General features: G+C 44.6%; 2 protein-coding genes across 2 annotated transcripts; one reads left to right on the forward strand and one right to left on the reverse strand.

Moving 5' to 3' along the window:
- The first annotated feature begins 28,352 nt into the window (after positions 1 to 28,352).
- tmprss15 (transmembrane serine protease 15) lies at positions 28,353 to 88,890 on the forward strand. The gene is made up of 24 exons (XM_052015240.1): positions 28,353 to 28,519; positions 30,302 to 30,441; positions 31,332 to 31,399; positions 33,474 to 33,625; positions 36,425 to 36,544; positions 38,588 to 38,696; positions 40,545 to 40,654; positions 43,085 to 43,225; positions 46,425 to 46,574; positions 49,770 to 49,875; positions 50,509 to 50,659; positions 52,337 to 52,481; positions 54,135 to 54,224; positions 55,057 to 55,182; positions 57,940 to 58,080; positions 61,414 to 61,524; positions 63,169 to 63,301; positions 66,385 to 66,477; positions 66,966 to 67,015; positions 71,179 to 71,353; positions 81,107 to 81,288; positions 83,777 to 83,872; positions 86,281 to 86,420; positions 88,556 to 88,890. Exons 1-24 carry the CDS (start codon positions 28,384 to 28,386, stop codon positions 88,709 to 88,711), a joined length of 3,021 nt encoding a protein of 1,006 aa, XP_051871200.1. The 5' UTR covers positions 28,353 to 28,383; the 3' UTR covers positions 88,712 to 88,890.
- Positions 88,891 to 98,007: 9,117 nt separating this feature from the next.
- Positions 98,008 to 126,203, reverse strand: chodl (chondrolectin). The gene is made up of 7 exons (XM_052015284.1): positions 126,093 to 126,203; positions 118,401 to 118,719; positions 114,125 to 114,282; positions 108,224 to 108,271; positions 103,051 to 103,143; positions 100,163 to 100,274; positions 98,008 to 98,438 (listed from the first exon to the last, which is right to left on the reverse strand). Exons 1-7 carry the CDS (start codon positions 126,187 to 126,189, stop codon positions 98,354 to 98,356), a joined length of 912 nt encoding a protein of 303 aa, XP_051871244.1. The 5' UTR covers positions 126,190 to 126,203; the 3' UTR covers positions 98,008 to 98,353.
- Positions 126,204 to 144,179: the final 17,976 nt, after the last annotated feature.

The following is a 144,179-nucleotide window of genomic DNA, read 5'->3' on the forward strand; positions in this document are numbered from 1 at the left end:
TGGCATTATCAACAACATCTGAATCCCATGAACAAATGGGGATGGACAATAAACGCCAGCGTTGTCAGTGATGTCCGTATCCCATGAACAAATAAATAAAAATAAATTCACAATTGAGGCAGACATGTATTTTCATGATTTGAAATGTCGGAAGCAGATTCTACAGGAAACCTGGCAAAAAGGAATGGAAACAGCAGGTTGCACACAGAGGTCAGGGGATTGGGACTAATCAGATTGCTTCAAAGATCTGTGATAGTACCAAGAAGCTGAGTGGCTTCCTGTTCTGTGTGATTTAGACTGGATGACCTATAATCCAAATATTTAAACTAATACCCCAAAGAATGCAAATTGAAATCACATGGTAGTCAAGAATTTGAACTGATTAAAATAAAAGCCAGAAAATAAAAAATGTTCACTACTTTGCACCCAAGCAAACCCAATTTGTCTTTTATTAGAAGTAATTGATTATTTTTTCCTCATCCAGCCTTGAAGTAACAATGACAGGAGCTGGTCACCTCTGAGGTCAGAAAGGTCTGAGTTTGCCTGACACAGGACCATAGCTAGTCGAGCTGCTGCCTCAGAGCTCCAGTGACCCAGGGTCAATCCTGAACTCCTATCCTGCTCTTGCGGAATCACACGTTCTCCCAATGCATGGGTTTCCTCCTTCATCCTAAGGACATGCAGGTCAGTAGGATAGTTGTCCACTGCAAATGTGTAGGTGCGTGAGAGAATCTGGAGGGGGGACGTGGGGAGAATAAAATGGTATAGGTGGGTGTTTGACAGTCAGCATGGACTCAATGGGCCAAAGGGCCTTCTCTGTGCTATAACAAATCCCACTCTCAAGGTTTGAGCACAAAACCCGGGTGTGATAGCCCAGTGTGGAGCTCCATCTTGGTGTTGCTGTTGTTTAGATGAGGTGTCTATGCTGAGGTGCCAATGCTGAGGTTACTTCTTCCCTCTCCTGTGGATGGAAAAGCTCCCATGGTACTATCTTAAGGACGAACGTTCTTGCTTTGCATCTGATCAACTTTACCTATAAACCGACTCTTGGAAAATTACATGGTTGCTATGCTGTTTGTGGGAGTTTTCTGTCCATAATTTGCATTACAAGAGTTATAACACTTTTTCTCTTGCTTCCCCACCCTACTCCCCGCCACTCACTTACACTGGGGTCCACTAACAGTGGCTAATTGACCTAATTGACCTGTACTTTATTGGGATGAGAGAAGAAACCTGAGCAGCCGGGGAAAACCCTGCAGGGTCATGAGGAGAACGTGCAAACTCCACATAGACAGCACCAGAGTTCAGGATTGAACCTGGGTCACTGGAGCTGTGAGGCAGCAGCTCTACTGGTTGTGCTACCATGCTGCTGGACTTGCTGAGCACTTCCAGGAATTATGCTGGCCTTCGTCATTAGGGGCATAGAGCATAAGAGTCAGGAAGTCATGTTGTAGTTGTATCAAACTTTGGTTAGGCCACACTTGGAGGATTGCATGCAGTCCTGGTCACCCCATTACAGGAAGGATGTGGAGGCTTTGGAGAGGATTCAGAAGAGGTTTATTAGATGCTGTTTGAATTAGAGGGTATTAGCCATAAGGAAAGGTTGGACAAAGCTGGATTGTTTTCCATGGAATGTCGGAGGCCGAGGGGAGACCTGATAGAAGTTTATAAAGTTATGAGAGGCATAGATAGAGTAGAGAGCTGGTAGCTTTTTCCCAGGGCAGAAGTATCAAATACTAGAGGGCAAGTTGAGAGGGGGAAAGTTTAAAAGAGATGAGCGGGGCAAGTTTTTTACATGGAGAGTGGTGGGTGCCTGGAACAGGCTGCCAGGGGTGGTGGTGGAAGCAGATACGATAGTGGCATTCAAGAGGCTTTTAGGTAGACACAGGAATATGTAGGAAATTTCGGGGTGTGGATCAGGTGCAGGCAGAAGAAATTTAGTTTAATTTGGCATTGTGTCTGGCACAGACATTGTGGGCTGAAGGGCCTGTTCCTGTGCTGTACTGTTCTATGCTCTATGTTCTATATTTTATGTTCTGTGTTCTGTGTTCCATCTTCTATTTTCTATTTGCAGAGCTTATGACTATCCATGGCAATTTGCTATTGTACACGTGTATTTGTTGTTTTGCAGATTCTTAGAAGGCCACACAATAGTTTAAATGTGAAATATTCCAAGACTGTGTACAGAAAGAGTGCAGAAAAGATTTATGAGGATGTTGCCAGGACTAGAGGGCCTGAGTTATAGGGAGAGGTCGGCCAGGCTAGGTCTTTATTCCTTGGAACAGAGAGAATGAGGGGCGACCTTATAGAAGTGTTTAAAATTTTGAGAGGGAGAAATAAGGTGGATGGTAACAGTCTGTTCCCCAATGTAGGGGAGTCCAAAACTAGGGGGGCATAGGTTCAGGGGAAGATTTTAAAAGGAGCCTGAGGGGCAACTTTTTCATGCAGAAGGTGGTGAGTGTATGGAACGAGCTGCCAGAGGAAGTGGTTGAGGCAGGTACAATAGTGTAATTTAAGAAGCACTTGGATAGGTACGTGGAGGGGCGGGGCTTGGAGGGATATGGGCCGAATGTAGGAAATTGGGACTAGCTGGGTGGACAATGTGCTCAGCATGGACTGGTTGGGTCTATGCTTTACTGAATTGAAATTAGAGAAACGAATTGAATCTAAGCCATGTAAGGGAGATAATAGAGCTTGGTGAATGCGATGGGTTTTTGAATTAAAGTTGGAGATGGTCGGAGAGGTTTGGGGAGGGAGTTCAAGCGATTAGAACCTAGGTAGCTGAAGGAGTGCTATTTTAACCAAAAGAATTTCAAGGAAATGGAGTAGGAGGCAAGTTTTGAAGTACATTCGCATTGATTTCATCAGAGAAAGCAGAGTGGAGGCTTGTTTAATTTGGCAAGAACTTATTAGTTGGGTGTTACTGCATTCCATCATGGTTTCCTTTCTGTTTACTTCATTTATAAGTTATTTCGAGCTTATCAACATTTGTAATTGAGGGGACAGGTTGTGAAACAACAACAGGTTGTCAAAGCTGCCTCTGCAAAAGCTTTTCTTGTGATCATGTGTTATCTGTGGCTTAGTGAAGTACTGGAAGGAGAATGTTCAGCTTCTTCATCCTGTACCAATGTCCATCGAGGTCATGAGCAAACCATAGGGAAAAACTACAGGCGTTGAAAATCTGAAATAAACGCCAAAAATGCTGGAGAAACTCAGCAAGTCACACAGCGTCAGTGGAGAGAGACAGCCAAGGGTTCCGGTCGGTCTGCCTGCCTGCCCGTCTTCCGTGCTTACGTGCACACACAGGTGTTCTTGGAGAGGGAGCACGCGGTCTCCGCCGGTACCCTGGTTGAGTTCCGCGCTCGGTGGGCCCCTTAGGGGATCGCGTGTGTCATGGACGGTACAAATGTGATTCTTATCTGAAGTGTGTGTTGCGTGTGTGTTTCGCGGTATTAGTTCGCATTATTTTACTGTAGTTATGTAGCTGCTTAGTTTGTTTATTCTCTTCTGTATTAGTTGTAGTGTATTGACACTGGTTGTTCTTTTTTGTAGAGCTTTTAGTTAATAAACGTTTATATATAAAAAAAAGTGGAGAGAGAAACACACTTAACATTTCAGGTTGACGTGCCTTCATCAAAATGTGGAAAGAGAGAGATGATAAAGGTAGCTTGAAGTTGCAAAGAGGGAATGGAGGGGGTGGAAAGGTCAAAGGGAATATTTGTGAGAGGGTGAGGCCAGGGTTGTCAAGGAGATGAGTTATCTGGTCAAATGAGTTAATGGGGGCAGTTAGAGGGTGATTATGTTCTGTGTCTGTGTTATTTGTTGCTAATAGCAAGGACACAACCCTCCTCACCATCGAGGACATCTTCAAGAGACGGTGCCTAAAGAAGGAGGCATCTACCATGAAGGACCCTCACCATCCGGGACGTGCCCTCTTCTCATTTCTACCATCGGGGAGGAGGTACAGAAGCCTGAAGAACCAAACTCAATGATTCAGGAACAGCTTCTTCCCCTCCGCCATCAGATTTCTGAACAGTCCATGAACCCATGAACACTACCTCGTTATTCCTCTTTTGCACTATTTATTTATTTTGGTAATTCATAGATTTTATGCCTTTGCACCATACTGCTGCTGCAAAGCAAGAAGTTACACAGCATATGTCAGTGATAATTAATCTGATTCTGATTCAGATTCTGAAGCTGCGGGACATGCCCAGCAGGTCAGACTGTGTTAGTGGAGAGAAAAACACTGAACCAATTTCACGGATGGGTCACTTACAGCAGAAATGATCAATCCTGTTATGAATGCCCACCTTACAGGCATCGTATGTACGAACGAGCTCCCATAATATTATCAAATTCAAAAATCTGACGTTCGTACATACATTCGTTCCTATGAACGGCAGAACTAGTTTCCTCTCTCTCTCCAGTTTTAGTAATTGTTCTTTCTTATCAGTCTTATGTGTGTTTGATGTCATTAATTACAATACCGTGGGGGTATGGTTAACATATCGAGTGATTTGAGTATTTTCCGGCTCGTGGACAAAATCAACTTAAAAACAGAACCAGTTCTTTAACCAGGAACGGCCTGTGTAGGCAGAGAAAGGGAATGACCTAAAGTTGGAGAATTCTATACTGAGTCCAAATGCTTTGACATATAATTGATGTTTAATTTGTGTTTTTCTTGTGAATGCTGCTCATCTGTTGCTATGTGCCTGTGATGCTGCTGCAAGTAAGTTTTTCATTGCCGCTGTGCACACATGTACTTGAGCATATGGCAATAAACTCAACTTCAATCATACCCAGGTGGAAGATGAGATACTGTTCCTCAAGCATGAGCTGGGTCTATTTGTAGTGATGTAGCCTTCTGGACTCAATATTGAATGTCTTAAAACTACCTTTTTTTTTAAACCCTCTTTCCCATTTGTGATGAAGTGTCCTCAGCCTGAAAGATTAACTCCGTTCTTCCTTCCACAGACACTGCCTGACCTGCAGAGTATTTCCAGCATTTCAAACTCAAAGTTGAGTTTATTGTCATGTGCACAAGTATATGTGTGCACAGGTGCAATGAAAAACTTACTTGCAGCAGCATCACAGGCACATAGCATCAAATAAGCAGCATTCACAAGAAAAACACAAATTAAACATCAATTATACACAACTTTTCCAAGAAAAAACACAATTAGAACAAAAAAAAACCCGAAGTACATTGTAGTGCAAAGTGATCAAAGTTCTCATGGTGTTGCTATTCCAAGGTAGGGATTAGGGATGTGTTGGTTGGTTCAAGAACCGAATGGTTGAAGGGAAGTAGCTGTTCTTGAACCTGGTGGTGTGGGACTTCAGGCTTCTGTACCTCCTGCCCAATGGCAGCTGCAAGAAGATGGCATGGCCCAGATGGTGGGGATCTTCTATGATAGATGTTTCTGTTTTTATTTATAATACTCCTGGTGCTAGCATTGAACATATGAAATAGGAGAAGGAGTTGGTTGTGGGACTGTTCACCATTCAACATCTTGGCTAATCCTGTACCTCAAGGTCACTCTTTTGCCTGAACCTAATATCCCCTAAATTATCTCGTATCTAAAAACTTTAAATAAACTCAATAACTAATCATCCACAGCCTTTGACACAGAGAATTCAAAAGAATTTCAATCCTATGAAGAAGTAAATTTCTTGGTCTAAATGGCCTGCTCCTTAATCTGAGGGAATGCCCACAGGTCACGGGGAAACCCTCAGCACCTACTCTTGTAATCCCAATCAGAATCTTCTCAATAGATCACCTCCCATTTTTCTAAATGCCAGTGTATATCGCAAGGCCTTCCACAATCTCTCTTAAAAAAGCAGTCCCCACATCTTGGGAATCAATCTACACTCTTCCATCTAGAACATCGAACATAGAACATTACAGCACAGTACAGGCCCTTTGGCCCACAATATTGTGCCAACATTTTATCCTGCTCTAGGATCTATCTAACCCTTCCCTCCCACATGGCCCCCATTTCTCTATCATTCATCTGTCTACCTAAGAGTCTCTTAAATATCCCTAATGTATCTGCCCCCACAACCTCTGCCGGCAGTGCATTCCACGCACCCACCACTCTCTGTGTAAAAAACTTACCTCTGACATACCCGTTATACCTTCCTCCAATCACCTTAAAATTATATCTTCTTGTGTTAGCCATTTTCACCCTGGAAACTGTCCACTCGATCTATGCCTCTTATCATCTTGTACACCTCTATCAAGTCACCGCTATCAATATAAATAGGTGGCTGTTGTTCAGCATGGACTCAGTGGACTGAAGGGCCTGTTTCTGTTCTGTATCTGCCCATGACTCTCTGATTCTATAACTTGATATTTTCCCACATTGCGTTCCATCTCATCCACTCATTTGACCTGTTAATATCCCTTTGCTTGCTCCTCATAGCTCACCTCCCCCACCTGACTTTGTAGGAAAAGCTACAAAGGTAGTGCAGTACTGCGGGAGGCAATTGGAGAGGCATTGGACAAATTCAGCAGACGTTTGAGGGAGTGAGCAATCTGGAGGTTTGGGCTTTTGGGACTGGTCTGTGTTAGATTTCTGACAGAAATGTCCCTTGGATACTGTCGCACAGGCACTCAGTGGAATCGGGTGAGGCAGCAATGTGATTGGTGGCCATCGTCAGCACCAAACCCGATCTAGTTCATCAACCTCACTGGCAAGCTAGCCCCAAGGGATGAAGTCACACAGGCCTGGCAGAAGAGATCCTTCAGTGACAAGCGTTCAGTCAACATACAGATAATCCCTGATTTGTGAGAGGGGCACATCCCTGGAAAATGTTTCGTTATGTAAAATCTCAGAAATCAAAAAGGCTGGCTGTAATGTATTGTGGGTACTTTAGTACAGTGTACCCCAAGTTATGGCAGTTCAGGTAACGGAAATTCGTGCTAACAGAATTCACAGATCACTACCAAAAAATATGATATCCCTGGAAAAAGAGCATGCAGTATCCATGGGTACATTGAGGGCTTTCCTGAAATGGTGGGCGCCACAGGGGCTCATATGCATAGAGAAGACTGTGTTATAATTTGAAACTATTGACAGTAAATAGTGTGAATCATGGAGTACTGTAGTATTGTAATGATGTTTTACTGTAATCACTGAATAAACCTCCCTTGGGAAAGCAAAATTAAAGGGGTCAGAAAAAAAATGAGATGCAGAATAAAAATTCACTCCTACAGAACTTATATGAGAAAAAAATAACTAAATAAACTCAAAATGCAAAAGAAACAACAAATGTTGTCAAGGGCACGTGTTATGAAAAGTCATGATAAGGACGGTTTTCTAGGAATGCAACTTCTCTGTAACACTGGGATGCACTGTTTTCCTATGGGTGTGCAATGGCACACTGTGTGTTACAGTGAAACATCGAACTATCAGTCGAGGACATGCACACCAATGAGTCAATGACGTTGTAGCAAAAAACCGTGAAGTGAACATTTGTAAATCGGGAGCTTCCTGCGCAGGGTGGTGACCTTCACCAGATGGCTTGTTAGCAAAATGAGGTGGGCTAGGTTTGAGGCCTCACCTGTGCATTGTTCATTGTCAGGTATACTGACTGAGTCACAACAGTTGTACTGTGTTTTTTTTTCACTGGTCCTTTTACAGTACTTGTTACAACAGTAATGTCAACAGGCAGTACACTCTTAAGGGCAAGACCCTTAACAGTGTTGAAGAGCAGAGAGACCTTGGTGTGCAAGTCCATGACTCATTGAAAGTGGCTACACAGGTAGACAGGGTGGTTAAGAAGGCTGATAGAATACTTGCTTTCATTAATGGAGGTATTGAGTATAGGAGTCAAGAAGTTATGATGCATCTCTATAGAACTCTGGTTAGGCCACATTTAGGGTATTGCGTGCAATTCTGGTCACCTCACTATAGGAAGGGAGGCTTTAGAGGGGGTGCAGAGGAGGTTTACTAGGATGCTACCTGAATTAGAGGGCATGTACCATCAAGAGAGGCTGGACAAACTTGGGCTCTTCTCTCTGGAGCGGCAGAGGCTGAGGGGTGATCTGTTGGAAGTGTACAAAATTATGAGGGGCATAGATAGGGTGGACAAGCAATATCTTTTTCCCATTATTGAGCGATCCAATACCAGAGGGCATGCATTTAAGGTGAGAGGGGGTAGGTTCAGAACAGACGTGAGGGGTATGTTTTTTACTGGGAGAGTGGTGGATGCCTGGAATGTGTTGCCTGATAGAGTGGTGGAGGCAAATTCTTTGGGGGCTTTTAAGAGAGGCTTGGATGGGCACATGAATGAGAGGAAAATAGAGGGATATGGGCATTCTGTAGGTAGGAGAGAATAGCTATGTCAGCACAACATTGTGGGCCGAAGGGCCTGTTCTGTGCTGTACTGTTCTATGTTCTATGTTCTAATAGAGAAAACATGAATAGTTCCCTCAAATCATTTTGGAACCGATATGCTGCCCAGCTCACTTTCAACAGGTGGGTATGCATTTCCTCTACTGCACAGGAGTAGAAAGAACAACTGAATCAGAATCAGAGTTAGATTTATCGTCACTGATTTATATGACGTGAAATTTGTTTTGCAGCAGTAGTACAGTGCAAAGCCATGAAATCACTATTAGTTACAAAAATAAATAAATAGTGCAAAACAAAAGGAATACTGAGGTCATGTTCATGGGTTCATAGACTGGTGATTCATTTTATTAACTTATCAAGTTTACTTAAAAGATGTTTGGACAGGTACATGGATGGAAAAGGCTTAGAGGAATATAGGTCAAACACAGGCAAATGGGACAAGATTAATTGGGCATCTGGGAATTAATTGGAAAGTTGTGGGCATGCTATGTTGGCGCCGGAAGCATGATGACACTTGTGGGCTGCCCCCAGAACACTCTACGCAGAAGATTCATTTCACTGTGTGTTTTGATGTACTAATAAAGAAATCTTATCTATCATCTTGGTCGGCATGGATGAGTTGGGCCGAAGGGTCAGTTTCTGTGCTGTACTACGCTATGACTATAAATCAGAACTGGATTTAACTTTTGCACGCTGGGGCTGTGTAATTTTTACACGGGACGGGGTGAGCTGCCTTTTCAACCTTTTCCTTCTGCTCAGGACTTCCATGCCTCGCGTTTATACAGCACAATGTCTGGGCTCTTCCCTTGCCGTGGACCTCACAAGGTAACTGGTGTCTTCATCACCAACCACCTTTTCACTCCCCTCTGTGTCCAAAGCCACCCTAGAAACACAAGCAGAAAGTCCGATCTGATGATCCCAGTGCAGGACTGAACAAGGGAGTTTTTCTTCCTCCACTTTCAAGAGAGATATTGAATGAAAGTCACATGATAGACCAAAAAAGGATTCTGTTGTACCCTTTCAAAGAACAGCAACACCAGATATCCAGGGCAGTAGTTATTCCTCTTATCAAGTCTCATTGTTTGTTGTGGGATCTTGCTGTGAGCAAATCAGCTGATTGTTTTCACACAACAGAGCACTGACAGCACTTCAAGATTATGTAATTGCCTGTGAGGTGCCTTGGGACTTCCTGAGGTTGCATTAAATGTGATTGAGATGCCAGGCTTTACACTGCAGATCCCTGCAAAGAACGGACCGTGTGCGACTTTCTGGTGGCGTTCCAGAGACCCAGGTTCGATCCTGACCTTGGGTGCTGTCTGTGAGGAGTTTGCATGTTCTCCCTGTGACCACATGGGCTTTCTCTGGGTGGTTCGGTTTCCTCCCACATCGTAAGCATGTGTAAAATGTGGGTGGGCATCTCAGCTTCTTCCCTCCTGGGGCAGCAAGGTTCAAGATGAGGCTCAATGCACAAAGAACCCACCCACCCGGGTCATTCTCTCTTCTCTCCTCTTCCATAGGGTAGAAGATACAGGAGCCTGAGGGCACATACCACCAGACTTAAGGACAGCTTCTATCCCACTGTGATCAAACTATTGAACGGTTCCCTTATACAATGAGATGGACTCTGACCTCACGATCTACCTTGTTGTAACCTCGCACCTTATTGCACTGCACTTTCTCTGTAGCTGTGACACTTTGTACTGTTATTGTTTTTATCTGTACTACATCGATACACTCTGTACTAACCCAATGTAAGTGCATTGTGTAATGGATTGATCTGTACGATCGGTATGCAAGACAAGTTTTTCACTGTACCTCGGTACAAGTGACAATAATAAACCAATACCAATACCAAAATTCACCACACCTGGTAAAGTGGCTGGAGAGGCTGGGATGGAGTCATTGTGCAGGGAGGGACCTGCATTCTTCCCATTCTTTGTGAGTGCATACCAATCCGCCATCATACAGGACAATTCTGGCTTTAGTAATCATCTTGGCAAGTTTCACATTAACCAGGTTCAACCCCTGCTCAGAGACAGAATGCATCACGCATCCTGTGGTGGAAACAACCAGGGCTTGTGAAAGGGCCCTTGTTGGCAAATAACCTCCAGGGCTACAGGGAAGGGCAAGCTTGGGATTGCTCTGCAAGGAGCCAGCATAGCCTCAGTGTCACAGAGTCATAGAGTTATACAGCACAGAAACAGGCCCTTCAGCCTAACTGGTCCAGAGAGTTGTGGATACAGCCCAGCGCGTCACGGAAACCAGCCTCCCCTCCATGGACTCTGTCTTTACCTCTCGCTGCCTGGGTGAAGCAGCCAGCATAATCAAAGACCCCACCCACCACGGTCATTCTCTCTTCTCTCCTCTTCCATCAGGTATAAGATATAGGAGCCTGAGGGCACATGCCACCAGGCTTAAGGACAGCTTCTATCCCACTGTGATAAGACTATTGAACGGTTCCCTTACACAATGAGATGGACTCTGACCTCACAATCTACCTTGTTGTGACCTTGCAACTTATTGCACTGTACTTTCTCTGTAGCTGTGACACTTTACTTTGTACTGTTATTGTTTTACCTGTACTACTTCAATGCTCCCTGTTTTAACTCAATGTAACTGCACTATGTAATGAATTGACCTGTACGATCGGTATGCAAGACAAGTTTTTCACTGTACCTCTGTACAAGTGACAATAATAAACCAATAGCAATACCAATACCATGCCGTCCAAGATGTCCCATCCAAGATAGTCCCATTTGCAGTGTTTGGCCCATAACCTTCTGAACCTTTCCAATCTATGTACCCATCCAACTGTCTTTTAAAAGTTGCTGTTGTACCTGCCTCAACCACTTCCTCTGGTAGCTCATTCCACATAGGTACTACCCTGTGCGTAAATAAAATTGCCCCTCAGTGGGTCAAATCTTTCCCCTCAGTGGGTCAAATGGACTCTCTCTGTGCCGTTACGATCCAGTGATTCCAACCAGGTTTTTGAGATTTGGTCAACTGACCTGAGGAATAAAGAACAGTGGAGGCAGGGGCCCAGGATCTTGAAGCCTGGATTCATAGGCTCCGCCCCTGGTAAGGCAGTGTGTGTGTCCTAATCCCAGGTGAGAAGCTGGTAATGCAGATGTGATTGTGAGCTACTAATTCATTCCCCTCTGTTTCTCTGGAGATTCAGTGAACTTCTGTTCTGGTGTATATGTGACTCCAGACCCATTCCATGTGATTGACTCTTAAAATGCCCTCTGCAATTGTTGAATAATCCATTCAGTAGCTGGAGACGTGGTGGTGCAACGGGTAGTGCTGCCGCCTCACAACTCCAAAGACCCAGGTTCGATCCTGACCTTGGGTGCTGTCTGTGAGGAGTTTGCATGTCCTCCCTGTGAAACCACATAAGGCATCCTCTGGGTGCTCCGGTTTCCTCCCACGTCTGAAGCATGTGCAAAGTGTGGGTGGCAGGAGAAATGGGTGGGTGGGAGTTTGGGTGGGGGAAGTGAGAGGGAAAATGGAACTCATGTAGATGGATGTTTGATGGTCTCCTTCGGTGCTGTGTTGTTGGTTTCAGACTCATAGAGTGGTACAGCAGGGAAACAGGTCCTTCGGCCCAACTAGTCCATGCCAGCTGAGAAATTTATCTATACTGATCCCATTTTCCTGCATTTGGCCCATATCTATCTATTCCTTTCCCGTCAATGTAATTAAACGTTGGAGTTGTACCTGCCTCTACCACTTCCTCTGGCAGCTTGTTCCATATACCCATCACCCTCTGATAGAAAAACTTGCCCCTCAGATCTCCTTTAAATCTTCCCCCCCTCACCTTAAGCCTGTATGCTCTGATTTTCGATTCCACTACCCTGGGAAAAAGATTGTGACTACTTACACTGTCTGTGCCCCTCATAGTTTTATAAGACTCCATAAGCTCACCCCTCAGCCTCCTGCTCCCCAGTGAAAACAATCCTAGCCTATCCAATTTCTAGTAATCACAGCCTATCCAATCTTGACTGAAATATAATCAGAGAACCTCTGCAGTCCACAGCCCTATTTCTTCTGAATTACAGGGAAGAGCTCGAATAGACACCGAGTCAGATTTGGGTTGAGTCAGATCTACATAGAACATAAAACATAGAACATTACAGCACAGTACAGGCCCTTCGGCCCACAATGTTGTGCCAACATTTTATCCTGCTCTAAGATCTGTCTAACCCTTCCCTCCCACATAGCCCCCTATTTTTCTATCATTCATGTGTCTATCTAAGAGTCTTTTAAATGTCCCTAATGTATCTGCCCCCACAACCTCTTCAGGCAATGCGTTCCATGCACCCACCACTCTCTGTGTAAAAAACTTACCCCTGACACATCCCCCCTTATACCTTCCTCCAATCACCTTAAAATTATGTCCCTTCGTGTTAGTCATTGTCGCCCTGGGAAAAAGTCTCTGACTGTCTGCTCGATCTATGCCACTTGTCACCTTGTACACCTCTATCAAATCACCTCTCATCCTCCTTCTCTCCAAAGAGAAAAGCCCTAGCTCACTCAACCTATCCTCATAAGGCATGCTCTCCAATCCAGGCAACATCCTGGTGAATCTCCTCTGCACCCTCTCTAAAGCTTCCACATCCTTCCTCTAATGAGATCTGATATTGTTTGAGGCTTTTCATATTCCAGGTTTTTTTTTGTATTGAAACAGAACATAAAATAAATCCACAACAGTCCAAAGTGGGATTTGGAATCCTGTTTTCCAGGGTTATGGGCATGTTACCACTGGAACCTCAGACACATTCACTGCTTTAGCCACAGACCCTGTATTAGTCCATTTACTATTACCCTGTGTACCTTTCTATCTTATGAGACCTTTGTCCACCAGTATTACACAATGATAGATCTGTCCCCACCAGAACCATACCCCAATGAAATACAGTGACAGTCCTGTGTTCACTGTACTATATCCCAGTATTATATAGTGACAGAGCTGTCTCTGGCAATACTGTATCCCAATGTTGTACAGTGACAGACCCGTTTCCACTACTACTATACCACAGTATTATCCAGTGACCGATCCATCTTAACCAATTCTGTACTCCTATGTTGCACAGTGACAGACCAGTACCCCTCTATACTATAAGGTCATAAGATATAGGAGCAGAATTAGGCCATTTGGCCCATCGAGACTGCTCCACCATCAATCATGCCTGATTTTTTTTCTCAATCCCATTCTCCTGCCTTCTCCCTGTAACCCTTAACCCCTTTACCAATCAAGAACCCGTCAATCTCTTCCTTAAAAACACCTGATGACTTGGCCTCCACAGCCCTCTGTGGCAAAGAATTCCACAGATTCACCACCCACTGGCTGAAGAAATTCCTCCTCATCTCAGTTTTAAAGGTGAAGCTGTGCCCTTGGATCCTAGACTCTCTTACCAATGGAAGCATCCTCTGCACATCCACTCTATTCAGGCCTTTCAGTATATGGTAGATTTCAATGAGATGCACCCAACCCTTCTGAAGTCCATCAAGTACAGGCCCAGAGACATCAAACGCTCCGCATACATTAAGCCTTTCATTCCTGGGATCATTGTTATGAAGTTGTACCCCTGCTCACCACTGAGGCCTAGACTGGACATGGACCTGGACCCAAGCCCAGAAGGCTGGACCAGATAAGGTCCCTGGCCATCTTATCCCCTGGGCACAGGCCCAGTCAGGACCCAGGTCCCAGATCCAAATGGGTCCTGAGGTCTGGTGTTGGGAACGGATTGAGGCTGGGTGTTGGGTGGGCCATGAAATCTGTGCAGAAATGGGATGTCCAATCCTGTCAATGGAGAAGCTGCCTAATCCACTAAGATCCTCACCAGTGAGGACATCTTCAAGAGAGCGGTGCCTCAAGAAGATGGCATCCATCACTAAGGACCCTCACCATCCGGGACATGCCCTCTTCTCATTACTACCATCAGGGAGGAGATACAGGAAGCTGAAGACCCACACTCAATATTACAGGAACAGCTTCTTCCCCAATGCCATCAGATTTCTGAACGGTCCATGAACCAATGAACACTACCTCGTTATTACTGTTATTTGCACGATTTATTTATTTTTGTAATTTATAGTAATTTTATGCCTTTGCACTGTACTGCTGCCACAAAACAACAAATTTCACATCAGTGATAATAAATCTGATTCTGATGCTGATTCTGAAACAGTTTGGTTTTTGGTCCAGGTACCAGCATCTTCTGTCCCGTGTGTCTCCCATTCCCTTACTTATTTCCCTCTAACCTGTTCCTTCTCACGTGCCCATGAACACCCTTGATTCTTCCACCAGTCACCAACACTCAGAGTAATTTACAGTGTCAATTGGGGTGTTACAGTGGTAACACCCTTGCCCCAACCACCTGCACTTGGAGTAGTTTATAGCAATTAACCAAACAACCAGACAAATTAATGCCATGTTGATGTAATGTAAATATTATCAGCAAATGCAATGAAATGTTTATGGAGAGAAGTGGACAGTTGACGTTTCAGGTTGACATTTCTAGATGAGATGACGGGTCTTGACTCGAAACGTCGACTGTGCATTACCCTCCACGGATGCTGTTTGAGTTCCTCCGGCATTTTGTGTGTTGCTCCAGATTCCGGCATCTGTGAGCTCTTGCATCTCTGCAATGAAATGTGTTGACCTGGGAGAATCTGCAGTTCCCTCATCAGTCACCTCTGAACCCACAAATCTGGAGCCGGACCAAGTTACCCTCGATCCTGAGGGACTGCCTTGGTGCAGTGGATAATGGCAGTTGAAAATCCTGTATTGTATAATTGCAAATTTTATGAATAAAATACATTTTAGGAAAAAATAAATCTGTAAAAGTCTGCAACAGTGGAATGCTTGGGATTGGAGGTTTGATGCCTAGTTGACAGAACATTGTAGGTGATGTACAAGATACGGTGAATGACAGCAAAGGAGTCTCTTGTGTTTTATTTTTGCAAGTGTTATGGATAAAGTATGTCATAGGAAAAAATGCATTAAAACCCAAGCTCAAATTTCATAGTCAGTCTCTGTTTTAAGCCTGTTCACAGTTGTTATATTTTCCCACTACAGCCCTGGAAAGTTTAATACAGTGTCCAACTCTTCATCAATTTAATCTTAGTTCTGAAGGAAGAATAAAGATGAGGTTGAGGACCAGTCAAGAGTAAATCATTTCCATAATTTCAATGTTATATGGAGTCGGAAAAGAAAGCATAGTAACTTTTAAAAAATTTCTAATCTGTAAGTATCGAAAAAAGTGTGATCTAGGCAAATTGTATTTATTAGACAACTGTTCGAAAGATAAAAAAGTTATCAATGAATAAATCACGGAAACATGTTATTCCCTTCATTTTCCATAAAGAAAAAGCTGAGTCAATTCTGGATGGTTGAAAGAAAATATTAGATTGAATGGGGCTTTTAAATTTTAGGTTTTAATCCCTATCAGAAGGGCTTGATAGCAATAATTTATGATCTAATTATGAAACTACGTCCAGAGACACTTGATAAAATTAAGAATGAATGGGAAAGAGAACTCCAGATACTTTTACCCACAGAGACATGGAAGAAAATTCTCCAATTAGTTAATATATCTTCAATGTGTGCCAGACACTCTTTGATACAATTTAAGGTGGTTCACAGGATCCATATGTCGAAGGACAGGTTAGCCCGTTTTTATCACCATATAAATCCTATACGTGATAGATGTAATTTGGAGGTGGCTTCCCTGACACATATGTTTTGGTCCTGTCCTCTATTGGAAAAATATCAGAAAGATGTTTTTAATATTATTTCAACTGTATTGAATACTGATTTACAACCTCACCCAATCACTGCAATTTTTGGGCTACCAGTGATGGAATCTGGCCACTTATCCGCTGCTGCTTGTCATAGATTGCCTTTGTTACATTAATGGCCAAGCGATCCATTTTGTTTAAATGGAAGGATCCAATACCTCCCACTACTTTTCAATGGGTTTCTCAAACTATATCATCTTTGAACTTAGAAAAAATTAGGAGTGGCACTGTGGATTCTCTGTTTAAACTTGAGTAAGTTTGGAGTCCATTCATTCAATATTTTCATATGATATAGATCCCTTTTCAATAATCTTTGAACTTAGACGAGCGGAGTTGACAACATAATAATGCTCTTTGTTTATCGAGAAATGTCAGTCCAGTTTTTTCTTCTCCTGAAATTTATTTCTAGTTTGTTTCGTTTTATTACTTGCAAGTTTTTCTTTTTTTTTGTATAATAAATCTTTTTCTTTCTCGTTTTGATTTTTTTTACAATGTATTCATTTACTAAGAAATCGTGGGGCTTAGAATATATCTTTTTTTATTCTTTATGACTATATATGTCATGATTGTCCTCCTGATCTCTTTGTATTATGTGAATAATTACCAATGTTATATGTATTATTCCGTATTAATTTGAAAATTAATAATAAGATTGAAAAAGAAAGAGTAAATCATTTCCTTTCACATGTTGTAATGCACAGTTTACGCCATCACTGATTGTCTTAGAGTAGTTGAAGGCAAACTAATGTGTTCCGTCAAGCTGGCTGAGGCCAGTTTAGCACAGAATAAATCTCCACCTCCAAACTTCTATCATACTGTTATCAGACTCTTGAACGAACCTCTCATAATCATGAACTTTTGATCTCCCAATCTACCTTGTCATGGCCCTTGCACTTTGTCTACCTGCACTGCACTTTTTCTGTAATGCAACACTATATTCTGCATGCTGTTTTTACCACTTCAATGTAATGATGTATAGCATGACTCTGTCTGGATGGCACACAAAACAAAAGCTTTTCAGTATATGTGACAATAATAAACCAATATTAGAACACAGAACATAGAACAGTGCAGCACAGTACAGGCTCTTTGGCCACGATGTTGTGCAGACATTTTATCCTGCTCTAAGATCGATCTAACCCTTCCATCCCACATAACCCTCCATTTTTCTATCATTCATGTGTCTATCTAAGAGTCTCTTAAATGTCCCTAAAGTACCTGCCTCCACCACCTCCGCCAGTAGTGCATTATTCAAAGCAGTTGCATTTCTTCAAGGAAACTTTGAGCATTTCCTTGAATATTTTCCTTTGTCCACCTGGTAATCACGTCCGATGACCAAGCTTGGAATACAGCGTCTGTTTCAGAATTCTAGTTCTGGGCATGTATATAACATCACCTGACTCAGATAAAGGGTCTCGACCCGAAATGTTGACTGTCCATTTCCCTCCACAGATGCTGCCTGGCCGGCTGGGTTCCTCCAGCATCTTGTCTGCTCCAGATTCCAGCTTCTGCGGTCTTTTGCATCCCCATACAATGTCACCTGCCCAACCATCCGATTGAAACTAGGGCCTCAATGCTGGGGATGTCGGTCTGGGTGAGGACACCAATATTGCTTCACTATTCCTTACAGACCCTGCCCTCCTGAATGCTTCCGAGATCTGGACTACCTGCAACAAGACACTGGAAAAATATCCCAAGTGCTGACTCTGCAGAAATCCTCACATTCTGTAAAGACGGGACTGATTGTAACAAGTGATACAGACTGTCACTAACACAGAGAGATACTTTCACAGGCTCAGTTCTAATGTAAAGTCACTGGAATGGAACAATTTGATTCAAGTTGACTTGTCTCCCTTTAGGTTGACTCCCTAATGTAGCACGGAGAGGTACAGGGTTCAACAATGTAGTGTGCTATGCATGAGGAATAAAGGAGTGTTGATTAATGCCAGGCTGACAGAAGTAGACTAAATTTGCAGAGGGCTGTAAAGGTGAAACAGAGAGAATCTTAGCGTGTTTTGTGGAGCATTCTTCTGTTCATTAAAAGCAGCGCACTAGGAACAAACGTGGACGATTCCTGCCACCGTCTGTGACCACAAGGGGAGAATATTTCTGACACACTTCCTGCTGAGTAACATAGTAATGAAGTGAGTTACATACTTTACATTCAGTTCCAGTCAGGAAACATATAGTTCCCATTTTAGTGCACGATTCTGTGCGTAAAATACTGTAACACGTAGAATGGAGGAGAATGAGGGACAACCTTACAGAAGTATTTAAAATGATGAGAGGCATAGATAAGGCGGATGATAACAGTCTGTCCCCCAGGGTGGGGCGGGGGGTCTAAAACTAGCGGGCATAGGTTTAGGGTGAGATGGGAAAGATTTAAAAGGGACCTTTTTCATGCAGAGGGTGGTGGGTATATGGAACGAGCTGCCAGAGGAAGTGGGTGAGGCAGGTTCAATAGCATCATTTAAGAAGCACTTGGATAGGTACATGGAGGGGCGGGGCTTGGAGGGATATGGACCAAACACAGGAAATTGGGACTAGCTGGGTGGACACCATGGTCGGCATGGATTGGTTGACCATGGTGCCCACCCAGCTAGTCCCAATTTCCTGCATTCGGCCCATATCCCTCCAGGCCCCGCCCCTCCATGTACCTATCCAAGTGCTTCTTAAATGATCCTATTGTACCTGCCTCACCCACTTCCTCTGGCAGCTCGTTCCATATACTCACCACCCTCTGCGTGAAAAATTTGCCCCTCAGGTCCCTTTTAAATCTTTCCCCTCTCACCCGAAACCTATGCCCACTAGCTATGCACTCCCCTACCCTGGGGAAAAGACTGTTACCGCCCACCTTATCTATGCCTTTCATAATTGTAAGCACTTCTATAAGGTCACCCCTCATTCTCCTACGTTCCAAGGAATAAAGAACCAGCCTGGCCAACCTCTCCGTATAACTCAAGCCCTCTAGTCCATCCTCATAAATCTTTTCTGCACTCTTTCCTGTTTAATCATGTCTTTCCTATAACAAGGTGACCAAAACTGTACACAGTACTCCAAGTGCAGTCTCACCAATGACTTGTATGATGACAACATAATGTCCCAACTCCTCTACTCAGTGCCCTGACTGATGAAAGCCAGCATGCTAAATGCCTTTTTCACCGCCCTGACTACCTGTGATGCCGCTTTCAATGAACTATGCACTTGTACTCCTTGGTTCCTTTGCACATCACACTCCCTTGTGCCCTACCATTCATAGTACAAATCCTATATGGTCATATATGTTGAGAGGTCAGCAAATTCCCAGCATATCACAGACGTGCAATCATGTGTTTATCTTTAACACTTGAGGAAGTTTACATGACCTTTGATTATCAGAAGCACATAAAGCTATTCTTCACTGAATAATCACCAGGTAGGATTTATTCAGTGTTTTTCACAGATATAGCCCTTGAATTTATAACCATGTGATTCATTGTCCCAACATTGAATATTAGAAAGTACTCAAAACATTACTAATATTTATAACTATTGTCTCGTCATGATCTAGGGATTACTTAATGTAATTCACAAACAAAAAAGTGTGTAACCTACCTGGTGCTTAGGATTTATGCTCATGAACCAAGGAACTATTTCACTTCTAGTTCCACCAGCATTCTTTTCTTCAAAGGGAGCTTTGTCTGTTAACTGTATCTGCAGTCATTCTGCTCTTTGGGGTCAGTAAGGTGGTGGCGATACTGGTTATAGTGGATTCAGTTAACGTCATGTTCTCTCTCTGCAATGGGTGTAGGGTTCTGAGGAACAGGACTTCATATTTAATAAGGTAGTGAGTTTAAAAGAGTGAAAGTGAACTGATTGACAAATTTGAATTGTACTAAAGATATTCCCATCAAAGTGAGACACCACACCTCCACAGGCAAGGTCCCAAAGAAGCTAATGTTGTTAGAGAAACAAAGGACTGCAGATGCTGGAATCTAGATGAAAATCACGATGATGCTGGAGGAACTCAGCAGGCCAGGCAGCATCCATGGAGAAAAGCAGGCGGTCAATGTTTCCAGTCAGGACCCTTCTAAAGGAATGAAGGGAAGCCCAATATATAGGAGGGAAAAGCAGAGCAGTGATAGGTGGACAGAAGAGGGGAGGCGGGGTGGGCACAGGGAGGTGATAGGTAGATGCAGGTAAGAGATAGTGATAGGCAGGTGCGGGGGAGGAGGGGAGAGCAGATCCACCTGGGGATGGCTCAAAGGTAAGGAGAGAGAGGAAAAAAGTAGGAAAAAGAGGCCAGGAAAGCCTCTTGTTTTCTTCTTTACTTCTCTTCTCTTCTCTCTTCTCTTCTTCCCTTTCCTAGACTCCTTTTTTCATTTTTTCCTCTCTCTCCGTACCTTTGACCCATCCCCCGGTGGATCTGCTCTCCCCTCCTCCCCCACACCTGCCTATCACTATCTCTTACCTGCACCACCCTGTGCCCACCCCGTGTTTATTTTTAGCTAATGTTGTTCCTTTGGTCAAGAAGGGAAATGGGGATCATCCTGGAAATTATAGGCCGGTGAGCCTCATGTCACTAGTAGGGAAGCTATGAGAGAGGATTCTTAGGGATAGGATGTATGAGCATTTGGAAAACCATGGCCTAATTAGGGACAGTCAGCATGGCTTTGTGCAGGCATATGGACCACAATCAGGCAGAATGGATTAGGTGTCATTAGCTTAATTAGTTCAGCTGAAGGGTATTGGTGAATTGGTTTATTATTGTCACTTGTACCAAGGTACAGTGAAAAACTTGTCTTGCATACTGTTTGTACAGATCAATTCATTACACAGTGCATTGAGGTAGTACAGGGTAAAACAATAACAGAATACAGAGTAAAGTGTCACAGCTACAGGGAAGTGCATTGCAGGTAGACAATAAGGTGCAAGGTCAAACAAGGTAGATTGTGAGGTCAAGAGTCCATCTCATTGTATAAGGGCCTGTCCCCGTGCTGTACTGTTCTATGTTCTATGTTCACCTTTGGTACTTGACTGTCCTGTGTAAATCCTTCATATAAACGCATGAGAAATTTTGAATAAGATCAGGAGTAGCCCAAATAACTCCTTTACCCCTGCTTTCCCTTTGACTATTGGACACCCAAGTTGAACCTTTACATTTTCAACTTCAACCTCACTAATTCACCTCCAGCTCTTGGATGTTCTGAATCCATTAACTGATTCCCGTAGTAAGTCAAAGAAGGAATCCTGAAACAATCAAGGTTCCCGTTGTTTTATGTTAAGAAGCACCAACACATGAAGACATTGGTGCTCCTAATGGTTCCAGGATTAATTACCTGGTTGTTTTGGATAGATTTTATTGTTTACTTAATAGTTGCTGTGTTTGCAGAATGTTTGGTTGCTGGGATGGATTCACTCTGCAGTTATTGCTTGCACTGTACATTGCATCAGCTCAAAAGTCCGTTGCTGATTTTCTCAGTGGGCAAAGTTCAAGTGATTAAGGTTAATGAGGTTAGTTCTTGTTAACTCACTGCTTTGAAATATCCCCTTCCTTTTATTTATTAATTTATCCTGAAGGTGCTGCATCTCACAGGAAGGCAGGGGAGTGAATGCACTTGAATTGAGTTATAAAAAGAGATTAGATAGGCTGAGACTGATTTCCCTGAAGTGAGAAGGAGACTGAGAGGGGTTTATAAAATCATGAGGGGCATGGATATGGTCTTTTTCCAAGGGTAGGGGAGTCTAAAACTAGAGAGTATAGATTTAGGGTGAGAGGGGAAAGATTTAAAGGGGACCCAAGGGGCAAGTTTTTCACACAGAAGGTGGTGGGTATGTGGAACGAGCTACCAGACGAAGTGGTAGAGATGGGTACAATTACAACTTTTAAAAAAACATTTGGACAGGTACATGGATAGGAAAAGTCTATGGGCCAAATGCAGACAAATGGAGGCAGCTCAGGCAGGTATCTGAGTCACATGAGCCAAAGGGCCTATTTCTGTGTTGTATAGCTCTATAACTTAATAACACTTCAGGATTGAGCCTCCAGTGGGAATGTTGTTCAGTGGCTGAGTGCATCACATCTCTTTTTGCCCTCTCCTCACTCCAAAGTCCCAGATGCTTTCCAGCGTGGGGTCCTACCCGGAATTCCATTTCGGATTATTGTCCAAGTATGGATTCACAAATCCAACAAAGTGCCTTTGGTTGTCCCAACTGAGGTGGAGAGGTTTTGTGTGGAACTTCAGTGAACAGTTACAATGTCAGAAATATGATAGTCATAACAGAGTATTAGTGGCTAGTAGTCTTTGTCCTGGAGAAGGGGGGTGGACACAGTGTAGGGAATGTGGACAATGTTCAAATCATGACTGAGCCAGATGGAGAACTTCGGGAACTTTCAAATATGAGCTATGGAAAAGTTCACTGGAAAGATAATCAAAAGTAGGTCATTTAGCCCCCTTACCTGCCCCACCATTCAATGAGATCCTGGCTAATCAGATCTGCCTTAATGATCACTGGCATTCATCAGTCAGGGCATTGAGTATAGAAGTTGAGATGTTATGTTATGTACAAGATGTTGGTGAGGCTGCATTTGGAATATCATGTTCAGTTTTGGTCACCCTGCTACAGGAAAGATGCCATTAAGTTGGAAAGAGTGTAGAGCAGATTTACAAGGTAGTTGCTGGGACTCAAGGGACTGAGTTATGGAGAGAGGTCGAGCAGGTTGGGACTTTATTCATTGGAGCAAAGGAGAAAGACGGGTGATCTTATAGAAGTCTTATAAAATCAGGAGGGGCATAGAGAGGGTGTTGCACACAGTCTTTTCCCCAGGGTTGGGGAATCAAGAACTAGAGGGCATAGGTTTAGAGTGAGACAGGAGAAATTTAATAGGATCCTGAGGGGCAACTTTCTCACCCAGGGGGTGGTTGAGGCAGGTACATTAACAACATTTTAAAGACACATGAATAGGAAAGGTTTAGAGGGATAAGGGCCAAACACAGGCAAATAGGATTAGTTTAGATGTAAGTGTTGAGCAGTTGGGCAAGGGCCTGTTTCCATGCTGTATGACTCTATGAATCTGTGGTTTTACTGTAATCATAGAGGGCTTTGCTGACACCATACCTGGAATATTTGTGTAAAGTTTTGATCTCCTCACCTAAAGATGAACATTTGGGAAAGTACAGCGAAGATTCACTACACAGACGTGATGAGAAAGTGAGTAGACAATACCTGCGTTCTCTAAAGTTTAAGAGAATGAGAGATGATCTCATTGAAACCTACAGGGCTGTAAAGGTTGGGTGCAGAGAGGATGTTTCACCTGGATTGGGATTCCAGAACCACGGATCACAATCTCAGGGTTAGGACTGAGATGAGGAGAAATTTCTTCACCTAGAAGGTAATGACTCTTTGGAACTCTCCACCTGGGAAGCTTGTAGAGGCTCAGCCACTGAGTTCATTTAAAACAGATGGAAAGATTTGTGGAATCGGGGGACATGGGGATGGTACAGGAAAGTGGAGCTAGAAGATCAGCTAGGAATGATGAAACGAAGAGGTCCAGGTGGCCTGACAAAATGTTATGTTCTTCAGTTTTTATCTTGGCCTCAGTTCCACTATCCTGCCAGATACAGGTCCTCCCCGGGTTTCGGCAGGGTTCCATTGCTGAGAACTGCTCGTAACTCGAACAGTTCACAAGTCCGAAAGGTGACTGTGAACCGAGTTCCCCCATGGCAGAAGATGTCTGCAGCCCCGCAGCAGCCAGCGAATCCATCCCACCGGTCTCCCAAGTGCTCATCCGTATGTACGGGCTATACATACCTCAGGCGTTTGTAAGCTGAGGAGGACCTGTACCCATAATTCCTGATTCCCTATCGTGCAAAACCTTGCCTCAGCCATGAATAAACTCTAGGTCCAGAGCTCTCTGTGGTAGAGAATTCCAAAGATTCACCATTCTCTGAGATACAAAATTCCTTCTCATTTCTGTTTTAATTGATTGACTTTTTAAACTTTTTATTAGTCATAAACCTACACATTGAATCAGCACAGTACATCACGGGCACATCCCTCCCCACCATCGAGAGAACCTGCATAAGGCCCTGACCAAAGAAGGCAACGTCCATCATCAAAGATCCACACCATCCAGACCATGCCATCTTCTCGCAGCTACCATTGGGCAGGAGATACAGAAGCCTGAAGTCCCACACCACCAGGTTCAAGAACAGCTACTTCCCTTCAGCCATACAGTTCTTGAACCAACCAGCGCAACCCTAATCACTAAATCAGTAAAGAAATACTATGACCACTTTGCACTGCAACCAAGGTTGCTTTTTTTGTTTCAATTGTGTTCTTTCTTGTATCATTTTGTATATTTTATGTTTAATTTATGTTTTTCTTAAGGATGTTGCTTATCTGATGCTATATGCCTGTGATGCTGCTGCAAGTAAGTTTTTCATTGCACCTGTGCACACATGTACTTGTGCATATGACAATAAACTCGACTTTGACTTTGGACCTTCAGCCCACTGAGTCCATGCTGACTATCAAGCATGTATTTACTCTAATCCTATACTGATCTCATTTTATTTGCACCACCTTCCTGTCAACTCTCCTGAATTTTTACCACCAGTGGCCAATTAACCCATGAACCCATATATCCCTGGGAAGAGAGAGGAAATCAGAGCATCCAAAGGGAACCCACGTGGTCACAAGGAGAATGTGTAAACTCTACACACCAGAGATCAGGATCGAACCTGGTTTGCTGAGGCTGTGAGCCATCAGCTACAAAACTGCTATAGCAAGGTTATGAGGAAATATCGATATGAGATGAAATATCTTTATGAGATGAGATAAGATTTCTTTATTAGTCACATGTACATCAAAACACACAATGAAGTGCATCTTTTGCGTAGAGTGTTCTGGGGGCAGCCCGCAAGTGTCACCACACTTCCAGCGCCAACATAGCATGTCCACAACTTCCTAACCTGTACGTCTTTGGAATGTGGGAGGAAACCAGAGCACCCAGAGGAAACCCACGCAGACACAGGGACAACATACAAACTTCTTACAGACAGCGGCCGGAATTGAACCCAGGTCGCTGGCACAATGCTGTGGTGTGCAAATATTGCTGAGTCTGGGTTCTGGCAGTTCAAATGCCTTTCAGATCAGCAGAAATTTCGCAGAGTTATAAGTTGTAAAGGTTTGCATTCTGTTAAATAGAATATCCTCTGACCCCAGAAGGCAAGAGACTCGTTGGTAAAATAGTTGAGAAAGCCGCCTGTTCTTCAACTGAAGATAGCAGAAGACATTAGTTTTCTCCTGACAACACAGCCAGTCAACAGGAGACCGAGAGGTGTTCTCATAGTGTATAAAATCATGAGGGGCATAGATAGAGAATAAAGAATAGAGAATAGAGAATAGATATCTTTATTAGTCACATGTATATCGAAACGCACAATGAAATACATCTTTTGCATAGAGTGTTCTAGGGGCAGCCCACAAGTGTCGCCAAGCTTCCAGCGCCAACGTAGCACGCCCACAACTTCCTAACCCGTACGTCTTTGGAATGTGGGAGGAAACCGGAACACCCGGAGGAAACCCACGCAGACACGGGGAGGACGTTCAAACTCCTTACAGACAGTGGCCGGAATTGAACCCGGGTCGCTGGCGCTGTAAAGCATTACACCAATGCACACAGTCTGTTTCTCAGGGTTGGGGAATCAAGAACTAGAGGGCACAGGTTTAAAGTGAGACAGGAGTGATTTAATAGGAACTTGAGGGGCAGCTTTTTTACACAAAGGGTGGCATGTGTGTGGAATGAGCTGCCAGAGGAAGAGGTTGAGTCAGGTGCAGTGACAACTTTTAAGAGACAGTTTGACAGGTACATGGATTGGAAAGGCTTGGAAGGTTATGGGCCAAACGCTGGCAAATGGGACTAGTTTAGGCAGGCGTTTTGGTTAGCATGGACCAGTTGGGCCGAAGGGCCCGTTTCCATGCTGTGTGACTCTACAACTCTCTGACCATTTCAACCACCTATGGCAGGATGGTCAGCAGGAGAATTAGAACAACTAAGTAGCTTTCTCTGGTACCAGATGAGAAACAGACCAACTGGAAGACCCCAAACTACCTCAGGACCCAAGTAGGTGCTTGTTCACCTCTAGCGGTCATCTTTATTGACTATCCTTCCCCCCAAGTCCCCCTGTTGGTTGACTGCTTGTAAAACAAGAACGTACAGTAGGAAAGCATAATTGTATCACACAGTACATTACAATGGTGAAACTGGGCTGCACCACAAAACCTGGGACCTGGGGTCAAAGGCAGAACGTGCAACACCCTTAAACCTGCCCATTACTCAGGGATGGGCCAGGCATCGTCTGGGATCTTGCTCAGGCCAACTTGTCAGCTTTGCATCTTGCACAGGAAAGACGGATGAACACAAACAGAAGACTAAATAACAGGTGGAAGACGGGTGGTTGACCAAGTAGGTTCATCAGCACATTGTGAAGGTGGATTATTGCACCAGTGTTGAATGTGCCTTGGTGGCTAGCGTTTATTCCTCTCCCTCAGAAGGCTGCAGATTCAAATCCAATTTAAGAAGTGAGAACATAGACCAGGATAATATACCAATGCAGCAGTGAGAGAGTACTACATTGTAGGAGGACAGCACATCAGAGGTGATACTGATGTCAGTTCACTTATCCTTCTGGTGAATACGGGACATAGAACAGTACAGCACCGGACAGGCCATTCGGCCCACAATGTTGCGCCGATCTTGATGCCAATTTATATAAATGTCCTTCTCCTGTGTATCATCCATATCCCTCCATTCCCTTCATATTCATGTGTTTATCTAAAAGCTTCTTAAACGCCACCAAACTGCCTGCTTCCACGACTACCTCCAGTAACCCATTCCGGGCAGCTACCACTCTCCGCATAAAAAACTTGCCCCTCATGTCACCTTTAAACTTCCTCCCTCTAACCTTCAAAGCATGTCCTCTGGTGTTTGACATTTTTACTCTGGGGAGAAGATTCTGACTGTCTACCCTATCTATGCCTCTCATAATTTTAAAAGCCTCTAACAGGTCTCCCCTCAGCCTCTGACGCTCTAGGGAGAACAACCCAAGTTTGTCCAACCTTTCTTTATAAATCATACCCTCTAATTCAGGCAGCATCCTGGGATAAACCCCTTCTGCACCCTTTCCACAATCTCCACATCAGTCCTATAATGGGGCGACCAGAACTGCACACAATATTCCATGCGGTCTGACTAAAATTTTATATAGCTGCAGCATGACTTCCTTACTCTTATACTCAACACCCCGACCAATGAAGGCAAGCATGCCATACACCTTCTTTACTACCTTATCCACTTGCTTAGCCACTTTCAGTGAACTATGTACCTGGTCCCTAAGATCCCTCTGTACCTCAATGCTGTTTTGGGGCCTGGTGATGATGATGAATGAATGAATATGATGAATTTGCTGAGACAGTGTTATCTTCCAGTGCCTTGAGATATCTGCTGGTGGTGGTCTGGGTCTCAGAGGCATTCAGGAGGGCAGGGATCACTGATGCCTGATAGACCATGAGTTTTGTGCCATATCTAAGCTTTTGACCTTCAAACATCCTTTTCCTCAATCAGCCAAGTGCTGTGCTGGTGCCTAAAGGTGGTGGCAAATTTCAACACTGATCATGTCAATAGGTGTGATGGCAAAGAAGAAGTAGGGAAGACTTATTCCAACAGGGGCAATGTACACAAAATGCTGGAGGAACTCAGCAGGTCAGGCAGCATCTATGGAGGGAAATGAACAGTTGACATTTCTGGCCGAGACTCTTCGTCGGGACTTCACTGTCTTCCAACAGGGCCCTCCCTCAACAAGGTGCTTGGAGTAGGGTCTCCTTGTTTTGCCATTGGAAAAGGTGTTGCATTAATGCAAGAATGTGCTTCACCATTCTTGAATGTCACAATACATAGCTGATAATTAACATTTACTGCTGGCTTTCTGTGCACAGTTCAACAGATAAGCACCTCTTTTGGAATGTTGTGGTTCTTTGATTCTCTAACCAATTACATCTTGTGAATGAATCTGATTAAAAGTGCTTTCATCAGTATAGACGTGTCAGGTCATCCACCAATAGAAGCAACCAATTTCAGTATCTGGTAGCTATATTTGGGAGCCAACTCCTTTACGCTCTTCCAGCACTGAAGGGTTGACATCAAAGTGCCTGCACCATTCACAATACATACAGCAACATGAAGAGCTCCAAAAGCAGGAGGGTGTTCACCACACTCGAACTGCTGCTCATCTGCCTCTTCATCCTCCTGCTAGCAGTGTGTATCGGTCTAATCACCATTACATGGCTCGCCATCCATCGGCCCCAAGCACAGGGTGAGTAACTCCAGTTGATCTATGGATTGGACTGTGCAGAGACAAGATTTAACGCCATGTGATGCAGTGGCTCCAGTAACCTGGGTGTACCACAACGATCCATGGTCTCAGTAGTGTTATTAAGTCAAGTCGAGTTTATTGTCATGCGGTGAGGTACAGGTACAATGAAAAACTTGCTTGCAGAGGCATCACAGGCATGTAGGTTCAGACAGCACATAATCTATGCAAGACAGTGAAGAAAAAGACTTACAAAACAAGACAGTGCAATAAAACCACAATCAGAGACAAGTCTATGGCAGTGCAAGAGGTGGTCCGTAGTGTTCCATTGCTGAGGTAGGGTTAGGGTTGTACAGGTCGGTTCAAGAACCTGATGGTTGTAGGAAAGTAGCTGTTCCTGAACCTGGTGGTGTGGGACTTCAGGCTTCTGTTCCTCCTGCCCAATGGTAGCAGCAAGGAGAGGGTATGACCCGAATGGTGGGGATCCCTGATGGTAGATGCTGCCTTCTTGAGGTAATGCCTCCTGTAGATGCTTTCACTGGTGGGAAGGGATGTGATGGGTTTGACTGAGAGGAAGGGACAATCAGGTAGCATTTGGTTTTGATGCATTGACCAGGGATTCTTTGTTCTATGGTTCTATAGATAAGCATATGGAGGAATTGAAGATAGAGGGATATGTGGAAGGAAGGGGTTAGATAGTCTTAGGTGTGGTTTGAAGGGCGGCACAACATGGTGGGCTGAAGGGCCTGTATTGTGCTGTATTGTTCTATGATTCTATGTTTCTATGGTTGACTCATGCCAATCCTTCTGGAGGTCTTCGGCAAGGGAGACTGCTTGACCCCTTGGTCATAGCTTGTATCAACTACAGCCCGTCAGAGAAAATGACTCTGGTAACTCACCCTATTCATAGCACTCTGCCCACAATCCAAAATAGGTTTATCTTGAAGTGTTGGGTAGTTGGTCATTGGTTTATTATTGTCATATGTACCAGGTACAGTGAAAAGCTTTGTTTTCATGCCATCCAAGCAGATCATTCCATAACAAGTACATCGATAGAGTACAAAAGGAAAACAATAACAAATTATAGTCTTACAGTTACAGAGAAAGTGCAGTGCAGGTAGACAATAAGGAGCATGGGTCATGATGAGGTAGATTGAGAGATCAAGACTTCATCTTTGTCATATATGAGGTCCATTCAAGAGTCTTATAACAGCAGGATAGAAACTGTCCTTGAGCCTGGTGGTATGTATTCTTAAACTTTTGTATCTGCATGTGTTACATACATGGGGATACCTTCAAATTTACAGATATTCAATGCCTGTAATAGTTGGATTATCGAGAATATTTGGATTAGCAGCAGTGTGAGAATTTGAACGCATGTTAAGTTGCTACTACCTGTTGGTGGTCTTTACATTTAATAAATGCTGTTGGGATGTTAATGACGGTTGCATATTAGGATATTATTGTAATTTTCTGGAGTACTAGTTTGTCGGATGCTCCTAGTCTTGGGTAAATATTTAAGGAGGTGAGTGTGATGCTCTGTGGCTATTTAAATGATTTTGTTACCATCTATATATTTTGTTACTTTCACAACAGCCAGTTCTCCTGATGGGAAGTTGGGTGTTTGATTGGGAAATGAAGAACTTGTCAGGATTGGTAGCTGGTTAGCCAGTCATAAAATGCACAACTCTACTTGCATCCCTGCCTAAGGAAGTGCAAGGATCTTCCCCGTGGTATTGGAAAAGCTCTGTTTTAATTGTTCTGCTTTGTTCCTTTATTCTGCAGACAGCCACAACACAACCAGCCAGCCTCCCCAAATCTTACGAGGCTCCTTTAAGATAACTCAAGGAGCCTCGTACACAACTCAGCTGCAAAACAAATCATCGCTCCAATTCAAGGCTCTTGCCTTTGATGTCAGAAATCTGGTATGTGTGATTTAGCTTTCAACATTTCACTTTCCTTTTTACAGTAAAGTTTTATGGGGAGGCGGAGGAGAAAATTCAATCATTCTTTGATCACATGGGAACCTAGCGCTGACAATGAACACTGTTAGAGGATGCAAAAGGTTGCATTTACAAACTATGAAACATTGGATCTGTGTTGGGTGACACACCTTATTGCCCTACAGTATTGCAAAAGGAGAGTTGTATGGGGAATGACAACATCCCAGGAGACTCTCACAAGGGAATTGTACCAGGCTTGCAAGGGTGGCTCATATTAGGAAGTGCTCAGTCAAGTTCCATGACTGTGATTTAAACTGGAAGTGATTACAACATTGATTTTGAATCATACAGTGCTGAGAAAAGCTCCTTGTGATTGAACTTTCGGGCAAATATCAGTGCAAGTAACTGAGGAATGACTCATTTCAGCATGAGCAACAATCTTGGAACTTTGGTTCCCAAAACTCTGTTCCAATGGGGTATCTTGACTGGGCGTATTATACACTAACTGATAAAGAGTAATTGGCATAATTAGTCAACAATTCCATCGTGGTTGTCTCAGGTAACTCTTGGGTGGTAGAAGTAGATTGGGTGAACTTTGGTTTTATTCATCAAGCATTGGTAGCATTGAAAGATGCCACTGAGTCCATCATACCTATTCTTGTGATTTAGGCAGGATTGTTAGTTCTCTACCTGCTCTCCAAAGGATGGCTGTAATGGGGGGGGGGGGGGTCCCCAATCTCTTCAAACCTATGTTCCCTCTGGAGATTAGCCCATACAAGTGTAAAATGCTGATGAACAAGTTGCCAATGTCCACAATGTAGGAGCTGCATGCCAACAAAATGGGTTAACAAGGTGATTGTTTGTTTCTGTAGATACAGGAAATATATGTGTGGGGACAACACCAAGATCAGTACAAAAACTGTGAGGTTCTGGAGTTCCGGTGAGTTCCTATAAAAGCCAAGGCAGACTCGACGAACAGCACCTCACCCTTCCCTTATCGCCTCTCACAACCTTCCTGCCTCAACACTGAGCTCCATAACAATATCAGGGGCACTGCTCAGAGACATTATTGCTGATGATAATTTGGCCAAGACATTGTTCCTCCTTTCCTGATGTCCTATTGTATCTTCTGCTTTCCACCGCCACATCGTTTGACATTTAACTTACCTTCCTGCTACCCTCCAGACCTTTGTTTTTGTTCTGACCTTCGCTCCCTGTTTTTACCCTGGCTTAAAACTACTTACAATCCTAACTTTTCCAGTTTTGAGGAAAATTCATTGGCTTGAAAAGTTAAATCCTTTTCATCCCTCTACAGAGAGGTGCAGAACCCTGATGCAGGGTTTCAACCTGAAATATCAACCATTCATTTCCCCCCACTCGACTCACTGAGTTCCTCCAGCAGGTTGTTTGTTATCCCTCCACAGATGCTGCCTGACCCGCTGAGTTCCTCCAGCTGTTTGTTTCTTACTCCAGGTTCCAGCATCTGCAGTCTCGTGTATCTCCATTCTCTGTGTATTTCCTGTAGTTCTCTGGCCTCTTTCTCAATGCACTTAAAAAGATTCACAGATTAATCTTTCAAACACAACACTTCCAGTGGGAAGGCAACCATGTTTATAAATGGAAACACAACACTGCAGATGCTGGATTCTGGAGCAATTGGAGGAATTTTACGGGTCAGACAGCATCTGTGGAGGGAAATGGACAGTTGATATTTTGGGTTGAGACCGTTCATCTGGACTGAAAGATAGAGAGGAGATAGCCAGTATAACACTATTTCCAATCTCGCCTCTTCCATCTTCCTATCACCCCTCCTCACCTGGATCCACCTATCACCTGCCAGCTCTTGCTCCACCCCTACCCTTCACCTTTTTATGATGGCTATCTTCCCTCTATCTTTCAGTCCAGATGAAGGGTCTCGACCTGAAACATCGACTGTCCATTTCCCTCCATAGATGCTGCCTGACCCATTGAGTTCTTCCATCTTTTTGTGTGTTGAACTATGTTTACAACCAACTTTTCAATCCCTCTGCGTTCCTTGGAGTCACGAATGTCTGGCCCTGTACATTTGTAACTGAGGAAGGGCTGCATTGTCAGGTGATATCTTCAGATGAGGCTCTACCCTTTGGTTTAGCCCGATGCCAAATTATCAGACATGGTTAGAAGAAGAAGATGAGATATCTTTATCAGTCACATGTACATCGAAACACACAGTGAAATGCATCTTTTGCATAGGGTGTTGTGGGGGCAGCCCGCAAGTGTCGCCACGCTTCCGGTGCCAACATAGCATGCCCACAACTTCCTAACCCATACGTCTTTGGAATGTGGGAGGAAACCGGAGCACCCGGAGGAAACCCACGCAGACACGGGGAGAACGTACAAACTCCTTACAGACAGCGGCTGGAATTGAACCTGGGTCACTGGCGCTGTAATAGCGTTACGCTAACCGCTACACCACTGTGCCTGCCCAAACTGGAGGTTTTCTCAGTGCTCTGGGTTGAGATTCATCCTTCAAATGCAGAAAAATTTGTTCCTGAGAGATTTTGCATGCAAGTAAGACATAAAATAGGAGCAGGAGTAGGCCACTTGGCCCCTCAGACCTGCCCTGCCATTCAATATGATCATGGCTGATCTACCCAGGCCTCAATCCCCTGATCTTTCAAAAATGTATCCACTTCCTCTATAATTACCACCAATGATCCATCCTCCACAACCCTCCTGGGCAGAGAACTCAGAGATTCACCACCCCATGCAAGAAGAAGTTCCTACACACCTCAGTTTTAAATGATGGCACTGATTAAATATCATTTATTGAGTATAACAAGAAGAAAATTACATTTCTATGGCATCATTCACATCCTCAACAATTCATGGCCCCTGCAGTAATTTAGAAGTGAAGTCATTGCCATAATGTAAAAGACACAAGTGGCCATTTGGCATACAGCAAGCTTATTGTAACCCAATAACACTCCAGTGAACCCTTGTTAAAGACAAGATGTTTGGCTGTTTTTTTTCAGGAATGGCAGTGTAGTTTCATTTTTTGAGCTCCATTTCACGACCGCTGTGTCAAACACCACTGTAAGGAATGAGATGGTGGCAGCCATTGAAGCAAATGAGGGGTCATTTCTGGGAAACTTTCAAATAGACCTGGACAGTCTTCAGATCACAGGTAAGGGGACGGGCTGAAGTTTAAAGTGAGGTGAGAGATGGGTTGGTAAGCGTTCAGTTTTGGTCACCCTGCTACAGGATAGATGTTATCAAACTGGAAAGAGTGCAGAAAAAACTTACAGGGATGTTGCCAGGACTCGAGAGACTGAATTATAGGGAGAGGTTGGACAGGCTAGGATTGCTTTCCTTGGAGCACAGGAGACTGAGGGATGATCTTATGGAGATGTATAAACTCATGAGGGGTATAGAAAGGGTGAACACACACAGTCTGTTTTTCCCACGGTTGGGGAATCAAGAACTGGAGGGCACAGGTTTAAGACAAGAGGGGAATGATTGAATCGGAACTTGAGAGGCAACCTTTTTACACAGAGGGTGGTACATAAATGGAACGAGCTGCCAGGGGAAGTGGTTCATGCAGACACAATAACAACTTTTAAAAGACACTTGGACAGGTACATGGATGGGAAAGGTTCAGAGGGATATGGGCTAAATACAGGTAACTGGGACTAACTTGAATGGGAATCTTGGTCGACATGGACAAGTTGGGCCGAAGGGCCTGTTTCCATGCTGCATGACTCTCTGACTGTATGACTTAGATCTAATTTATCCTGACCTTTCTGCTGTGCTTTTCACCAGCTCCTGGGAACAAATGACACAGCAGTCATCAATCAAGCCCCTGCTGGTCCAGAGACTGAGATCAGTGTCTCTTTGAAACTTGAAATCATTGCCACTGCGTTCTTCCCAGGTACTGGGAAGACTGATGGACTAGGAGCACACACTTTCCTCTTCTGTGGGCATTTGTGTAATCCATCCATCAAAGAGTTTCCAATTCCCTCTTTCCCAGAGAGCTCTATGTTAAGAACAAATTGCCAAATTTACCCTGAGATTGGGAGCAATTCCTGATCTTGGTCACATTCCTAATAAGTGTGCGTCCATTCCCGGGATATGAACAATGCCAGCTGGCCTGGACTAGCTGCAAGTAGATTCAGAGCGCAAGTAGACTGCGGCACAGAGTGAAGCCATTTGGTCCTTCGAGTTATGCCGTCTCCTGGTAGAGTGATCCTGTCAGTCCCGTTCCCTTGCTCATCCCCTATAGTCCTGCAACTTATTTTCCCTCAGATGACAGCCATTTCTTCCACGAAAGCCTTGACCAATTCCGTTAAAGCTATGATTTCAACCCTAACACAGAACCACACAGTTCTTAAAGGGGCCATTCCTTCCTGTGTAACCATTCTTTTAGCCTAACTCCCCCAGTAGTTTCTCTATTTCAAAAATAAACTTTATTCATAATACAAAGAGAGTAAAGACAATGCAAAACATTATTCATGTCATTTGGTCAATACATTCAGTAGTGTTAACAGATGTTTTTAATTTACATCGCACCATTGCCACTCATGGGGTCCCCTGGGGTGCTATGCCCCTTCATTGTTTGAAGGGGCTTCCCCACTAAACTCAGCTCCTCTCTGCCCAGGAGTGGAATGTCCCTAGACTGTTGTCCTTCCCACACAGAGCCTTTGTATTGGCCACACCGAGCTTTCCACACAGCCCAGTAAACGTTTCCTTTTTAACCATATCCAGCTCTGTTGCAAAAGTTTATATTAAGCTTGTTGCAAATATCCCAGTTTTAGACTCCCCCACCCTGGGAGAAAGATTGTGACCACTCACCTTATCTATGCCCCTCATGATTTTAGATATCTCTATAAGGTTACACCTTTAAGTGAGTGGTAGTAACCATCTTGAAAGCAGGAAGACTGAGCTCAGAACTGTCAATTTACATTTGCAAATGAGCTTGTAAATTGGTAAAGTTGGTAAATTGGTTTATTATTGTCACATGTAGAGTGAAAACTTTGTCTTACATGCTATCCATACAGATCATTTCATTACAGCAGTGCGTTGAGGTTGTACAAGGGAAAACAATAACAGAATGCAGAATAAAGTGTTACAGTTATAGAGAAAGTGCAGTGCAGGCAGACAATAAGGTGCAAGGTCATAACGAGGTAGATCGTGAGGTCAAGACTCCATACCAGGGGATCGTTCAATAGTCTTATAACAGCTGGATAGACGCTGTCCTTTAGCCTAGTGGTACGTGCTTTCAGTTTTTGTATCTTCTGCCCAATGGGAGGTGGGAGAAGAGAGAATGTCCGGGTGGGTGGGGTGTTTGATTTTACAGGCTGCTCTACTGAGGCAGCAGGAAGTGTAGACAGAGTCCATGGAGGGGAGGCTGGTTTCCGCGACGTGCTGAGCTGTGTCCACAACTCTCTGCGGTTTCTTGCGGCCTTGGGCAGAGCAGTTGCCATACCAAGCTGTGATGCACCCAGATAGGTTGCTTTCTACAACGCATCTATATAAATTGGTGAGAGTCAAAGGGGACATGCCAAATTTCTTTAGCCTCCTGAGGAAGTGGAGGCACGGGTGAGTTTTCTTTGTCATGGCGTCTATATGGATGGACCAGGACAGGCTAATGGTGATGTTCACTCCTCGGAACTTAAAGCTCTCAACCCTCTCGATCTCAGCGCTGTTGATGTAGACAGGATGTACACAGCTTCCCACCTGTTTCAGACCTGGAATAATATTAGATATATGTGCCTCACTGGATGCATAGGGAACTATGTAAGGCTGGACAAAACGATCTGCGGCTGCAGCTCATGCAATGGTCATGGGGGCGAGCAGTAGCCATCCAACACTTGTCAGTGATCAGGAGAGGAAGGGGAGAAATTCAGAAGGGTTGGTGGGTCCAGGAAGGTCTTGATTTCAACTGCAACTGATATTCTCTTTCTGATTTATTTCCATTGTGCCAAAGACCAGTGTTTCCCAGGAAGTTGGATGTGCGGTGATGGGATGACCTGTGTGAATCAGGATTTGTTCTGCAACGGAGTATCTGATTGCCCTGATGCCCTGGATGAAAGCGAGAAATATTGTGGTACAGTTACCGACTCTTTCCAGTGGGTTTGTGGTTTGCTTTTGCTAACTTGTGCCTTGTTTTATGGGTCCTTCACCATGGCAGTGGTTACACCTGTCATCAGCTGCAAAGGATTATGGGATGTCAAGAGGTCACGAAAGGACTTAAAGGGCAAGCTGATTTTAGTCGGTCTTTCAATTCCATGTGCTCTTCATAGATATACCAGCATAACAAACAAGCAGAAAGGATAAAGTAATAAGGAAAGATGGAGCAAGCATAGTTGTAGAGTTATGTATTTGGAAAAAGGTCCTTTGACCCAACTTGTCCATGCCAACCAAGGTGCGTACCTGAGCTAGTTCCATTTGCCTGCATTTGTCCCAAGCCCCTCCGATCCATATATCTGTCCAAATATCCTTTAAAATTTATAATTGTACTCACCTCCACCACTTCCTCTGGCAGCTAGTTCCATACAGCCACTACCCACAGATGCCTTTTAAATCTTTCCTCTCTCACCTCTAGTTTGAGACTCCCTTACCCTGGGAAAAAGACTATGATCATCCACCTTATCTTTTTCCCTCATGATTTTATAAACCTCTATAATGTCACCCCTTAGCCTCCCATATTCCAAGGATAAAAGCCCTAGTCTCTCCTTATAACTCAAGCCCTCCAGTCCTGGTAACATCCTTGTGAATCTTTTCTGTAAACCCTGTCCAGCTTAATGACATCCTTCCCAACTACAAACAATATTCTAAGTGCTGTCTCACCAATGTCTTGTACAGCTGTAACATGATGTCCCAAGTCTTGTACTCAATGTAGGTGATGTGGAAATTCACAACAGGCCATTCAGCCCCTCTGTACCAGTATTTCATTTGAACATGAGTCTCCTCTTCAGCTCCGCTGTCACCACAGGTACATGGATAGGAAAGGTTTAGAGGGATTTGGGCCAAATGCAGGCAAATGGAACTAGCTTAGATGGGCATCTTGGACAGCATGGACGAGTTGGGCTGAAGGGCCTGTTTCCATGCTGTATAACTGTATGACTCAATGACTCTGAGGTGTGATTTGCCATTCTCCAGCAGTAATCTTTGTGTGTCTTCTCTGCTATGCTAGTTATGAATAACCTTTATACGATGGGGCCTGACTCAGAAGCAACTCTGTCCAAAATGGAACCACGTTCATTTTTAGATAACTATAATCTGTGGAGAGAAGGGAACCTGAACCTGGGAATCAGGAATAACCCTTGATTCAAATCACTAATGAGGAAGAGCAGACGACTCTATGATTATGACCCCATTAACCCAGAGTTCAGATCAGAAGTAAATTTTGGCCAGCCAATCTCTCACACTTGCCTCAGTAGTGCTGGTGATGTTTTTCAATGTTGTCCTTCCCCTTTCCAGCCTCTCTAAATATTGGATGAAGAATTGGTAAATTGGTAAAATTGGTAAATTGGTTTATTATTGTCTCATGTACCGAAGTACAGTGAATATCTTTGTTTTGCATGCCATCCATACAGATCATTTCATCACATCAGTACTTTGAGGTAGCACAAGGGAAATCAATAACAGAATGCAGAATAAAGTGTTATAAGATAAGGTATCTTTATTAATCACATATACATCAAAACACATCTTTTGCATGGAGTGTTCTGGGAGCAGCCCCCAAATGTCACCACGCTTCCGGCTCCAACATAGCACGCCCACAACTTCCTAACCCATATGCCTTTGGAATGTGGGAGGAAACCGGAGCACCCGGAGGAAACCCACGTAGACACGGGGAGAACGGCGGCGGGAATCGAACCTGGGTCACTGGAGCTGTAATAGCGTTACGCTGACCGCTACGCTACTGTGCCTGCCCTTCCAAGTGCTGGTGTAGCACAGAACCACAATATAAAATTGTTGGGCTGTACGTTACTCCTCTTCCTGCAGGCCAACTCCCCACTCTCAGATTGAAGGTACTCAGTGTAGTCTTCCAGCATTCTCTGTCCCCATTGCAAACACATCCGTAAACTGCTGCGTACATACTGTGCAGAGGAGGTCACTCAATATTGCTCTCTTGTTCCCATAGCCACGCCCTGTGACGGAAAGTTTCTGCTGACAGGCCACTCTGGTTCATTCCATTCCCTTCATTCCCTCAAGCTCTACGGTCAGAACACTTTCTGCAGATGGGTCATTAGGTGAGTTTCTCTAACAGTTTGTAAATTGGTAATTGATAATTGTTAATAGGTAATTGGTTTGTTAATTGGTAATTAGTTTATTGTTGTCACATGTATCGAGATATAATGAAAAGCTTTTGTTTGCATGCCATCCAGACTGATCATTCCATACATAAATACATAGAACAGTACAGCACAGGAACAGGCCCTTCGGCCCACAATGTTGTGCCAAACTAATTAAACTAGTAATTAAATGCTTAATTAAACCAATCCCTTCTGCCTACACAATGTCCACACCCCTCCATTCCCTGCACATTAATGTGCCTATCCAAGTATATTGAGATAGTACGAAAGGAAAAAACAACAGAGTGCAGAATATGGTGCTACAGTTACAGAGAAAGTGCAGAGCAGGTAGACAGATAAAGTGCAAGGGCCATGATGAGGTAGATGCAAGTTGGTGTGCACAGTGCACCCCCTAGGCTAGAGGTTTAGCATTAGTAGGAGCATATCTTACCTCTGATGAGTAAGTGTTGGGGTTCGAACCCTTCTCCAGATGGCCCTGAATCCTGGGTTGATATCCTAGGAGGATGCTCACATTGGTTGGGTGTGGGTGGCCCTCACTCATTGTCTGGGCTGTGTGAACTCACTAAACCCTCCTATCATCTAGAAAGAATCCTATTCCCCATATCAGCTGGAATAAAGATGGTTTTGGTATGAGGGAAACCAATGTCTCATCAGCCCTTGAATAACTTGCCGATCTCTAATGAGAGAGTGTAAACACATGAGAACAATAAGGTCACCACCCTCTCAGACCATTCAGCAACTCTTAAATCACTCCACTGCTCCGCTGTGGTGATCTCAAACAATGACGAGATGGAGTACAGGAGCTGGTCATTGACTTCAGAAAGTGGGCTGGAGCCCCTGTATGTATCAATAGTGCTGAGGTGGAGATGATTGAGAGCTTCAAGTTCTTAGGTGTAAGCATCACCAACAACTTGTCCTGGTCCAGCCATGTAGATGGTATGGCCAAGAAAGGACACCAGCACCTCTACTTCCTCAGAAGGCTAAGGAAATTCGACATGTCCCCAATGACCCTCACCAATTTTTACGGATGCACAATAGAAAGCATCCTATCCAGATGCATCACAGCTTGGTACGGCAACTGCTCTGCCCAGGACCGCAAGAAATTGCAGAGAGTTGTGGATGTAGCCCAGTCCATCATGATAAATCAGTCTGTCCTCCACTAACTCTGTCTACACTTCCCACTGCCTCGGGAAAGCAGCCAACATAATCAAGGACCCCTCCCACCCCGATCACTTTCTCTTCTCCTCCCTCCTGTAGAGGAGGGAAACAAAAGCTTGAGGGCACGTACCATTAGGCTCAAGGACTGTTATTAGACTCCTTATATAATAAAGATGGACTCTTGCTCTCTCAATCTACCTCATTATGGCCCTTGCACCTTATTGTCTGCCTGCACTGCACTTTCTCTGTAACTGTAACACTATGTTCCGCACTCTGTTATTATTTTCCTTTTGTACTACCTCGATATATTTACATATGAACTGATTTGTCTGGCTGGTATGCAAACAAAAGCTTTTCACTGTATCTCGGTACGTGTGTCAATAATCAACCAATTACCAATTATAAAAGAAGCAAACACTTTGGACCTGGATCTCAACCTTAATGAAGGATTGGACAACAGTCCTTGGGTGGTCTGGGGTTGTGTCCAAACGTTCCCCCAAAACTCTCCACAAATATGGGGATGGGTCAGAAATTAGATGGCTGGTAAAGTTATGTTGAAATTGAAAACCTATGCAGTATATAAAGTCTTACATATGTCCACATGTGTGTGTGTGTGCTTGTGTTTAGAGTTGAACCAGGCCTTCATATCAAGGTGAGCTTCATGAACTTCCAAACATCGAAATTTGCTGATATCCTTGACCTCTACCAGGGAACAGGCTCCAAGAAAGAATTAATCGGTAAGAACCCAACCATTTTTAGGGTTGAAAACTTACTTTCTCCTTCTCTATGTAAAAGCACTGGAGAATGGAGGATAGATTTTCCTGATTCAGACACCCAGGTGCGAACCCAAACCCTGTTATAATTTGTGATGTAGACTTACTGCCATTCAATATCCACCCATCTGAATTTACGTAGCTGCCGTACCTACCTATTGTTGACAGGACCTTTATTAATATATGTCAATCTGGGTCCATGGACAGGCATTGTTAAGGCTTACTGGGCAAGGTAGTACCTCACAGGTAAATCAAAAGCAATGGAATGGCTGCTCTGGGGCCACTTGAAGAGAAATGTGGCCTTTATTGATTGGGATCTCTCATCCTACATATAAACTGCCCGTGATTTACCTTGGATTCATCAGAGACAAGCTTCCAGAACTTATGATCTTGAGCTTCCTAAAATGTCCAGCTATCCGCTTCTACCTAGAGATTAAACACACCGTGATTACTTTCCCTCCAATTTTATTGAAAAGGTGATTTGATCAAAGTATGTTAAGAAATTGAGGGGAATGGTCTGATGAGGTAGAGACAGAAGAGTCAAGTCACGCTGAATTTATTGTCACATGCACAAGTACATTGAGGTACAGGTACAATGGAAAACTTTCTTCCAGCAGCATCACAGGCACGTAGGTACAGACAACACCCAGAACGTAAATTATACAAGACTGAAGAAAGAGAGAAAACAAAGCAGTGTTAAAAAGAAAGACACAATCAGAGACAAATCCATGGTAGTGCAAGAGGTGGTCCATAGTGTTCCGTTGCTGAGGTAGGGTTAGGGTTGTGCAGGTTGGTTCAAGAACCTTGTGGTTGTAGGAAAGTAGCTGTTCCTGAACCTGGTGGTGTGGGACTTCAGGCCTCTGTACCTCCTGCCCGATGGTAGCAGCAAGAAGAGGGCATGACCCGGATGGTGGGGATCCTTGATGATAGATGCTGCCTTCTTGAGGCAGAGCCTCCTGTGGATATTTTCGATGGTGGGGTGGGCCGTGCCCGTGATGGACCGGGCTGTGTCCACTACTCTCTGCAGCCTCTTGTATTCCCGTGTGTTGATTGAGGAACATGGGACTCGGGGATAGACTACAATGATTAGAGACAGGTATTGTAAGAATAAAGTTCGGAACCACTTCTACAGATAGACAGTGGTAGGAATTTGAAATTCTCTCTGCAAACAATCTGCTGTATATTGATTTCAATTGTCAACATTGAAAGACTTTTGTTAACTAAAAGCTGTCAGGAATATGGAATTACATGTTATCGGTTGCATTGAATGACAACAGCATTTAAGACGCAGATGAAGAGGATTTTTTTTTTCTCTTAGAAGAATGTGAATCTTTGGAATTCTCTAACCCAGAGAGTTGTGGAGGACAAGTCGTTGAAGATATTCAAGTTAGAACATAGAACACAGAACAGTACAGCACAGGAACAGGCCCTTCGGCCCACGATGTTGTGCTGAACTAACTAAACTAGTAATTAAATACATAACCAAACTAATCCCTTCTGCCTACATGATGTCCATATCTCTCCATTCTCTGCATATTCATATGCCTACCTAAATGCCTCTATCATATTTGCCTCCACCACTCTCCGTGTAAGGAGAACTTTCCCCGCACATCTTCTTTGAACTTTCCCTCTCTCACCTTAAACCATGCCCTCTAGTATTACACATTCCAACCCTGGGAGAAAGACTCTGGCTGTCTACCCTATCTATGCCTCTCATAATCTTATAAACTTCTATCAGGTCTCCCCTCAGCCTCCACCGCTCTAGAGAAAACAACGCAAGTTTGTCCAACCTCTCCTCATAGCACATGCCCTCTAATCCAGGCAGCATCCTGGGAAACCTCCTCTGCACCCTCTCTTAAGCTTCCACCTCCTTCCTACAATGAGGTGACTGGAACAGAATGCCAGTTGAGATAGACTTTGGGTCCATGGGGGAAATCAAGGGTAACAGGCAGGAAAATGGCGATCAGATCAATCATGATGTTGACTATTGGTGGAGTAGGTTTAACGGCCTACTTCCTTTATTTTTTATTTTGTTGGTAACAAGGTTGAGGGTCTGAATGGCCTCCATTTCCCATGTATGTGCATTAGGAAGCACCTGTGTGGTGGGATGTGAATGAGCCTCGACAGTTAAAAATCACCTCTCTTTGGCAACCTAAAGAGGTTGGATATGTCCAAACTTCCTCAGCTGACTAAAACCAGCTCAGAATTAAAACCCACCTCCTCCTTTCTCACCAAAGGATCCCATGGGAACAGGAAAGCTGGGCTGACTCAGGAGAGGAAATCGGGGAGGATGTTGAGAATGAGGGAAGTCCCAACATTGGGGAACGAAAATCAGGATGATTTGGAGTCTCTGGATAAAATCACTCAATCTTAATTCTGATGTGCTTCTCTTAGCCTCACTGTCAGGTTCCAATCCCGGATCGGTATGGATTTTTTCCAACCAGGCTACGGCGGAGTTCCATTCGGATAATTTCTCATCTCCTGATCTTGGTTTCAACGCAATCTTCACTGTGTTTAACCTCAGCGTGGCCAGCAGTAAGTGTCGCTATCACTGGAAAGAAGGGAGGGTTTTGACAGGAAGCACACAGTGTCTATGGCCAGGAGATCTGGACTATGGCAACTCAGTGGTAATGTTGCTGAGTCCAGTGTTGGTATTGGTTTATTATTGACACTTGTACCAAGGTACAGTGAAAAACTTGTCTTGCATACCAATCGTACAGGTCAATTCATTACACAGTGCAGTTACATTGGGTTAGTACAGAGTGCATTGATGTAGTACCGGTAAAAACAATAACAGTACAGAGTAAAGTGTCACAGCTACAGAGAAAGTGCTGTGCAATAAGGTGCGAGGTCACAACAAGGTAGATCATAAAATCATAGTCCATCTCATAAGTGACATCAGAGTCCTTAAACAATGTTGGAGAAAGTTCAAATCCTAGTACAGCAACTCAGCCATTTAATTCAGTAAACAGGAGTGAAAAATACATATAGTCGGTAATGTGACCAGGAAAGAAAGGACTACTGTAAAAAATCCTTCTGATTGACCACAGTTATCAGACTGAGGAAATCTGTCACCTTTCCTTGGGTTAATATATATGTGACTGTAGCAGCCAGAGAGATGTCAATTACCCCAAAAAGGTATGGGAGGACACAGTGTTGTGGAGAAAGTGAGTGAGAGCGAGCGAGTGTATGTGAGAGAGAGAGAGGGAGAGAGAGAGAGAGCAACCTAGCCTGGATTAACAATCTAGAGATGCGAATTCAAATCCACGGTAGCATTTTAAATTCAGTCGATAATCTGGCATTTGATAAAAAAAATCAGGAAATCACAGTAATGACAACCATAAAATGATACAAAATTGTCGTAAATACCAATATGGATCATGTCATCAGATCAGATTAGTTTATTGTCATATAAACCAGGGTGCGGTGCAATTCCTTACTCACATAAAGCTCACAGAGTAAAGAGTATACATGGTAATAATAAACACAACAGTAAATACAGTGGCATTCAAAAGGTTTTTAGACAGACACAGGAACATGCAGGGAATGGAGGGATGTGGATCGTGTGCAGGCAGAAGGGATTAGTTTAATTTGGCATCATGGTCAGCACAGACATTGTGGGCTGAAGGGCCTGTTCCTGTGGTGTTCTGTTCTTTGTTTTATGTTCTAAATACAGCAAGAACAAAAGAGTGGTGCTAAGACTGTAGTGCAATCTGAAGTAGTGCAAAAAGAAATGCTAAAGTAACAATAACAGAATAACCGAGAGAGGTAGAGTTAAGAGTCACTGATGTCCTTCAGGCGAGGAAATCTGCCATTCTGTCCCGGTCTGGTCTATATGTGACTCCAGACCCACCAATGTGGTTGACTCTTTACTGCTTTCTGAGGTGGCCCAACAAACCACCCTTTTTAGGGCAATTAAATGCTGGCCCTGCCAGTGATATCCACGTCCCAAAAAGTGAATAAGTATAATTTTCCTAAATAGTCACTTAATTCAGGACAGGAAGAACAATGAGGTAAAATGCCAACCTTGCCTGTGGAATTTAAGCCTGGTGAGTGAATGAGCATCGTTCTGAAATAGATAGAGGAAGGCAGTAAATTCTGGTGTCCACAGTGATGTTCACATCCAATTCATCAAAATGAAGATGACTACAGCAGGGACCCACTTCCTTATGCCATAGAAGGAGGTCATTCAGCCCATTGAGTCTGTGCCATCTCACAGTGCACTCCCATTCCCCCCCCCCCCCCGACTGTAGTCCATTCTCTCCACATTCCCATCAACTTCCTAAATTGTACCACCCATCTACACACCAGGGACAACTTACAGTGACCAGTTAACCTACCAACAGCATGTCTTTGGGATGTGGGAGGAAACCAGAGAACCTGGAGGAAACACTAAAGGCATCAGGGAGAACGTGGCAACTTCACACAGAGGGCGCCAGAGGTCGGGTTTGAGCCTGGGTGGCTGTAACTGTGAGGAAATGTCTCCTCTACTGGCCTTCCAATTTATGGACACCACGTACATATGAACGAGTGTCTGGGAGACCGGTGGGATGGATGGGGATGGATTTGCCAGCTGCTGCGGGGCTGCAGGCATCTGCTAGACGGGAGTGGGGCTTTTCCTTGTGCCTTCTTCACCCCCCCCCCCCACCCCACCGTGCCTCCCCCGAGCCAGTACAACTGGGGGCTGGGTGGAGCAGAGCAGAGCCGGGAGCGCTGAGCAGACTCGCTCTCCAAGTCAGTGAGACTGGCTGGTGGCCACTCTTCCCGCACCTGCTCGGTCTCCCCTCACCGCTGTTTCCGTGAACCTCTCCTGCACACTGTCATTGTTCATTTCCGACCTACGAACAGTTCTCAGGAACGGAACCCTGTTGTAACCTGGGGACTGGCTGCAGCTTCCCCGCTGCGATGATTCAATATGATAAAGCAATTGTCCTCAAGTCAGAATCGCGAACAGGGTGAACTCGGTCTTAAAATTAGAGTGGGCCTGTGTGAATAAAATTCAGGATACGTTTCATACAAATTTGAAGTTCCTTCTCCAAAAAATTCAAGGGTGAAGCGGGGATTGCAAAACAGATACTCAGTCTACAACAGCTCACCTATGAGGCAAGAAATGCCCACTTAGCACCCATCACCCTACCACCTCTTGGGGGTAAGGAGCTCTGGCAACCACAGGACCTCTTGAACCCAAAGTTGCTACTCCTGAACTATTTGAGTCTTTGTTCTCTGCGGAGAGTTACTCCGCATTGAGAGACAAGAACATACATCCTGTTAGTTTTGGCATTGTTCGCTCCACGTGATGTAGGCTGACTGAATCACCAAGAATAAATTAACCCGGGTTTATATTATTAAAGGAAACAAGGATAAGATTAAGATAAGATATTTATTTATTAGTCACATGTGCATCGAAACACACAGTGAAATGTCTCTTTTTGCATTACTGAGAATGTGCTGGGGGCAGCCCACAAATGTCGCCACTCTTCCAGCGCCAAAGTAGCATGCCCACAGCTCCTAACCTGTACGTCTTTTTGGAATGTGGGAGGAAACCGGAGCACCCGGAGGAAACCCATGCGGACACACGGGGAGAACGTACAAACTCCTTACAGACAGCGGCCGGAATTGAACCCGGGTCGCTGGCGCTGTAATAGCGTTACACTAACTGCTACACTACCATGCATGGGCTTGGTGCCTCATTGTTGGTCCCTAACCATAACTGCCCTGTGGTCTTTCTCTGTAGATCAGGAGAAAATAGACTGCGATTTTCAAGATGGATTTTGCTATTGGAGACAAGATCCAAAGAATCTGGGTGATTGGCAGAGAATGAATGGCCCTTCCTACCCACCATTCACTGGGCCGACTGATGATCACACGTGTGGGAATCAATCAGGTACGATTAGTGAATTGGTTAGAACAATCACTTTGTATTTACTGCACAGGTGGCATCACCTCCTGCATTTCTTCCACCCTCCAAGATAGCAGTAACTCTGGCCCATTACTTACTCCATATGTAATCCCCCCACTACTGACAGCCACTTCTTCACCGCCAAGGCCATGAGATTTGAAATTTCCTCCCTAACTCTCTCTGCCTCACTTACATCTTCTTTAAGATAACCAAGCATTCTCATACCCTGTTCTCAGATCCCTCATTGTCTCTAAGTGTTACAAGTTGTTTGGTAATGCTCCTAAGAAGTAGTCTACGATGCTCTCTAATGTCATAGATGCTTTAGAAATTCAAGTTACTCTTGTTGTCAGATTTGAAATTCTACTGCATAGCATGACTGTGTGTTGGATAAAGTTTACAACTTTATTCCTGGGCCATCTGTGCTCCTGAGGCACCATCCAATGGTGTGCAATGCACAATTTGCTGATGTGTCCTGTGTGTGTGTGTGTGTGTGTGTGTGTGTGTGTGTGTGTGTGTGTGTGTGTGTGTGTGTGTGTGTGTGTGTGAGTATGTGTGTATATTTGTGTCTATTTGTGTGTGTGTATGTGCATTTCTGTGTCTGTGTTTGTGTGTATGTGTGCATGTATGTGGGTCTCTGTGTTTGTGTGTATCTCTGTGTGTGTGCGTTTGAGTGTATGTGGATTTGTGTATGTAGGTGTGTGTGTGTGTGTGTGTGTGTGAGTATGTGTGTATATTTGTGTCTATTTGTGTGTGTGTATGTGCATTTCTGTGCCTGTGTTTGTGTGTATGTGTGCATGTATGTGGGTCTCTGTGTTTGTGTGTATCTCTGTGTGTGTGCGTTTGAGTGTATGTGGATTTGTGTATGTAGGTGTGTGTGTGTGTGTGTGTGTGTGTGTGTGTGTGAGTATGTGTGTATATTTGTGTCTATTTGTGTGTGTGTATGTGCATTTCTGTGTCTGTGTTTGTGTGTATGTGTGCATGTATGTGGGTCTCTGTGTTTGTGTGTATCTCTGTGTGTGTGCGTTTGAGCGTATGTGGATTTGTGTATGTAGGGGTGTGTGTGTGTGTGTGTGTGTGTGTGTGTGTGTGTGTGTGTGTGTGTGTGTGTGTGTGTGTGTGTGTGTGTGTGTGTGTGTGTGTGTGTGTGGCATACAAAGCTGGTCTTCACAATGAATGTGAGAGCACTTTATGGGCATGTAGTTGTTAAGCCACTAAACCAGTAGTCAGTGTACTGATTGGTGCTCCAGAGATTTGCGTTCAAATCCTGCCATCCCGATAAAACAGTTGGGATGTTTAAATTCCATGGATTAAATAAAAATATTTTGTAGCAGCGTAACATTCCATCCTAAAACGTGTTTCATAAAGAGTCAGAGTGACACACAGCACGGACACAGAACCTTTGGACCACCACGTACATGCTGACTCATCAGGCACCCATGTAAACGAATCCGACACTGATCCTATTTTTAATCTCCCCCATTCCCAACAACTCTTCCCAGATTTTAACTTTTTCTTAGGTCAGAACTGAACCCAAGTAGCTGTCAGGCAGCAACTCTACTTAGCTGCTCCACTCTGCCATTTCACTTGTAATTTTCCCGATGAAAATTCATCACCCTGAAATATTAACTCATATTTTCTCCCCCATGTAGATGCTGTCTGACCTAATGAGTATTTCTAATGCTTCCTGTTTTTATTTCAATACTTTGGTAGTATTTTAGTTTTAATTGAAGTGTACAGGGCCTATTTCTTTGTGGCTGACACCTTATGCTTTGTGTTCATTGGAACTTCACAGCAGTGTGCCCTCACACCAAACATAACTGCCCTCTCTGTGCCCCACTGCCAACCATATATTTAACACAGCTTTCCCAGCTCGGAAAAAAAAATTCAAAGTGTTGCCCAAACAGGAGGGAGTAAAGGCCAGGGAACAAAGAGGTGATGAGTGGACGGGGCTCAGAACCAATAATGGTCGTTCTTATTTCAAACAATCCGCCCCCACAAAAGCCACAATCCAGGAGGTCACCCTGATAAAACACCACATGAGGTTGGAAAATGTTTTGTTAATATCACATTTTCTGCAGAGAACTATGTTTATTTGCTTTCCTTTCCTCAAATTAAAATTTCAGCTCTTTTCCTTCAAGGATGAGCAATCCATCAGTTCTGCAACATTGCCCATGTCTTGGAGGTATGCAATCAAGTCATTTCCCTACCTGGAATTGTTCCTCTAGCTGCGGGCTGATTTTTGCATCCTTTCTTCGACTGTCATGTTTCTTCTGGATTTTCTTTGACCTTGTTCGTGACTGCTGTTGCATTGACCTGCGGAGGGCGGAGAACACAAAGAACAGAAGAAATGGGAGAAGGAGAAAGCCTCTGGCCCTTCGAGCCTGCTCTGTCATTCATCAAGAAGGTGGTTGATCTTCTACCTCACTTTCCCGAACTATCTCATGATCCTTTGGTTCCCTTAATAACCAGAAACCTATGAGTCCTGATGAAGGGTCTTGACCAAACATCGACTGTCTTGTACACCTTCTCAAGGACAACAAGGGACGGGCAATTAAATGCAGGTTCAGCCTACAAACCCCACATCCCTTGAATGAATATAAAAAAAGAACTTCGTAATTTTCAATGAAATCTCACTCTATTCACCTCCATTTCTATTTAGCTCTGCTCCCTCTCCAGCTCCCTGTCCCTCCTCCTGCTCGGCTGCTCCTCGTCCCATTCTGTTGCTGGCTGTTTGGTCCTCTGGTCACTACCTTCAGTAGTCATAGAGGCACAGAAACAGGCCCTTCGGCCCACCAAGTCCGTGCTGACCATTAACCACCCAATTATACTGATCCTACACTGATCCCATTTTATTATCCCTACATCCCCATCCACTCCCCCCAGATTCACCCACTCACCTACACGCTGTAGCCCCTGCCCACACCGCAGAGTACGATGATATGTTCCAATAATAGCTAATATGGAGCTTTCCTTACCAATTACCACAGATGCAGCAAATCTGAAATAAAAAGCCACAGGCTAGGCAGCATCTATGAAGAGGGGAACTGGATGAAGTTTCAGCTTGAAGGGTCCATTTCATTCATTATCCCTTCATACAGAGGGAGTTTTCTCCAACAGTGTCATATACCTACAAGTTCTTGTTTCTGTAACAAAGACTCAATGACTGCTCTTTAATTCCAGGGTACTATATTGTGACACCCAGCCAACAGTTCAATAAGATCATAAAGGTCCGCCTCTACAGCCCTGAGTTGTCTGCTGATACCGAGCCTTCGTGTCTCAGTTTCTGGTGGGTAAAGAACCTGAGAGGTACATTTTATTGAGCAATGAAGTGATGGTCTAAACCCTTTTACCATCAGATGCTGGGAAGATCTCCAGGAAGCAATGGGGAAATGAAGCCTAGTTTGGATTGTTTGGAGACTGTAAGACTGGGATACCAAGGAATGTGTGTGTGTGTGTGTGTGTGTGCGTGCGTGCGTGCGTGCGTGCGTGCGTGCGTGTGTGTGTGTGTGTGTACATGAGCATATGTGCATTTGAGCAGATAAATGAGTGTCTATGTGAAAGTACATGCCAAATTTCTTTAACCTCTTGGGGAAGTAGAGGCACTGGTGAGCTTTGTTATAATGTAGGAGTCAATTATAGACCATAGAACAGTGCAGCACAGGGACCAGTCCTTCCACTAAGCCTGCCTGGAAGATGGAACCAGATTCTAAAGTGAACTGAATGTATAAACATAAGGGGAACCCAGTCCATGGCGGGATCAATTGGATTTCAAAGAGCTGGTATTAGCATCACAGGTTGAATGGCCTCCTCCAGGGCTGACTGAATCTCCGATATGTTCTCAAGCTCTGCAGTTCGGAGTGATTATTCCTGTATGCTTGGCAGACTCTCCTGACACCTTCTCATTGTCTGCTCACCACAGGTACCACATGTACGGAATCGGCGTTTCCTACTTACGGGTTTACGTCAGCAGAGATCAGGGCACGTGGCAGACAGTGTTTGAGAAGGAAGGAGATTATGGGAACCAGTGGAACTACGGGCAGCTGACGATAAATGAAACAGCAGCTGTCAGGGTCAGTGTCTGCCAGGAATGTAACGTAACGGTCCCTACCATGTTTTGCTTGACCTGAGTTTCAGATGACCTATTGATGACCCATTGGTTAATAGTGGTTGCATTTCACTCTATTCCATTCATAAACATCACAGTATCCCCAGAGGGTTGTCAGAACATTGCACTACACCATCTCTTGGAGAAAGCTCTCCTATCCGTCCACTTCACTGCCCTTTTCCTCCAATTCTCCGGCTACTTTACTTCCAACTGTCTCTTCAATTATCCTTTTGAAAGCTCTTGTTAAATCTTCTTTCAGGCAGCACACTCCAGATCATTGCAATAAAAATTTCTCCTCATCTCCTCTTTGATTCTTTGGCCAATCATCCTGTGGCATCCTTCTCTGCCTTATCTCCTGAGTTCCTTGTCTCTTGTCCACCAACTCAGGGGGCATTTCCGACTTTGCCCCAACAGTCGGCTCTAATCCCAAAAATCCTTTCCCTTCACCCGGGTAACATTTGCACGTTTCCCAACATCCTTCTCTTTGCTTGTCTCTGAGGGTGGGTGCCTCTTTAATACGCTTCAGTGAGATGCTTTTGAAACATTCAAGGTTGGAGTGTCCACAGCAACACTCAAAGCGTTGGAGGAACTCAGCAGGTCAGGCAGCCTCTATGGAGGGAAATGGACAGTCAATGTTTTGGATCGAGACCCTTCATCAGGACTGGAAAGAAAGAGGGGAGAAGCCAGTATAAAGAGGTGGGGGAGGAGGAGTGGAGCAAGAGCTGGCAGGTGATAGGTGGATCTAGGTGAGGGGGGGGGTGGAGTGGGAATGATGTCAGAAGCTGGAAGGTGACAAAGGGCTGAAGGTGATGGAATCTGATAGGAGAGGAAGGTAGAGCATGGAATAAAAGGAGGGAGGTGGGGAGGGGAACCGATGGGAGGAGTGTAGATGGAGTCCACAAGTTCATCTTAAGTAAATGAGATAAATGGCTGGTGTGGAGGCTCCAATGCACAGGATTGCAAGAGGCTGCAGAGGGTTGTAGACTCAGCCAGCTCCATCACGGGCACAACCCTCCATACCACCAAGGACATCTTCAAGAGATGGTGCTTCAAGAAGGTGGCATCCATCACTAAGGACCCTCACCACCCGGGACACGCCCTCTTCTTGTTACTACCATCAGGTAGGAGGTACAGGAGCCTGAAGACCCACCCTCAACGATTCAGGAACAGCCTCTTCCCCTCCGCCATCAGATTTCTGAACAGTCCATGAACCCATGAACATGACCTCATTATTCCCTTTCTTTTTTAACTATGTAAAATTTTTTTAAAATTTATCCATTTATATCTCTGCACGGTACTGCTGCCGCAAAACAACAAATTTCACATCATATGTCAGTGATGATAAATCTGATTCTGTTTTTTGATTCGGAACCTGCATTTCAAATTTCACAACCTCAGGATACCCAAACCCTTTGACCCCAATGAAACACCTCATAGGTGTAGTCAATGTTATAATGTAGGGAAGTATGCCAGCCAATTATGTACAGCAGAATCCCACAACCAGCAATGTTTCAGTGATCAGATCATGTGTTTTTGGGACGTTGGCCAAGGGGTTACAATTCTTCACTGCTCGCTGTGTAAGGGAGTTCAGACAGCTGGTTTTTAGGTTTGTGATGAGCGTTTCTGCTTGTTCACTGCCCAGGTTGTGTTTGAAGCTGTGAAGCGTTATGGGAGGATGACTGATATTGCATTGGATGATATTTCTCTGGCAAGAGGCATGTGCAATGACAGTGGATACCCGGAGCCAACAGCAAAACCGAAACCCACCCCACCCCCAACTGGGCCCAGTGAGTACGGACAGTATTTCTACAAGATAGATCCAACATATAAGGTGTTGTACATTAGGCTTGTGTTGGGCTCGCTCTAACAGTGAGCAGGTCACAGACAGACAGAATGGGAGTGGGATGGAGAATTAATGTGGGAACAACAGGAAGCTTTTGTTCGCCCAACAAAGTCCAGTCACAGTGGTAGTGCAGGGAATGTCAGCGATTAGTGTCAATAATAGTAGTGTGATAATGGCCAGATCTTCGAATGTTTAACTATTCCAAGTAAGGGATAAGCATTGCGCAGGACATCATAGATAGAGTCATAGAGTAATATAGCATGGAAACAGGCCCTTCGGCCCAACTCATCCATGTTGACCAAGATGCCCCTCTATGCTCATCCCATTTCCCTGCATTTGGCCTATATCTCTTTAAACCTTTCCTATCAGTGCACCTGTCCAAGTTTATTTTAAATATTGTTATTGTACCTGCCTCAACTACTTCCTCTGGCAGCTCGTTCCACACACGCACCACCCTCTGCGTGAAGAAGTTGCCCCTCAGGTCCCTTTTAAATCTTTCCCCTCCTCACCTTAACCCCATGCCCTGTAGTTTTTGATTTAATTTCCCTGAGTAAAAGACTGTGTGCATTCACCCTATCTATGCCCCTCATGATTTTATACACATCTATAAAGTCACCCCTCAGTCTCCTATGCTCCATGGAATAAAATCCTAGCCTGCCCAACCTCTCCCTATAACTCAGGCCCTCAACTCCTGGCAACATTCTCCTAAATCTTCTCTGCACTCTCTCTAGCTTAATGATGTCTTTCCTATAACAGGGTGACCAAAACTGTACACAATAGTCCATGTGCAGCCTCACCAGTGTCTTGTACATTGTTCTCTGGTTTCTCTAGATGGTCCCATGAAACCTGTCACATTGACCTGAGAGGGCAGAGAGAGCTCCAGTTTAATCCTTATCCTCATCCCTCAGTACTGCACTGGAGTGGCAGCCTAGATTTTTGTATTCACCACTAGCTGCGGCCTCTGCATGCTGCAATCTTTCACCATTTAAATAATAATCTGATATTCTATTTCTCCTTTCAAAGTGGATGACCTCGCATTTACCAACATTGTATTCCATCTGCCAGACCCCTGTCCACTCACTTAACCTATCTATATCTCTATGTAGATTCTCCGCATCCCCTGTTACATCTGTTTCTTGGTTTATTGCCTGTGCTACTGTAATGTTATTATTTGGTGCCCTATAAACAACTCCCACTGGTTATTTTTTCCCTTTACTATTCCTAAGGGCAGGCACGGTAGTGTAGCGGTTAGCGTAACGCTGTTACAGCGCCAGAGACCCGGGTTCAATTCCAGCCAATAAAGATGTCTTGTCTTGTCTTGAGTGGGATTTAAACCTTCAGCCATCTGGTTCAGAGGCAAGAGGACTGTCCAGAGGGCCACAGCTGTTGGCATATGGTTCTCCTAGAATCATATGCCCTGCAAGATGGGAAGGATTTGAGGGCAGATCTCCTTCCAGGGAATGCTGAGTGTTTGCTGCTACTGTGTCTTTTATTCATTTTCGGGATTTGGTCTCACTGGTGAGGCCATGCATTTATTGACCATCTCCTGGTGTTGCAATGTGCACTGCCTTTCATAAACAAGTCCTTCTTCCTACAGCTGACTGTGGTGGCCCATTGGAATTGAGTGAACCAAACACCACCTTCAGTTCCGTTAACTACCCCAAGGACTACGTGAATAATGCATTTTGTGAGTAAGGCTCTGCTTCCCTATCTGTTGGTTTTGATATTTATTCACTGTGACAGGGATATGAAGACTGGTAGTGTGTCCGAGACTCATTAGTGAGCCTTATTCAACCTGCTGTGTTTTTCTCCCATTGTTTTACTCTCTTGCTAACACTCCCTCACCAATCCTGTCCACTTGCAGCCACAGAACAGGGAAAAGCACAGAAATACAGTGCAGGATTCCCTGCCATATTTCCAAACCTCCACCTCCCCAAATACAGTGCCTGCAACCTTTCCACCCCGTTTACGAAGCACCACCTCTGGTAGTTCCATACAGAGTCTGAAGGGCCAGTTCTCCAGTGGAGAGCCCACCAGTTCCTTACCAGCACCAAAGCCATCGAAGGAAAAACAGGGACTGCTGGAAATTTTCAGCAGGTCAGGAAGCAACTGTGGAGAGAGAAGACACTGGTAATGTTTCAGGTCGATGACCATTCATCATTCACACAGAAAGGGTCCACAATACATCCCCCTTTCCCCAATACACAGTGAAACTCCACAATACATTCCATCTGTCAAATGTACAGTGAAACTCCACAATGCATATCCTCTCCCCAATGTACAATGAGACTCCACAATACGTCCCCTCTCCACAATATACAGAGAGGGTCCACACTGCCCTTCCCCCACCCCTTCAATTCCTCACTCCTGAGGTACCCCAAGGCAAGGCCTCAGTAATCTTTGCCTTTCACTCTTCCTGTACTGGGCTTGCATTTGAAGTGGACCCTCCCCATCCCTCACTGAATTCTCTGGAAATCCAAGTGCGGATACCCTTCAAGTCCTTTCTTTCTTCATTTCAGGTACCTGGTATTTAATCGCAGACAAGGGGAAAAATATTCAGCTCCACTTTGAAGACTTCAGCTTAGAAAATATTAAGGATGTGGTAGAAGTCCGAGACGGAAGGGGGACAGACTCCCTCCTGATGAGTAAGAGGGATCTTTCCATCGTTTTCTTGATTCTTTTGAACTGGTAAAATCTAAACTGTCATCGAAACTGCAAATTGGTAAGGAGTTAGTCCTCACCGACACTTCCCAACACATAGTAGTGCAGAGTCAAAAGGTTGGGGTTCCAAGTGCTACTCCGTGAGTTTGACCAAGACCTCCAGCCCAACACTCCTAGTTCCCAATGAGGGAGTGCTGTTCCATCTTTATAATGAGATGTATGTCTCAGATCCTCTCACTGGACGTGAAAAATTCCAGGACATGTCTTTTGGAAGAGCGGGGGAGTTCTCCCAATAGTATTTTAATGGAGGAAGCAAGAGAGGACACACGCAAAGTGGTTCAAACCTTAAGATCACGCAAAAACAGAGGGAAGTGTGTGTTGAAGGGGAGGGAATAGAGAGGGTAAATGACCAGTAAAATAGGATGTAGATTGTGTTGATGTGACGGGACCACTGATAAATTTTAACGGAAGAGATGGGATGCAGTTGTAACTGCATCCAAGGTACAAAAACTTGATAATTATGTTATAGTATGCAACTATTTTTGTAACTGAAACTTAGGGTTACTGCAAACTAAGATTTACTGATAATTAGGCATTTTGTTCTGTGATCAAAACTTAGATTGACCGTTAATTAAGTTAAACTTACTGATAATTAAGTCTTTTATTCTGTAATCAAAACATGGGTTTACTGTTAATTAAGTTTTCTGTGTAATCACATACGTGGAGAGGTGTATAAACTGTACCAAAATCATGTTCAGGCAGATCAGATTTGGCCGTTCTCCTGGAGCACACCAGTTTCATTAAATCACCCATAGATTTGAACACTGACTTCATGTTGCCTTTCTCATTTGCTCCCACAATAGGTATAGAGGAAATTTGTCTTCAGACATTGTGCTGAATGAACTGTATAATCCCTGTGTGGGTAGTGTAGCGGTTAGCGTAATGCTATTACAGCACCAACGACCCGGGTTCAATTCCGCCCGCTGTCTGTAAGGAGTTTGTACGTTCTCCCCGTGACTATGTGGGTTTCCTCCTGGTGCTCCGACTTCCTCCCACATTCCAAAGACGTATGGGTTAGGAAGTCATGAACATGTTATGTTGGCACCAGAAGCGTGGCGACACTTGAAGTCTGCCCCCAGAACACTCTACGCAAAAGATGTATTTCACTGTGTGTTTCGATGTACATGTGACGAATAAAGATAAAGGTATCTTATATTCCACATTTCAACTCTGTTTCCATCCCAGTCAGTGAAAGACAAGCCACACATCATTTTTCAGCATCTGTCTACCACTGGCAAGGCCATCCTAATTGCCCTTGAGAAGATGGTGGTGAACCACTTTCCTGATCAGCTACACCCTTCTGGTGGAGCCATTCCCCGCTATGCTTGGGTAGAGATTTCCAGGATTTAGATCCAGCAATGATGAAGGACGAGATGTATACTTGAGTGTAAACCTAGAGGGGCAGCTACATGTGATTATGTTCCCCTGTACCTGATGCCCTTGTCCTTCTTGGTGCTAGATGTTGCAGGTTTGAGCATTGCATATGGAGTCGCCAAGGCAAGTGAATGCAGTGTACTTTGAGGATGCTGTAAGCTGCAGCTAAGGTGCATAGATGGTGGGGAGAGTGAACGTTGAGGGTGGGCCCCAGTCATGTGGGCTGTTTTGTGCTGGATGGTGCCAAGTTTCTTGAGAATATCTGGAGTGCATTCATCCAGGCACATGAAGAACATTCCATCGCACTTGAGATTGTAGACGGTGGATCAGCTTGGTGGTGTCAGGACGTGAGTCGCTTGCGGCAGTCTACCCAGCCTCAGACCTACTGTTGTGGCTTTGGTAGCTATGTGGCTGGTTCCACTTGAATTTCTGGTCAACGTTGATCCCAACGTTGATGGTAGGTCTCAGCGATGGTAATAACATAGCGTGTCAAGACTAAGTATTGTGTCCCTGTCTGAATGTTGTCCAGGTCTTGCTACACACAAACATGGACTTATTTAGCTCTTAAATGTTCGGAACATCATGTGCTCATGAAAGGTACTATGTAAATGCAGCTTGTGATACTTATCACTAACTATTCCAAGTTCTCCCAGTCATGAAACATTAACTCTTTTTCTCTCTCTATAGATGTTACTTAAACTGCTGAAAATTTTCAGTATTTGATGTTTTTATTCCAGATGTCTGTTATTTTACATTTCCTGCATAAATGGGCAGGCACGGTAGTGTAACGGTTAACACAACACTATTACAGCGCCAGTGACCCGGGTTCAATTCCGGCCACTGTCTGTAAGGAGTTATACATCCTCCCCGTGTCTGCATGAGTTTCCTCCGGGTGCTCCAGTTTCGTCCCACGTTCCAAAGACGTACAGGTTAGGAAGTTGTGGGCATGCTATGTTGGCGCTGGAAGCTTGGCGACAATTGTGGGCTTCTCCCAGAACACTCTACCCAAAAAATGCATTTCACTGTGTGTTTCGATGTACATGTGACTAATAAAGAAATCTTATCTGAGCTGTAACATTTTCCGCTGTAAATCTCCCACTCACTTCCACAGGCAGTGGTCATGGTGTAGTCATTCACTCTGGCCACCAGGTGACTCTGCAGCATGATATCGAGAAGTCTCCCAGATTTACTGACAATGAGATCGTTCCCCAATGAAGCTTCAAACAGGGGGTAAATGGCTCTGGTGAAATGAGAGGGCTCTCTTTCTAAACCTAACATTTGCTTTCTTTTCTGTCCTCTCATTCCAGAGATATTCACGGGCCATGGGCCATTTAATGACCTTTTCTCCACCAAGAACGAAATGACAGTCCTCTTCATCTCAAACAGGGTACAAACCGCGAGGGGATTCCAGGCGAATTTCACCACAGGATATCACTTGGGACGACCAGGTAAACAATCCCTCACTGTACGCCCGTGTCACTGGGGACAACTGTCCCTTTCTTATTCAATTGTGCAGGGACTTGGTGAATTCAGACCTGGAGCACTGTACATTTGGGTCTCCTTGCCGAATACCAGATGCACTAGAGCAATGATTCACACGATTGATTCTGGGGTTGGTGGGTTTGCTGTGTAAAGATTTGGTCTGATGGCAAAGGGCAGCATGGTACAGTACACAGGGAGTCATTGAAAATGGAAACAGACCCTTCTGCCCAACTCGTCCATGCTAACCAAGGTGCCTACAAGACCGAGTCCCAATTGTCTGCATTTGGACCATATCTCTCTAATCCCTTCCATTCCTGCCTTTTAAGTGTTGTTATTGTACCCACCTCTACCACTTCCTCCAGCAGCTCGTTCCATATACCCACCACCAGCTGTGTGAAAAACTTGCCCCTCAGGTCCCCTTTAAATCTTTTCCTCTCTCTCCTTAAACCTGTGCCCTCTAGTTTTAGACTCCCCTGCCCTGGGAAAAAAGACTATGGCTGTCCACCTTATCTTTGCCTCTCATGATTTTACAATCCACTCTAAGGTCACCCGTCAGCCTCCTATGCTCCAGGGAAAACAGTCCCAGCCGATCCGGTGTCTCCTCATAACTCAAGCCCTCCGGTCCTGGCAACATCTTAGTGAATCTTTTCTGCACCCTCTCTAACTTAATTACATTATTTCTGTAATGTAGTCAGCAGAACAGCACACAATACTCTAAGTGCAGCCTAACCAATGACTTCTACAGCTGTAACACGATGTCCTAACTCTTGTACTCATTGCCCTGCCTGATGAAGGCAAGCATGTTATATGCCTTCCCTCCACTCTGTCTACCTGTGTTGCCACTTTCATGGAACATAGAACAGCACAGCACAGAACAGGCCATTCAGCCCACAATGTTGTGCCAACATAGCTAATCCCTCCTATCTACAGAATGCCCATATCCCTCTATTTTCATCTCATTCATGTGCCCATCCAAGCCCCTCTTAAAAGCCCCCAAAGAATTTGCCTCCACCACTCTATCAGGCAATGCATTCCAGGCATCCACCACTCTCCCAGTAAAAAACTTACCCCTCACATCTCTTCTGAATCTACCCCCTCTCACCTTAAATGCATGCCCTCTGGTATTGGACTGCTCAATGATGGGGAATTATTACCTCCATCTCCAACTGTCCCAAGAACCTCTTCGTTTCTATCTTCACCCTATATTAATTTCAACTCATTTAAGACTGTGCTAAATGCAGTCTAGTGCTCACCTGTCACCCCCAAATCCCTACTGGATTCCACGGGCTCTGTCTAATGACACATATTCTGAGTATCCATATTGCTGAATTCTATTGGACCCCCTAAAGAGTCTGCTTGTGGAATATTGTAAAAGTGGTCTCCCTGCCGATGGAACGGGATACTTACAATGGAGGGAGTAAGAAGGTCACTAGGTTCTTGAGACACAGAGTCAAGAAACTATGTTCTTGTACCTCAAGATCTCCCTATTCAACAACACTCCCCAGGGACCTATCATTTACTGTGCCCTGGTTTAACTTCCCTAAATGCATCACTTTGCACTTATCTGAGTTAAATTGCATTTGCCATTCTTTTGCCCACTTTTCAGTTGATCTAGATCCTCTTGTAACTTTGGACAACCTCCTTCACTGTTCACTGCACCACCAATTTTGGTGTCATCTGCATGCTTACTAACCATGCCACCTAGACTCTCATCCCGATATATGTCGAACAGCAGGGGACCCAGCACCATTCCCTGTGGCACACCACAGGAGGCTGTAGAGGAATGAGGTGTTGGCTAGGAATCTGCTGACCTTTCCATCCACACACAGCGGTAAGGCTCTGTGCGTGCTTGGGTGCAAGGACGGGGTCTGGACTGTGTCTGGCTGATGGTAGATCAGGAATTCTTGGACACAAGGAATCCTCAGTATGCTGGGAGGATTCAAAACAGAAGCAGCATGTATTAACTGTAGGCGATCATGTCCTTGCACAGTTCATTGAAGATGTGGGACCGGAAATGGTTCACATTGGTAGCTGTGGAGGATCCAATGGGGCGGGAGTGATTGGACCAGATGGATTATTATTTCGGGTTTCACTGAGTGTTGCACTCAAACAACTTTTTCCAAATTGTGAGGTCAACAAGAATCTTGGAGAATTGTACCCATTTGAGATGGTGATTGTATTGAGTGGATGGATATGGGTACAAACCAAAAGAGTTAAGCATACTTCACTTGCAGCCAATGTATCGGAAAGCTGTGAAAACATGACTACAGCGCAAAGGAAACGCACCTTCAAAGAGTGGTCCAATAATGTGCCACGAATCTTAACCACTTCAGATTCAGTAAATGCACTTGTAAGTTGGGCATGTTGGCCCTGCCTGAAGAAACACACATGGAGTCATACAGCACAGAAACAGGTTCTTGGACCATAATCCCATTTGGACCATATCCTTCTATGCCTTGTCTATCTAAGTGTCTGACTAAATGTCCCTTAAACGTAGTAATTGTATCTGATTCCACCACCATCTCTGGTAATGCATTCCAGAGATCAACCACACTCTGTGTAACAAATGTGCCCCTCAGTTCCCCTTTAACTCTCCTTCCTCTCAACTTGAACCAATGCCCTCTTGTTTTTGATGTCCCTATCATGGAAAAACAATTCTGACCATCTACCCCATCTGTGTTTATTATAATTTATACCTCTCAGCATCCTTCGCTCCAGGGAAAACAAGCCCAGCCTGCCCAATCTCTCCCCATAACTGAAGTCCTCCAATCCAGGCAACATCCTGGTGAATCTCCTATGCAGTCTCTCCAGCACAGTCACATCCTTCCTGTAGTGTGACGATCAGAACTCAATACAAAACACTAAAGTGCAGTCTAACCAGTGTTTTGTAAGATTGCAACATAACTTTTATACTCTGTGTCCCGACCTATAAAGGCATGCATACCATATGCCTTCTTCACCACCCTATCTACCTGTGTTGCCGCTTTCATGGAATTATGGACTAGAAACACAAAGTCTCTCTATTCATCAACGTTCCTTAGTGCCCTACCATTTACTGTATATGTCCTACCCCGACTTGACTTCCCAAAATGTATCACCTCACACTTGTTGGGATTAAACTCCATCTGCCAACCTTCCATTCTGCTGACTAGCAAGCTCAGAGCCATCTGATTTACCTCTCTATGTGGGATCATGTTCTCCACACGCCTCCTGGTCCGGGCAGATGATTTTATCCAAAGAGCCTGTTAGTTTTGAGCTTGCATTTCCCAGTCTGATGTCTCTGCCCTTTGTCTCTGTAGCTCCCTGTTCTCCGGCTGAACACCAGTGTGGGAATGGTCAGTGTCTTGCTGTGGGAAAGCCATGCGATGGTCGCCGAGACTGCGGAGATGGCTCAGATGAGGAGAACTGTGGTAAGAGGGTAGAGACTGTTCCTGGCACAGATGTAGAATATTGCACGTGCCTTGATGTATCAGATCAAGGGGCAGAATTCTTGCGTATCCACATTCCAGACTCTCGTAATCATAGAATCATTGCCACATAGAAAGAGCCCATGCCAGCTCTCTGCTGGAACAATCCCACTCTCCAGTCAGTCCCACTGCCCTGCTCTTTCTCCACAGCCCTCCAACTGTATTGAGGGATATATGGGGTTAGTTCAGGAACATGGTGCTGAGGTAAAAGGTCAGCCGTGATCTTATTGAATGGAGGAATATACACAATGGGCCAAATGGATTACTCTTGCTTCTATTTCTTGTATTCTTTTGTTCTCCATAAACTTTTTTTTTCCAATTCCTCCTGACACCAACCTTTGAATCTTCTTCCACCACCCTTAGAGCCAATGACTTCCACATTGTAAAATCTGGTAATGTGGAAACACTCGGCAGGTCAGGCAGCATCTGTGGGAAAAGAAGCAGAGTTAACGTTTCAGGTCGAAGACCCTTTGTCAGAACTGAGAAGGAGACAAAAGAAACTCGTTAAGCCTCAGGGAGGGGGATGTCTCTGATCGGGAAAAACAGGGGTGACCACGGGGAGAAGATGTAAACAAGGTTGTCTGCTCAATGAGCAAATGGGAACAGCTGGAGAGTGAGAACATGGACAAAAGAACACGGATAAAGGGATGTAGAAGAGTGAAATACAGAGTAGAGTTTTCAATTTACATTTCCAAATTTCACATCATGGTTATTCACTGCGTGAGATGACGACCTCAATTACTGTCAGTTTGCAGCCTCCAAGTCTCAACTCTCCCGCCAATGGGAACAGTTCCCAGACCTTTATTGATCTTGAACATGTGGGTTTATCTAATTACCTCAAAACCCTTTGTGCTCAAAGGGCAGTAGTTTCTGCACGTGATCTGTGTAACAGAGAACTCTCGTTCATGGCACTTGCGTAGATATTGGTATTGGTATTAGTTTATTATTGTCACATATAGCGAGATCCAGTGAAAAGCTTTTGTTTGTGTGATCATGCCATACGTAAGTACATCGATGTAGTAAAAAGGAAAACAGAATGCAGAATATAGTGTTACAGTTAAAAAGAAAGTGCAGTGCAGGTAGACAAATAACTGCAAGAGCCTCGACAAGGTAGATTGGAAGATCAAGAGTTCATCTTTTAGCATAGGAGAGGTCCGTTCAAGATTCTGATAACAGTGGGATAGAAGCTGTCCTAGAGTCTGGTGATTTTTGCTCTCAGGCTTTTGTATCTTCTGCCTGATAGAAGGGAGGAGAAGATAGAATGACTATGATGGGAGGGGTCCTTGATTATATTGGCTGCTTTCCCCAGGCAGCAGGAAGTGTAGATAGAGTCAATGGAGGGAAGGATGGTTTGCATAATGGAAGGGACTGCATTCACAACTCTGCAATTTCTTGCAGTCTTGGAAGTACCTCACACAGGATGGGAGACATGGTCACTTGCCCAGTTTCCACCGAGAGTTGTGGGTTCTCAAGTTTCCTTCATCCCAGTGCCAGAGGAAATGTCTCTTTCCTTGAAGAACATTAGGACGGTTTTGAAAATGGGCTTTGTCCTGTAAGACAGATAACCCTTTCTGTTCACTGTTGCAGTGCGTTTGTTCAATGGATCTTGGAGCAATGATGGGGTGGTACAGTTCAAGGTAAACAATGAGTGGTGCTCAGCATGTAAAGATCATTGGTCAGAAGTATTGTCAAACTCCGTATGTCAGCTGTTAGGTTACAGGTAAGACACGTGTTCTCTTCATTAACATCTTGTTTTCTGCAACAATTTTAGTAGTCTTCCCGTACAACAAAAATAGTTTGCTTCTTACAGCCTCTTTAAAGTTCACAAGGCTCAAGGACAGCTTCTATCCTACTGTTATAAGGCTTTTGAATGGACCTCTTGTATGATAAAGATGAACTCTTGATCTATCTTGTTATGGCCCTTGTATTTTATCTGTCTACCTGCACTGCATTTTTTCTGTAACTCTAATACTATATTCTGCATTCTGTTATCGCCTTGCCTTTTGTACTACCTCGATGTACTTATGTTTGGAATGATATGTTTGGAATGCACAACAAAGCTTTTCACTGTACCTCACTACATGTGACAATAATAAACCAATTAACAATTAGCAAAATCTCACAAACTCCTTCACAAGAACTTCAGATAAAATTTGAAAACAAGTGGTGTACAAAACTTTGGCCGAAGAGGTAGAAATTAAGGAACACCTTAATGGACGTGCTGAGATGGAGAGGTTCAGGGAGGGAATTAAGAGCTCAGGAGTATGGTAGTGTAGTGGCTCAGTAGTGTAGTGGTTAGCGTAACGCTATTACAGCACCAGCAACCCGGGTTCAATTCCGGCTGCTGTCTATAAGGAGTTTGTACGTTCTCCCCATGTGTCTGCGTGGGTTTCCTCCGGGTGCACCAGTTTCCTCCCACATTCCGAAGACATACCAGTTTCTGAAGAAGGGTCCTGACCCGATATGTTGACCACCTGCTTTTCTCCACGGATGCTGCCTGGCCTGCTGAGTTCCTCCAGCATCATCATGTTTTTCATGTATGGGTTAGGAGCTGTGGGCATGCTATGTTGGCACTGGAAGAGTGGTGACACTTGCAGCCCCCAGCACATTCTCAGTAACGCAAAAAGACACATTTCACTGTGTGTTTTGATGTACATGCGACTAATAAATAAATATCTTAAAAAGAGTCCAGTCAGCTGAAGCCACAGCCAGCCAGTGGCTAAAAACCAACTTAATGCAAACATCAGGAAGGCACAGTAGACCTGCTGCCTCCCAGCGCCAGAGACTTGGGTTCAGTCCTGACCTTGGTGCTGCCTCTGTGGAGTTTGCACATTCTCCCTTTGGGTTTCCTCTGGGTGCTCCAATTTCCTCCCACATCCCAAAAATGTGCAGGTTGTTGGCCACTTTAAATTACCCCTGGTGTGTTGGTGAGTGGTAGGATCTGGGGGAAACTGATGGGAATGTGAGGAGAATAAAAAATGGGTCAGGGTAGGATTAGTGTAAAACATCATTACTAGATGTTCAGTGTGGACTTGATGGGCCAAAGGGCCTGCTTCCCTTCTGTATGTCTTTATCACTCTACGACTCTAGTCGTGTGCAAAAAATTTCCTTTCAGTAATGTAACTGGACCCTTAAATCCCTCACCTGCAACATATACCTCCATGTTTTACTCAATGGGAAGAATCTCATTGGTGAGCAGGTCTTAGTCTGAGAGTCGGTCTTCCACCTAAACCTCAAAAGATGTGGATTGCATCAAGGTGCATTAGCTGGTGCAGTTATCCCAGATATCTCTACTCTGGAGATTAGTGCATGTATTGGGGAACTTAAGGAGGTTTTCCCCCGTAATGGACATCGCTGGGAATGCCAGCATTTATTGTCCATCCTTGATTGCCCCTGGACTGAGGAGGTGTTGAAAAGTCAGCCACAATGGTGGGTCTGGAATCACAGACAGGGTAAGAATGCCACACCTCCTTCCCTCAAGGACATTATTGAACCAGATGGATTTTTATGAGTATCTAATAGTTGCCATTTCTGATGAATATGAAACCAGATTGATTTATTGACTTGAATTTAAATTCCCCAACTGGATCCAAATCCAAGCTCCTGAATAATAAACCAGTAAACTAATCACTGAACTCCCATACCTCACTGACTGGCTGAGATAACTCCCTCCTGTGATAAACAAGAGGTGTTGACCTCTCAGGTGGACATAAGAGGAGACTTGAGAGCTTTCAAAGGATGCTTCTTGCCAATACTTATCCCCATGGTACCTTGAAGACAGAGACCAATAGACTTTAGTATCCTGAGGGATATGGGGTAAGTGCAGAAACTTGGTGCTGGGGTGCAAGATAGCCCATGATCTGAGTGAATGAAAGGGCCTGTGCAGGTGTTGAATGGTCTACTCTTGCTTCAGTTTCTTATGTTTTTAAGTTGTTCTGCCTCACCAAAGTAAACAGTTCTGTTGCAGTGGAACAGAAATTATTTGCCACATTTCCATTATTACCTTAAAACAATGGCTGCTCTAAGGTTGTGTAAGGTGCCACAGAAATGCAACTTTCTCTGTAGCCTGTAACTTGCACTACCATGGACTTGTCTCAGATTTTTTTTGCACTGTCTTATTTTGCACAGTCTTTCTTTTCTTCATTGTCTCGTATAATTTATGTGTTGTCTGAATCTGTCACTGTGAGGCTGCTGCAAGCAAGTTTTTCATAGTACCTGTACCTCACCGTACTTGTGCACATGACAATAAACTCGGCTTGACTTGATTTGACTTGACTTGACTTGATCCACAAATCAGCCACTGGGTGATCATCTCCCCATATCCTTGGGTTCAGCTGGCTGAATGAATTGGGTTTACATAGAGTGATTCCCATACCAATAGCTTAGCGGTGTGGGTGTGCACTAGAAATCAGAACACATTTACAGAGAGAAGGTTGTTCAAGGGTGGTCAGTGATGCATCAGTTACTGCTGCTGCCTCACAGCTCCAGCGTCCCAGGTTTGATCCCGACCTCGGGTGCTGTCTGTGTGGAGTTTGCATGTTCTCCCTGTGACCGCGTGAGTTTCTTCCGGGTGCTCCGGTTTCCTCCCACATCCCAAAGAGGAACGGGTTGGTTGGTTAATTGGCCGCTGTAAATCATCTCTGGTAAGTATATGAGTAGCAGGATAATCCAGAGGGATTTGATAGGCATCTGTGAGACAATGGATTGCAGGGAAATGTGTGGGGAATGGGTTTAGGGGAATTGTTCTGGGAACTCGATCGGCCAAGTAGCTTCATATTTTAAGCTTCTTCTTCATCTTGGCAGGAACAACAATGAAACATCAACAGTTTATGCTCTGGGCAACGAGTCCTTTGTACAAGTGGTTAATACAAGTGGAGGTTTGGAACTTATACCAAGGTACTTAAAATATTTTAAATTCATTGCGGGGATGTGGCAATCATACTTATTGCCCATTCCTAGTTGTCCTTGAGGAAATGGTAGTGAAACATTGTGGGGAAAATGTACTGCCATAACGCTGATTCACTGATGATGATGATGAATGTCCAAGCTTTCCTAGTTTTATCCATTCATATGATGTGGACATCACAGACAAGGCCAGCATTGACTGTATTGGGCCTTGAAGTGAATCATTGCAGTGGCTGGTAAAGAGTCAACCACATTACTGTGGATTTGGTCCCATGTTGGTTTATCTGACTAAGGATTGTGTCTCCCTGCCTAAAGAAAGCTGATGGGTTCCATTAGCACAATCCAGTTGTTTTATGGTCACCAATATTGATCGAGGCTTTTTATTCCAAGTTAATTAATTGACTGAAGTTAAATTCCCCTTAGCTTGCAAGGAACAAAAGTGACGATGCATTAAGTGATTAAGTCTCTTTATCTTCCAGTGAGAAGTGTCCCGAGAATGCTGTTGTTTATCAGAAATGCAATAGGAAACGTAAGTAAAACTGTCCCACTGAGAGCTTCCAGTTCAGAGCTGGGCTCAATTATCACAGTGTGGTAGCCTTCAGCTGCAGAGAGATATTGATGTGTTGGTGAATTGGGATGAAAAATGACAGATTAATTCAGATAAATATGAGGTGATGGATTTTTGGAGTACTACACCATGAATGGAAGGGTCTTAGGGAATATTGAGGAACAGAGACCTCAGAGTCCAAGTCTATAGATCTTAGAAGGTGGCAACACAGGTAGATAATGTGGTTAGGAAGGCATATGGGATACTGGCCTTCATTTGTCGAGGTACTGAATACGGAAGTAGGGAGGTTATGTTCCAAATTTATAAAACCTTTTTCAGACCTCAGCTGGAGTACAGTGTGCAGTTCTGGTCACAATTCCGTGCTATAGGAATCATAGAATCATAGAACAGTACAGCACAATACAGGCCCTTCGGCCCACAATGTTGTGCCGACCTTTAAACCTCGCCTAAGACTATCTAACCCCTTTCTCCCACATATCCCTCTATTTTAAATTCCTCCCTCCATATGTTTATCTAGCAATCTCTTGAATTTGATTAATGTACCTGCCTCCACCACCACCCCAGGCAGCGCATTCCACGCCCCAACCACTCTCTGGGTAAAAAACCCTCCTCTGATATCTCCCTTGAACTTCCCACCCATTACTTTAAAGCTATGCCCTCTTGTGTTGAGCATTGGTGCCCTGGGAATGAGCCGCTGGCTGTCTACTTGACCTATTCCTCTTAATATTTTGCACACTTCTATCATGCCTCCCCTCATCCTCCTTCTCTCCAAAGAGTAAAGCCCTAGCTCCCTTAGTCTCTCCTCATAACGCATACTCTCTAAACCAGGCAGCGTCCTGGTAAGTCTCCTCTGCACCCTTTCCAATGCTTCCACACCCTTCCTATAATGAGGCGACCAGAAGTGGACACAGTACTCTAAGTGTGGTCTAACCAGAGTTTTGTAGAGCTGCATCATTACCTTGCGGCTCTTAAACCGGATCCCATGACTTATGAATGCTAACATCCCATAAGGAAGGATGTGACAGTGCTGGAGAGGATGCGGAGGAGATTCACTGGGATGTTGCCTGGGATGAAGCAGTTCAATTATTTGTGTCTGTTCTCCCTGGAGCAGAGGAGGTTAAGAGGGGATATGATTGAGGTAGATCAAATCATGAGCGGTATAGATTGGTTTGGATTGCAGGAAACTTTGCCCCATGTCAGAGGTAGGTCAGAGGACGTAGGTTGAGGGTAAGGGGGAAGAGATTTAGAGGGGTGCTGAGGGAGACATTCTTCACCCAGAGAGCGGTGGATACCTGGAATGCACTGCCTGTGAGAGTGGTTGAAGCTGGGTCACCGATAGCATTTATGAAGTGTCTGGATGAGCGAGAGAAACAAAGCAATGCAGATGCTGGAATCTAGATGAAAAACACGATGATGCTGGAGGAACTCAGCAGGCCAGGCAGCATCCGTGGAGAAAAGCAGGCGGTTAACATTTCGGGTCAGGACCATTCTTCAGGACTGAAGATAGGAAAAGGGGAAGCCCAATATATAGGAGGGAAAAGCAGAGCAGTGATAGGTGGACAACAGAGGGGAGGCGGGGTGGGCACAAGGTGGTGATAGGTAGATGCAGGTAAGAGCTAGTGATAGGCAGGTGCGGGGGAGGAGGGGAGAGCAGGTCTACCGGGGGATGGGTCAAAGGTAAGCAGGCAGGCGGGGTTGGGGGAGGGGAGGAGAGGGAGAGAGAGAAAAAAATAGAGAGGAGATAAAAGAGAGAGAGGCTAGGACAGGGAAGAAAAGAAGAGGCAAGATGGAGCTGGGTGGGAGGATGGGAGTTGGTTTACTTTGAGTGGGAGAATTCAAATTAGGCTGTAAGGTCCCAAGAAGGAAAATGAGGTGCTGTTCCTCCAGTTTGTGCTTGGACTTCTCCCGGCAGTGGAGGAGGCCGAGGACTGACATAGGATGGAGTGGGAGGAGGAATTGAAGTGATTGGCAACGGGGAGATGCAGGTCGCGGTTACGGATGGAGCGCAGGTGTTCTGCGAAATGGTCACCTAGTCTGCGTTTGGTCTCGCCTCTAGGTGGCCACACTCGGAGCACCGAATGCAGTGGATGATATTAAGGGAGGTGCAGGTGAATCTCTGTCTCACCTGAAAGGACTGTTTGGGTTCTGGATGGAGGTGATGGAGGTGGTGTAGGGGCAGGTGTTGCACCTATGGCAGGGGCGGTGGAAAGTCACCAGGGTGGGAGTGGGATGGGTGGAGGGGGAAGGAGTGAACTTGGGAGTCGCGGGGAGGGCGGTCCCTTCGAAAGGCAGAAAGGGGTGCGGAGGATGGTGGGGTCCCGTTGGAGATGGCGGAAGTGGTGGAGAATGAGGCGGAGAATGATGTGTTGGATTCATTGGAGTGATGCGTTCGATGTGTCTAGATGAGCACCTAGAATTGCCTAGGTTTGGAGGCTACAAACCAAGTGCTGGGAGATGGGATTAATATGGAAAGGTGCCTATTAGTTGGCATGGATAAGTTGGGCCGAATGGCCTGTTTCCATGTTGTACACGTCTATGATTCTATAGCTCAATCAAACTGGGTCGGAGTCATTGTTGTCAGGATATCGTGGTATCTCCCTCGCTGCAGTCAGTACGCGGCACAAGCATCCCAACAACATCTTCACTCTGAGAACCTCTGTTCAGCTGGAGCACAGAGTCTCCACTCTATTATTAAACTCTGCCGATGTTGCATGAACAGCACCAACATTTCCACTTTCAGAAAATGCAACTGGCCATGTGGGATTTTGGATTTGATCATGGAAATGCAAAACATCGTAAGAGCTGGAGAGAAGATGCAGCCTTCCAGATTCCAGAGCACCAACAGATTACATTTATTTAGTGCAAAAAATGAGCTGCTATAGAGAAACTCAATGGGTCAGGCAAGCTTTTTACACAGAGAGTGGTAGGTGCCTGGAACATGGCGCCAGGGGAAGCTGTGGAAACAGATATGATAGCAATGATCAAGAGGCTTTTAGACAGACACATGAACAGGCAGGGAATAGAGGGATATGGACCAGATGCAGACAGATGTGCAGAATAAATTGGTATCATGGTCGGCACAGACATGGTGGGCTGAAGGGCCTGTTTCCTGTACTGTACTGCTCTGTGTTCTATGTCCTTTAACTTGGCCTCTACAGCTCTCCGAGGTATAACATTCCAAAGATTTGCGATCCTAACAGAAGACATTCTTATTTCCGTTTTGAATGGGTGACACCTTATTCTGAAACCATGCCTCCTGGTTCTCGATTCTCCATGAGGGAAAACATCCCCTCAGTGTGTACCCTGTCAAATTCCCTCAGAATCTGATTTTAATGGGAACAGCTCTTGTTCTTCTCACTTGGAGCCATGGAGTTTTAAAGATTTATGAGAATGCTACCGTGACCCGATACCAATATTCCCTAAGTTATAGGGAGGGGTTGGGCAGGCTAAGACTTTATTCCTTGGAGTTTAGGAGATTGAAGGGTAACTTTAAAGAGGTGTATAAAATCAGGAGGTGCATAGATAGGGTGAATGTAGAGTGTTTTTCCCACCAATAAGGTGGGAAAGCCAGCAAAAAGCCAGGGGGAATAATTTTAAGGTGAGAGGGGAAAGATTTAAAAGGGACCTGAGGGGCAACTTCTTCATGCAGAGGGTGGTGGGTATATGGAACGAGCTGCCACAGGAAGTGGTTGAGGCAGGTACAATAACAATATTTAAATGACAGGTGCATGGAAAGGAAAGGTTTAGAGGGATATGGGCCAAATGCTAGAAAATGGGACTAGCTCAGATGGGCATCTTGGTTGGCAATTCTTCAGCCAGGTGGTGAACCTGCGGAATTCGTTGCCACAGAGGGCTGTGGAGGCCAAGTCATTGGGTGTATTTAAGGCAGAGATTGATTGGTAAGGGAGTTCAGGGTTACGGGGAGCAGGCTGGAGAATGGGGTTGAAAAAAATCAGCCATGATTGAATGGTGAAGCAGACTCAATGGGCCAAACGGCCTAATTCTGCTCCTATATCTTATGGTCTATAGCATTGACAGGTTGGGCCGAAGGACCAGTTTCCATGCTGTATGATTCTAGTTATAGAGCTCTGTGATGCCATGATTCCATAACTTCTCCCCTTCAGCTTGTGGGAGGCCACTAGTGCCACTGAAGGATGTCGGGAAGATTGTTGGCGGTAACAACGCATTGGAAGGTGCTTGGCCATGGATTGTGTCTCTTCGTTTTGTCGGTCGCCATTTGTGTGGAGCCACACTGGTCAGCAGCCAGTGGCTTGTTTCTGCAGCCCACTGTGTATATGGGTAAGACATCTCTCCCTGGGTTAACGTGCATTGTTGTTATCAATAGGCCAACTCCGTCAGGGAGTCCATCAAATGCTTGCTGCACATTATCAATGGGAAAGGAATAGAGAAATACAAACCTCATACAGGAGCTCAAGCACAGGCTCAGGAAGAAAGAACAAGGATGCTATTCCTTTCAGAGTAAATTGGTGACATGCTATTCCTTTCAGAGTAAATTGGTTTATTACTGTCGCATATACTGAGGTACAATGAAAAGCTTTGTTTTGCATGCAATCCATACGGATCATTTCACAACATTCTCTCTTCTCCCCTCTCCCATCGGGCAGAAGAGACAAAAGCCTGAAAGCACGTACCACCAGGCTCAAGGACAGCTTCTATCCTGCTGTTATAAGACTAATGAACGGTTCCCTAGTACGATAAGGTGGACTCTTGACCTCACAATCTACCTTGTTATGACCTTGCACCTTATTGTCTACCTGAACTGCACTTTCTCTGTAGCTGTGACACTCTGCATTTTGTATTGTTTTAACTTGTACTACTTCAATGCACTGTGTAACGAATTGATCTGTCTGAACGGTATGCAAAACAAGTTTTCGGAACATAAAACATAGAACATTACAGCACAGTACAGGCCCTTTGGCCCATGATGTTGTGCCAACATTTTATCCTGCTCCAAGATCTATCTAACCCTTCCCCCCCAACATAGCCCTCCATTTTTCTATCATTCATGTGTCTATCTAAGAGTCTCTTAAATGTCCCTAATGTATCTGTCCCCACAACCTCTGCCGGCAGTGCGTTCCATGCCCCCACCACTCTCTGTGTAAAAAAAACTTACCTTTGACATCCCCCAATACCTTTCTCCAATCACCTTAAAATTATGCCCCCTTGTGTTAGCCATTGTCGCACTGGGAAAAAGTCTCTGACTGTCCACTCAATCTATGCCTCTTATCATCTTGTACACCTCTATCAAATCACCTCTCATCCTCCTTCTCTCCAAAGACAAAAGCCCTAACTCCCTCAACCTATCCTCATAAGACATGCTCTCCAATCCAGGCAGCATCTCCTCTGCAGCCTTTCTAAAGCTTCCACATCCTTCCTATAATGTGGCGACCAGAACTGAACACAATACTCCAAGTGTGGTCTAACCAGAGTTCTATGGAGCTGCAACATTACCTGGTGGCTCTTGAACTCAATACCCTGACTAATGAAGGCCAACACACCATACACCTTCTTAACAATCCTACCGACCTGCGCGGGGACCTTGAAGGATCAATGGACGTGGACCCCAAGATTCCTCTGTTCCTCCACACTGCTAAGAGTCCTGCCATTAACCTTGTATGCTGCCTTCAAATTTGATCTTCCAAAGTGTATCACTTCACACTGTACCTTGGTGTATGTGGTAATAATAAACCAATTTACCAATTTAGCATCAGTACATCAAAGTAGTACAAAGAGAAAGCAATAACAGAATACAGAATAAAATGTTCTGCCATTCTATGCAGCGGGTAGAGCCACTTCCTCACAGCCCCTGCGACCCTGGTTCAATCCTGGCCTCGGGTGCTGTCTGTGTGGAGTTTGAAAGTTCTCCCTGTGAACACATAGGTTTCCCCCAGACCTTCTGGTTTCCTCCCACAGCCTAAATTGTGCTGGTTGGTAGGTTAAATGGTGCTGTAAATTTTCTCTCATGTTGACAGGTAGTACAATTGATGGCGATGTGGGGAGAGTCTGTTATGGGTAAAATTAGGGGGGAATGTGACTGTTCTGAGTTCGACATGGAGTCAATGAGCCAAATGTCCTCCTTCTGTGTACTAAGAAAATATGGAATATGGATTTACCTCATGGGTGTATCCGGGATTTGGTTGCACACCATCTATCAGTTACATATACCTAACATTATAATGTTCTTGTGCAAACTCCACACAGACAGCACTGAAGGTGAGGACTGATCCCAGGATCACTAAAACTGTGAGGGCTCAGCACTACCAGCTGTGTCATTGCTGCCCTCTTACACTGGTTGGCACCAATTGGTATTGGTATTGGTTTATTATTGTCACTTGCACCGAGGTACAGTGAAAAACTTGTCTTGCCTACCATTCATACAGATCAATTCATTACACAGTGCAATTACATTGAGTTAGTACAGAGTGCATTGAGTTAGTACAAGGAGAAAGCAATAACAGTACAGAGTAAAAGTGTCACAGCTACAGAGGAAGTGCAGTGCAGATAGACAATAAGGTGCAAGGTCACAACAAGGTAGATTGTGAGGACAAGAGTCCATCTCATCATATAAGGGACCCGTTCAATAGTCTTACACAGTGGGATAGAAGCTGTCCTTGAGCCTGGTGGTATGTGCCCTCAGGTTCCTGTATCTTCTGCCTGATGGGAGAGGGGAGAAGAGAGAATGACCTGGGTGGGTGGGGTCTTTGATTATGCTGGCTGCTTCGCCAAGGCAGCGAGAGGTATAGACAGAGTCCATGGAGGGGAGGCTGGTTTCTGTGACGCGCTAGGCTGTGTCCACAACTCTCTGCAGTTTCTTGCAGTCCTGGGAAGAGCAGTTGCCGTACCAAGCTGTGATGCATCCGGATAGGATGCTTTCTTTGGTGCATTGATAAAAGTTGGTGAGAGTCATAGGGGACATGCCAAATTTCTTTAGCCTCCTGAGGAAGTAGAGACGCTGCTGAGCTTTCTTGGCCGTGGCATCTACATGATTGGACCAGGACAGGCTATTGGTGATATTCACTCATAGGAACTTGAAACTCTCAACCCTCTTGACCTCAGCACCATTGATGTAGAATTCACTGTTTCATTCAGTACGGGATATAAAGTCAATGACGTGGAACAAGAAGTGGAATAGAAATGCAAGTTTGTTTCTATCACTGTGTGCCTGTCACGAACCAGCAACAAAAGAAACACACTGAGCATGATTCAGTGTTAAAAACTATTTTATTAATCACTACTTATGATAATACGTAAAATAAAAGTAAAAAAAAAATGTTAGTATGTTAGAATTCAAGAATGTTAAACCTCGAACGTTAACCCCAAAACTAAACTCTTCGTGTGTGTGTGTGACAAAGTCCAAAACTCCCAGTTCCGGAATGGTTCTTAAAGTTCAGTTCCGCAAGCCATAAGGTGAAACATGAGCAAGGGCTTCTTCAACAACCACCGTTGTCTGAAGATAAGATGTAGATGTAGAAAAACATAGAGAGAGTACATACGAAATCCAAATGTTCCACGATGGAACCCAAACGACACTTCAGTGTTTACTCGGTAGTGACTTCCTCACCCCGAAAAGCATCCGAACCGTGGTCGTCCACATACAAATACCTGTTTCCTTCTACAGGTCAGCAACAAAGTGAACTCCACCAGATTACTTCCAACTTCCATACATGGATTTCAGGGGCAAACACAGTTATTGTTTCTCATCCATCGATAGAGAAAACAAGCAGGCTGGTGTCTCTCTCCCTTCTCTCTCTCTCCTTCTTCTTCTTCTTCAACGTCATTACGTCCTTTATCTTCTATTGACGTAAGCACGCCCCACACACACATACACACACACTCTCTATCTTAAAGGGACTTTCACTGAGTCCATAACACCTCCCACCTAAAAAAAAATTTTCCCAAGAAAATTTTAACCGCGCATACAGTTAGTAATGTTAATAATTATCATGCTACACAACTACAGACTATCAGATTAGTACAGATACATGTTTCCCATTTAACATCGGGAAAGACAATCAGCAATCACATTATCTTTGCCTTTAATGTGAGTTATCATGAGATCAAACTCTTGCAAAATTAAACTCCAGTTTAACAGCCTTCTGTTTTTGTTTTTGACTCGGCTCAGAAACACCAATGGGTTATGATCTGTATACACAGTCAATGGTTTCTGAGCGGTGCAAACATATACACTGAAATGTTGCAAGGCTAAAACAAGCGACAGTAATTCTTTCTCTATGGTGGAATAATTCTTTTGATGCTCATTAAATTTCTTTGAAAAGTAAGCTACAGGATGGTCAATATCATCAAGGTCACCCTTCTGCAACAACACAGCTCCTGCAGCTTCATCACTGGCATCTACTGCTAATGAAAATGGCTTTTCAAAGTCAGGTGGTTTGAGCACAGGATGGTAGCATAAAATGGCTTTCAGCTTATCAAATGCTTCTTGACAAGAATCTGTCCAGACAAACTTTACTCCCTTCTTCTGAAGATTAGTTAGGGGAAGAGCAATATCAGCAAAATTTTTACAAAATTTTCGATAATATCCAACCATTCCCAAAAATCTTCTAACAGTCCTCGTACCTGTGGGAATAGGGAACTCAGATATTGCTTGAACTTTTGCCTGAACAGGAGCTTGCTTGCCTTGACCTACAACATAACCAAGATACGTCACAGTGGCATGGCCAAATTCACTTTTAGCCAAGTTAACTGTAAGGTTAGCCTTGGAAAGTCTTTCAAACAACCTTTCTAACGCAGAGATGTGATCTTCCCAAGTATCATTCCCAGTCACTAAGTCGTCAATGTAGGCATCTGTATGTTTTAACCCATGAATCACTGAATTAATCATTCTTTGAAATGTTGCCGGAGCATTTTTCATTCCAAATGGCAAAACATTGTATTCATACAATCCAGAAGGGGTTACAAAGGCTGAAATCTCCCTTCCTCTATCTGTTAATGGAACACACCAGTACCCTTTTAATAGGTCAATCTTTGTAAGAAATTTTGCCTTTCCCACTCTGTCTATGCAATCATCCACTCTAGGAATAGGGTAAGCATCTGACTTTGTTACAGCATTCACTTTCCTGTAATCTGTGCAAAATCTAACAGTTCCATCAGGTTTAGGTACAATAACACAGGGCGAACTCCAATTTGAAGTAGAATGTCTAATAATATCATTTTCCAACATGTATTTTATTTCCTGATCAACAAGTTTACTTTTTTCCACATTCATTCGATATGGGTGTTGTTTGATTGGTTTTGCATCCCCAACATCAACATCATGGGTAATTACCGATGTTCTGTTTGGAACATCTGGGAACAGATTTTTAAATTTTAAAATTAATTCTCTCATCTGGTGTTTTTGTGAAACTTGTAAATGGTCCAACTTCGTTTCAAGGTTCTCCATGATATTTTGGTTTTTTAGTTTCGATGGAACAATATTTGGTCTAAATTGGCCTTCCTCAACATCAACATCAGGCATTCTAGAAACAACCTTTACACCATCCACCAAGGCCACAACTGAATCCCTCTCATAATAAGGTTTTAGCATGTTTACGTGACAGAGTTGTGTTTTCTTGCGTCTATCTGGTGTTTTGATTATATATGTTAGATCAGTCACTCGAGATTCAATAACATAGGGTCCAGAAAAACGAGCTTGCAAGGGATTATTTTGGCTAGGGAAAAATACCAACACCTTTTGCCCCACTGCGAATGTCCTAGGCCGAGCACGTCTATCAAAATATGTCTTCATTCTTATCTGGCTTGTTTTCAGATTCTCTCTCGCTAGCTGGCAGACTCTCTCCAACCGAGTTTTAAATTTTTGGACATAGTCCAACAGACTCAAGTGAACTTCCTCATTAACCCATTGCTCTTTTAACAACTCCAAAGGTCCTCTCACCCTATGTCCAAACACAAGCTCAAACGGACTAAATCCGATTGACTCCTGGATCGATTCTCTAACAGCAAACAAAAGTAAATGGATACCTTCGTCCCAATCCTTGGTGTTTTCAAAGCAATAAGTCTTCAGCATATTTTTGAGAGTAGAATGAAATCTCTCCAGAGCTCCTTGAGATTCTGGGTGATATGCAGATGATACAATCTGCTTTGCTCCCAGCTCATAGACTATTTGTTGAAAAATTTTTGACATAAAATTACTACCTTGATCAGATTGGATTTCTTTTGGCAAACCAAACAAGGTAAAAAATTTTATAAGAGCCTTTGACACCGTCTTGGCCTTAATATTTCTAAGGGGTATTGCCTCTGGAAATCTAGAAGTGGCACACATGATGGTTAACAAATACTGATTTCCAGTCTTAGACTTTGGTAAGGGGCCAACACAGTCCACAATCACCTTCGAAAAGGGTTCACCAAAAGCAGGAATTGGTTTCAAAGGAGCCACAGGGGGTTTTTGATTTGGTTTACCTACCATCTGACATGTGTGGCAGGTTCGACAAAACATCACCACATCTTTTCTCAAACCAGGCCAATAGAATTGTTTCAAGATCTTCCCTACAGTTTTATTCACACCAAAATGACCACCCAAAGGCATACTATGGGCCAGGTTTAAAATCTCATCCCTATAAACTTTTGGAACAACAACCTGATGAATAACTTCCCATTCCTCAGTAACAGGAACATGAGGAGGTCTCCATTTCCTCATTAACACTCCATTTTTGACATAGTATCCAGTTGGCACTTTTTCAATCTCCTCACATGAGAGAGCTTTTTCTTTCAATTCTGTCAACTCAGGGTCCTTTGTCTGTTCCACCATAAAATCCTTCCTTGACAAAGACAAATCTTTAAATTCAGGCTCACTGTAAGGATGTTGATCCTCCAGTGAAGACAGAAAAGTCTCAGATAAGGCATCAAAATTTCCTTCCTGTTTAGGACTGTCACAAGGAACCACATCAGACTGCACCGGACTGTCTGTCTTGGCTAATTCTTTAGCTCTAGCTCGAGTCACCGCACATGATGGGTAAACATCTGAATCATCCTCAGACTCATCAATCCTTGGTTTGGTTGTTAACCGTACCACAGGATCACTTTCTCCATTTGCAAGGTCATTTCCCAATAACAAAGAAACTCCTTCCACTGGCAAACTAGGTCTTATCCCTATCTCGACTGGTCCTTCTACGAACTTTGACTTTAAAATCACCCTGTGAAAAGGGACAGACATGGTCTCACCTGTAACGCCTCGTACTAGATTTACTTCACCAGTGTCACTTTCTTCACCAAAATTTAAAACACTGTCCAGCAAGAGAGATTGACTAGCCCCAGTATCTCTAAGAATTTTCACTGGCACCTGGGGTGACTCATCATTCAGTGAAACAAAACCCTCTGATACATACGAACGGAATTCTTTTCTCACCTCCTCCAACTTTTCCGCTTTTACCTCTTGCAAGGACTGATCTTTAACAGCATCTCCTAAACCTTTTTGATTTTTAATTGCCTGAAAGCAAGCATTGGGCCCAGCTTCCTTCTTTTTCTTCAAAAAGGCACAATTAGATATCACGTGGCCAGGTTTCCTACAGTAATAACAAGTACGCTCAACAGGTTTCTCCAGCCCTGGCTTCTTTTCATCTTTTCCTTTTTGATTACCTCCCAATTTAATCTCCGGTTTACCTGGATTGTCTTTGTAACTCTTTTGAAAGGTTTTAGGTTGTCCCCATTTGGATTTATGGGTTAAAGCATAATCATCTGCCAACCTAGCAGTTTCTTGTAAAGTTTCCACTGCCTTTTCATTTAAATATGTTGTTAATCCAGCTGGAACACATCTTTTAAAGTCTTCCACTAGTATCAATTCTTTCAATTTATCAAAATCCCCATCTACATTTTTAGCCATGTACCATCGTTCAAAACATATTCTCTTTCCATTGGCAAATTCCATATAAGTCTGATCTGCAGATTTCCTCAAGTCTCTGAATTTTTGTCTATAAGCCTCAGGGACCAATTCATAGGCCTTCAAAATAGCTTGTTTTACCTTGGTATAATCAGCTGCATCCTCAACAGACAAAGCAGAATAAGCTTTTTGAGCTTTACCTTTAATCACACTCTGTACCATAAGAGCCCATCCTTTCCTTGGCCAGTTTGAACTCACAGCAACCTTTTCAAAATGTTGGAAATACTGATCAACCTGATCTTCTTCAAACGGAGGGACTAATCGAACCTCCCTGCTGGCTGAAAAACCATCATCAGAATCAGACTCCGAACTCCTACGCTTCATTTGTAACTCATGCTGCCTCTGTTTCTCCTTCTCCTCACTATCCAGCTCCATCCTCTTCAATTCCATCTGCTTCATTGCTAGATCAGCCTCTATCTTCATCTGAGTTAGCTTTTGTTCAGCCTCTAATCTCTTTTCCTCTCGTTCAGCTTCTATCTTTAACTGGGTTTGCTCTCGTTCGGCCTCTAATCTCTTTTGTTCTCGTTCAGCTTCTATCTTTGCCAGCTGCACCTGTGCCTCAGAAATTGCTATTTCACTGCCAGGAAACTGTTTTAACACTTCCTTCTCAAACACCTTCTTTTCCACATAATGGCCAGCTATCAGTCTCTGAATATCTGCCTTTCTCATAGACTGCTTTACTTCTGTAAGGTTTAGCCTTGTAGCAATCTTTATCAAATCATCCTTTTTCGCCACCTCCAATCCCTTTTGGGTTGGTGACTCCAAAAATGCCTTAATATCCATTGCTGCTGGTTTCCACACACACAAGCCAATTAAAAAGAATTTATCAGACCTCCCTCAAAAATCTTTGGATTGAATCTCGAACAAATCTCGTCAATCTGGGGTACAATCCCAGACGACACTCGTTAACCTTGGGAACTATCCCGGACCAGCCCCCAATTTTGTCACGAACCAGCAACAAAAGAAACACACTGAGCATGATTCAGTGTTAAAAACTATTTTATTAATCACTACTTATGATAATACGTAAAATAAAAGTAAAAAAAAAATGTTAGTATGTTAGAATTCAAAAATGTTAAACCTCGAACGTTAACCCCAAAACTAAACTCTTCGTGTGTGTGTGTGACAAAGTCCAAAACTCCCAGTTCCGGAATGGTTCTTAAAGTTCAGTTCCGCAAGCCATAAGGTGAAACATGAGCAAGGGCTTCTTCAACAACCACCGTTGTCTGAAGATAAGATGTAGATGTAGAAAAACATAGAGAGAGTACATACGAAATCCAAATGTTCCACGATGGAACCCAAACGACACTTCAGTGTTTACTCGGTAGTGACTTCCTCACCCCGAAAAGCATCCGAACCGTGGTCGTCCACATACAAATACCTGTTTCCTTCTACAGGTCAGCAACAAAGTGAACTCCACCAGATTACTTCCAACTTCCATACATGGATTTCAGGGGCAAACACAGTTATTGTTTCTCATCCATCGATAGAGAAAACAAGCAGGCTGGTGTCTCTCTCCCTTCTCTCTCTCTCCTTCTTCTTCTTCTTCAACGTCATTACGTCCTTTATCTTCTATTGACGTAAGCACGCCCCACACACACATACACACACACTCTCTATCTTAAAGGGACTTTCACTGAGTCCATAACAGTGCCTCATAGCCCCAGTAACCTGGGTTCAATCCTGACCTCCAGTGCTGTTGGTGTGAAGTTTGCACATTCCCTCTGTGGCCACGTAGATTTCCTCCGGTTGCTCTGGTTTCCTCCCACATCCCAAAGACGTGAAGATTGGGAGGTTAATTAGCCGCTATAAATAGCCCCTAATGTCGGTGGATGCTTGCAGAATCGGGGGGAGTTTGTGGCCGTGTAAGAGGGAATAGGTTGCAACAAATTGATGGGATTGCTCTGACAGATGGCATAGACTCGATGGGCTGAATAACCTCCCTGTTGCCAGGAACATATGAAACATTGTTGAATTCGATTAGATAGATGTGGGGTGGATAATATGGAGGGGTCAGTAATGAGTGCGGCCATGGAAACAATTCCTGTACAGTGAGGAGGATTTGCAAGAGAGGTGGCCAGAAGGCCATTGGAAGGTTATAATAGATAGTTGACTCAAGATGTCTTACTTATTTCCAGGAGGAACCTTGTACCATCGCGCTGGGAGGCGGTGTTGGGTCTCCACATGCAACTGAACCTCACCTACCCCCAGACACGGATCGAACCAATCGATCGCATCCTGATAAATCCTCACTACAACAAGCGGACCAAGGACAACGACATCATCTTGTTGCACTTGAAGTCGGCAGTAAGCTACTCAGGTAAACTGCTGCATTCAAACCCCTCCTCCTCATCTCTGTAAGAGCTGGCAGTCAGGAACTGAGGGAATGATTTGAGTTCAGTCATGGTCATAGAGTAATACAGCATGGAAACAGGCCCTTCAGCCCTACTGGTCTGTGCCAACCAAGATGCCCATCTAAAAAAAATCTTTATTAGTCACATGTACATCGAAACACACAGTGAAAATGAATCTTTTGTGTAGAGTGTTCTGGGGCAGCCCGCAGGTGTCACCACGCTTCCAGCGCCAACATAGCATGTCCGCAACTTCCTAACCCATACGCCTTTGGAACGTGGGAGGAAACCAGAGCACCCAGAGGAAACCCACGCAGACACAGGGAGAACGTACAAACTCCTTACAGACAGTGGCGGGAATTGAACCCAGGTCACTGGCGCTGTAATAGTGTTACACTAACTGCTACGCTACCGTGCCTGCCCATTTGCCCATGTTTGGCCTATATCCATCCAAAATTTTTCTCTTGATGTACCTATCCAAGTATCTCTACAGGCCAGCAGTTGGTGGTGAATTCACCCTCTTATCAACAAAATAATGCAGTGGGAAATTCTTTATCCCTTAGAGGGCAGAATTATTATCACTGACATATGACTTGAAATTTGTTGTTTGCAGATCTTGGGTTTAACAACATATCTGACCAGCCACGTTAACACTCAGGCCATAAGAGCAGGTCAGGGGCTGTGTATCCTGCAGAGAGTGACTCACCTCCTGACACTCTTCCACCATCTAAAATCAAAATACTGCTGACGCTGGGAATCTAAAGCAGAAAATATGGGAGATACTCAGTGGGGCAGGCAGCATCTGTGGAGAGAGAAACAGAATTAGTGTTCTGGTGAAAGGTCATGGAACTGAAACTTTAAACTCTGTTTTTAAACTTGATACTTTAAATCACGCAAATGCTGCTTGACCTGCTGAGAATTTCCTTTCCAGCACACACCAGACACAATTCAGGAATGTGGTGGAATTCTTTCCACATCTGGATGAGTGCAGCTCCAACTTTCAAGGATCTCAGCACCCTCAAGGACAAAGCAGCCCACTTGATTGGCACCACACCATCGTACTAAACATTCTTTCCCTCCCCCAGAAGCCGACGGTGACTGCAGTGTGCGCCTTCGCATTCACCTCGGTGCCTCCGACAGCGTCTCACAAACCATGACCTCAGCCTCCAAGAAGCACATGGGGACACCATCATCTGCAGGTTCCCCTTCAAGTTGCAAGCCATCCTGATTTGGAAATGTATCGCTGATCCTTCATCATTGCCGGGTTGAAATCCTGGGACACTTTACTCAACTGGAGAAGTATGTTGGTATTTGAACCCATGATCTTCTAGCTCTGACGTCCGAGATCCTTTGAACTGATCATTAAACTACCAATAAAGACAGAGGGCATGAACTGTTGCCACTGTTGTAACAATATATACTGAAAGCTGTGTATATATTTTTTATTTATTCAAGGGATGTGAGCTTCGCAGGCTGAGCCAGCATTTAATTGCCCATCCCTAGCTACCCTCGAGAAGGTGGAGGTGAGCTGCCTTCTTGAACCCCTGCAGTCCTTGAGGTGTGGGTACACTTACTATGATGTTAGGGAGGGAGTTCCAGGACTTTGACCCAGCGACAGTGAAGGAACGGCGATATATTTCCAAGTCAGGAATGGTGTGTGGCTTGGAGAACAACTTCCAGGGGTGGTGTTCCCCGTGATTTTGCTCCCCTTGTCCTGCTAGCTGGTAGAGGAGGTGGGATTGGAAGGTGCTGTCTAAGGAGTCTTGGTGAGTTGCTGCAGTGCGCCCTGCAGATGGTACAAACTGCTGCTACTGGTGGAGTGAGTGAATGGTTGTGGACGGGGTGCCTATCAAGTGGGCTGCTGTGTATGGTGTCAAACTTCCTGAGTGTTGTTGAAGCTGCACTCATCCAGGCAAATGGAGAGCGTTCCATCATCCTCCCGACTTGTGTCTCATCAATGGTGGACAGACTTTGGGGAGTTGGGAGGTGAGTTACTCCCCACAGGATTCCTAGCCCCTGACCTGATCTTGTAGCCGCAATATAGCTACTCCAGTTCAGTTTCTGATCAATGGTGACCCCAGGATATTGATGGTGGGGGATTCCGTGATGGTAATGCCATTGAATGTCGGGGGTGATAGCTGGATTTTCTCTTGTGGGATGTCGCCATTGCCTGGCACTTGTGTGGGGTGAATGAATATATGAGAGCAGTTTACAAATGCTCAGTATTAAAACAGAAACTTCTGGAAACGCTCAGTGGATGAAGCAGCAGCTGTGGAGAGAGAAACAGAGTTAACCTTCCTAGTTGAAGAAGTTCAACACTCAGGGCCACCTCTCACAGCAGCTCCTCGCTAGTACTCCATTAGTCACAGGCTGAAGTTCTCCGTTTGTTACTGAAAGCCTGTTACCCCTGGCCCAACGGTTGAAGGCTGTGATTGCTAACGAGTCTCCTTTTTCCAGAGTACATCCAACCCGCCTGCCTCCCAGACCGGAAGCAACGGTTCTCACCGGGAATGATCTGCTCCATCGCTGGTTGGGGTGACACGACAGAAGGTGGTAAGTAGAGAACTGAGTGAGGTCTGGGCTGGAGAAGGCTGTGCCATAGCGATCAGGCAGAGAGGTCTGTGCTGGTGAGGTTTGTGAAGGAGAACAACACACAATCTGCTGGAGGAATTCAGCAGGTCGAGCAGCATCTGTGGGAGGAAAGGAACTGTCAATGTTTCAGGTCATAACTCTGCTTCAGGATCCTGATGCAGGGTTTCAACCCAATATGTCGACAATGCCGTCCTGCGTTTAGTTGTTACATTTGCATGGAGCAAGAATGACAACGGTGAGGTAGAATAAACATCTTATTGATTCATGTTAATCAAAATACAGAAACTGAGCAACTTACAGTTGTAGATCTACAAGAAGGTCTGCGGAGACCTAAAAGCGCGCGAGTCCCCGAAGTCAAGAGCCAAAAGTGAAGTTGCGCGCGTCAGAGGGTGTCATTGCTCCGCTGAGCGATCGGCCGGCCAGTGCGCCCATGCGTATAGGCACGCGCATGCATTCTGCTACTGCCACATCCACGCTGTCGATCCACCGGACGATTGACCGACCGGAGTGCGCCATGTGGACAGGGGCCGCGTTCGCCACGTTCTCCGTATGGTTCATCCAGCTCAGATCCAGCATTTTGACCCCAGCTTGAAGGCTCGTTAGATCCCAAAATATTTGGGGGATGTGATTTCCTCAGCGTTAATATGCTATTTGGGATCAGGAGCCATCAAAATCAGGTCAGAGGCAAGGTGACAGGTGTTGGAAATTGGAACTAAATGCTGAAAATACTCAACTTGTCAGGCAGCGTCCATGGAGAAACAGAGTTATTGTTTCAGGTCTGTGCTGATTATTTTCAGATTCTTCCTTCATATGATATTGGACCTCATGGCAATCAGGAGCAGAAGTTTGACTTGATTGTTTATCTTTGTGTAATCGAGGACAATGGGGAAACAGTAGTATTTCCACTGCTGTCCAATCTGTCAGGATGTCAGCGAGGGGGAGACGTGAGAAAGTTTCTGGATTTACTTCACCCTTTGAGTAACTACCGATGTCCCACCTTACACACAGCTACTGAGCATTTGGGAAATCAGATCAGTTTGTTCATGTTGGATGAACATTATTGAACATTATAGAGGTTAGTGGTAAAGAAAATGCAGCGCATGTGATTTTTATGGATCTTCAAAAGCATTTTATTAATCATATAAGAAATTAATAACTATAATAGTCCATGGAATTAAGCGATAGAACCCAAGCAGAAGGATGTGGTGCTGAAGACACAAGAGACTGCAGATACTGGAATCTGGAACGACAAACAGAACACTGAAAGAACGCAGAAGGTCACCCAGCATCTGTCGAGGCAAAAGGCATAATTCAACCATAGTCCATCAAGATGGCTGAGTGGTCTAAGGCACTGGGTTCAGGCTGCAGTCTACACTGGAGGTGTGTGTTCAAATCCCACTCCTGACATCAATTCTTTGCAGTTAACAATGAAGACAATACAAATTCTCCCTCTCAGGTCTCAACCCAAAACATCAGCTGACACCTTTTGCCTTCACAGATGCTGCTTGACCCACTGAGTATTTCCAGGGTTCTGTTTGTTGTTCCAGAAGGATGCAGTGAGTGGACAGGGATCTGTACTGGGACCAACATTATTTACAATCAGTACCTTGGGAGGAGTGGTGACTCCAAGCTGGATAGCAAATCATGATGAGGAGAATGTCAAACTGAGTGGGACATCGAGGAAGAAATGTGAGAGGCATCAAGTACAGTTCAGCATAAATAAATATTGAAGTAATTGGTATTGGAATAAAGATTAGATCAGGAGATATATCAGAAATTCAAGTAGAGCATGTATCAGAAGAGAGTCAGATTATTTCATTTGTCCTTATTTATCTTGTAAAGCATCTTGGCCATGGTTTTATATATTTATTACAAGCAGGTATCTCTACAAATACAAATTTCTCCTTCAGAAGTCTTGCGGTAAAACTATCAGTGACCCAAAACAGCTGATAACTCTTCTATGCAGAGCCGATTTTTGCCGCGGTCACTTCTTCCATCCCATTAAATTTCAACCCCTCTCACTCACAATGTTGTTGACAGACAACAAAACCAGGAGTACTGCAGCAAAAATTTAACCAACATCTTTCGTGAAGAGGCAGAGGGGAAAGTAGAGTTCACAAACTATTGCCAAAACAACATTCCAACCAGATTCCAGAGTGAAAATCGATCAGTTGTTTGAGTTGGCAGAAGACTTTGGGGTATAAATTCCATACGGGAGAGTGTGGTTAGACGAGGTAGATTTGATGGCTGGAAACATTTAAGGAACCGCGTGGCTTGTCCCCAGCCTAATGCATTTCATGATCCTGATTGTGCTTGAATTACTTTTACCTTTTTGCCCCTGCTGTTTGTATTTAATTGTTTCCACCCAGGTTCATCTGCAAATATCCTTCAGGAGGCGGAGGTTCCTCTCATAGCCAATCAAAAGTGCCAGGAGCAGTTGCCGCAGTTTAACATTACACAAAGCATGATATGTGCTGGTTATCAGGAAGGAGGTACAGACACCTGCCAGGTAAACCTGCTCAACACCAGCTCCTGGTGTGAGGTTACGCAGAAGAAGACAAGGAAACGGGCAGGAGTAGGCAGGGAGCAGGTAGGAAACAGAGAGCTATGGACCACGTGCAGGCAGATGGGATTAGATCAGCATCATGGTCAGTGTAGACATAGTGGGCCAAAGGGCCTGTTTCTGTGATGTTGGCCACTCAAGCCTGCCCTGCCATTCAATATGATCATAGCTGATCTATGCTGGCCTCAACTCCTCTTCTGTGCCAGTTCCCCATCAGACTGGAAAATTGCCACTTCAGATAATCTCCACAAAGCACATCTATTATTGTGTCCTACTATGGTTAATGCTGAGCTTTTAAAAAGGATTCCTAATTCAAATGCCAAAATAAAACTTTCTGCATTTTACTCCCACACATCTTTCAAATCCCACCTCTGCAATTCCTCCATCTCTAGACACACGCAATCATTTGCTAATCCCTTGCTTCAGTGATAATCTTGGCACTAAACTAGGTCAAGACATGTGAGCGTGATTTAGATCGATATTGTACTGCCTTACCACGAGACCGCTGCACCGTCAGAGGTGATAAGATCTCAAACCAAGTGCTGTCTTTTGGGTGAACATTAAAGGTCCCATCCCTAAAGTGTACAAAATCCTCCCACTCCCTCTGCCCTCCCCACCTCCCTTATTTTTTCCATGGTCCACTTTCCTTTCCTATCAGATTCCACCATCTACAGTTCTTTGTTGTCCCCACCCATCACCTCCCAGCCTCTGTCGCTATGTCCACCCTTCTCTCCCCCACTCAACTTCACCTGCCATTCAACCCCTCCAAACCCAGATCTACCTACCTCCAGCCAGCTCTTTCCCCACCCCCCCACCTCTTTAACTGGCTATCTCCCCCCTAATCTTTCGGTCCAGATGAAGGGTCTTGACCTGAAACATTGACTGCCCGTTTCCCTCCACAGATGCTGCCTGACCCATTGAGTTCCTCCAGCATTGTCGTGTGTTGCCCGAAATTCTCCTACTGTTTCTTCTGAGACAGGAGCCTGGTGATTCAGTGATCTGAGCGCAGAAAATCTAGGCTGACATTCCAGTGCAGTATTGTGGGAGGCAGTCATGAATTAAAGAAATACCCTGCCTCCTGTCGCAAGTCACGTCCCCAACATCCTGACCAGTATTCCCGTCTCGCTCAACATTACCAAATTATCTGGTCACATTCACATTACTGTCTCAGAGAGCTTGGTGTGTATAATTGACACATTTCTAGTGACCAAAGTAAAATACTGCAGGTGTTGAAAATATGAAATAAAATCTAAAAATGTCGCAAATACTCAGCAGGTTGGGCAGCATCTGTGGAGAGAGAAAACCATAGTTAATGTTTTGGATCAATGACCTTTCATCAGAACCTGAAGGGACCTATCAACTGATGAAACATCAATTCAGGTTCTCTCACCACAGATGCTGCCCGACCTGCTGAGTATTTCCAACATTTTAGTTTTATTTCCTAAAACTTTCAGTTATAAAGAGAGTTTGGAAAGACTGCGTTTGATTTCTCTGGAGTGGAGGAGGATGAGGGTTGACCTGATAGAGGTATATAGAGGGGGTAGGGTAGATAGTAAGAATCTTTTTCCCTTGACGAGTGTATCTAGAACAAGAGGGCACAGGCATAAGGTGAGGGGCAGGAGGTCAAGAGGGGGTCTGAGGGAGAATTTATTGGTACAGAAGATGGTTGAAATCTGGAATGCGCTGCCAGAGGTGGTGGCGGAATCAAATACAATTACTAAGACGCATTTAGACAGATACTTAATGTGGGCCAGTAGTGACTCTATGACCAAATGCAAATAATGTGACTGATTAGTATGGATATGCTGGACTGAAGGGCCTATTTCTGTCCTGTCCATGACTCCACTGACTGTGGAAAGACATGGAAGACACCATAGAAATTCAAGAATTTCCTTTTATTAAGGCAACATCCCACCACTTACAAAACAGGTTGGCCATTACTGTTCTTTGCAAATAAAGCTACTGCTTGCCAATATAACAACAGTGACATATCAACATCTACTTGCTGTATGCAAAGCAACTGAAGCTCAGGCTGAGAGATTTGGCAAGGCTCTATCTAAATGCAAGTCTTCTTCATTTAGGGAGATTCTGGAGGACCCCTCATCTGTAAGCAAGACAATCAGTGGTTTCTGGCTGGAGTGACATCATTTGGCCATGGATGCGGGCTGCCTCATAGTCCAGGGGTCTACGCTCGAGTCACAGAATTCATTGACTGGATACAGGAGACCATCACTTAATCCCACCTTTGCATACCACAGCCGAGTGTAGAGGTCGCTTCAACACTGACCTGTTTAATTTTCATTGGTGAATGTGGCCGCATTGCGTTTTCCTTCTGTACTTATTCAAGCCAACACTTGAAGCTGTTACTTGAAAACATGTTAATACAGCAGTAAAAGGAATGTGCTAAACATTGAAAGTGGACCTTATCACTGTTGGACAAGTGGTAATTATTTCAAAAGGACCTTTCATTCTGCAGCGTTCAAACTGCTTGATGCTGAATTGATAAATTAGACAGTTCAATCAATTTAAAAATTGTGTTCTTGCAAATTGCTGTGTAACGGAAAATATAGAAAGGAAGCAAAAAATAACCTGTTGGAAGAACTCAGCAAGTCAAGCAGTATCTGCCAGGGGTGGTGGTGGAGGCAGATACAATAGAGGCATTAAACGGCTCTTAGATAGGCACATGAATACGCAGAGAATGGAGGGATATGGACCACGTGCAGGCAGAAGGGATTAGGTGTCATTAGCTTAATTAGTTCGAAACAACATTGTGGGCTGAAGGGCCTGTTCCTGTGCTGTACTGTTCTATATTCTATCTGTGGAGGCAAAGGGATGGTCGACGTTTCAGGTCAAGACCCTGCATCAGGACTAAGAGTGTAGAGGGAAGATGGCCAGTATAGACAGGTGAAAGGGAAGGGTGAGACAGGGGCTGGTAGGTGACGGGTGGAAACAGTTGGGGAAGGGATGATGGCTAGATGGAACCAAGTCTGGGGGTGGGGGGGGGTGGGGGGAGGGGACAACAAGTGGAGAAGAAGACAAGGTGGACAGGTGAGTATATGTGGCAAATGTAATTCAACATCGATGTCTGAGAAATGATGGGCTGATGGAGCCAGGTGGGGGAGAGGGAAGTGCTGAGACAGAGACCGGTAGGTGATAGGTGGAAACGTAAGAAAACAGGCAGGATGGAGGGAGGGAGTGGGAGTATAAGGGGAGACTCCTTTACTGTTCATACAGGATGTGACCACCACACCAATGTTTTGAGCTCCTCCAATACATTTCTGTGGATCAAAGGCACTGCTATTGCTTGGTTCCACTCTTGTTCTGATCACTGGCCAGATTATCTCCATCCAGGAGCATTTCCTCTGGATTCTTGGAAGAATCTACCCTCTCCCTCATCTCCATGCTGCTCCACAAAGGCCACCTGTCAGATGTGAACTGATAATACCCTGGCCGTCTGCCTTCCGCCTCTGGACAATCCAACATCTGGACCCCAACTGAAATCCAGAAGACCAATGCCGATTTGGGAGGTCCACACCCTTCCCAAGAACACTGCTCCTGTCCAAGGCCACTTCTCAGACTGAGGGTGACTGTCCACAACCTCTGCATCTTAATTCTTCCTGAGCCCTGACCATGTCCATCTGTAGCCAGGCTCACCTCTACCTCAGCCTCACTCTGTCTGGCTCTGACACTCTCCTCCACACACAGCTGCTTCAATGGGCCTCTATCCTCCCCAACACCCACTACCACCGTACTGCACTCAATCCCACACATATTATGGGGGTATGCTGCTTCCTAAACCACCAAGGCCTCATAGGTAAAATGATTCCCCTCATATTTAAACCCTTTCATGGCCTTACTCCCCCTCCCTACCTCCATAACACTCTCCAGCCATACAATGCCTCCCCACCCCAAATCTCCACAACTTTGGCTCAATTCCTCTCTTCCTCCGGTCCTAAGCCAGTTCCCCTATCCCACAAAACCCAATTCCACCCCTAACCTTTCATAGAACATAGAACACTACAGGACAGTACAGGCCCTTCGGCCCACAATGTTGTGCCAACATTTTATCCTGCTCTAATATCTATCTAACTCTTCCCTCCCACATAGCCCCCCATTTTTCTATCATTCATGTTTCCATCACATTCCTTGTTTTTTTTTAATTCTGCATAGGGTTTTAGATCACATTTTCTCATTATCATCTCTTTTAATTCTGTGTCTATGTTTTATTATACTGCTATAATACTCTTCAAACCCTTCAACCATATTAAAAGTGTCAAGTATAACATCAAACTGCTGTCACCTTTGGAATGCCAACATTTCTGGATGGGATTAACATAAAAACATAAGGCACAGAAGTAGGAGAAGGACATTTGGCCCTGTTTTACTATTCAAGAACCTCATGGCTGTTGCTCAAACAACTTTCCTACACCATTCCCATATCGGTTAGATACTTGGGGAATCACCAGATCGAAGGGAGTTGAGAGGAATCTGTTGTCTGATAAGCAGCAGTGAACATCGTAACTGGAGGAAGTCATTCCATCCCTTGGGTAGGTTCCATTCAATGAGATCACGGCCGATCTGTGCCTCAAATTATTAGTCACTTTCAGTTCCACTTCTCTGGATAGTCCCATCCAACAAAACTTATCAAATGTTCTGGGAAGTTTCAATTGACACAGCATCCACTGTATTTAATAGATGCAGACTGGGGTTTCTATTCATGTCTATGTGAGAAAATATTTTCTTTTTTCACCCTGAATGGTCTGGCTGTCATTTTAAAATTGTTCTGCATTTTCTCTCACTGGAGGAAATATCTGCTATTTTGAAGCCTTTAAACACTATTGAAGACCTTGATGAGATCATCCCTTGACCTGTTAAATGCAAGGGAATACAAGGAAATGGCCTTATAAATTTAACCCATTCAGCCCAAGTATCTGCTGAACCTCCATTGCACTCTTTTCAAATTCTAATATAATCCTATGGTGCAGTGGCCCAGATGGAACACAAATGTGGTCTGACCAAGGCTCTCTATAACTGAAGCAATAACTTCCTCTGATTTGTTAACCCCTTAAGATAACAGCCAAAATTCAATTAACCTTTGATTGCTTTTACTGACTCTTGTCTATGGTTCCAAAAATCTCTTTCCCCTCCACATGTCTACTTTATCAGAACCTTTCATTATTCAAAGACCTTTATTAGGTCACTCTCCAGCCTTCACACATGATCCAGTTTGTTCATGATTTCTTACAGATATAATCTCATGATTCTGATATCACCCTGGTATACTTTCTTGGAAGACCAAGGAAATTCTGCACGTCCCCGATGACTCTTACCAATTTTCACAGATGCACCATAAAAAAGTATCTTATCCGGATGCATCACGGCTTGGTACGGCAACTGCACTGCCCAAGACCACAAGAAATTGCAGAGAGTTGTGAATGCAGCCCAGTCTATCATGAAAACCAGCCTCCCCTCCATTGACTCTGTCTACACTTCCTACTCTCTTGGGAAAGCAGCCGACATAATCAAGACCCCCCTCCCACCCCGGTCATTCTCTCTTCTCCTGTTGGACAGAAGATACAAATGCTTGAGATCATGTACTGTACGACCAGACTTAAGGACAACTTCTATCCTACTTTTATCGGATTCTTGAACAGACCTCTCATACGCTAAAAGATGAACTCTTGATCTTCCAATATATCTGTTTGTGGCCCTTGCACTTTATTTGTCTACCTGCACTGCACATTCTCTGTAACTGCACACTATATTCTGCATTGTTTTCCTTTTTTACAACCTCAATGTACTTATTTATGGAATAATCAATCTGAATGGCCCGCAAACAATAGTATTTCACTGTACTTTGGTACATGTGACAATAATAAAGCAATACCAAACTCTTCTCACCGTTTTACCATTTTCCTTGCCTTTGTGTTCCAACTTGACATCTGCCGAAAAGTCAAAGAAACAGACCTAAGCATTTGGCTTGTTTTATTACACTCCAGCAGTCACTTTAGTGATTTCCCTTCTAGACCTTTCTGTGCCAATCCGATTATTATTTCCCAATTAATATTGGGTCTCATCATTTTTCTTACAAAGCATTTCTCACATTATCTTGACTTACATTTGCCAATTATATATCCACTCTGTATATTTATTAATGTCTTATAATAAAGTAGCACAGTGCTCCATAAAATTGACTATTCTCCCAATCTGGCATCATTACAAATTTGTTTTAGTTACAAAGTCTAAATTATTAATATAAATTGTTAACACTGACAGTCCCAGCTCTGTTGGACCTTACTTTCCACCTCTGCCAATCCAAATAATTTCCTTTTAGCCCTGTTGGTTGCCTTCTGATATGAAGACACAGATCACTGAAAGTTACCCCACAGGTGGATAGGGTAGTTAAGAAAGCTTATGGGAAGTTAGCATTCATAAGTCGTGGGATCGAGTTTAAGAGCCGTGAGGTAATGATGCAGCTCTACAAAACTCTGGTTAGACCACATTTGGAGTACTGTGTCCATTTCTGGTCGCCTCATTACAGGAAGGATGTGGAAGCATTGAAAGGGTACAGATGAGATTCACCAGGATGCTGCCTGGTTTAGAGAGTATGCGTTATGAGGAGAGACTAGGGGAGCTAGGGCTTTATTCTTTGGAGAGAAGGAGGAGACATGATAGAGGTATACAAGATATTAGGAGGAATAGATAGACAGCCAGCGCCTCTTTCCCAGGGCACCAATGCTCAATACTAGAGGGCATGGCTTTAAAGTAATGGGTGGGAAGTTATCAGAGGGAGGTTTTTTACCCAGAGAGTGGTTGGCGCATGGAATGCGCTGCCTGGGGTGGTGGTGGAGGCAGGTACATTGGTCAAATTCAAGAGATTGTTAGATAAGCATATGGAGGAATTTAAAATAGGGGGATATGTGAGAAGAAGGAGTTAGATAGTCTTAGGTGAGGTTTAAAGGTCAGCACAACATTGTGGGCCGAAGGGCCTGTATTGTTTTATGATTGTATGAAGACAGCTAACCATCCATTCTACAATGAGTCGGCGCATTATGATCTTATTAATCTAATACATGGCACCTTATCAAAAGCTTATTAGGAAATGAAGGTAGATTACTTTCACTGCATTACTTTCAATGGTCATGAACAGAAGATGCAAGGATAGGTATGGGCCATATGGCCCCGTCAAGGTTCAGGATGCTCCAGGATTCAGTTAAATTGCGAGATTTACACATTTTCATCACCCATTTTTGTCCCCCTCTGTCTCCTGGTTCCATCCACCCACTACCCACACATTTCACCCACTGGCTCTCCCCCATTTGGTTTTTACCTCTCCCCTTGTGGTTCCCATTATCACCGTCCTTACTTGTCAGATGCCAGCACTGGTAGCTTTTGATTTCCTACTTATCATTCCCTTAGCTGTTTCCGCCTTCACCCTCTCCTACCCTCACCTCGTTCCACCTGCCTCTCTCTCCCAACTCCACCCTTTCCCCTCCCCCACCTGGCTCCATCTGTCCATCATCCTTCACCCCTCCTCAGTACACCAATCACCCACTGGCCCCTGCCTCACCACTCCCCCTCTCCTCTTTATACTGGCCACCTCCCTTCTCCACTCTCAGTCCTGATGCAGGGTTTTGACCCGAAACATCAACAATTCTTCTACCCCCCCCCCCCCACAGATACTGCTCGACCCGCTGAGTTCCTCCAGCAGATCATTTGTTGCTCCAGATAAATCAGATTTGATTCTCTAGCATCTGTGTGCTCAATCTCCATTGATCTGTCCCAGCCTTAATAACTGCAGACTCTGCTCTCTGTGCCAGAGATTCATGATCCTCAGAGAACGTTCTTCCCATCTCCGTTCTAAATGGCCGGGACCTTATGCTGCAACTTAGGTCAAGACTTTCCAGAAACAGGAAATAGCTCTTCAGTTGACAATTGCTTCTGAAACAGTTTATATTTCGATGCAATTAAATTCTCCCAAACGGCAGTGAGCAGAGGCTCAATAACAACAAGATAAAGAATTACTTCACATGGTGCCCAAACCAAGGTCCTGGAACTTCTGAGGGCCCCGAAAGATATTTATGGAGTTTAACTAATAAAATTGGGCAGCTGAAACAGGATTAAACACTGATAAACATCACTAGTTGTTCAATCAATGCCAGCTTTCAATAATGTAATGCTTTGAAAGGTTGCAAGATGTACTGATTCCAGGAGCATTACCAAACTTCTACATGTCTACACTTGTCTACACCTCCCAATGCCTCGGAAAAGCAGCCAGCATAATCAAAGACCCCCCCTTCCCTGGGGCAGAAGATATAAAAGCTTGAAAACGTGCACCACCAAGCTCAAGGACAGATTCTATCCCACTGTTATTAGACTCTTGAACTGAACTCTTGTACGTTAAAGATGAACTCTTGACCTCACAATCTACCTCGTCATTGCCTTGCACCTTATATACCTACACTGCACTTTCTATGTAACTGTCGCACCATATTCTGCATTTGTTATTGTGTTTCACTGTGCACTACCTTGATGTTTTGAAATGATCTGTATGGATAGCTTGCCTTAAAAATACCTAAAGACTCTGGTAATGGGTGCAAGAAATGATTTGTGACTCTAAAGGAGTTCCTTGGGGTTGAGAAAGTCCTACTCACCACGTCTTTCCTCCTGTCCCAGGGTTTTGTAATTAATTCACCTGGTTAGCACAGGTAGGGATTACCTGTTGCCACTGACAGGAGGCCCAGAGATTTAAAATTGAAGTTATTACTTTTCCTTTGTACTACCTTGATGTAGGGTTGTTAAGAAGGCATATGGAGTGTTGGCCTTCATTAGTCAGTGTATTGAGTTCAAGAGCCATGAGATGATGTTGCAGTTCTATAGAACTCTGGTCAGACCACACTTGGAGTATTGTGTTCAGTTCTGGTCACCTCATTATAGAAAGGATGTGGAAGCTTTAGAGAGGGTGCAGAGGAGATTTACCAAGATGTTGCCTGGATTGGAGAGCATGTCACATGAGGATAGGTTGAGCAAGCTAGGGCTTTTCTCTTTGGAGAGGAGGAGGATGAGAGGTGACTTGGTAGAGGTGTACAAGATGATAAGAGGCATAGATCGAGTGGGCAGTCAGAGACTTTTTCCCCAGTGCGATAATGGCTAACATGAGGGGACATAATTTTAAGGTGATTGGAGGAAGGTATAAGGGGATGTTAAGGGTAAGTTTTTTTTACACAGAGAGTGGTGGGTGCATGGAACACACTGCCTGCAGAGGTTGTGGGGGCAGATACATTAGGGACGTTTAAGAGATTCTTAGAGAAACACATGAATGATAGAAATATAGGGGGCTATGTGGGAGGGAAGGGTGAGATAGATCTTAGAGCAGGATAAAATGTCGGCACAATGTTGTGGGCCGAAGGGCCTGTATGTGCTGTAGTGTTCTATGCACTGATGTGATGAGATGATCTGTATGGATGGCATGCAAAACAAAGTTTTTCACTGTATCACTGTACAGGTGATAATAATAAAGAAATACCAAACTACCCAGAAATAGGACAGATCAAAGATTGGTCTTAAGAATGACCTTAGAGAAGAGAGATAGGAGGGCTTTGTAGAGGGAATTCCAGACCCTGAAGTCTTGGCATCTGAAGACACAGCTGCTGATGGTGGAGCAATGGAAATCACAGATAAGCAAGAGGCCAGTGATGTGCCTGGAATTTACTGAAAGGGGTGGAGTGGTGCTAGTGTGAGTCCACTAGTGTGGTGCTAGTGCAGTGCCAGTGGACTCTTGACCTCATAACCTACCTCATTATGACCTTGCACCTTATTGTCTACCTGCACTGCAGTTTCTCTGTAGCTGTGACACTTTATTCTGCATTCTGTTATTATTTTCTCTTGCACCACCTCGATACACTGTGTAATGAATTGATCTGTATGAACGGTATGCAAGACAAGTTTTTCACTGTACCTCAGTACATGACAATAATAAACCAATTCTAATTCCAATTCCATGAAGGGGATTGAAAACAAGATGAAGAACTTTAAAATGGAGCATTGTTTAACTTGAAGCTAGCATAAGTCGTAAAGTACAGGGTGAAAGGGACCTGTTAGGAGTTCAGACACAGACAGATGAGTGTTGAATGAGGTCAGGTGTACAAATGGGAGGACTTTCAGCAAGCAATGTGGCAGTTTAGGTTGGAGGCAGCAAGAGAGGGAGATCAGACAAACTGAGACACAAGAGACTGCAGATGCTGGAACCTGGAGCAATAAACAATCTGCTGGAAGAACTCAGTGGGTCGAGCAGCATCTGGGGGGGGGGGGGTGGGGGGGGGGGAAAGGAATTGTTGATGTTTTGGGTCGAGACCCTGCATCAGGATTGAGAGTGGAGAGGGGAGATGGCTGGTATAAAGAGAGAGTGGGAAGGGCAGATAAACTGAGGAAGGAGCAGGGTTATTGAAAGGTGGAAGGATGGTCATCCTACCAATTGCTCCTGTTATCTCAAGGTAGACCGAATTCTCAGGACCAATTACAAGTCAGTTAAGTCACCCTCGATCCTGAGGGATTGCAAGAAGGCTACTTAGCTAATTTGGCTGATTGATCACCACAACATTGGCCAAGAGTGCAGCAAAGCTAACTGTGCCTGGGATCAGATCACTGAGCGAGTCCTGGGTGACCGATTGGTTAAAAGCCTCTGGAGGTCTGTCAAGCCCTTAACCAGAGCCCGAGTGACCCCGCCTACTGCTCCTCCCATGGACACTGACAAATGCAAGCAATCCACTTTATTTTTGGCCTGTTCTTTTCCCCCCACCCCACCCAATCACCATGAAGGGTAATTTATCACAACAAAGGAGTGATAAATAGAATAAAATTGAAAACAGCCCAACAAAGGAAAGTTGAGGTATTGCGTCCCTCGACACCAGGAGAGATTGCACAATCTAGCATCATGCTCCTAGCAGATTAGAGCATGATAGAATTGAAGTTTTCAACTTTAAAAGGGAAACTGACAGGGTAGATGAAGAGACATTATTAGGGACTGTGGAACGAGGAGGCAGAGTCTAAAAATTCAAGCCAGACCCTTCGGAAATACTTGTACACACAGAAGATGCTCTCTTCCCCACATAATGGTCATTATTAATATTAAATCTCAGATTTATAAAGTTCATTAACTAAAATATGAAGGAATATTGGGAAAAGATGGGTACATTAAGTAAGGTCATAGATCAGCCATGATCTCACTGAATGGCAGAGCAGGTTTCAGAGGTTGAATGGCCTGTTCTACCCACATCCTATGAGGACATTCTTTACTTGTAGATCTTTCTATAGGTCACTGTTGTCTCTTGTGTGGCAGGCCATGACAACATCTTCACCAGGCATTTGATGTTGAAATAATGACAAGGCATAGGTGCTCTTTCTAAAGCCATTCATTGCCGTGCATTTGGAACGCGTTTCTTGCCCCATTCCACACCCCCACCATCCCCACAAATGCCCTTCATGTAAACTTCTCAGACAACTGAAGGGCATGTGCTCTGCCGTAACCGTCAGTCCTGAACTTGGGTCAGCCCCCAGTCTCCTTCGCCTGCGCAATATGTATACAAAAGCTATGAGTTGTCGGTGCTGTCTGCCTACTCCCAGTGGCACGGGCTCAGTGACCATATCGCTTTCATCGTTTCCTGAATCTATTCCTGAATTCAAAAAAAAAAGAACATCAAAAGGAAGGAAGGAGATGTTTCTGTCCATTTTCTTCGGAGGGCTGGTTGATTGCTCCTTGCTCCCCGTTACAAGCTTGGTTTGGCATCCTCTGGGAGCTTGTCGGATGGTTTGGGATTGGCTGAATGGTATGATGGTCACTCCTCGCCTCCATCCAATGGCCGAGTCCAGCCTGCGTGATCCTAGACATCAGCCTGGTTCTCCTTCTTTGGGGCCGGGGATATCCAGAGAGTCGACTCATTGGGGCTGGTCTTCGATCGGTCTTTACTGGAAACAATGAGAAGCAGCAAAGCCTTCATTAGTCGATTACAGATGTTGAGCTTACGAGTTTATAGAGTCTACTTCTACATATGTACTGTTAAAAGTGTCCTGACTGGTTGTATCATGGTCTGGTACGGCAATTCAAATGCACAGGAACGCAAGAAGTTGCAGAGAGTGGGGACCCTGTCCAATACAACACAGGCACATCCCTCCCCACCATTGGTAGTATCTACATGAGGCGCTACCTCAAGGAGGCAACATCCATCAAAGATCCCCACCATCCAAGCCATGCCATCTTCTCGCAGCTACCATTGGGTAGGAGGTACAGAAGCCTGAAGTCTCACACCACCAGGTTCAAGTACAGCTACTTCCCTTCAACCATTCAGTTCCTGAACCAACCGGCACAACCCTAATCTAGAGTTTAGCAACACTATGATCACTTTGCACTACAATGGATTTTTTTTGTTCTAATTGTGTTCTTTCTTGTAAAAATTGTGTATAATTTATGTTTAGTTTGTTTTTCTTGTGAATGCTGCTTATATGACACAATGTGCCTGTGATGCTGCTGCAAGTAAGTTTTTCATTGCACCTGTGCACACGTGGACTTGTGCGTGACGACATTAAACTCAACTTTGACTTTGAGTCATAGAGTTGTATAACACAGAAACAGGCCCTTCGGCCCATCACATCCCTACTGACCTTTTTGCCCATCTACACTTATCCCAAGTGCCCGCATTAGGACCATATACTTTTATGCCTTGCCTTGTTAAGTACCCGTCTAAATGTCTCTTAAACATGGTGATCGTACCTGATCTGATTCCGCCACCTCTGTTGCAACATGTTCCAGATTATCAACCACTTTGTAAAAACTTAGCCCTCAGATCCCCTTTGAAAACTCCTCCCTCTCAGCTTAAATCTGTGACCTCTTGTTTCTGATACCCCTACCAATGTAACAAGATTATGACTACCCAACATATACCTCTTATAATTCAATATACTGTACTTCTCTCACAGAGTCATACAACATGGAAATAGGCCCTTCAACCTACTTGTTCATGCCGACCCAGATGTCTATACGAGCTAGTCCCATTTGCCTGCATTTGGCCCATATCCCTCTAAAACCTTCCTACCCATGTACCTGTCAAAATGTCTTTTAAACATTGTAATCTGGCAGCTCGTTTGATATACCCACCACCCTCTGTGTGAAGAAGATCACCCCTCAGCCTTCTTTGCTCCAGGGAAAACAATATAATTCATAGTTCCTTGCTTTTCATCTCCCTCCCTTCTTGAACAAGGGAACTACATTTTCCAATCCACTGGTACCCTTCCAGAACTCAGTGAGTTTTGCAAAACTTCAACCAACAGCTCCACTACCTATGTTGCCACTTGCTTTGAAACCATTGGGGTAGGCCCGTTAGCATTTGGACTACCTTGTCCCTTGTGATAGGAATTATCACAAGTTCTTCCATGCTATTTGAATCGAGACCATCTGTAATCTTTGGGATATTAGCAGTGTCTTCCAACACGGACTGATGGAAAATATTGGTTTCCTGCTTTTTGTTTCCCTCAGCCGATATCCTCCCAGAAGTCAGTGACTTTCGACAAAACCTCAACCACCATCTCTGCAGCTCCTTCTTTCAAAACCCTCGGAAGGAAGCCATTGGGTCCTGGCGACTTGTCTGCGTGTAAGCTTTGAGTATTTCCCCCCCCTCTCCCCGAATCCAACACACCTCATATACCTCCGGTTCAGCATCTGGATGCAGCAGGTTGCCATGGCAACGACCAGCAACAACAGCAGGGGGATTGTGGGAATGATGACATACACCACATTGGGCATTATCCCTGGAAAACAAGAGCACTACGTCAAGAACTTCCTTTGGACTAGTGCAATCGAGTTGCCCCATTTTCTCTCACCACCCCCACCCACCCTATCTCCATTGATGCTACTGACCACTGCTGGGAGAACGTCCGAAAGTCATCATCAAACTGATTTGAAATTCAGCTTTCACCTGGTGAGCTTGGAGAGAATTTGCTCACCTGCAGAGAACGGGTGACTCCGGGCTGGTCTTAAAATAAAAACAGAATATGCTGGAGTAGCGTCATCAGTAGACAGGGTGGTGAAGGCGGCTGGTGACACGCTGGCCTTCATCAGACAGGGCACTGAGTACAGAAGTTGGGATGTTATGTTGCAGTTTTACAAGACGCTGGTTTGGCCACGTTTGGAATACTGTCTACGGTTTTGGTCACCCTGCTATAGGAAAGACGTCATTAAGCTGGAGAGAGTGCAGAAAAGATTTACGAGGATGTTGCCGGGACTCGAGGAACTGAGTTATGGAGAGAAGTTGAGCGGGCTAGGACTTTATTCACTGGTGCATAGTAGAATGAGGGGTGATCTCAAAGAGGTGTATAAGATCATGAGGGGCATAGACAGGGTCAATGTGCACAGTCTTTTCCCAGGGTTGGGGAATTAATAACTAGAGGGCACAGGTTTAGGGAGAGAGGGGAGAGATTTAATAGTAACCTGATGGGTAACATTTTCACCCAGAGGGTGGTCCACATATGGAATGAGGAAGTGGTTGAAGGCAGGTACAAAAACAACATTTAAAAGGCACTTGGTCAGGTCCATGGATGTGAAAGGTCCAGAGGGATATGGGTCAAACGCAGGCAAATGGGACTAGCTTAGATGGGCATCTTGATCGGCTTGGACCAGTTGGGCTGGAGGGCCTGTTTCCATGCTGTATGACTCTGTGACAGCTGGAGAGAGGAACAGAGTTAATGTTCCAGGTCAACAAGCCCCTTCACTAGTACTGGCAAAGAAAGGAAGCAACTCTCTTGGAGGTTGCAGGGATGGTTAGGGGGGTGGGGCGGAGAGGGGGCGGAGATGGAGAGGACAAAGGGAATATCTCTGGGTTTCTGTGGTGATAAGCTTCTGATGAAGCCATCTAATTGATAGATTCATGAGGGAAATTAGAGACACTGAGTAAAGGCAGTGAAGTGCAGAGTTGTAAGAAATGCAGCAGATCAGAAAGCCACAACTAATGCTGGTTCTGATGAAGAACCTTCAGCCTGAATCATTATCTCACAGATGCTGCCTCAGCGGCCAAGTATTTTCTGGTTTTATTTCAAATTCCCAGCATCTGCAGGTTTTTTCTTTGATCTTTTTTCTCTCTCTCCCCAGACCTGATCCTGAGACAGAGAGATGGATAGACTGGCCAGTAGTTAGACAGTAATTAGGGACCAGACCCTCAAAGACTCCCCCTTCTTTCTCACCAACACACTTGAGACCAATAGTACCCCTAGCCAGTCCAGACTCCGAGAAAGCAAGTTGGACCAGAGCTGGGATTGATCCTTCCTGATTTATGTGGCAAGAGTTCCACACAGGACAAGGCAAACAGCAAGGAATCTCTTCAGAAAACCAGTCCAAAGCTTAATTAAACCCCAAACCCAGAATGGCTGAGATTCAGTAAAGCTATTTACATTAAACAGAAGAAGGTGGCCCTGGAATAAATAAACTTCAAATGACAGTAAACTAAGTGAGGACTTGAGATCAGTTTATCACCAAATCCAGTAGCAGAAGATGGATCCATTGCCCACTTAAATGGGGGCATATTCTGACGCCATTCTAGTGTGTAGAATGGTTGATTATCATCAACCACACCCACCTACACACCAAACCCTCATCACATTCCATTCCTCACCTGAATTTTGTTTTAACCAGAGAAGTATGAGCTGTCCATTGGTGACAGGACGGACGCCAACAGTTGGGACCAAGGTTGAAGTGACAACCAATTGAGGACAGTTCAGCCTTCAAGCTGAGATTGAAATAAAGATCCTGATGAATGTTGTACTCCCCTATCAATATAGCACCTTCTTTGCTTGCATTCTCACTTCTGAATGAGGAGGTTTAAATGCTACTCCAGAGATTGTGCACTGTAATCTAGGCTGAGGGTTGTAGACTCAGCCAGCTCCATCACGGGCACAACCCTCCCCACCATCAAGGACATCTTCAAGAGATGGTGCCTTAAGAAGGTGGCATCCATCACTAAGGACCCTCAACATCCGGGACGTGCCCTCTTCTCGTTACTACCATCGGGGAGGAGGTACAGCAGCCTCAAGACCCGCACTCAACAATTCAGAAACAGCTTCTTCCCCTGCATCATCTGATTTCTGAACGGTCCCTGAACCCATGAACACTACCTTGTTATTCCTTCTTTTTGTACTATTTATTTATTTTATAGTAACTGTACTGCTGCTCAAAACAACAAAAGTCAGTGATAATAAATCTGATTCTGATACTCCAGTGGAGAACTGAGGGAGTGTTGCATCCTCAGTGATGGCATATTTTGCTTAAGCCAAAAAGCTCTGTCCACTTTAGTGATGGTAATTCAAAAGAGTAGTTACTCAAGATATTGACCTGGCCAATATTTACTCTTCAGTACCACAGGAAGAGAATATTCAGTTACCATTATATAGCTACCTACTGTGTGCCAACTTATTCCAACATTACAACAGTATCCATGCTTCAAGAGGAACTTCATTGTCTATGAGGCATGCAGCACTATAGAAATGCAAGTCCCATTGACAGTTAAGCTCAAGAGAGAGAGAAAAAAATAATTACCTGATGACTCCGTCACAACCACTCGCTGGCCATCAGCTGAATTACTGGGAGCATGAACTTTGACTTCTGGCCCAACGGAGACATTTTCTGAAACTGGTCAAGATAAGAATCATGCAAGCTTTCATTTCACTCATCAGTTCCAAGCAAAAACTCCTAATAACCTAAGAGCAATCTCTTAAAATCAGCTCAGGTCACTGCCTTACACATTCATAAGAGCATTAAAGAGAAAGTTTACAGGTAGATTGGTTGTACAGGTATTAAGGAATGGGGAAGAGAGCCACTTAGCAGGATCCAATCAGGTAAGGAAGAATTTAAGGGTGAGGAGAGTCATCAGTCCCTCATTGGACATGTGAAATCATGTGATGGAGCCTCTAGGAATATATTTAGAGTTGGAAACACCCTAGTTAGGGACTTGACTTTCTGAGTGTATTGTCTGCAGTGGAGACTCCAGATGTTTGTGTTTCCCAGATCAGAGATGAGTGTGCACAGTAATGTAGGTTGAGGGACTGAAGCAGCACTGTACTACTGAAGATGTCACCCTTCTGATGTAACTGAGGCCACATCTGCTAATGTAGGAAAACCTAAAGTGTCCTGTGTCATGGGTGCAGTGGTGGTAGTTAAATTACTGGACTGATAATTGAGAGGATTGGACTAACAGTCTTCAGATTTAAGTTCAAATCCTGTCACTTCACCTGTGGAATTTAAATCCAGTGAAGTTTTCAAGAAAAAAATAGTCTCAGTAATCATGACCAAAAAAAAACTACTAGATTGTTTTGAAATCCCAATTTCCTCACTAATGTTCTTTGGGGAAGGAAATCTGCCATCCTTGCCTGACCTGGTCTATATGTAACTCCAGTCCCACCCCATGAGGCTAACACTGAATTGGCTGAGCAAACCACTCAGCTGTAAGGAGCTCACCATCTCTTCAAGGGCAATTAGGAATGGTCAATAAATGCTGGCCTTGATGGCAATGCCTAGATCCTTAAAGATGAACCAATAACAGCAGTTCTGATGAAGGATCTTTGGCCTGAGATAATTCTCCCTCTTTGAATGCTGCCTGACCTGCTGAGTGTTTCCAGCATTTTCTAATATTTATATATATTTTACAGATGAATAAGGAGTTGTGATATCCTGGCCAATGCTCTTCCTTCAACAAACATTAAGCAGATCATCTGGCCATTACAATGTTTACACAGAGTTGGTTAGAAGGCTGTGGTTTATCATTGATTTATATAGATGACAAATACCGGAATACAGAATAAGATTTCAACATTTGCCAATGATTGAAGAGTTTGCCTTGGTAAGAGAATATTAGCTATGAGGAGAGGTTAAACAAAATTGGATTGTTTTCTCTGGAGTGTCAGGGGCTGAGGGGAGACCTGATAAAAGTACATGAAATTGTGAGAGGCACAGACAGGGTAAACAGTCTTTTACCGAGGGTGGAAATGTCAAATGCTAGAGGGCATAGCTTTAAGGCATGAGGGGGAAAGTTTAAAGGAGATTTGCAAGGGAAGATTTTTTTTTACCCAGAGAGTGGCAGATGCCTGGAATGTGCTGCTAGGGAAGTGTCAAAGTCAAGCTTATGCACAAGTACATGCGTAGCACAGGTACAATGAAAAATTTACCTGCAGCAGCACCACAGGCACATTGCATCAGATAAGCAGCATTCACAAGAAAAACATTAATTAAACATAAATGATACACAATTTTTAACAAGAAAGAACACAAAAACAGAGACACTTTGCTGGCAGCTCATAGCAACATAATTTCATACTCAAGTGGTGGAAGCAGATACGACAGCAATGCGAAGAGTCATTTATACAGAGGCATGAAGAGGCAGGGAACTGAGGGATACACACCATGTGCAGTTTAAATTGGCATCATGGGTCAGCCTGTCCCTGTGCTGTACTGTACCATGTTCTGTACTTGTACCCAGCTTGGTGGTATGGAAAAAAAACATGAAAATGATAACAGTTGACTGCAAAAGGAGACGGATAGGCTGGTAGAGTGGGCAGTCATGTGGAAAGTGGAACTTAATATAGAGAAGTGTGAGGTGATGCATTTTGGCAGAAAGTATTGTGGGACACCATATAAATTTCTAAAGAGTGTGTAGGAACTAGGGGGATACAGGAGTTTAGGTGCAGAGATCTTTGAAACCAGCAGTACATGTTGAGCAAGTAATTAGCAAAGAAAATGGACCTTGGTCTTCATAAATAGAGGTATTGAGTGCAAATACAGAGTTATACTGAACTCTTATAAAACACCTCGCACCTTATTGCACTGCACTTTCTCTGTAGCTGTGACACTTTACTCTGTACTATTATTGTTTTTACCTGTACTACATCAATGCACTCTGTACTGACTCAATGTAACTGCACTGTGTAATGAATTGACCTGTATGGTCGGTTTGTAAGATAAGCTTTTCACTGTACCTCGGTACGAGTGACAATAATAAACCAATACGAGTTAGACCACAATTAGAATATTGTGGCCATCTCTGGTCACCAGACTTTAGGGAAGATCTGAAGGTGCCTGAGTGTGTTCGGAGGGGATTTACCAGAATGGTCCCAGGGATGAGGGATTTTAGCCACGAGGTTGCAGTGGAGATGGGGTTTGTCTTCCTTGGAGCAAAAATAGTTCAAGAGAAGCTTTAACAAAGGTGCCCGTGACTGGTTTAGATAAGGTTGACAAAGAACCACTGTTCCAGTTAGCTGGTGATACAAGGATCAGGAAATGCAGATTGAAGATTTAAAACAAGTAACACAGGGCAGTTGTGGGGAAAAATATTTTTACAAAGAAGGTGTGAGTGACCTGGTACTTGTGGAAGTGGAGATGATTGATGGTTTCATTGAGTCACAAACCACAGAAATAGGCTCTTCAGCCCATCAAGTCAATGCCAACCATTGAGTAATCATGTATTCTAATCCCCTTTACCAGTATTTGGTTCATAGCTTTCTATATCTTGGAGATTTAAATACCTTGCTATACGTTGGACAGAACAGGGCATGGGGTCAATTGAGTTGGTCTACAAAGAGCCAGCATAGATTTGATGTATGGAATGGCCAGCTTCTTGGTTGCAACAACTCAATGATTTGGTTGCTTCTGGGAACATACTGCGTGAAAAGTAACTTCTGTGTTTCCTACATCTTCAACTACACCTCAAAGAGAGTTTCATTGGGATATCATGAAAGGTGCTACCTAATAAGGGGTAAACCATTTAAGACTGAGATGGGAAGAACCTGCGGAATTCACCAACATAGAAAGCAGTTGAAGCCAAATCATTATATTTCAGAAGGAGTCAGATATGGTTTTTAGATCTAGAGGGATCATGAGATATAGAGAGATTCATCGAGATTCCAGAATCTGCAGTCCTTTGTTTCTCTAGATAGGTATAGAGAGAAAGCAGGAACAGGGGACTGAACTTAGATGATCAGTTGTGGCCGTATTGAATGGTGCTCCCATTTTGTTACATTTCTACAAATCCAGATCTTCTTTTCAAACTAAGAGGCTTTTGGAGGGGCAGTTCTGAGTCAGCCACATTACTGTGCGTAGGTCAGGACTTATGTGTTCAGGTGAGGGACAGGCAATTGATTTTTCCTCTGAAAGACATTATTTAGTTGGATATTTGGGACAATTCAATCAGTAACACCTGTTTAATATTTTTCTTTTCAAATTTAATTCAGACGTTCAAACAGCTACAGTCTTATTCAATCTCACTGGACTGTCAGTCCAGTACTGTGGTCACTACACCTCCACACTGTTCCTGTCCTGATGTTTCCTGCTGGACAGATCATCTGCTTGCATCTGTACCATATTCAAACTCAGCCACCCAGACGGGCTTCCTACACACATCAACCTTCAAAGGGCTTAAAAACACTTAGCACCCGAGGGCTGGCCGTGGTTGCCCTGACTCCTTTAGAACCATTTCCTTTCGACATGGGTCACTGACATTGCAGGGGCTACTAGGTTTGACAGTGGGCAAAACGGAGCAGGGTTAGGTCATGATGTCACTAGTTCAACACTGTAGTAAGAATCCTGAAATGTCAGCCAGAGAGCGCAAGGAACAATCGCTGGGATCAAATGTGTGTGTGCGCGGGGAAAGTGTGACCTGGGTGCTAGGTAACCAAGGTATTGTCTCTGCAGACATGAGCCTGCTAGGCCCGAGGCAATGGTCATGTGATGGGTCAACCAGGACAAAGGATGGACCCAGGTAGGGGTGGAGAGAAGTGACCAGGGTATAAAAGAGTGAGCTCTCTTGGATTGGGGCTCACGACAGGTTAGGTCACGACTGACACTGTGGACCAATTGGAACAGGGCGCTGCAGTTAAACGAGCTCAGGTGCGCTCCCGAGATAAGTATCACTTGTTGTAACTTAGCAATAAAGTGTGCTGTGTGCAGCATTGCGTGTGCAAGGTGTATTTCTATCGGATCTGCGAACAATCCTGCTTAACTTTGGCACAGCAAATACCATGGCCAGGACCCTGTCTTCCATCTACTTTCCCCAAGATCCAGATGTATGGCACAATAATCACGGCACAGATGCAGGACTGTCACAGGGTGTATAACAATCATAAGAGTCATGGAGAGATACAGCACGGAAACAGGCCCTTCAGCCCACTGAATCCACACCATAACCACCCATTTAAACTAATCCTACATTAATCCCGTCTTTTTCATTTTCCCCACATTCCCATCAACTCCCCCCCCCCCAATTCTACCACTTACCGACACATTAGAGGCAATTTACAGTGGTCAATTAACCTGCCAGCCCACATGTCTTTGGGATATATGAATGATAGAGAAATGGGGGGCTATGTGGGAGGGAAGGGTTAGATAGATCTTAGAGCAGGATAAAATGTCGGCACAACATTGTGGGCTGAAGGGCCTGTACTGTGCTGTAATGTTCCATGTTCTATGTGGGAGGAAACCGGAGCATCTGGGGGAAACCCACAGTCACACGGAGAACGTGCAAACTCCACACAGACAGGACCCAAGGACAGGGTTGAACGCGGGTCTCTGGCGCTGTGAGGCAGCAGCTCTAACCACCTGTGCCACTGTGGTGACCAAACAAACCCTGGACTGAGCATCATAGGTGTATAACAACCCCAGCACTGACTGAGGACTGCCTATCACACAGTATATTGTAATGAAATTGTACGGTTAGTTTGCTTACCGTAACCTAAATCCGAGTGGTCCACTAGTTCATTTGTTACTGTGCTTCCTGTCATCAGAGAAAGAATATGATGAATATCTCATATTTATAATTATTTTAATGCACGGTAGTGTAGCGGTTAGCGTGACGCTATTACAGCGCCAGTGATCCAGGTTCAATTCCCGCAGCTGTCAGTGAGGAGTTTGTACGTTCTTCCCGTGACTGCGTGGGTTTCCTCTGGGTGCTCCGGCTTCCTCCCACATTCCAAAGGGTTAGGAAGTTGTGGGCATGCTATGTTGGTGCCGGAAGCGTGGCGACGCTTGCGGGCTGCCCGCAGAACACTATGCAAAGATGCATTTCACTGTGTGTTTCGATGTACATGTGACTAATAAAGAAATCTTATCTTAATGCAGAAAAGTAACCTGAGACAGTTTACACAAGTATCATCAAACAAAATTTGACTAAACATATACCAACATTTCATTAATTGCTTCATAATACAGGGATAACAAATACCAGTTTTCACTAAGAAACCTATCTTGAGAGATAACTATCTCGGGATTGGAAAGGTTTAGAAGGTTATGGGCCAAACGCTGGCAAATGGGACTTGCTTAGGTGGGCATCTTGGTCAGTATGGACCAGTTAGGCTGAAGGGCCTGTTTCTGAGCTATATGACCCTATAACCTTCAAATGTTTCTCCAGTTGAAGCTCAATCGGCACTGAGAACAGATTGTGACCTTGTGAAAATGGGCTAATCTGTTGTCATAGAGCACAGAAACAGGCCCTTCAGCCCACCAGCTCTGTGCTGACCAAGTTGTCTGCTGCGCTGCTAGGAATAGGTCTATGGGGAAGGTGAGGATGGAGAGAGTCAACTGGTCCCCATCTTTCGGCAGTAAGCCAGGGGCATCTGTGGAGAGGATCTTTCCATTAGTACGGTTTAAGACCTGAGGGTATAGCTTCAGAATTAAAAGACGTCCCTTTAAAACTGAGATGAGGAGGAATTTCTTCAGCCAGAGGGTGGTGAATTTGTGCAATTTGTTGCCACGTAGGGTTGTGGAGGCCAAGTCATCGGGTGTAGTTAAGGCAGAGATTGATAGGTTCTTGACTGGTAAAGGGTTACAGGGAGAAGGTGGGAGAATGGGGTTGAGAAAAGAAATCAGCCTTGATTGAATGGTGGAGCAGACTCGATGGGCTGAATGGTCCAATTGTGCTCCTATATTGACTTCAGGAAAGGAGGCGGTGTATATGCACCTGTCTACATCAATGGTGCTGAGGTCGAGAGGGTTGAGAGCTTCAAGTTCCTGGGAGTGAACATCACCAACAGCCTGTCCTGGTCCAACCACGTAGATGCCACAGCCAAGAAAGCTCAGCAGTGTCTCTACTTCCTCAGGAGGCTAAAGAAATTTGGCATGTCCCTTTTGACACTCACCAACTTTTATCGATGCACCACAGAAAGCATCCTATCTGGATGCATCACAACTTGGTATGGCAACTGTTCTGCCCAGGACTGCAAGAAACTGCAGAGAGTTGTGGACACAGCCCAGTGCATCACGGAAACGAGACTCCCCTCCATGGACTCTCTCTATACCTCTCACTGCCTTGGTGAAGCAGCCAGCATAATCAAAGACCCCACCCACTGGGTTATTCTCTCTTTTTCTCCTCTCCCATCAGGCAGAAGATACAGGAGCCTGAGGGCACATACCACCAGGCTCAAGGACAGCTTCTATCCCACTGTGATAAGACTATTGAACAGCTCCCTTATATGATGAGATGGACTCTTGACCTCACAATCTACCTTGTTGTGACCTTGCACCTTATTGTCTACCTGCAATGCACATCTCTGTAGCTGTGACACTTTACTCTGTACTCTGTTATTGTTTTTTTACCTGTACTACCTCAATGCACTCTGTACCAACTCAATGTATCTGCACTGTGTAATGAATTGATCTGTATGAACGGTATGCAAAACAAGTTTTTCACTGTACCTCGGTACAAGTGACAATAATAAACCAATTCCAGTACCAATGCTCTTATGGCATGCAATCCTTGCTGCCCATATCTAGTTACATAACAATCCCACAAAACGTTGCTGAAATTCATACCTGTTCATACCTGGCTATGACAATCCTACCCTGCATTATTCAATACTAATCATGGACGAGTCATTTCACCTCTGCATAATGGAGTCACAAGAGGGTTTCGACCCAAACCGTTGAGAATTCCTTTCCTCCCACAGCTGCTGCTCAATCTGCTGAGTTCCTTCAGCAGATTGTTCGTTACCTCTGTATAACATGACATGAGCAAACTCACATCTTAGAGTGAACCTCTCTGTTAGTGTGATTGACAGGAAAGAGGGCAGTGTCCTACGGTATCAATGCTTCACCAGCTGGGATATTGTGCGTGATTGGAGAGGCAGGTCACAAATGGGTTCCACTTCATTTTCCTGATGCTCCACTAACATGAAGAGACTGGGGGTAGCACCTTTGCAGCACAGAGGTTGCCAGACAGTGTAAAAATTCAAAATTATAAAAGGTTTTGACAGAACAAGGAAGGAGATGAGTTTCCAGTGGCAGAGATTGGTGACAAGTGGGTGCTGAAATCAGATAATTGCCAAAAAAAAACCTCAATGACCATGATGTGAACTTTCTTTGACACAGTGAATTAAGGCTGGTGGAAGGAAATTCAGCCCCCACACCAGCCATCAGAAGCAGGCAGCTCTGTGGAAGCATTCTCACCCTCTGCTGCTCTGATGCTGGTGTCCTGCCTCATTCAAACTCCACAAGCTAGCTCTTCATATTCACATCCACAAATGTATCCCAGCAACATTCTGCAGCAGATGTTTTCCAGATATGCCCTATGCCCACCAATCTGAACTAAACAAGTGGTTTTCCAAAAATTATGTGGGATTTTCAAATGCCATGAATCTCATCCATTGCAGGAGAAGCAATAACCAGAGACCATAGGTAGATAATCGTCAGAACCAAGGGAGGAGAATTATTTTCATGTAGAGAGTAGTTGTAGTCTGTGACATGATGCTTTAAAGAGTGTTCAACAGGAACTTTCAAAAAGAAACTGGATAAATATTTGATCAGGAAGGATTGGTTGGATTAAGGAGCAAGAGAAGGGGAACGGCATTAATTGGAGATCTCTTCCAAAGAACCGACATGAGAATGATGGGCTGAAAGGCCTCCTCTAGTGGCATCTGATGATGCCAGGGAAGTGGTGGAAGCAGTTGCATTTAGACAGGCACATGAAGAGGCAGGGAATGGGAGGATATAGACCAAATGCAGGCAGAGATTCTGTTTAAGTTGGCATCTTGGGCTCAAGGGCCTGTTCCTGCTGTTCTATGTTCAAAAGCTGGTCCACAAACCAATTAGCAATTTATTTAAATCATGCCCAGGGCTAATAATAATTATGATTGTATTTGGGATAAACCAGTGCGTGAGTTGTATTATTTCTATACCAATAATTATGAGGGATAACAAACTGCCCATTCATGGCCTGGAGTCATACAGCCCAGTAGAGCGTTCCATGTTCCAACCATCCAGTGGGTGGGAAAATGTCTTCATTAGATCCACAATAAACCTTTTAACCAATGCCAACTAATCTTAGACACCTCTGCTATGGGGAACAGTCTCCTGCTACCTACTCTGTCTATCCGTCTCATAATGTTGTTCACCTCTATCAGGTCCCCTGTCTCCACCCCAAGGAAAGCAAACCCAGCCCATCCAGTATGTCCTCATAGCTGAAGAGGGCAGGTGAAGAATAAGGCCAAATAATTGAGACACCTGTCAGGTCTTCCCAGTCGAGCAGTTGCTAGGAAGACCACATCATTCCAGGAGTGCACCACCACAAGTGTCCCCAGGATATCATGGTCCCAGTTCCTACACAATGCCCCAAAGGAAGTGTCAAATGGAAGATGACATCACCTCATGCATCCCTGATGTGGGAATCACATTGTAGTTGCCATATTCACAAGATCACAAGATCACAAGACAAGGGAGCAGAAGCAGGCCATTCGGCCCAGCGAGTCTGCTCCAAGGAAAGGGAAAATAGAAATGAGAAATGGGGAATGGGGGAAAAAAAACCTATTCTAGTCCCAATTTCCGGCCTTATCCCCATATCCCTTGATATCCTGACTATTTAGATATCTATCTATCTCCTCCTTGAACGCCCCCACTGATCTGGCCTCCACTGCTGTACGTGGCAAGGAGTTCCACAAATTCACCACCCTCTGGCTAAAGAAATTTTTCCTCATCTCTGTTTTGAAACTGTACCCTCTAATTCTAAGATTGTGCCCTCTGGTCCTGGACTCACCCACCAAGGGAAACAGCCTAGCCACATCTACTCTGTCCTTTCCTATCAATATTTTAAATGTCGCTATGAGGTCCCCTCTCATTCTTCTGCACTCCAGTGAATACAGTCCAAGAGCCGACAAACGTTCCTCATACGTAAGCCCTTTCATTCCTGGAATCATCCTCGTAAATCTCCTCTGAACCCTCTCCAATGTCAGCACATCCTTCCTAAGATGTGGGGCCCAAAACTGCGCACAATATTCCAAATGAGGCCTCACTAGTGCCCCGTAGAGCCTCATCAACACTTCCTTACTTTTATACACTATACCTCTTGAAATGAATGCCAACATAGCATTCGCTTTCTTTACCACCGATCCGACCTGGTGGTTAACCTTTAAGGTATCCTGCATGAGTACCCCCAAGTCCCTTTGTACTTCCGTGCTTTGAATTTTCTCTCCTCCTAGATAATAATCTGCCCACTTATTTCTGCTTCCAAAGTGTACAACTGCACATTTCTCAACATTGAATCTCATCTGCCATTTTCTTGCCCATTCTCCTAAACTGTCTAGGTCCCTCTGCAACCTTCCTATCTCTTCAATACTTCCTACTCCTCCATCTATCTTGGTGTCATCTGCAAACTTAGCCACAAAACCATTTATTCCATTATCCAAATCGTTAATGTACAAGGTAAAAAGGAGCGGTCCCAACACCGACCCCTGCGGCACACCACTTGTAACCGGTAACCAACCAGAACGAGATCCTTTTATTTCCACTCTTTGCTTCCTGCCAACCAGCCAATGCTCCACCCATTCTGTTATCCTACCCGTAATTCCATGACCTCTCATCTTATTAATCAGTCTCTTGTGAGGCACCTTATCAAAGGCCTTTTGAAAGTCTAAATACACAACATCTACCGCCTCTCCCTTATCCACCCTACCTGTGATTTCTTCAAAAAACTCCAATAGGTTGGTCAGGCAGGATCTTCCCTTCACAAAACCATGTTGGCTAGGACCTATCTCCCCTTGCACCTCTAGGTATTCTGTAACCCCATCCTTGAGGATAGATTCCAATAATTTTCCCACCACTGACGTCAGACTAATAGGTCTGTAATTTCCTTTATGCTGCCTCCCACCTTTCTTATACAACGGAACTACATTTGCGACCCTCCAGTCCTCCGGAACCATGCCGGAATCTATCGATTTCTGGAAAATTATCGCCAATGCCTCCGCTATCTCTAAAGCCACCTCCTTCAGAACCTGGGGATGCACCTCATCCGGTCTGGGAGACTTATCAGTCTTTAGCCCATTTAGTTTTCCTAGCACCTTCTCCCTAGTAATCTTAACTGAACTCAGTTCCATTTCGTGAGACTCCTGACTAACCGGCACATTGCTGATGTCCTCCACAGTGAAGACCGATGCAAAATATTCATTCAATTCCTCTGCCATCTCTCTATCGTCCATTATAATAGCTCCTGCACCGTTATCAATTGGTCCTATATCAACCCTATATCAACACTTGCGGGCCGCCCCCAGAACACTCTACACAAAAGATTCATTTTCACTGCGTGTTTCAATGTGCATGTGACTTATAAAGATATCTTATCTTATCAGTTGGTGGCCGTACGCACCTGCCGCGTACTTGCAGATGAAGTTGTGCTTCATGTTACACCTGTCATCGTTCCACTGGTAGAGGTACGGTCCACCCAGGCCGGGCTGAGCGGTCAGCTGGTGGTACATCACCACGCACGCCTCACTGCCGCACGACGGCTCATCGGCGTACCAGTTCCTAGCGCAGCAACGAGGGAAGGAAGGAGATAAATCAAAAGTATATAACATCACGAGAGGCACAGGCAAAGTGGATAGAGTTGCTTTGCTCAGGGTGGAAATGTCAAATACTGGAGGGGATAGCTTTAAGGTGGGAGGGGGAAAGTTTAAAGGAGATTAACGAGGCAAGTTTTTTTTTACACAGAGAGTGGTGGGTGCCTGGAACGGGCTGCCAAGGGTGGTAGTGGAAGCAGGTACAATAGCAATATTTAAGAGCATTTAGACAGGTACATGAAGAGACAGGGAATGGAGGGATATAGACCATCTGCAAGCAGAGGGGATTAGTTTGGACTGGCATTGTGGGCTGAAGGGCCTGTCCCTGTGCTGTTCTATGTTCGAAGGCTGGTCCACACACCCATGAGGGATTTATTTCCGTAGTGCCCAGCTGTGTGGCATGGACGCACCGTTATCAGAATCCTTAACACATTCACATGAGTATCAAAGCCAGGACTCACAGCATGGAAACCTCAGGAGGGGCTCCTTCAACAACGAGTATTATCCATTCATGAGAACGGCACATGGCTACAGCAGGTAGTGCTGCTGTCTCAGAGCTCCAGGGACCCGGTTTCGATCCTGACCTCGGTGTGGAGGGCGACGGCAGGTAATAGACTCACCTCTCAGGTGTCCCAGTCCAGTGGTTGCTGGGTAGACTACATCGCTCTGGGAGTTTGCACCTTATCCCCGTGAGCCAATGGGTTTGGCCCGGGTGCTCCGGTTTCCTTCCACATCCCAAAGGGAAGTGGGTTGGTAGGTTATTTAGTCACCCACCCGGGTCATTCTCTCTTCTCTCCTCTTCCATCAGGTAGAAGATACAGGAGCCTGAGGGCACGTACCACCAGACTTAAGGACAGCTTCTACCCCACTGTGATAAGACTATTGAACAGTTCCATTACATGATGAGATGGACTATGACCTCACGATCTACCTTGTTGTGACCTTGCACCTTATTGCACTGCACTTCCTCTGTAGCTGTGACACTTTACTCTGTACTGTTATTATTTTTACCTGTACTACCTCAATGCACTCTGTACTAACTCAATGTAACTGCACTGTGTAATGAATTGACCTGTACGATCGGTATGCAAGACAAGTTTTTCGCTGTACCTCGGTACAAGTGACAATAATAAACCAACACCAATACTCCCAGTGTATTGTGGATGAGAGAATCGGCAAGTTTTTCGCTGTACCTCGGTACAAGTGACAATAATAAACCAATACCAATACTCCCAGTGTATTGTGGATGAGAGAATAGGGGTGGGGGTTGATGGGTGTGTGAGAGAGAACAGGTGACAGGGAAATAAGTGATGGAATGGGACTGATGGTATTTCTTTCAGAGCTGGCATAGACTCGATGGGCTGAATGGCCTCTTATGTCTTGAAGAAAATAGTAATAGGAAATATGCCATTACTGTTTGGGGAGCTCTCTGTGGCACGAACTGTCTGCCACACAACTCCACCAGTACAGCAAAGCCTACATTAGGTAATACTACACTGGCTGAAAAGCTCACCGGGACATCTTGAGCAGGGTGTGAAATACACGTTATTTGATCTGATTTTTTTTAAGTATATCTGTTTTTTGGGATGTGGGAATCACTGATGAGGCCACAATTTATTGTTCATCAAAAAATGTCCTGGAAAGGTGGTGGTAGCTGCCTAATTGAACCACTGTAGTCCGCCTGGTGAAGTTGCTCCCATGGTGCTATTGAGGAGGGTGTTCCAGGAATAAAAGCAACTATAATGTCGGAATAGCAATACATTTCCCCATCTGGATGGTATGTGAGTTGGAGGGGAATCTGCAGGGGGTGGTGGTACTCTGTATCAACTGATGGAAAGGGTGAGCAGCTTCAAGTTCCTGGGTGTCAACATCTCAGAGGATCTATCCTGGGCCCAACACATTGATGCAATCAGGAAGAAGGCACGCCAGCGGATCTACTTCATTAGGAGTTTGAGGAGATTTGCTATGTTACCAAAGACTCTTGCAAATTTCTACAGATGTACAGTGAAGAGCATTCTGACTGGGTGCATCACTGCCTGGTTTGGAGGCTCCGATGTGCAGGATCGAAAGAGGCTGCGGAGGGTTGTAGACTCAGCCAGCTCCATCACTGGCACAACCCTCCCCACCATTAAGGACATCTTCAAGAAGGCAGCATCCATCACTAAGGACCCTCACCACCTGGGACATGCCCTCTTCTCGTTACTACCATCAGGGAGGAGGTACAGGAGCCTGAAGACCCACACTCAACGATTCAGGAACAGCTTCTTCCCCTCCACCATCAGATTTCTGAACAGTCCATGAACACTGCCTTGTTATTCCTCTTTTGCATTATTTATTTATTTTTGTGACTTACTGTAATTTTTATGTCTTTTTGTCTTGCACTGTACTGCTGCTGCAAAACAACAAATTTCATGACATATGTCAGTGATAATAAACCTGATTCTGATTCTGAAGTACTGACTCCGCAAGATGGTTCCTTATATTTACCTCAGCAAATGTACCCCAGCAGCACCTCACTTGAATGCTTTCAAGCAATCTGCTGATTCCATCAATCATCCAATGAGGACCTATCCCAATACTAAATCCACATTAATTAAATGAAGGTGTCAAAAGTTTTGGGGGAAGTTTTCAAAGGGTGAATCTGATTGCAGGATGATCAATGAGAGGCCATGGGCCGACAGTTGACCAAAGAGCCAGGGGAGAAATTTTTAAGCAGGGAGTTGTAATCTGCAGCACAATACCAGAGAGGGCAATGGAAGTAGATTCAACAGCAACTTTCAAAGGAGAGCTGGATATTTGTAAAGGATAAAAATCGCAGGACTTAGTGTCAATAAGGTAGCTCCACAAATGAACTAGCACAGACGCAATGGGTATCTTGGAGGACACAGGAGGCCATCGGTCGAGTGGGTCTATGCTGGCTCCCAAGGGCACAATCCCATCAGTCCCATTGCACCTCTCCTTATTTCCTCGTAGCCCTGAGACATTCTGTCTCACACGTGCCTACCAACTTCTTCACACAGAGAGTACTCTGTACATGGAATGAGCTGCCAGAGGAAGTGGTTGAGGCAGGTACAATAACAACATTTAAAATTCCCTTGGACAGGCACGTGGATAGGCAAAGCTTAGAGGGATATGGGCCAAGTGTGGGCATATGGGGCTAGCTTGGATCTGCACCTTGGTTGGCATGGACCAGTTGGGCTGAAGGGCCTGCTTCTATGCTGTATCACTCTATGACTCTACTCTGTGACTCTAACTCCACTTTGATTCCTTTTGCCATTAACCTCAAGGATAATTTACATTAACTAAATAATCCGCCAGCGGGTCTCTGGAATGTGGGAGGAAACCGGAACACCCAGAGGATATCCACACAACCACAAGGAAAATGCACAATCTCCACACAGACAGCACCGGGGTCAGGATCAAACCTGGAGCTGTTAAGCACCATCTTGCCATTCTACCTGAAACGCCTCTTATTGTACAATGAAAGAAAATAGTCTTTCTCAGCCGCTGAGTGATTCAGGAGAGCGCCTTGAGGGTAGAATAGGCCAAGCATGATCGAGAAGGTTACTAGAGCCAGTTACTGCTGGAACTCTGAATTGGAATTGGTTTATTATTGTCACTTGTACCAAGGTACAGTGAAAAACTTGTCTTGCATACTCTCCGGTCAGGTCAATTCATTACAACACTGCATTGGGGTAGTACAAGGTAAAACAATACAGAATGCAGAATAAAGTGTAACGGCTGCAGAGAAAGTGCAGTGCAGGTAGACAATAAGGTGCAAGGTCATAACGAGGTAGATTGTGAGGTCGAGTCCATCTTATCGTACTAGGGAACTGTTCAATGGTCTTATAACAGTGGGATAGAAGCTGCCCTTGAGCCTGGTGGTACGTGCTCTCAGGCTTTTGTATCTTCTGCCCAATGGGAGGGGGGAGAAGAGAGAATGTCTGGGGTGGGAGGGGGTCTTAGAATATGTTGGCTGCTTTACTGAGACAACAAGAAGTATAGACAGGAGTATAGAATCAGGCAGTAATGAGGGAGAGATATATAACCAGTGTTTAAGCCTTTCTTCAGAACCTCTGCCTTTACCTGAACTTTGCTGGGCTGCCGTCCGTCCACTCGTAGAGATCGGGACACCCGCTGAAGGTGCTGTGGGTCTGTCCCTCCCCGCCGCGCCTCAGGCCGATCCAGAAATCTCCATCCGAGAGGCCAGAGCCCGACTTGGTCAGGTCCTGCAGGAGGTTCTCGATCAGTTTCTGCTCGTCGGGGGACCTGATGCTGAGCAGGGCTCCCCGGTCCATCTCGCACGCCTGGCTCGCCTCCTCAAAGCCGATGCGTCTGCTCAGGTCCTGGAAGTAGGCAATCTTGTAGCAGGGACGCTCTGAGCCCCCGTAGCAGATCGTCTGACCTGTGGGACAATCAATTTGCACAATCTGAGCCTCAAAGCAAGTGAAGGTACCAATGTACCTCCTGTGATGTCAATGTACCTCTTGTGGTGTTGACGTAAAATCATTAGAACCACACTTCAAAACCACCCTCCCACTCATCATAGGGTAGACGTGGAGAGGATGTTTCCTCCTGGGAGAAAACAGAACTGGGGGTCACCTTTTCACAAGAATGATTCCAGTAATGAAATGTATGAGGAGCATTTGATGTCTCTGGGCTTGTACTCAATGGAGTTCAGAAGGATGAGGGGGGATCTCATTGAAACCTACTGGATACTGAAAGGCCTGGATAGAGTGGAGGTGGAGAGGTTGTTTCCATTAGGAGGAGAGTCTAAGATCTGAGGACACAACCTCAGAATAAAGGGACATCCCTTTAGAACTGAGATGAGGAGGAATTTCTTCAACCAGAGGGTGACGAATCTGTGGAATTCATTGCCTCAGAGGGCTGTGGAGGCCAAGTCATTGGGTGTATTTAAGGCAGAGATTGATAGGTTCTTGATTGGGAAGGGGGTTAAGGGTTGAAGTTAGAAGGCGGGAGAATGGGGTTGAAAATAAATCAGCCACGATTGAATGGCAGAGCAGACTCGATGGGCCAAATGGCTTAATTCTGCTCCTATGTCTTATGGTCTAATAAGGAATCGCCCACTTAAGGCAGTGATGAGGTTTCCTTGCACAGGATCATGAACCTTTAGAACTCTCTTCCTCAAAGAGCAGTGGAAGCAAAGTCATTCAATGTTTCTAAAGGGGAAGGGGACAGACTCTTGATAAGCAAGAGGGCGAAAGGTTACCGGGAGTAGGCAGGAATGCAGTTACAGTTGGATCAGCCATGATCTGATTAAGTGGCTGAGCAGGCTTCAAGGTTTGAGTGGCCTGCTCTTACTTCTAATTTGTACGTTCGCATGTAGTCCAAGATCCTATCCTCCTCTGGCTTGAATATACTTGGTATCTGACCATCTATAGCCCCCTGAGGGATAACACTCCAAAGATTCACAGCATGTTAAGTTACAACATTTCTCCCCACCTCAATCGCATGTGGGCAGTGGCACAAAGAGGAATGAAAGATGTGTTGTAAGGCAGAGACAGGCACACAGTTACACACACCCAGGCCCAGACAGCAACAGAGAGATGCCCACAGGGCAATAATGACACAGAGACACACTCAGTGATACAGAAATAAATATCTTTGCACCTTATCCTGAGACTGTGCTCCTTCCCAGGCTGTAGCCTCTCCAGCTGCTGCCTTAGCTTCTTGGCATCGAGCAGCCAACCCCTCTCAGCATTCTGCACGTTGAGATCTGCTGTTGCTCAGTGGGTGAGATGGCCTTCCAGTGCTGGGCTGACAGACTGCTAAACTGTTCAAGTGGCGTCTTTAGGATGAGAAACTCAACCAAAGACTTGCTTGCTTTTTCAGAGCAGAGGGAAAAGATCCTGTGACCAGAAGCAGGATAGAGTTTCCTCCTCTCCACCAACACCATGCTCTGGACAAGACGTAACCCTCCACCAACCTCAGTAGAAAGACTTGCTGTCTGAGGTCATTATAGTGTTGACCATGGGAGCTTGCTGTCCGGGTCTCCATTACATCAGTAAGTACCCTTCAAAGGGTATCTTCCTGACTACAAGTGTGTTGCTGCGACATCGAAAGGTAAAGGGAGGTGTACTGAAGTGCAAGATCTCTCTCTCTATTAGTCGACAGAAAGAATAAATTGGGTTTGAGTAGGATTGTTATAAAAATGGATGGTTGTTGGTCAGCATAGACTCGGTGGGCCGAAGGGCCTGTTTCTGTACTGTATCTCTGTGAGAAGTGATCCTGGGCAAACAGGAGCAAGGAGTTTGCTTCAGTGTTTTAGACCTTGAGATCAGCCAACAGCAACAATTAATATTATACACTCAGGTGTATTTATCTAGGACATCCAAGGTTTTTCACAGAATGGTCATCTATAGAATGTCGCACTTTCATGAAAGAGGTGACTAAGAGCTTGGAACTAAAAGCTTGGACAAAATGAGGGTATCAGAGATAAATGGAGAGAATTGGGGAGGGAATTCCAGAGCTCACGAGCTTGCCAATGGTCATTCAAACCCACAGACTGAATCAATGGACACCACACTAAGTTCTCCAATTTTAGCTGACCTGCTCCCCCTCTGTCCCTCTCTCCCTTCCTCCTGGTCCACCCAGTTCCCCCTAAACCCACTCAATTCCAACCCCCAGCCCCCTTCACCCTCTTTCCCCTCTCCCACCCACTCCATCTGTCCATCACCCATATACCCCTCCCACTGGGTCCCCTCCCCCCTCTGTTCCCATCTGCCCTCCCCACCTCCCTCATTTGGCTCCATGCTCCACCTTCCTTCTCTATCAGGTTCCACCGTCTGCGGCCCTCTGTTGCCTCCACCCATCACCTCCCAGGCTCTGTCGCCATTTCCACCCTTCCCTCCCCTGCCTGCCCGTTACCCCTACCTCACCTGGATTCACCTATTGCTTGCCAGCTCTCACTCCACACCTTCCTCTCACCTCTTTATACCAGCTTTCTTCCTTTTTTAATCTTTTTATAGAATTTCAAATTAATTCAAATTTATATACATAACATTAATGATTATACACATGGTGTGAAGAGATCGGGATAACAATGATGACAGTTAATAGATATACTCACAAGCAGTAAAATATATAATCTGGACCTCCCGCACTCTTGCTAAATGAGCATGATACAAAAAAAAATTGAAAAGAAATGTAATTATATGAAAAGAGAACCCCCAAATCAAAAATAAACAAACAAAAGCAAACCAAAAGCTTCAAAAAAAAACTGGACAAATATTTCTTCGGTTAAAAAAAAGCATTATTATGTCGTTAGCTCCGCTCCTCTGTATTCAAAGGTTACCAGCTTTCTCCCCTCTATCTTTCAGTCCTGATGAAGGGTCTCGACCCAAAATGTCAACTGTCCATTTCCCTCCACGGATGCTGCCTGACCTGCTGAGTTCCTCCAGCAGTTTGTTTTTTGCTCCAGATTCCATAGTCTCTTGAGTGACCACTCCGTGTTGTTCTGGCCCAGCTCCTTAACATCTCATTACTAGTAAATATGACGTGCATTATTTCTCAATGAATTATTTTATGTACCACAGCCAATTTCATTACTATCCTGTCTTCACACAAAACCAACCAGCAAGGCGCTGTAGAGTCAGGAACGCCGTGATATAAATGTCAAATTGTTAAAGTGACTTGAGCAGCAATGAGAATTTTTTAAAACTTTGCCAGCACAAAGTGGTGTGGCTGGAAATGAACTTGTGTCAGATTACAAACCTTTGAAGCCGATATTATTTTGAACCTAAGTCACGCTGACAGCTGGGAACACGTTTATTTTCTTGTCAGTATTAGTGCACTGTGATCTGTAATGGGTAGGAATGTAAGTTACATCCCCCCTACTCATGCCCCTCACACACCCTGATCCAAATACCGCCTGTTCCCTGTCGGTGTGGACACTCCAAAAATAGAGATGTGTGGCAAGGGTACAGCCCGTAAACCTTTACAAAGGATCCTTCTGCCCACCAATAAAAATTAGCAACGAAGCATACAAAATAGCAAGACTAAGCCATTTGGCTCTTGGAGCCTGTTCTGCCACTCAAATGGTCATGGCTGATCCTCCACTGCATAATCTGGCTCTCTTTCCAGACCCCTCCACATGTCTAGAAATCTATCCACCTCCTTCTTTAATATAATCAGTCAGCTCACCTCCATAGCCCTCTGTGCTGGGAAATTCCACTGGTTCACCATCCTCTGGTTGGACAAAATTCTCCTCACCTCACTTAGAGAACTGTGTCCAGTTCTAGTCGCCTCATTCTAGGAAGGATGTGGAAGCGTTGGAAAGGGTGCAGAGGAGATTTACCAGGATGCTGCCTGGTTTAGAGAGTATGCGTTATGAAGAGAGACTAAGGGAGCTCTTCTCTTTGGAGAGAAGGAGGATGAAGGGAGACATGATAGAGGTGTACAAAATATTAAGAGGAATAGATAGAGTGGACAGCCAGCGCCTCTTTCCCAGGGCACCAATGCTCAATACAAGAGGGCATGGCTTTAAAGTAATGGGTGGGAAGTTCAAGGGAGATATCAGAGGAAGGTTTTTTACCCAGAGAGTGGTTGGGGCATGGAATGTGCTGCCTGGGGTGGTGGTGGAGGCAGGTTCATTCGTCAAATTCAAGAGATTACTAGATAAGCATATGGAGGAATTTAAAATAGAGGGATATGTGGGAGGAAGGGGTTAGATAGTCTTAGGTGAGGTTTAAAGGTTGACACAACATTGTGGGCCGAAGGGCCTGTCTTGTGTTGTACTGTTCTATGTTCAGTCCTAATGAGTGAATGAGCTGATGAGAAAAAGATGAAATTTTCAACAGTCCTGAGAAAGCTTGAGGTTAAGCAAGGGTGCTGGTAAGATGAATGGTCACAGTCTTTTTTCTGGAGTAGGGAGTCCAACACTAGAGGGCTTGGGTTTAAGGTGAGTGGGGAAAGATTTAAAGGGGACCTGAGGGGCAATTTTTTCACACAGAGGGTGGTGGGTATGTGAAATGAGCTGCCACAAGAAGTGGCAGAGGTGGGTACAGTTACAATTTTTGAAAGACATTTACACAGGTACATGGAAAGGAAAAGTTTGGAGGGATGTGGGCCAAACACAGGCAAATGGGACTAGCTCAGACAGACAACTTGGTCAGCTTGGATGAGTTGGGACCAAGAGCCTGTTTCCATGGTGTATGACTCTATAACTCCAGAATGGGAGACTTGAAGCATTCCCCACACTGGGGGGGGGGGGGGGGGGAGGGAGGGAGGGGGGGAGGGAGAGAGAGAGAGAAAGGCAAAGACACAGATGGAAGTATGAGACTGAGAGAGAACACAGACAGGAAGGTGGAAAGACACACAGACAGCAAATTACATAGACACGGACCTAGACAAGAGCACATAGATATTTATATCTGATGAAAGACAGAGATACCCACACACATATACACACCCGGAGAGTGGCAGATATACATACAGTAAAATAGTAATAGAGACAGACCCAGTGATACAGAAGCAAATATACACACAACGAGATATCTCTATATATATATGTGGGGAGAGAGAAATACCCACATATTTACATACCCCTGTATTTGCAAACACACACATCCAGACAGTAACAGATATGTCCTCACAAGTAGTAAGCTGGAGACACAGATCAAGGGAATCAGACGGAGGGTGACAGAGAGAGATGTGACACACATATATAGTGTGTATACACACTCACATGCACTGTCACAGACACCTACACACACACACACACACACACACACACACACACAGATTATACACAAACAGATATTATACACATAGATATAGAGAGAACAATAATGCAGGGAAACAATGCAGGGAACACTAATCAGAGTATATGACTACATAATCTCCCTGCAAATTTCTAATTGTGTTAACTAGCAAGTTTTGATGCTTCAGCAATAACTTTGGACCATTAGTGTGAGAACTCACATTCATCCCATCCCTTTCACCACCCCAAGCATTTCTCAGTCGATTTCAAAATGCAGTCACCATTGTAATTTACAAACAGTGGTGATTTGTGCACAGCAAGCTTTCAGAGTCAGAGTATGACTGGGTGGGTCTGTTCTTGGTGAGGCTGGCTGGGGAATAAATAATTCCCAGGACATCAAGGGGAGCTCCCCTCTTTTTTCAAAACCATGCTATGGGATATTTACATCTGCCAACAGAAAAGACGGGACTGATGTTTAACAACCCACTTGAAAGCCAGCACGACTGCCTGTGCAGAACTTCCTCAGTACTGCACTGGTGTCAGACAGGATAAAGTGCACAAGGCTCCAGAACAGGGCTAGAGGTGAGAGTGTTGCCCAGTTCGCTGCAGGCGGTAATTTAAGTGTGTGGCCCTCCCCTAAGTAAGCCTCACGGGCAAAAATACAAACACATGACCATAAGTAATATACCACAATACACTGCACAACTGAAACCTACCCATGTATGGGTCAGTCCACATTCAGAGATTTATGAGGCTGTTATTATGCATGAGAATTTCAAATATCTAAAGATTTTCAAGGATGGGGGGTTCTTTATGATGGAGCTGGCTAAAGGGAGATTTGGAGACATGCCACACAGAAACAGGCCCTTCGGCCCAGTGGGTCTGTACTGACCATCAAACACCCATTTACATTCACTCTACATTGATCCCATTTTATTCTCCCCACGTTCCGCTCAACTCCCTCCCCCAAGATTCTACGCATTGGGGGCAAATTTACAGTGGGTAATTAACCAACCAACCCTCACATGTGGGAGGAAGCCAGAGCAGTCCAGGGGAAAGCCATGCGGCCACAGGGGAGAAGGTACAAACTCCACACAGACAGCAATGGAGATCTGTCCAGGTCTTCACAATTGCCAGGGGTTGAGTCATTGAGTCAGAACACTTGTGTCCTTTCACAGAGAGGGCACATGGGTTTAAGTTCATTGGTAAGAGCTTTAGATGGGGGTTGAGGAGCACTTACTTCACCCAGGGGTTGGTGGGGGGGGGGGGTCTGTAAGGGAGACTTAAGGGAGCTAGGGCTTTACTCTTTGGAGAGGAGGAGGATGAGGGGAAACATGATAGAGGTGTACAAAATATTGAGAGGAATAGACAGAGTGGACAGCCAGCGCCTCTTTCCCAGGGCACCAGTGCTCAATACAAGAGGGCATGGCTTTAAAGTAATGAGTGGGAAGTTCAAGGGAGATATCAGAGGGAGGTTTTTTACCCAGAGACTGGTTGGGGCATGGAATGCGCTGCCTGGGGTGGTGGTGGAGGGAGGTACATTGGTCAAATTCAAGAGATTACTAGATAGGCATATGGAGGAATTTAAAATAGAGGGATATGTGGGAGGAAGGGGTTAGATAGTCTTAGGGGAGGTTTAAGGGTCAGCACAACATTGTGGGCCGAAGGGCCTGTATTGTGCTGTACTGTTCTATGTTCTATGTAACTCACCCTCTGGATGAGTAGAGAAAGAAACCCCTCCCATTTATAAATAGTACCCGGCAGAGGGCAAGGAGAGCAACTGGGGAGTGGGATCTAACTGAACAGGCAAGCAGGGATATGATGGGTCGAATTTCTAACCAAATTATAAGCAGGGCAGTGAAGGTGACGGTCTCTCTCTCTATGGGACCACACTGCGCTGTTATATTTTGATCCCTCCCGCAGACTCAAAGGTGCCCACGGTCGGGAGGACGGGGGCTCTCCGCTGGACGGACGGACACACACACACACACACACACACACACACCGGGTACAGACACACACACACACACAGGGTACAGACAGGGGAGTGTACTCACCGCTCAGGACCCGAGTTGCGAAGCCGCTGCCCAGGATCCCGCTCAGAATCACGTTCAGCACCAGCATCTCACTGGCCAGCGCCCGGGGAGGGAGCATCGAGCCACGGAGCGGAGCCGCAAAAAGGGCGCAATGCAAACCAGAGAATTCCGCAAAAAAAAGCCAACAGCGCAAACTAGAGAATTCCGCAAACAAAAAGGTGCAATGCAAGCTATTGAAATCCGCCAAACAAGGGCGAGAATGCAACCCCGGTAATTCCGCAAAGAGGACGCAATGCAAACCACAGAATTCAGCAAAAAAGAGCGCAATGCATTTCCGGGAATTCCGCCAAAAAGCCAATGCAAACCAGAAAATTCAGCAAAAAGACGAATTCCACTAAAATAAAAAAAACAATGCAACGCAGAGAATTCCGCAAAGCAAGCGCAATGCAACTCCTGCACGGCCCACGGCAAGAAGCAATTCAGAGTTTGCTCTAAGATAATGAAATTTTACATCAAAGTTTCTGATGTAAAGATGTGATTCAGAGCTAGCGGCTGCTGCGGGAGTGAGGGCGGCGGGAGCTGAGGGTGCCGGCTGCCGGCCATAAGGCACCCCAGGTCCGGGGATGACTGATCCGCGCAGAGCGGAGAGGTGGGTCCCGGTCCGGGCTCACTGACAGGCAGCTTCCCTCGACCCCTCTTCCCTTTCCCTCCGCGGCACCGCCTCCCTCCCCCAACCCACACCAGCCTCCCGATGTGTGGACACAGACCGGTGAACCAGGGAGCCCGTTTTATAACCGAGCGAGTCAGAGAGCATCACAGACCCTCCTCTCCGCCGTCCCAACGCCACAGCCCACCCACCCCTACTGCAAGCGCCACCCTCCCCATCACTGCTGCCCTCGTCACTGTCGACTGGAATGAGCAAGGGTTTGATCCAGTGGGAAACTTCCCAGGAGAATCATAGGTAGGTTGTCCAAGATCGTCAGGAAGGGTGTGGCCACTCTCCCCGGCTCCTCAGCCTCTTCGCACTTGGAGTATTGTGTGCAGTTCTGCTCCCCCAGCTATAGAGAGGATGTCTTTAAGCAGCAAAGATTCACAAGGATGTTACCAGGACTGGAGAACTTGAGTTAAAAGGAGAAACTGGACAGGCTGGGACTGTTTTCCCTGGAGCAAAGGTGACCTTATCGAGGTTTATAAAATCATGAGGGGCATGGATAAGGTGGATGGTCACAGTCTCTTCCCCAGGGTAGGGAAGTCTAAAACTAGAGGGCAAGGGTTTAAGCTGAGAGGGGAAAGATTTAAAAAGGGGCAACTGTTTCACACAGAGGGTAGATGGGACGAGCTGCCAGAGGAAGTGGTAGGGGTGGGTACAATTACAAGGTCTGAAATGACATTTAGACAGGTACATGGGTAGGAAAGGTTTGGAGGGATATGGGTTAAATGTGGGAAAATGGGGGACGAGCTCAGGTAGGCAATTGGATCGGCATGGATGAGTTGGGCCGAAGGGCCTGTTTCTGTGCTGTATGACTCTATGACTGTATCTATGTGGGTCTCTGTCTTACCTTGCCCCAGGATCCTGATACTAAGCACAGCCAATGCAAACCAGTCACCTCAGTGAGGTTACTGATTTCTTTCCTAAGTTGGTTTATTTAGTGATTACAGCGTCACATTAATACAACAGGACTTCATGATACACACTATTCACAGTTTCAAATTATAACATGGCCATCACTGTCCAGAATGCACTTCAGCCCCTGTGGTGCCCACCGGTCCCGGAAATCCCCCATTGTACTCGTGACAGCGGCCAGACATCGTCTCCTCCTGACCACAGAAAACACAGGCAACTGATGTGATGTTACAGGCATGGTGGTGTAACAGCATAATGCTATTACAGCACCAGTGACCCAGGTTCAATTCCTGCCGCTGTCTGTAAGGAGTTTGTACATTCTCCCCGTGTCTGCTTGGGTTTCCTCCGGGTGCTCCGGTTTCCTCCCACATTCCAAAGACATACAGGTTAGGAAGTTGTGGGCATGCTATGTTGGTGCTGGAAGTGTGGTGACACTTGCAGGCTGCCCCCAAAACACTCTACGCAAAAGATGCATTTCACTGTGTGTTTTGATGTGCATGTGACTAATAAAGATATCTTACTGTGGGAGCTAATGATGAGAAATTGCCCTGTGCTACGTAACACTTGAGTAAGTTTGAGAGGTGAGCACTCAAACAGAGTTTGGTCAGAGCTTGGTGTAGTTGTTTTCCCTTGGGTTGTGAAGAAGAGGACACGGTGAGACCCTCAGGCTGGAGTTGTTGATGTAAAAGGACCATTGGACAGGTTCCCCGTGTGAAAATAATAACAAAAATTGCCAGAAACACTCAGCAGGTCAAGCAGTATCTGTGGAGAGAGAAACAGAGTTAACATTTCATGTCGAAGACCTGGCATGAGCTGAACCATGAATTGTTTCTCTCTCCACAGACGCTGCCTGACCTGCTGACTGTTTTCTGTTTTCATTTCAGATCTCCATTATAGAGTCATGGAGAAATGCAGCACAGATACAGGTCCAACTTGTCCATGCTGACCAAGATCCCATCTAAATTAGACCCAATTGCCCGCATTGACCCATATCCGTCTAAACCTTTCCTATCCATGTACCTGTCCAAGTGTCTTTTCAATGTTGTTGTTGTATCTGTCTCAACCACTTCCTCTGGCAGCTCACTCCATATACTGACCCCGCTCTGGGTGAAGAAGTTGCCCCTCAGGTCCCTTTTAAATCTTTCCCCTCTCATCTTAAACCCATGCCCTCGAGTTTTTGATTCCTTTTCCCTGGGAAAACGACTGTGTGCATTCACCCTATCTATGCCCCTCATGATTTTATACATCTCTATAAGGTCACCCCTCAGTCTCCTACGCTCCAACAAATAAAGTCCAAGCCTGTCCCACCTCTCCCGATAGCTCTGACCCTCGGGTCCTGGCAATATTGTCATAACTCATCTGCAGATTATTTTTTTAAATTTTCATTCTCTAGTGTAAAAATATTCATTAGTCTTTCAAAGCATTTTTTAAAAACCTCTTGTGGATTACTGATTTACATTTTTAAACTGCCTCAGTATTTAAGTGATTTTTTTAAAGACTTTAAGTTCTTAATTTCTTTGTCTATTAAAATCTTGTCTTTTTTTAGTGTCTGGGCAGTATTCGGAGTGTTTTAGGTATTTGACAGCTTTCACAGCTGGCTGAGCTGGGACTTGGGTGGAGATTTTTTTTGGCTTGCCTTGAAGGATTCCTCCCAGTGGGATCTGCAAGTTCCCACTGGGAAAATTGCGCAACGTCGTCTGAATTTATTTTGAAGGTTAGATGCAGCCTCTGACTGCAGATCCTGAGCTCTGTGCTTGTCAGGAGACTCCAGAGTCTTTCAGAGAGAATGGAGACGGCACATGCTGTATTTTGCACCAGTATCTTTCAGCCTGGAATAAAGACTCAATTGCTGGCAATCAGACGGTCCCAGCAGAAGAAAGTCAGATGGTCACCCGAGGGGAAATGAGTATCGGGATCATTTGGCACAGCGGGATCAGTTGGCACAACTGTTGACACTGTTGGCACAGTTGGGGCAGGTACGGTAGTGTAGCAGTTAGCGTAACGCTTTACAGTGCTAGTGACCCGGGTTCAATTCCAGCTGCTGTCTGTAAGGAGTTTGTACGTTCTCCCCATGTCTGCGTGGGTTTCCTCCGGGTGCTCCGGTTTCCTCCCACATTCCAAAGACGTACAGGTTAGGAAGTTGTGGGCATGCTATGTTGGCACTGGAAGCGTGGTGACACTTGCGGGCTGCCCCCAGAACACTCTACACAAAAGATGCATTTCACTGTGTGTTTCAATGTACATGTGACTAATAAAAATATCTTCAAATCAAGCATTAAGCAAAAAATGGTGGAAACACTCAACAGATCAGGCAGCATCTACAGAAAGAGAAAGAATCAACATTTCAGAAGCCTGGCCCTCAAACATTTATAGCCCCAGTAATCAATGAATTATCACCAGGGTCACCGGAGACATTGACACAAATGTGGGGTTATCTAGATTCACTACTCACCATCCCAGGCTCTGATTAGTTCGTCTGTGCCTAACATCAGCAACTGTGCAGTTGCCAGTTGGGGACTATAACTCAAATTGAGGAAGAAAAGGGTTAAGAATTGTGACCATACCTATAGCTGATAGAAAAAATACCTCTCCAGCAAGAGCAAGAAAGCCGCTGACTCACTAGATGGAGTGTTAAATACTTTGTTCTGGGTATTGATCTGTCCCGATCTGCTAGACTGTAGTGATACTGGGTGCAATAAACCTCGAGGTGGAAGCCTGGTCTAAACAACGAGGGGTGATACCTGCCTTTGAATTTCTTGATTATAACTCAATTATAATAAACAATAGGTGCGATGTCTGTCTCGGGTTGGCCGAAACTTGCGGCGCTGTATGCATTAAGTGTGCGTGACAATACCTGTATAAATCTCTGTCTACCCCTTTGTACCAGGAGAATTCGGGAAGCGACTCTTGATGAGCGCTGAAGAGCCTTCTCCTTAGCGGTGCACTGCTAATAAACGTGTTTTATCGAATCGACCTCATGGCACTGTGTGACTTTACATCGGACAGCAGTGAGAATTGAACTACGGGACAACAAAATGACATAATTTTTTTTGTTGGATTTGTATTTCAGAAAGAGGGTATTACTGGCAAAGCCAGCAGTTACTGCCCGTTCCCAATTGCCCTTGAGATAGTGATATTGTTGCCTTTGACCATAACATTTATTGTGGTAAAAGTCACAGAGTAATACGGCACAGAAACAAGCCCTGCGGCCCCTTGTGGGCAGCAGAGTGGTGCGGCTAGTAGAGCCACTGACTCAAACCACCAGAGACCCAGGTTCAATCCTGACTGTGTGGAGTTCGCACGTTCTCCCTGTGATTGTGTGGGTTTCTCCCGGGTGCTCTGGTGTCCTCCTGGTGCAGGTTAGATGATTAATTTGCCACTGTAAATTGCCCCTGGTGAGTAGATGAGTGGTAGAATCTGGGAAGAGTTGAGAGAGTAGTGGGGAGAGTAAAATGGGATTAGTGTAGATGGGTGCATAAAATGCTTTGTGACTCTATAAGGAGTTCCTTAGGGTTGAGGGAGTCCTAATCACCAAATCTTTCCTCATGTCCCAAATATTTTAAAGTAATTCACCTGGTCAGCACAGGTAGGGAGTATCTGTTGCCACTGACAAGAGGCCCAGAGATTAAAAATTAAAGTTATTGCGTTTACCTCGATGTACAGATGCGATGAAATGATCTGTGTGGACGGCATGCAGAACAAAGTTTTTCGCTGTACCTCGGTACATGTGACAATACGAACCAATTACAAAGTAATTCTCAAAGAAGGGAAAAAGGAGATGAGGGGAAATGTTTTCAAAGCAGCAAGTCACTGTGATCTGGAATGCATTGTCTGAAAGAGTATTCCATAGGAACTTTGGAAAGAGAGAGTGGCAAGGAGGGCCAGCAGGTATAGCTGCTCATACCTCAAGTGACCCGGGTTCACCAGACTGAGACTGGACCTACGCACGGCTGAGTTTAGAAGCACGGGAGGTGACCTCACTGAAACGTACAGAATTCCTACAGAGCCAAATACGGGGATGATGCTCCGCCCTGGCTGGGGTGTCGAGAACCAAGGTTCGCTGTCTCAATGTAAAGGGTCGGCTTCAGGACAGAAACCTCCTCACACAGAGGGGAGTGAATATGTTGGAATTGTATATAGAAGAGGGCTATGCATTTCAGTCACTGAACTAAGAGAGTGGTCGATAATTGTTTTGGATGTTGAAGAGAATCAAGGCATATATGGGGTTGCTGTAGGAAAGTGTCACTGATAAAATCTAGCTGTGATCTTATTGAGTGACAGAGCCTTCTTACGAATCTAAATGGCCTGCTCCTGCATCTATTTCTTATGTTGCTATGGAGTTACAGAGTTATGGAGTTGTACAGCGCAGAAAATGGCCCTTCGGCCCACTAAATCCATGCCGACCTTTTTGCCCACCTACACTAATCCCATTTTCCAGCATACTCTGCTTTCATTTCACAGGAACGTCATAGGACAGAAATTGACACCAAGTCACACAGGAAGAAAATGGATGATCAAAGTCTTGGTTAAAAGGTTAGGTTTGGTGGAGATCCTTAGAGAAGCACAAAGAGATAAGAAGGTTTAGGGAGGGAATTCCAGAGCTCGGGACTTTGGTATCTAAAGCCTGAAGTTTAGCAGAAAGGTTAGGGTTCAGAGGTGGCTGAAGTGATGGGAACTCAGTTTACTCTTGCTCTTCCTTGATCCATGAAGATAGTCTGGGAACTTCTCGTTCTCCTAACTAGCCCCTCCTGACCCCCAACACTGCCACCAGTAACCACCACAAACAGCAACGTGGGAACAGCTGGATGATCCGTTTTAGTACTGTTGGTTAGGGGGTTAAATATTGGATTTCTGCACCAATATTTAACCTTCAACCAACAGAGTAACATGTACCAGCCTTCCTGTTGGAAACTTCCTCTGACCAGGTTCTGTCATGCTTGACCATTCTGCACTTCAGATCTGTTCATCCATTCTATCAACAACAATAACAAAAGCAACCTCCATTTATGTAGCATCCTGAACATAGCAAACATCCCAAGGCAGTTCCCACATGTGGAGGTGTACTTAAGGATAAAATTAAAACCCCAACCCTGTCCCAATCTGACTGTGGACAATACAAACTTGACCCCCAGCCTGAGGACATAACTTTTTCTGTCCTTGACCTGACCCAATCATCATCATAAAGATAACCTCACTCATACTATTGATTTTTTTTGAGAATAAAACACCAAATATTGACCAAGAACAGTATGTGGTAATACTAAATACATCAACCTAACCCAGTCTAACCTGACCGAGAAGGCAAGAGTTTTTTAGTACAGGAATAAAGATGTTTTTCACAACCTACCTCGTCATGGGCTAGCACCTTATCGTCTACCTGCACTGCACTTTCTCTTTAACTGTAACACAATATTCTGCATTCTGTTATTGTTTTCCCTTATACTACCTCAAATCTTCCCTGCGCATCTCCTTTGAACTTCCCCCTTCTCACCTTAAATGCATGCCCTCCAGTATTAGGCATTTCAACCCTGGGAAAAAGGTACTGGCTGTATTTCTATGCCTCTCATAACTTTATAAGCTTTTATCAGGTCTCCTCTCAGCCTCCACTGCTCTAGAGAAAACAACCCACTTTCATCCATCCTCTCCTCATAGCACATGACTCTAATCCAGGCAGCATCCTGGTAAACCTCTTGGTAAACATCCTGGTAAAACCTGTCTAAAGCCTCCACATCCTTCCCATAATGGGGCGACCAGAATTGAACGCAATACTCCAGATGCAGCCTAACCAGAGTTTTGTAAAGCTACAACGTAAATTCCTGACTCTTGAACTCAATGCCTTTACTAATGAAGGCAAGCATGCCACACGCCTTCTTTACCACACTATCAACCTGTACAGCCACTTTCAGGGAGCTATGGACTTGGACCCCAAGATCCCTCTGCTCATCAACACTGTTAAAGGTCCTGACATTAACTGTGCACTTGTGCCTTTACACTTGATCTCCCAAAGTCCAATAGCTCACACTTAGTCGAATTAAACTCCGTCTGCCATTACTCTGCCAATATCTATAATTGATCTATATCCTGTTGTACCCTTTGGCGATCTTCTACACCATTCACACTATTTGTCCTCCTTACTTGAGGAGAGCTACACTTGCTTTGAGGCAGGAAAGTCTTACTAGTTTGCTTCCTGGGATAAAGGGGTTTTACTGTGAGGAATGATTGAGAAGGTTGAGCCTGAACTCATTGTAGTTTAGAAGAATGAAAGAGCTTATTGAAATTTGCAAGGTTCTGAGGAAGTTTGACAGAGTAGGTGCTGAGGGGATGTTTCCTTCCTGGATGCCCAGAGCTAGGGGGCTCAGTTTCACCCGTTTCAGATGGAGATGAAGAAGAATTTCTTTACTCAGCATCACGGATTTTTGCAATGGGCAATTAAGTGGAACTGAGGCCAAGCTCTCGGACCAGCCAAGATCTTATTGAACGGCAGAGAAGGATTGAGTGAACACATGGCCTACTGTCGCTTCTACTTTAGGTATCGTTATCTTTATTAGTTACATGTACATTGAAACACACTGTGAAATACATATTCTTGCGTAGTGTTCTGGGGGCAGCCTGCAAGTGTCGCCACACTTCCGGCGCCAACATATCATGCCCACAACTTCCTAAACTGTATGTCTTTGGAATGTGGGAGGAAACCGGAGCACCCAGAGGAAACCCACGCAGACACGGGGAGAATGTACAAACTCCTTACAGACATTGGCCGGATTTGAACCTGGGTCACTGGCGCTGCAAAGTGTTACGCTAACTGCCACACTACCGTGCCTGCCACCATGTCATTTAATGCAATGGGTTAGTGTTATTTCACTTTCCCCAGACCTCAGAGGTCCGACATTGAATTCACTGTGACAAATTCACTTCAATAAGTAGTCTTAGTTCTGGTCTGCCTATAGAAAGAATGTAACCCTGAAATCTCCCAGATCATTGAAAAATTCAACTGCTTGGAGGATGGAACTATTAGCCCGTTCCCATTGACCCCCTGTTGTACACAATGGCTCAGTGGTTAACCCTTTCCCCTCTGAATCAAAGGACTATGGGGTTAAGCCCTGCTCTAGAGACTTGAGCACAAAAATCCAGGGTGATGCTATGTTGGTTTTGCACGAACAGTTGCCCTGCTTTCAAATGGGATTTTAAACTGGGCCATTGTCTACGCTCTCGTCTAACAGCTGTTCCAATGGCTGTAGAGTTACCCCAAGGTTATGTTTAGTCTTCAGGGTAAGTTGAATCCTTGAGATGTTTTTCACCTGTGGGTAAGTTTTTTACAGAGTGTGGTGGGGTGCCTGGAACACACTGCCGGGGAAGGTGGTGGAAGCAAGTCAAGTTGAGTTTATTGTCAGCTGGACAAGTATGGTGAGACACAGCTACAATTAAAAAAACTTGCTTGCAGCAGCATCACAGGCACGTAGGTTCAGACAACACACAGAACATAAACTATACAAGATAGTGGAAAAAAACACTGTGCTAAGCAAAACATTAGTGCAGAAAGAAACACAATCAGAGACAAGGCCATGGTAGTGCAAGAGGTAGTCCGTAGTGTTCCATTGCTGAGGTAGGGTTAGGGTTGAGCAGGTCATTTCAAAAACCTGATGGTTGTGGGAAAGTAGCTGTTCCTGAACCTGCTGGGACTTCAGGCTTCTGTACCTCCTGCCTTGACAGTAGCAGCAAGAAGAGGGCATGACCCGGATGGTGGGGATCCTTCTTGAGGCAGCGCCTCCTGTAGATGCTTTCAATGGTGGGGAGGGCTGTGCTAATGATGAACCGGACTGTGTCTGCTACTCCAATAGATACGATAGTGGCATTTAAGAGGCAGTTAGACAACACATGAACATGTAGGGAATGGATGGATATGGACCACATGAAGGCAAATAGGTTTAGTTTAATTTGGCATCTTGGTTGACACAGACATTATGGGCTGAAGGGCCTGTTCCTGCATTGTACTGTTCTCTGTTCACTCCTTACCTAAAACATAGTATCTGATTAGTTCCCACACTGAATGTCACCTTGCTCTGATCCAATTAGCTGGTTCTTGCTCTTCATTTCCAAAGAGGCAACATTTAAAAGGTATTTCAATCGTTGTAAAGTCCTTAAGACCGCAGTATAAATGCAAATCTTCCTTCAAGTCAGAACATTCAGTTCCTTTTAATTTGTTCAGCCATTCGGACAGCTGATGATTGACCAGCCCCTCAATTCAATTTACCTTCCTTCACTACGCATCCCTTGATACTCTGGAAGAATCCGCCCATCGCAGTCTAGAGGGGCTGATTGGTGAGCTTCCTAAAGAACAGTGAGCCATATTGTCCCTCAAGCCTGCTCGGCCATTCAGTAAAAACCTGGGCCTCGTTCACTTTCCTGCCTGACCCCTACACTCGCTGCCTCCCTTGTGTTCAAAAATTCATTGATCGCAGCCTTCATTTTATTCAACACCTATTCATCCACAAAACTTGGAGAGGAAAGAATTCTCAAGACCCATAACCCGATAAGTGGAGGGAACACCATTGATATTCAACCCATCGTTTCAATAGAAAGGCTATCAAAGTCCCACAACAGAAGTACTGAGCCGGCTATTGCCTCAGTAGAAAGATGTAGTGGATGAACCTCAGTCCTTCTAGTCATAGAGTTATACAACAGAGAAACAGGCTGTTCAACCCCACACATTCTTATCAACCAAGGTGCCTTCCAGAGCTAGTCCCATTTGGCCCATATCCCTCTAAACCTTTCATATCTATGTATTTGTACAAATGTCATTTTAAACATTGTAATCGTACCTGCCTTTACCACTTCCTCTGGCAGCTCGTTCCATATACCCACCAGATTCTGTGAGGAAAAACTTGCCTCTCAGGTTCCCTTTAGATCTTTCCCCTCTCACCTTAAGTCTATGTCCTCTAGTTTTAAACTCCCCACTCTCAGGAAATAGACTGTGACCATTCACCTTATCAATGCTCCTCGTGATTTTTATAAACCTCTGTAAGGTCACCCCTCAAGGAAAAACAGTCCCAGCCTGTCCAGTCTCTCCTCATAAATCAAGCCCTCCAATCTTGGCAACATCCTAGTGAATTTTTTCTGCACCCTCCCTAGCTTAATCCCATCCTTCCTGCAGTGTGGTGACCAGAACTGTGCACAATATTCCAGGCATTGTCTCACCAATGTTCTATAAATTCAAGCTGCAATTTATTCCCCTGATTTTCCAATCCACGCCAATCAGATTCTTTCCACTCACTATGCCTCTGTCTGCTGTGGATGAATTGATTGTAATCAATTGATGTAATTAATCAATAACCCCATTATCATTACATCACATGACCATCAGGCTGTAAGGACCAAACTGGATGGATCCTGGATCTATTTTCATTGACGTTCCAGTAGAAATCCTTCTTAGAACTCTTAAAGAAAGACAGCAGGAACGGGGTTGTGGGGAAAGATCAGGGGACAGGGGCTAATTTGACAGTTCTCCTACAGACCCAGTGGACCAAGCAGCCTGCATGTAAAAGGTATGTATGAACCGGGTGTGATGAATGGGAGCTGCCAGCACAGAGAACACTGGGGTTTCTGACCAGCCATTTTCCAGGCATTCATCATGAAGCCAATCTGAGTGATTTGTACCATGTTCCCTTTGGCTCCTGGTCCTTGCTGGGAGCTGTGGATTGTCTCCTGAATTCCATTAGATGTGCTGATGTAGAATAAATGATGGATTTAAACTGAACAAATGGCAGAGGCTGGAGGCTGTAAATCACAAAGCAATACATGTCCAAGGCCCTCGTTTTAAAACACTCACCCAACCTGCCCAGTATTTCAAAACCATCTCTCTCTGTCTGCCTGTTTGTTTCTCCTTCTGTCTCTCACTCTCTCTCTTTCTGTGTCTTTCTCTTTCTGCCTCTCTCAATTTGTATCATCCCTGTGTCTCTATCTCACTGTCTCTCTGAATCTCAATCTTAGTCTCTGTGTGTGTCTCTCTCTGCCTCTCTCTGTATCATCTCTCTTTCTGTTTTTCTCTCTCTCTCTCACTCTATCATCTATCTCTTTGTCTCTCTGTTTCTGTCCATCTTTCTCTCTTTCTCTCTCTCTCTCTCTCTTTCTCTCCTCTTTCTCTCTGTTTCTCTCTCTCTGTCTCTCTCTCTGTGTATCATTTCTTTGTCTTTGTCTGTTTGCTTGTCTCTCTTTCTCTCTTATTCTATATCATCTGTCTCTCTCTCTCTGCACCATTTCTCTCACTCTCTTTCTTCGTCTCTCTCTCTCTCTCTCATATCCTATCATTCCGTTTGCTTGTCTATTACTCCATCTCATCGTGTGTGTGTTTGTCTGTCTTTCACTGCCTCTCTCTCACTCTGTATCATCTCTCTCATCTGTCTTTCTGATTTTCTCTTTCATTCAGTGTGTCCTCTGTTTCTGTCTGCATGCCTTGCTCTGTCTCTGGCTGCATGTCTCTCTCTGTCTGAGGTAGCGCTCCATAGTTAGTGGCAGACTTAGCGTTAAACTAATGAGTTCCCTCCACCATCCACCACTCCCACGTATCTGGTCTGCTAGTGAACTGCAATGGGTTTTCTTTCCTAATCCTCCTCAATCATTCGTGGTATGAAGTGCTCACCTCTTTGCTGGCAGACTGTGCCAGATTAATTAAAGGCAGAGCAGAAGCTATTATTGAGCCAAAGGAATTTTTCAGGGGCTGCTGGGCCAGAGTTACAGCCCAAACTGACTGTGTGATAATGGAGCAACTGGAGGAACTCAGCGGGTCGGGGAGAGGAATTGTCGATGTATCAGGTCGAAACCCTGCATTCTGGGTGATAATGGGACATTGGCAGTGGGGCGTTGGGGAACATGGAATGAATAGGTGGAAGGGAGTTGTGGAGCAAAAGACTTCGGCAGAGGTGAATATCAGGTGAATGTGATTAAGATGGGATCACTGACGTTTGCTGCAAAGAATCACTAATGGAGACGTCATCATGGTCAGTGCGATGAATCAGGTTTATTATCACTGGCTTATATGTTGTGAAATTTGTTTAGTACAAAGACATAAATTACTATAAATTACAAAATAAATAAATAGTACAAAAATAAAGGAAATAATGAGGTAGTGTTCATGGGTTCATGGATTGTTCAGAAATCTGATGACTTTATGTTGTTGACAGAAACATACCTGTATAAGATGACTGAGTACACTTGAACATAGCGCTGGGCTGTCCACAGCTGAAATACACCTGAACAAGAAAAGAGGAGCAGGAATAGGCCACTCAGCCCCTCAAGACTGTCCCACCATTCAATATGATCAGGGTTGTTCTACCCCAGACCTCAACGATTTATAGGATAAGATAAGACATCTTGATTAGTCACATGTACATCGAAATACACCGTGAAATGCATCTTTTGCATAGAGTGTTCTGGGGGCAGCCTGCAAGTGTCGCCCCTCTTCTGGCGCCAACATAGCATGCCCACAGCTCCTAACCCATTTGTCTTTGGAATGTGGGAGGAAACCGGAGCAGCCGGAGGAAACCCACGGAGACACAGGGAGAACGTACAAACTCCTTACAGACAGCAGTGGGAATTGAAACCGGGTCGCCGGTGCTGTAATAGCGTTATGCTAACCGCTACACTACTGTGCCTGCCCTATCTGTGCCAGTTCCCCAGAGCCCTCAATTTCCTGATCTTGCAAAACCCAATAATGTTACTGGAATCAGATCAGGCTCAAGGACAGCTTCTATCCTCCTGTTATATTGAATGGTGATACATTGAACATCCTGATACATTGAATGGTCCCTAGTATGATAAGGTGGACTCTTGACCTCACAATCTACCTCATCATGGCCTTGCACCTTATTGTCTGCCTACACTGCATTTACTCTGTAACTGTAGAATCAGAATCAGGTTTATTATCACTGACTTATATGTCATGAAATTTGTTGTTTTGTGGCAGCAGAACAGGGCAAATACATAAATAAATAAATAGTGTAAGAAAAAGGAATAAAGAAGCAGTGTTCATGGACCTTTCATAAATCTGATGGTGGAGGGGAACAAGCTGTTCCTGAATCGTTGAGTGTGGGTCTTCAGGCTCCTGTACCTCCTCCTCAATGGTAGTAATGAGAAGAGGGAATGTCCCAGGTGGTGAGGGTCCTTAGTGACGGATGCCGCCTCCTTGAGGCACTGCCTCTTGAAGATGTACTTGATGGCGGGGAGGGTTGTGCCCATGATGGAACTGGTTGAATCTACAACCCAATGCAGCTTCTTGTGATCCTGTGCATTGGAGCCTCCATACCAGCCGGTGATACAACCAGTCAGAATGCTCTCTGTAGAAATTTGCAATAGTCTTTGGTGACATACCAAATCTCCTCAAACTCCCAACTAAGTACATCCACTGGCGTGCCTTCTTCATGATTGCATCAGTATGCTGGGCTCAGGATAGATCCTCTGAGATGTTGACGCCCAGGAACTTGAAGCTGCTCACCCTTTCCACCGCTGACCCCTCAATGAAGACAGGTGTGTGTTCTCCTGACTTCCCCTTCCTGAGGTCCACAATCAATTCCTTGGTCTTGCTGATGCTGAGTGTGAGGTAGTTGTTGCGACCCACTCAACCAGCTGATCTATCTCACTCCTGTACGCCTCCTCGTCACCATCTGAGACACTATATACTATATAACTGTAACTGCAAACTGTTATTGCTTTTCCCTTGTACTATTGGCATTGGTATTGGTTTGTTATTATCACTTATACCAAGGTACAGTGAAAAACTTGTCTTGCATACCATTCATACAGATCAATTCATTACACAGCGCAGATACATTGAGTTAGTACACAGTGCATTGAGATAGTAGAGGTAAAAACAATAACAGAGTACAGAGTAAAGTGCACTGATGTGATGATCTGTATGGATGGCATGCAAAACAAAGTTTTTCACTGTACCCTCAGTACATGTGACAATAATAAACCAATTTACCAAGTTACACACTGGCTCAGATTTGATTGAATCACTTTATTGATGAATTTTTTGGATAGACCAACGAGGGAGGTGGTAGGTCTGAAATCGTGGAGGTGCTGGAGAGTATTTGGGTAGGGCTTGGATAGTGCTGGCAGTTAAGGCTGTTTTCTGTTTCGGACCAACTTGATTCACTGCTCTCTGTATGTTCCTCCTCTTTCCCTGGTTCTGTGCGAGAGGGGTGGTTGGGGGGGGCGGGGGGGGGGGTGCAGGTGGGAGGTGAGGGTGGTGAGGCCAACCTTAGGGCTGAAACAAAACAGAAAATGCTGGAAAAAATCAGCAGACCAGGCAGCACCTGTGGAAGGAGGAGTATTGATTGGTTCTCTCTCTTGCCAGACTTGCTGAGTGTTTCTGGCATTTTCTGCTTTTGTGTCGGATTTCCAGCATCTGCAGTTTATTTGACTGAGCTGTTCCACTGCCAGATGAGCTTTCTTCACTTGGAGGAAGGATGTGTCCTGACTGGAGGTTGCTGACCATTTCACTTCACATTGGAAATGTTTAGAAGGATGTGGGCCAAATGGGACTAGCTTGGATGGAACATCTTGGTTGGCATGGACCAGTTGGGCCGAAGGGCCTGTTTCCGTGCTGTATGACTCTATGAGTTTATGACTGTTTATATCTTTCACAACCTTCCACTATTCTTCTGAGGCTGATACTTCCTCCAGAGATCTGCCTTCCTCCTCCAAACCACAACATCAAACTTCACCAAACCACATCACCTTGAAAGTCCTTGGACACCTGAAAACCGAATGCTGTTCCACTTGGGTGCATCTTGTACTACTTTTCTGGATTGAGATGTAGGTGTCACTGGCAAGAACAACTAGTATCATCCATTTCCAATTGCCCTTGAGAAGGTGTTGATGTGCCAGTAGGTTCTTAACTATAAAAGTCCATTGAAGAGTCTACAAACTTCGACACAAGGAAGGCATGCCTGCATCTTTACTTTCTTAGAAGATTAAGGAGGTTCGGCTTGTCACTGAATACTCAAACAAACTTCAATAGATGAACTTTTGAAAGTATTGTGACTGGTTGCATCATGGTCTGGTACGGCAATTTGAACACACAGGAACATAAGAAACCGCAGAGATTTGTGGACTCTGCCCAATACATCATGGGGACATCCCTCCCCACCATCGGTAGTATCTACAGGAGGCACTGCCTCAAGAAGGCAACATCCATCACCAATGATCCCCTACCATCCGGGCCATGTCATCTTCTCGCAGCTACCATCGGGCAGGAGGTACAGAAGCCTGAAGTCCCACACCACCAGGTTCAGGAACAGCTACTTCCCTTCAACCACTTGGTTCTTGAACCAACCGGCACAACCCTAATCACTGCACTTTTGCAACGTTATGACCACTTTGATCACTTTGCACTAAAATGAATGTTGTTTTTTTTGTTCTAATTGTGTTCTTTCCTGTAAAAGTTATGTTTAATTTATGTTTTTCTTATGAATGCTGGTTATCTGATGCTCTGTGCCTGTGATGCTGCTGCAAGTAAGTTCTTCACTGCATCTGTGCACACATGGACTTGAGCAGATGACAATAAACTTGACTTTGACTTTGACCTGATGTGAGGAACTCATACAAACTCTGTAGTTTATTCAAGGACACTTCACAGACTGCCTCTGGAACTTCCTAGATACAGTGTTGTGGCCCAGAGAGCATGAAATGTAAAGAATGAGCTTTAAAGCAACAATCATACTTCACCACTAATATTTCCCTTATACGATGAGATGGATTCTGACCTCACGATCTACCTTGTTGTGACCTCGCACCTTATTGCACCGCTCTTTCTCTGTAGCTGTGACACTTTACTCTGTACTGTTATTGTTTTTATCTGTACTACATCAATGCACTCTGTACTAACTCAATGTAACTGCACTGTGTAATGAATTGACCTGTACGATCGGTATGCAAGACAAGTTTTTCACTGTACCTCGGTACAAGTGACAATAATAAACCAATACCAATTACACAAACTACAAAACCTTGGCTTAGTACAGTATGTGAAAGATGGTACATCAGAGCAGTCCCTCTGTAGTGCTCTATAATGTCACCCATGGGTTTTGTCTTCAGGACTAACCCACAGATGTGTTACTTAGAGGTGAGATGGTGCTGTCTGCTGAACCACAGATCCCGGATTTTCAGTCACTTTGACAACAATGCAATCACCTCTAAAATGCAGTGTGTCTGGTTCGAACCACCTGCTGGTTTTAAAAGCTGAGCTATTGATGTTAAACCACAGTTTCACCATTTTCAAATCAATATCTCAATCAGACAATTAGACACTTTGAATATGGTGCGCGTTGCAATTTGCTGCTTTTGATTTACAGAGCATTCAGTAGCTGAAATCTTAAAAACTTAAATTGCATCTCTGCGTACAAAAGCATAAACTTGTGATTTATGAAATTGGTGCAAAAGCAGTGAAAGAGTTTCTGTGCTTTCGGTGTCAGACCAGATATGTACCTCCTCCAAGTCTTTAGTTTGCAACTATCTCTGATAGTTCACCTCAGGACTAGAATAGAGACATTCTCCACACAAAAATCAAACTTAATGTCCCAGTCAATATTTTATTGACCTACCTTCTGCCCCCATCATCAATAGCCATTACATTGACAGTGTGATTGCCCAGTGCTCCCAGGACTCGCTGTGAATTAAACCATTGCCATCATAAGTATTAAAGACAGTCATTATATTCAGAATGAAACTGCTGCTATTACTTAATGTTCAACTTAATATTGATCTCATAAACCCAAGTACCAAATGTTGCTTTTAAAACAGCAGGAATTACTTATTTCCATTTTCATGCTTCTGTTGATGAAATTACTTCTCAGGATGGAGAGACTGGAGGCAGGTGATAATTGTCAGACAGAGGTTTGGGACTGGTCCACTGAGGTAACATTCTTGCTTTGAAGGTGGGAGGCTAAGGTTTTAAACTCCAGAATTTAAGTACCTTATTTACAATGACCCTTCACTGAGGTATTGAGCCTGAGTTACATTGTCCACTTCCTCAGCTGACACAGACACTTGAGGTGGATCTCAAAGATCCCATGGCACTGCTTTGAGAGGATTTTTCCTCTATGTTGCAGAAACTAAAGGTAGATTGGGAGGTGCCTTTGCAGAACAACTGCATTCAGTTTCCAGGAGTGACCCTGAGCTTGTTGCCCATCACCTTAACTCTTCGTCTTTGTTAATTGGTTTATTATTGTCACATGTACCGAGGTACAGTGAAAAGCTTTATTTTGTGTGCCATCCATACCGATCATTTCATCACATCAGTACATAGAACATAGAACAATTACAGCACAATTCAGGCCTTTTGGCCCACAAAGCTGTGCCGAACATGTCCCTACCCTAGAAATTACTAGGCTTACCCATAGCCCTCTATTTTACTCAGCTCCATATACCTATCTAACAGTCTCTTGAAAGACCCTATTGTATCAGCCTCCACCACCGTTTCCGGCAGC

Source organism: Pristis pectinata, chromosome 4 (assembly GCF_009764475.1).
Source record: "Pristis pectinata isolate sPriPec2 chromosome 4, sPriPec2.1.pri, whole genome shotgun sequence".
Classification (NCBI taxonomy): Eukaryota; Metazoa; Chordata; class Chondrichthyes; order Rhinopristiformes; family Pristidae; genus Pristis; species Pristis pectinata.

Excerpts from the sequence above, each read along its gene's own strand:
- tmprss15 (XM_052015240.1), top strand. The coding sequence starts at position 28,384 with ATGAAGAGCTCCAAAAGCAGGAGGGTGTTCACCACACTCGAACTGCTG. Across the intron at positions 28,520-30,301 it reads CCATCGGCCCCAAGCACAGG|ACAGCCACAACACAACCAGC; the intron begins GTGAGTAACTCC and ends TTTATTCTGCAG. Across the intron at positions 50,660-52,336 it reads ATGAAACAGCAGCTGTCAGG|GTTGTGTTTGAAGCTGTGAA; the intron begins GTCAGTGTCTGC and ends TTCACTGCCCAG.
- chodl (XM_052015284.1), bottom strand. The coding sequence starts at position 126,189 with ATGCTCCCTCCCCGGGCGCTGGCCAGTGAGATGCTGGTGCTGAACGTG. Across the intron at positions 100,275-103,050 it reads GGTTGTGACGGAGTCATCAG|GGATAATGCCCAATGTGGTG; the intron begins GTAATTATTTTT and ends CTTGTTTTCCAG. Across the intron at positions 98,439-100,162 it reads CTGAACCGGAGGTATATGAG|TAAAGACCGATCGAAGACCA; the intron begins GTGTGTTGGATT and ends CATTGTTTCCAG.